This window comes from Cannabis sativa, chromosome 6 (genome assembly GCF_029168945.1).
Source record: "Cannabis sativa cultivar Pink pepper isolate KNU-18-1 chromosome 6, ASM2916894v1, whole genome shotgun sequence".
Taxonomy (NCBI): Eukaryota; Viridiplantae; Streptophyta; class Magnoliopsida; order Rosales; family Cannabaceae; genus Cannabis; species Cannabis sativa.
Window position 1 is genome coordinate 71,366,312 of NC_083606.1, and position 144,179 is coordinate 71,510,490.

Consider the following 144,179-nt stretch of genomic DNA (forward strand, 5'->3'; position numbering starts at 1 on the left):
TTTTCTAGTATAACTCTATTTAGTTATAACCTCCTAATTAGAATATAATTTACTTAGTCCCAAGTGTATTCTTGGATAGAGGTTCTACAGTATATCTATTCTATATAAAGTGTGTCTATATAACCGAATTCTTAGTTTATGAGAAATTCGTGGGTGACTTTTATTTATATTAAAAATAAAATAATTTATTATTAAAAATAAAATGGTTTATGAGAAATTCATGGATCACTTCTTATTTATATATAATAAAATAAATCCCATTAAATCCAAAAAAAAAAAAAACATCATTAAATAAAAACAAAAAAATGACTCAACATCAAATCTTCAATTACACAGCATGTAAATTACTCAACATCAAATCTTCAACTACACAATACATGTAATTACTCAAACATCACATCTTTCAATTATAAAAAAAAAAAATGACTTTTTAAGAGGGAAAATATGGTTGTCTAATAGAGCTAAAACAATATGTTTCCAGTGTGAAATGACTCAGCATCAAATCTTCAATTACACATTTAAGAGGGAAAATATGGTTGTCTAATAGAGCTAAAACAATATGTTTCCAGTGTGAAATGACTCAACATCAAATCTTCAATTACACAGCATGTAAATTACTCAACATCAAATCTTCAACTACACAATACATGTAATTACTCAAACATCACATCTTTCAATTATAAAAAAAAAATGACTTTTTAGGAGGGAAAATATGGTTGTCTAATAGAGCTAAAACAATATGTTTCCAATGTGATGAAAAATTAAAGCAACAATTTTGTTAATATCAAAGAGTTTGTAAAATCCGAAACAGTTTGGGCACAAAGAAATGATGTTTCTTTTTCTTACTCTTTTTAGAATCAATATATGAATAATAATTTGAATTAATCTTATAATCTTAACTTTTTAATTCAATCAATAATTATTTGTCACGTAATTATTAAGTCTTTTCCCTTTAATTTTCCTTTTGTTGATGATGCTAATTTATTCATATTTTGATTTCTACAATTTTTGTGTTCAGACTATTAAGGTAGTGTTCTCCTAGGGGATCTAACGAGTTTCGCCCCTTCGCTAATGGCCTCTAAAAGTTCAAATTCCAATATTGTATAAATCTTCAATTTGTTCTATTTCTTATATTAACTGAAATTTTGCTACTTTTTTTTTTTTAATTTACAACTTGATTGTTTATATCTTATTAGGGACATTCATGGAAATTAGGGTTTCTTTGAAATATACAATTAATGAGCATTACTTTTTTATCATAGTGTGTTTTTCATGGCTGAAAACCTCAATAATCTCTATCATTTGATATCAAATAAAATAAAATTATCATGAAATATACATTATGGTTATTTAATGAGTAATTAGTGTGTTGAAATTGGCAAGCTGATATTTAGAATTGTTTATAATTGAATCGCTACTTTGTCAAAATTAATATTAAGTATATTTATATGTTTATAGGTTTATCTATTTTCTCTTAGATCAATCATGCTCATATAGCAAAAAAATCATACTCATATAGACATGTTATTTTCATTTTGTAATTTAGATCTTCTTAGTCATTATTTAGTTCACTTAAACCTTTTCCGATTATGATAACTGAAATTTTGTTTCTTTTAGGTACTCCATTACAAAGATCTGTATTACATGTATTATTTATTTTTGACTATGAGGAGGTGGATTTCTTTATTGGGAAACATATAGCGTGACAAATTATTGTTCATATATTGAATAATTATTTTTGATTAATGGGATTCATATATATAACTTTGTACATTGAATTCTTTATTCAAATAATTATTTTTGATTTTTACGTGATTATTTATTGTTCATATATCTAGAATCCTATTTGATTAAAGTTAAAATTATAAAATTAATTAATTTGTGATTTTTTCCTATACACATAATAATAATAATCTCACCGAATAACTAATAACATTTTTTCTTTAATTTTTAATTGTATAACTTTCAAATAACATAGAAAAAATTAGCATAAAATTTAGTATACGTGCCTCGCACGTACCTTTTTGCTAGTATATATATATATATATTCAGTTTTTCTAGTTGTTAATGAAATTTTAATAATAAAAATAATAAAAAAAAAATCAAAAACCAAAAACCAAAAACCAAAGATCATATGAGTCACTTTGAATAAATTATTAATTTTAAAGTATATATAAATAAGGCTAGCTCTCACGGCTTAGCTCAGTATAAAGTAATAAATAATTTTATTTGTAATGCATAATTATTTGTTAAGATTTTGCTAATGCATTTTCTTTACTATATATACATTTATATTTTATATATATCATCGTTTTGTTTTTCAAAAGATCCAAAGAGATAAATATGAACAGAAAAAAACGTAAAAGCTATAATTTATTAAAATTTAATTAAACGTAACATTTTCTTAATTTTTTTATTGGACAAAACTTTAGGTGAAAATTAAGGGCTGCGTTCTTATTGTTATTCATTTATATTCTTTCAAATAGCCATCTAGATATGTCATGTATTCCAAAAAAATTATTTGATTTTTGTAATTATTAACATAATTTTGGTTTTATATATAATGTGATGTGATAGCAATTTGAATAATTGTGTTTCGCCCAATAATTTTCATGAAATGCTGTTTAATTTTATTGTTGACACAAAAATGTTGTTTAATTTTATTGTGATACTTTTGTTTTTGAAAACCAAATATCAATTTCATTAAAATAGTTTAGTATTCTGAGTACAAAATGTTCTCGAGTTCAGCTGAAATAGGAAAATTTAAAATGCTACAACTAGCATGAAATCGAGAGTGCCTAGTAACATAGTGTGCTACTCGATTTGCTGACCGTTTAATAAAATATAAAAATGAACATTGAGCAAAGAAGATAAAAGTACTTGACAATCATGAATAATCAAAGCAAATGTAGAGCCCATTGAGTGAGTGCTTCAGATTGCTTGCATCGGACCAAACTATCTGTTTCGATCTCAACATGATCCCAATGTTTAGTTTTGATCCAGTTAAGGGCCTCCTTTATACCCAAGGCTTTAATAACTGCACCATAGTAAGTACCACCGAAATAGCCTGCCCGTGCTGCTATAAGATTGCCAGAATTATCTTGTGCAAAATGCCAAAATCATATTTTTCCTCCCTTTCGAAAAACGCAACATCCACATTTAACTTGATTATATTTGTGTCAACAAAATATTAAGCAAAAGTCTTTTCATATTAGGTTTTGGCCTTTAACATCGAGTTATATTAGCGCCGCTTCTCTCTCTCTCTCTCTCTCTCTCTCTCTCTCTCTCTCTCTCTCTCTCTCTCTCTCTCTCTCTCTCTCTCTCGTGGAAACCTAGCATCGCACGGGATCTCTTCTTTGATCTCTCAATCCAGTCAGGCCCGTCGGCCCCTCTTGGGCTTAAGTGTGGTTTTGGTTGGGATTTTTATTGGTACTTTGGCGTGGGCTTCACGGATCGATTCTCCTCTCATTGTCTTTCCTTCTCTCCTAGTTTTCCTTTAGTTTGTCAGTGGTTGGGTTTAAGTCATTCATCAATAGGTGTCTTCACTCCAATTTAGTGTTATGGAGGTGGTGCAATGGCTGTGGGTTGGACTGGTTATGGATTTCGATAGGGGGTTTGGTTGGTATTAGGTCTTGGGTTGTTAGGGTCTAAGGATGTGTCGGGTAATGTGGTGTTGGGCTTTGGGCACAAATCTGTGACAAAAGTTTATCATCATCTTCTCGGTTTAGGAGTTTGGTGGAGAATGGTTATTGTTTTGGGTCTGATTCGTTCTTAGTTTGTCCTTTATTGTGCCTATAGTTTTAATTGTTTTAATTTTAATGCTATTTTATGTTAATTTTATTTCTATATTATATGGTAATTTGTCACCGATCTACTTTATTATTAGAGTTTTTTATTGTTCTGACGATTGGAGCGGGTCTTGTTCTCAATTGGTGTTTCAATATTTCATTGTATGGATCAATTTTCTTTGGCGGGGGTGATATTTGTCTCTTTCTCGGCCAGTTCTGTCTATTGGCCTTGTGTTTAGTGGTATCCAATTCTCTTATTTTTGGGTGTCTCGTCATAGTTGGTTGTTTGATTATTTCCCTTATTTTTTGTGTGAAAATGGGGTTGTGTTCTAATTTTTATTAGAAGATCATAGATTGATAGCCATCGATAGGGTTGACTCTGTCAGATGTTCATTAACCTAATTTGCTTAATACTTTTTTGATGCTTGATCACTGGTGGCTCACTATAAAAATTCTTACTTTTAGTCACAATAAAACTTGTGACTAAAAGTAAAAAGTTGTGACTAATTATAAATTATCATTTTTATATTGTGACTAAAAAGTCCGTGGTTAAAGATATTAGTCACAAAAATTACAATTTGTTGTGACTAAACTAAATGTGTTTTTAGTCACAATACTTGTTGTGACTAAAAGTAAATTAGTGACAACTTGTATCTAAAAACTATATTTTAGTCACAAGTACGTAACTTTTTGTTGTGACTAAAAGTCACACTAGTCACAAAAAAATTATGTTGTTATTAAAAGTTTGTCACTAAAAGTAGCTATTTTTTGTAGTGGCTTATTGAATCTTTCGTTGAGGTTATTGTTAGGGTTTTGTTTATTTTTATTGTAAATGTCTTGGTATTATTATTGTTGATTTTACTTTATGACCTATATATTCATGTAATAAATTTTGTCTGATTTACCTATGGGAGGAATGTTAAAAAAAGCCTTGTTTATTTGATCAAACACCTTTCATGTGAGCTTAATTGTAAAGGTACTATTAGGCTAAGCTCTTGTTTCGGATTGTAAAACAGATTAGTGATTAATAAAGAAGTCGGGAAGACTTAATTTAATTGTGATAATTTTTCATTCAAAATATAATTTTTGTGTGATTAAATAATATTTAGATACAATAAATAATAATTTTTGTGACTAATATATATTTAGTCATGATCTTTTTAATCACAATATACAATGATAATTTATAATTAGTCATAAATTTTATTGCGATTAAAAATAAAAAGTTTTATAGTACTCTCTTTCTGGTCTAGGTTCATTGTTTTGTTTGATTCTCATTCTCTCTTAGGTGCTTAAATTGAATTATGTGCTTGTATTGGTGTAGTTGTCTACACCTAAAATATAAAATAATATATAAAGAATGTAAATGCAATTTGGCTTGAATATTAAATTAATTAAATAAACAAAACTTTAGTATATAATAATAATAATAATATAAGAGTTGATGATAAGCGTCGTACGTTGTCCAATTTCTTGGAGATCAAGAATGATTAGAATGATTATTTCAATAATAGCTCCTTAATGTTAGCAATTGACAACCTCATATATTGTAAAATTCAATTAAATTATAATAATTTTTTTTTTTCAATTTTTGAATTTAAAAGTATATTTCAAAATATTTTTCTTAGTTTTATTATCGATTAAGTTGGTGTTAATTATAGTTATAACTTGTGAATTTTTAATTTTTTTCCGAATAATTTATTGTATTGATAATATATAATTTCTAATAATTTTAGTAATTTATCATGAATAAAACTTTAAACTTGTAAATTATAAGATGATGATTGTGATATAAATAAATCGAATAAACAATTATTTAATTAATTATAATATAAATTTTCTACTTATGTACTCAAAAGATACATGAAAATTAATCTATTGTTTATCCATTTAAGGATAAGTATAGTACACATGATATATAATTCAAAGGAAAATTGTCTTTCGCCATCTCCTGCATATGCACGAAAATAATAATGAAAATTCTAATTGACTTTCAAAATAAATAAATAAATAAATTCTTGGTTTTGAATTCTTATTATTGTCAACTTAATTGTGCAAACTTAATAGTTATTCCACCTAATTAGTCTTTAGATTAATTTAAGTTCTCAATTTATTTTATTAGATTTTTAATCTTTATTAACGGTTTTTAGTAGTAGTTATTTTGACAACCCTGTTAATAAATTAAGAAATTGTGTTTGAACAAATACTTATCCTCAATTTTTAAATTTTTATATAACAACGCATTTTTTTTAATGAATTCTAATTTTTTTAGAAAAAAAAAATTAATTGCGCAAACCATCAATACTCTAATGATATAAATATATATAAAAAAAACTTATAATCTTCTTAGTCTAGAAATAAGAAATAGTTGTACCAAAATATATATATATATTTTTTTTTTTGAAAGAAAAGAGATAATTTCATTAAAAGGTACAAAATTTAAAAAGATTCAAGATAAAAAAAAATTACAAAATTAAATAACTAAATTTATAAGTAGACCCAACCACTCAATATGTGATTCATCTTAGGGGTGTTCACAAAGTATCCGATCCAATCCAATTCGCACGATCCAATCCAATCCAATCCGCAAAATGCGGATTGGATTGGATTGAAAAATCTAAAATCCGCACTTGTGCGGATTGGATGTTGTTTGACCTCAAAAAATAACCGATCTAATCCAATCCGCACTTAATTATATATATATTTTAAAAATTATAATATGTAATATATATTAATTAAAAAAAGACACAAACTTCTAATTTCTTAATCTTTTTTAGTAATATATTGAGTTGGCACATTTTATTTATTTTGTAATAAAAAAACACAAGAAAAATAATTCTTATTAACATAGATACATACACATAAAGTTTAAATATATATATACTAGCTTATTTATTTTAGTAATTAGATACATATATATTTTAGTGTAAATCTAAAGATAAGTATATATATATTGATATATATATATATATATATGTATATTGGTTTAATTTGTATATAAATAGAGATGGAATTAGATTATTATTGGAGATTAAGAAACAATAGTCTTTTTTTAATTTTTTTTCTATGAAATATTAAATAATTTATTATTAAAAAAATAACCGATCCAAAATAACCGATCCAATCCGCACTATTGCGGATTGGATTGAATTGGATTTAAACTCTTATGCGGATCGGATTGGATCCAAAATATGAAATCTGCACTTAGTGCGGATTGGATGTTGTTTGACCAAAAAAGTGCGGATTGGATCAGATGAACACCCCTAATTCATCTAATAAATCAAGTGCACGTTTTGGTTTATGTAAATTTACTAAAAGAAAAACCTTACGGCACAACCTATATATCTAACAATTTGTTTTTTTTATATCAAATAACAAATAAATATTTATATGTACAAACTTAAAATTAAAGTGTTAATATTCATATCGCAATTCAATAATACGATCTATTAATTATTTGAAATAAAATATGAATTATTTGAACAATGATTTTATAGTTTATAACACATCAAATCAACTATCATTATTATTATTACTATTATTATTATTTATCAAATCTGCAATTATTTTGAAAAATAAAGACTGGGAATTACGTAATTTTCACAAAGTACAACAAATGCAATTAATGTTAATCAAGGGTAATTTTGTAATTTTCTTGGATTGTATTAAAAGTGGTACAACAAAACGTTGTGCTTGACATTCTAGAAAGAAATTAAACTTGGGTTTGCTTTTGGCTTCCATTTTTCATTAATGCAAAGGGACATTTTGGTCAACTCCTTTAATTGTTAGTCTTAAACATCAAGCCACCTAAAAAAATACACCAAAGAAAACTCAATTCCTTATCATTTTTTCTTTCTTGTGCTTCTTAATTAGAAGAACACTCTAGACATTTGACCCTTTTAAAAATTCAACCTAAGCCCTCATATATATTAAAATCCCCTCAACACCATCCTTATAGTACTTATTATTATATATAGCTTTCTTCATTTTATCACAATCTTCACTACTTAACTCTCTCTCTCTCTCTTTCAAAAAATATTATTAGATAGGACATATATGGGAACTCTTGTAGGACACGTGGCACCAGGGTTGGGATTCCTCCTCATTGGATTATGGCACCTTTTCAACCATATCAAACTTCATGTACTTCATCCAAATTCTTACATAGCTCAACCTTGGTTCCCAACCTTAAAACCTACCAAGTACAACGAGCTAATCCTCATCATGATTGGCTCGATGGCCTCGGTTGCCATGGAGCTCTTCATAGGCCCCGAGCGACACCAACCACTCGACCATGATGGCACCATCCCTACAAACCATCTCCACAATTTCGAGCACTCTTTTATTTCTCTCACCTTTTTTGCATACTCTCTTATTTCCATTCTTCTCGATCGTGCTGAAATACCTAATAAGACAGTGACACAACATGGCATGACACAATTAATGGGAGCGGTTGCCTTTGCACAACAACTCCTCCTCTTCCACCTCCACTCTGCTGATCATATGGGACCAGAGGGACAATATCACTTGCTACTCCAGCTCGTGATTCTTGTCTCTCTGGTCACATCTCTAATGGGAATAGGGCTACCGAAGAGTTTCTTAGTGAGTTTTGTTAGGTCTCTTAGCATTTTGTTTCAAGGGGTTTGGCTTATGGTGATGGGGTTTATGTTATGGACACCATCCTTGATTTCCAAAGGGTGTTTCATGCACTATGAGGAAGGTCATCATGTGGTGAGATGCTCAGGAGAAGAGTCTCTTCATAGAGCAAAGTCTTTGGTCAACCTTCAATTTAGTTGGTTCTTCATTGCAATAGCAATTTTTGGGGTGTCACTCTACTTGGTTTTGGCAAAGGTTTATGGCCAAAAAGTTGAGTATTTTTCATTGGGATTCAATGAAGAGGATAAAGATGAGGATCTTGAATCTCAAAAGAAAAATCAGCTTGAAATTAGAAAATCCAAAAGTTTTGTTGAAATGGGAAAAGTTGATCTTGGGCCTATTGACATAGAAAGATAGAAATTGAAAAGTATTTTTTTAAAATAATAAAAAAAATACTATTGTTGTTCCTTGAAGGATTAGACATATGGTTAGGTATGTATGTGTAAATAAATAAATTAATTAGCTAGGTTGGTGGGTTCCATCCTAGGGGAAAAAATTAATTAAGCCAGTAATTATAAATTAATTAATAATTATTAAGGCTTGATCTAATTTTAATCATTGGAGAGAAAATTGGTTTCGTGTTGTCATTATTAAATTGTTATGAATTGATTTGGTTTTAATTATATAGTTAATAGGGTATAGTTTATTATTTTGCTTGTGCACATGTACATGTAAAGAAGAGATGAGAGAGTGAGTTTTGAATATATTCGAAAACCACCAACTTGTAAATTATGTAAAGAAACTTCTTGTAATGACTATAATCATTATATAATTCACTTATTATTATTTATATATATTATGTTCTTAATCTTTTCATAATGATTTTTGGCACACCATAAAACAATGGACATTGTCTACTTATCAGCATATTAAATTTCATCTCAAATATTAATTATATGTACATTGCCAAAAAGTCCTCACATGGGGTTTTACTTTTTACTTATGACAATATTTATATGGAAAATTATTATTAAACACTAGTGGTATTTAATACTTTTAAACATGTCATATTGTGATTAACTAATGATATTCTCTAAAAGTTATATTATATTAAACTATATGAGATCTGATACTTAATTAAACCAATAACAATATTAACATATATGATGATACTGATTACGACTGCTTCTTTTAGTATTTTTTATTTAAGCTAATTAGCAATTTTTCCCCCTGAACTTTGACATATACCAAATCATGCCCCCTGAACTTTTTTAGCCGTTAAAAACTCCCCCTGAACTATTGAAATTGTTAAATTTAAGGAGTTTTGTCTAAAAAATAAAATTGTTTAAAATTATGCTCATGATCCTATTTTTACTATTTTAGAAAATATAGGATCTATTTTGTCATTTAACAAAATAAATAGTCAAATTAGTAACTTTTGTAAAATACAGGGTCCAAAATGGTATTTACCCTTTTAAATACATGTGGTATTTTTAAAAACTGAAAAATATATATTTTTAAAGGAAATACCAAGTATCATTGATATACCTAATAACAATACTCATATATCATACCCGTATTTTTTATATATATTTAATTATATATGGGTAGGCCTTAGGAAATAAAAATTATTGGACCTTTTATTTAAAATATATATATGTGGTATTTTGAAAAATTACTGAAAAATATATTTTTAAAGAAAAAATATTTTTTTGGTCCTGATCTGGGTAGGTGTTTAAAGGCACGAACCTAGTTAGCTTTAGCTAAGGCTCTGTTAATATTGTTTCTTATTTCAATTAATTTAAATATAACGTGCAAAGTAACCCTTGGTAACTTGGGCAATAGTGTTTGGAAAATATTGGCAATCTTACATTTAACTCTAAGAACTATATTTATGTTTAGAACTTATGATAAATATTGTAAGCAATGTACTAATGATCACTTTTTATTTAGTCTTTGATAGTGACCACTTGGTGTATTTTATGGTTTAATTTTTTGGAAGTAATATTTTTCATAGATATTAGTTGTAACAATATTAATATTTGTCGCTCATACATTGATTAAGTATGTCCTATTTAGAATAGATATTGATCATATTCTTTTTTATGGAAAAACCCTATTTAGGGAGTGTTTTACTTTGTTTGGTATAATTAAATTATGTTTAATTATGTCGTAAAAGTTAATACTGATTGTTTTTTATTTTGTTAAATGATAAAATAGATTCCGTATTTTTAAAAATAATAATAATAAGACTTTGAGCTTAATTTTTGACAATTTTTTTCTTAATATCATGAAGACAATTTTTAGCACGAACAGATGCAGAAAAATATAATCAGTTTTGTCATAACACCTCTAGATTGGATTGTTATTAAGTTTTATTTTGACAAAAAATCAGTACATGATTTTATGTATACTATTTTAGAAAATACATGATCTTTTTTATTATTTAACAAAATAAAAGGTCTTATCGATAAATTTTGCAAAACATAAGATCTAAAACTATTATTATTATTATTATTATTATTATTATTATTATTATTATTATTATTATTATTATTCAGTTTTTAATTTTGAATATTATTAGAGTAATGAGATTCTTTTTACCACTAATTCTTTAAAGAATAAATAAATATTAATTTGATATTAGTGATTGGTTACTAGCACATTACTGAAAACCAAAAACCAATTCTATAGTGGTAACCGGTTTCTAAAGCATTACAATAACCCATCTCTGAAACTCGTAACTGGTTACTAGTATCAAAATGTTAGTATTCCTTTTTTTACAAGTTTATTTGTAAGGTGGTGACATGTTTCTACTCATCAATAAGTATGGTAATTGGTTATCGAGTTTCTTATTATATATATATATATATATATATATTTATATTAATGGCCACTTATTAGTACTAGTCTATCAAAATATTATTACTCTTTTATTCACAAGTGTTGTTTTGAAGGGTGGTACCATGTTATATAATTATTAATAACTAGGTTACTTACTGGTTACAACTCCATATTAAATCTGATAATATAGCACCTCATATAGAATAATAGTGGTGGGTGATACAATCGAATGAGTTTTGAATTTTTTATTAATATGGTGGATACAATATGTGGAGAAGAGCCCAGATATAAAAATTAATACAAATAAAAAAGCAAACATTAAATCAGTCTATTATATCTATCAAAATATATATATAAAGGAGATGAATTATGAGGCTGTGTCATATTATTCTAAAATCTCTCTAAAGTTATTTTTTTAAAATCAGTCTCCTCTTTAACAAGATTTTGTTTGTGTAGCTAGTGATTTGGCCTCATATAATTTTGTGAGAGTATCCCATATCTCTTTTACTGTCCTTTTCTTGGGAAATTATGGTACTTGAGCACCCAATTACAACTGAGGCAAAATAATAATACTTAGTTTCAATTACATACTTACTTTCCATTTCCAAACACCAGAAAACCTATTAATTAGCTTCAATGAAATATAATTTCATATCACACGGTGAATTTCCAAACACAACCTTTTATATGATAACATACATCAATAATATGATGCTTATTTCATCACATCACACCCAAAACATACAACTTAACGATACTACAAGAAAGAAATGGAAAATAGTAAATACCATTAAAACTATTTCAATAATTTAATGCCATATATAGTTTAATTTTAAATATAATTAATTTTAATTAAGATTTTATAAGAAAATAAAGTATCATGTTACTATTAGGTTACAAGTTATCAATTTATTTATTTATTTTAATTTTTAAATTAATTACAACCATTCAATAGAAATTCAATGACTAAAAATAAATGTAACCATAATGGTTACATATATGTAACCATTGAAACCTACTCCAAAAGACTATATATATAGGAATATGATTTTGTCCCGTGATGTACTTTTACGGAATGTATTCCGTGGTACATTAGATGGGTCTCAAGGTACATTAAATGAGTGTCAGGGTACGTTTCTACTTTTTAACCCTAATTACTCCTAGATCAATCTCTGCCGTCAGATCAAATAATTCCCTCATCTGACGGCTGCCGTACATCACGGATTACAATCAGTGAAAGTATAATAACGGGACAAAATCATATCCTTATATATATAATACCATATGATACATTATTATTATTATTATTATTATTATTATTATATATGTATATTATCAAGAATCAACAAATCTATATATTTACATGTGGTGTGTTAAGGGTGTTGATGTGATCTGTCACCGAACTTGACTCTATCATCTTCTTTAAGAAGATTTTGTTGCATGTGTAGTGATTTGGCCTCGTACAATTTTGTGAGAGTATCCCATGCATATCTCTTGTACTGTCCTTTTCTCTACCACTGTTACTGTTAGGGATATTATGGTACTTGACCACCCAATTACAACTCATGAAGTCGAGATATGAAAATCATGAGAACCTCAAATAAAACTGAGGCAAAAATAATTATACCTATTAGTTTCAATTATGTACTTACTTACTTTCCAAACACCAGAAAACCTATTAATTACCTTCAATTAAAATAACTTCATATCACACCGTGAATTTCCAAACACAATCTTTTATATGATAACATACATCAATAATATGATGCTTATTTCATCACATCACAACTTAACGATACTACAAGAAAGAAATTGCAAATAGTAAATGCCATTAATATTATTTCAGTAATTTAATGCCATATATAGCTAGACTGAAATAGAGGATGGAATCCATACAAAATTAGTTTGATCAGGGAAGAAATGACAAACAGGACCCATCCCTGGCCCGAACCCTAGCGCCTTAAAAGAAATATGTTCGGGTTCCCACTCAGAGGTATCCAAGTGACAAACGACGATGGTTTCGACTATGTCTCCCCTTTCACCACGCAACGACATCTTAAAGAGCCTCCTATCACCAACCATGCTATGACATCCGTAAACAGCATAAGGAAATTCCATAAGATGGCATGCCACCATCTTAGGAATAGGGATCTCCCTGAGATCATCCAAAACCGTGTAGTTTTGGAATATGGCGGTATTCGAGTCATTGTAAAAGGTTGTTGTGAGAAAAGTGAACCCGTGCCCAAATCCATCCAATCCAAAGATGCCACGTACGAAATCAAGCATAGAGTCAAAAGAAGTAACACACTTCCTAATCTCTCCTTTGATGGGATTAAAATCATCACACATTTGGAGAGTGGATTCCATGGATTTGGCTTGTGGTGAGCCTTGAGGGACTGAGAATAGCCTAAGAAGGTTTGGAAGTTGTTTTAAGGAGAAAGGAACCGAATTTGGAGCTCCTAATAATTGTTGCTCATGTTGAAAAGGAGGAGATTTATGAGGTTTTTTCATCTTTGGAAAATATATAGGTTTTGTGAACCCCTTTTTTATGTCATTCAGGTTGATAAAAAGTGACTGTGCTTGTGTAGTTGAACGGTCAAGATCATGATCATCATGAGAGCCATGATGATGATGATGATGATGAGGATCTTGATGATTCTCACTAGGAAGACTTATAATATTGTCATTGCTTTTCACATCATTATTCCTTGTCTCTTGATCACATTCACTACTCCAAAAAAAGTACTACAAAAATAATCAAACAAAAACATTAATTATATTTAAGAAATTTCTAATATTAGATTTCATCATGTTATAGGAATTAATACAAGGTTCAATTAAGGATGAATATAAATCAGATGATTATTAATTAGAATTAGTTAAGAATAAATTACCAGGAGGACAAGAAGGAGACACCAAAAATTCAATCTCATATCTTTTTAAGTATATATATCTTATATCACTTCTTCTTCTCTTCAGATCATTCACCATATAATTATTATATAGGAAGAAGAAAAATACAACGGACGTGAGCGTCGTAAATTCATAAAAAATATATGTAATATTATACTAACTAGTTGTTCTATTTCTTTTCACTTAATATTTATTTTTAAATATAATTATTTTATTATATATAGTGACAATTATTGAGAGAACTATGTTAGAGATCAATAATATATATAATATTTGATCACTTTATACATGCATATTCATATTTTATATATTTATATGTATGTGTATATAAAATGCGGAATAAACAAATATATATACTATATAACTTAAGGATCGAAATACTTCAAGCCATTGATTCTTGAGCTTCAAACCCACATAAGCTTTGATCTGCAAAAGAAACTGGTTGATGTGGGTGATCGGGCTTCCTCGCTCTCTCAACTCTCTTTAGATAGAATTTTACTGTTATGAACAGAATAAGTGAGGAGCTTGGGGACCGAGACCCTATATTTATAGGTGAGATAATCCATCAGTATCTGTGCCACATTAATTGTCAGAATATTTTGACAATTAATTTAGGAAATCAAATCAGGTAATGTATATAGAAATCTGACCATATATATAATATTACATAATTGATTTTGTCCAGATTCAATGAATATAAAATATTCATTTATCAAAAAAATTATTTATTTATTTATTTTCTTAAATAGAAATTTATTTCAAAAATAAAAATATATTTCATTAAATAAAATATCCTTATATAAATTACCAGGAGGACAAGAAAGAGACACCAAAAATTCAATCCCATATCCTTTTAAGTATATATATCTTATATCACTTCTTCTTCTCTTCAGATCATTCACCATATAATTATTATATAGGAAGAAGAAAGATATGGTTTGACATTAATATCATGGTTGTCATTTATTTATTTATTTATTTTATGTTATTGGGAATGATATCCATTAATAATAATAAGAGGTAAATTAACTAAAAGGTTAATTATATTAGTGTAATTCTATTTAGTTATAACATCTCAATTAGAATATATAATTTATTTTGTCCCAAATGTATTCTTAAATAAAAATATCTACTATCTATATATATAATTATACGAGCTAGTTGTTCTATTTCTTTTCACTTAATATTTATTTTTAAATATAATTATTTTATTATATATAGTGACAATTATTGAGAGAACTATGTTGGAGATCAATAATATATATAATAATTGATCACATTATACATGCATATTCATATTTTATATATTTATATGTATGTTTATATAAAATGCGGAATAAACAAATATATATACTATATAACTTAAGGATCGAAATACCTCCAACCATTGATTCTTGAGCTTCAAACCCACATAAGCTTTGATCTGCAAAGGAAACTGGTTGATGTGGGTAATCGGGCTTCCTCGCTCTCTTAACTCTCTTTAGATGGAATTTTGCTATTATGAACAGAATGAGTGAGGAGCTTGGGGACCGAGACCCTATATTTATAGGCGAGATACTCCATTAGTATCTGTGCCACATTAATTGTCAGAATATTTTGACAATTAATTTAGGAAATTAAATCAGGTAATGAATATAGAAATCTGACCATATATAAAATATTACATAATTGATTTTGTCCAGATTCAATGAATATAAAATATTCATTTATTAAAAAATCATTTATTTATTTATTTTCTTAAATAGAAATTTATTTCAAAAATAAAAATATATTTCCTTAAATAAAATATTCTTATATAAATTACCAGGAGGACAAGAAGGAGACACCAAAAATTCAATCCCATATCTTTTTAAGTATATATATATATATATATTTATATATATCTATATATATCTTATATCACTTTTTTTTTCTCTTCAGATCATTCACCATATAATTATTATATAGGAAGAAGAAAGATATGGTTGATATTAATATCATGGTTGCCATTTATTTATTTATTTATTTTATGTTATTGGAAATGATATCCATTAATAATAATAAGAGGTAAATTAACTAAAAGGTTAATTATACTAGTGTAATTCTATTTAGTTATAATATCTTAGAATATATAATTTATTTTGTCCCAAAGGTATTCTTAAATAAAAATTTCTACTATCTATATATATAATTATACAACCTAGTTGTTCTATTTCTTCTCACTTAATATTTATTTTTAAATATAATTATTTTATTATATATAGTGACAATTATTGAGAGAACTATATTAGAGATCAATAATATATATAATAATTGATCACATTATACATGCATATTCATATTTTATATATTTATATGTATGTGTATATAAAATGCGGAATAAACAAATATATACAATATATAACTTAAGGATCGAAATACATCCAACCATTGATTCTTGAGCTTCGAATCCACATAAGCTTTGATCTGGAAAGGAAACTGGTTGATATGGGTAATCGAGCTTCCTCGCTCTCTCAACTCTCTTTAGATGGAATTTTGCTGTTATGAACAGAATGAGTGAGGAGCTTGGGGACCGAGACCCTATATTTATAGGTGAGATACTCCATCAGTATTTGTGCCACATTAATTGTCAGAATATTTTGACAATTAATTTAGGAAATCAAATCAGGTAATGAATATAGAAATCTGACCATATATAGAATAATACATAATTGATTTTGTCCAGATTCAATCAATATAAAATATTCATTTATCAAAAAATTATTTATTTATTTATTTCGAAATTTATTTCTTTAAATAGAAATATATTTCCTTAAATAAAATATTCTTATATTCTCCCACTTGGTCAGCATTTAGACTAAAACATTCAAACCCCAACGTTCCTCATCTTATAATAAACATACTAATCATAGCGACATGTCCTCATTATGAGTCGAGTATTATCTTCTATGTATTACAATACATTTACTATATAATAATGTACTTTATGTGGCAATGTACTTAAGCGAATAAACCCTAACCCTTATGTTTATTCAGGTCCTCTTATGATAATTTTCTCAAACAAAATTAAAGTGCACATAAATATGAGAAAATATCGAAATTATAGTTTCATTGAATAATTTTTGGTTGTACAAATAAAAAACTGCATATAGGTTAACTGAATCCCATATTTACTTTATTATCCTTGAATTTGTGTTGCGGCATGCCTTTAGTCAAGGATATTTGCGATCACTCAATTCAGTTTGCGTGGTTAACGACCACTTATCACGTCTTTTTATGGCTAAAGACTTAATGTCGATATGCTAGCTTCGACCAGTACTCTTATAGTTATTAGCCATAAATATTGTAGCTGAATTTATCGCAAAATTTTCTTAATGGCCTAATGAAACTGTAATTCCGAACTCTAGGCCTACTATGAAACTCTATAATACATCATACTAGATGTATCCTCAAAACAATAAATGAATCTGACTTCTATAGTGGAAATAACAATCAAGATTCTCTACAATATAACTTACTGGTAATCTTAAGGACATAATAAAATATTAACTTACGTGAATCAATACAACCAGTAAAGTACGATAGAATCTAATTGGTTAACTATATTTCCAGATGGTCAATTCATCTTCAAAATATGTATGAATATAACTTTTAGTATCTTAAAGACACCTCATCACTTTGTATGAAAAATAAAGTGGTCTTAACTTTAGTTATTCTGATATTACTTAACGATTCTGAAACAAAATGTAATGCAAAGGCTTATTCAGACTCTTAGGCATCATTAGGCTTCTAAAATAGAAGCAAATGAATGTTCTTAATTTATTCTCATTCCAAATCATTTTTCAGATGTTGGTTTGAGTTGAATTTATCACACTTAAAGATAAAAGTTATATCAAATGAATAATACATAATTTTATTTAATGAGAGATGCTGTGGCTACTCTCTAATTAATTAAAATTATACATGTTATTTATATTCATTATCTCCAAATAATAATTTGAGATATGAATTATTTCACCTCATATAGAAAAATTTTATCATCATTTACAAGTAATATATTGTCTATGTATAAAACAAATATTAATTACTCCCACTAACCTTCTGGTATATAACTATTTCCATAATTCTCTTTTCAAATCTAAAGGAAAAGATGATATAATACCAATTTGTGAGATGTTTGTTTTAATATATAGGTAGACACTTTAAGCTTGCATATGTTCACCACTATTAGAGGAAAATCTTTATGGAAGTCTGTATACCTTCTCCTCTAGTTCACTGTTTGGAATTGATTAATGAATTGAAACGAGCAACAAATGCCAAGGTCTATAATAGAATCATTTATAAAAACAAGTGAGAATGTAAATCTCCTTTGTTATTGATTCTTATTTCAAAATGAACTTCTTAGCAATGAATATTCTTTTATATCTTTATGTTTCTCAATGTTGCCTAATGAATATTATTGGTTAAAAAACCTATGCTTAATTAATGTTCTCCACCCCATTAGGCAACTTTACTAAAGATAAACTTTATTGCTCTTTAAGATATTCATTTCTTCATTCATGGCATATTGTACTACAACTTCAATTCTTTATCATTCTATAATTTAATTTGTGTCTCAAATTAATATTGTAGTTGAACTCTTATTGTATAAAATGTAATCACTAGAAAACATTGATCTTATTGTTCTAATAAGTCATCTTAAGGATGGACCAACAAACTCTTAAAAGAGCAAATGGTTCAATATGCATGCTATTTTAGAAATTATAAGCAATTACTAAATAACATAGCTTATTAGAATTTTATCAAAGACTTGTAGATTATTAATGATTAGTTATGAATTCTCAATAACCATTAACCTTAAAGGTTGTTGTGAATCATAATTAATCTAACACTTGAGGTGGAAGTTTAACAAAATATGAATGGTCTTTCTCAGAAACTAGGTTCCTAGATTGATCACTCCCACTGATCAAGTCAATTCTTAATTCCACAGTTCTAGTGTTGTGAGATGGATAATAAAATATGTAACCCTTAAACCTTATAGCTTTTCAAATGAAATATGCTCATTTATGGTTTTGGGCCCAGATCTTTTCTTTGACAACTGTACTCTAACTATATATGGGTATTTATAAAATGTGTACATGTCATTAAGTCGGTTTTCAATCTTATCACAACTCAAAATATGTTTGAGAAATAACTTTGGTTAGGACACGATTCGATATGTACACCCCATTGAAGAGTATCAATAGAAAAAGATTTAGGAAGGTTTGGAGTTTGCTATGTAGGCTCCACCCCATGTCCAAAAAATAATCAAACAATTCATTGAACATATTATTGAGGTTCATATTATTATTGAACATATTATTTTTTTTTTAGGAAAAGACAATTCATTAAACAATCAAACGATTACATCAAACAATCAAATAATTCATTGAACATATTATTGAGGTTCATATTATTATTGAACATATTATTGAGGTTCATATTATTATTGAACATATTACTTCATGTACTGACTTTCCTATAAATAGTGTTAGAAGTTTCATAACCTTTCGTCACCACAAAAATAACAAACACAAATAATTAGTAAGATTTTTCTGAAACCATCTTTGGCCAATATTTGAAGATATGAAGTCTGCAATCATCTTTGCCCTTTTCGGAGTCATTTCGGTAATTAACCTACATCACATATTTATATATCCTCTCTATTAATTTTTAGAAAATATTTGTACATTTAAAAATATTACGTTCATCTATTTTTTTTTTGTTACACACGCTTTGCAACAACATAAACTGTATTTAGCGTTAGTTATGAATCGAAGCTAAAATCTTTGGTTACGAAATTAGGGTTATTAGATAAATTTTCCATTTGCGACAATTTCCTACTGCCACCAATGCGAGAAAAATCAATGCTCAAAGTTATCATGGTTTTAGTGATCATTATAAACCATTGTGTAAAAAAAAAAAAGAATAATGGAGTTAAATATTATCTATATATATCTATTTATATATTTATATATAATTTTGAAATAATAAAAGAAGTGATGAGGTAGTGGTCTCTATGAGCTTCTTTAACTATTAAATTTTTTCTTAATTTTTATATATATATTTTTTAACTCATTTTAAATAAATATTGAATGATATGACTACTTAGTCACTTTTTATAAAAAAATTTACATAGTTTAAAAATTATTATTATATTATATATAGTGTAGGATATAAATAATGATTTTTTTACTAATTGTATTTCTATATAACAAGTTAGTATTTTATATTTTACATGGGTATTTTATAATTAATTATTACCTATTGTCCGAATATTCACTTTTTTTTTTAAAAAAAAACAAAATTTATGAAAATATATTATATAAAAAAAACAAATAAGTTTTTTCTATTTCAATATCATTTTGATAATCTATATCTATATATTTATATAATTCTGAAACATAGAGAGATGATATGGAGATTCTCTATGAGCTTCTTTCACTATTATTTTTTGAGAAAATTACATTATATACTCACTTTATTTTATTTATTTTAATTATTACCTTTATTTTTATATTCTTTAAGATATGCTCACTTTTATAAATGATGTCTCTATTCTACCCGTTAGGTTAATGTAAATCATGTGCTATACTTAAGTGGAGGGCGGGGATATATTAGGCAGCCCACTCACAAAAGTGGATAGATTTTAATGAAATCTAATATGAGATTATTTTTAATTAATGGATACAAAAAAAGATATTCCTCAACTTATTCCTTATCTTTTTTCTTAATTTTTGTATTTTTTTTTGGGAGGGGAGACGGGAGGGTTTACATAAATACTTAACTAAATGCTACTTATATTTTCTATTATTATATTTTTACAAAATTAAATTTTTAAAGTTACTATATTAAAGTCTCAAAATAACAAAATTATTATATTTCAGTAAAAGAAAAAAAAATTAAAAACAACTAGCTACACAACAACTCAATCAAAACATCTAAGAAACATGAAAATGAATTCTATAAAATAACAAAATAATAATAATAATAATAATAATAATAAGCTTGTTTTTGTATTACAAAAACAAAATTATTATATTTCAGTAAAAGAAAAAAAAAATTAAAAACAACTAGCTACACAACAACTCGATCAAAACATCTAAGAAACATGAAAATGAATTCTATAAAATAACAAAATAATAATAATAATAATAATAAGCTTGTTTTTGTATTACAAAGTTTATTTCTTACAAAATTTGATAACTTGATTATGTTTTTGTACTATTACAGCTTCATAAATCTCTAGAATAAAATGAATGATTAAATTTATAATGAAATAATAAAAAAATTCCAAAAAAAATTATATGAAAAAAAGGAAAAGCATAAAAAATTATTTATTTGTTAATTATGGTGTAAGATATAAATAAATAATTTTCTACAATTTGCCTTCTTTTTCATATAATTTTAATTAAATATATTTAAAATTATTTTTTACATAAAAATAATTAAAAAATTTATAATTTATTAATATATTATTTTTTATTATAAAAATATGAATCCTCAAAGATATTTGTTCCTTTTTATACTTTTGGTGATATATGAGCATTAATTCCTTAAAAATATGTCATATAGTTTAGAAATTATTGTGAAGGTTAAATTTATAGATTATATATCTTTTATTATTCTTTGTCTTAAATTAATATCATTTATTTTTGGGAATTACCTTATATACTATTTTTTAAATTTTTTTTTTCAAATTTACGGTTTGGGTTTCTAAAGTGGTTGCAGCGCTAGTTGCAATAAGGGTTTCTGTACGATTTTTTGTTGCAATTTAGGTTGCAACGCTAGTTGCAATAGGGGTTTCTATATAAAATTCCGTAAAAAAAAAAAAAAAATTGCTTTAAAGTGTAAAAATAAAAAAGCAGGTATGTTTGTGATTGATATCATTTATTTATTTATTTTTATAATGAGGATATTATTTATTTAATCTTGCCCAATTGATGGGAAGATAATCTATAATACTATAATGTCATTATGCCGGTTGTAGAAAGAAGGAAAAAAAATCAAGTTGTTGATGATACAGGTTAATAGTAATTAATTAGGATGTCTTTAGTAATTTTGATTTGGAATTACAAGTAATAATTTGTTCGGAAGTATATTAGTAAATAAGTGTTGAAAATAAATATATATATATATGGGAGAAATTTCAATGTTACATTAAATATGTAACCATGATGGTTACATTTATTTTTAACCATCGTTGTTGAATGATTGTGATTAATTTAGAAATTAAAAAATAAATAAACAATAAATAACTTATAACTTGATACTTTATTTCTATATAAAAACTTAATTAAAATTAATTATATTTAAAATTAAATTACAAATAATTATTAATTAATTTTATGCAATTTGTTAATAAGTAAAGATCTTTTAGCAATTATTTTTTTTAACTTAAATAATTGAAATAATTACAACAAAACTTCTTATAATTTAAAGTTATTATATACATAACCTTAACTAATAAAAAAATAGTATGAATGATCTCTAACTAAAGGTAATTTTATGCTCAATCTTATTTTTTAACACTTTAAGTGCCAATTTAGTATGTCAGTTCAAGATTGGTTCAAGTTATTTTTTTTTTAAAAAAAATGAAAAATTAAATAAAAAAAATGAAATAACAACTATAAAATTAATGATTGTTAACTATTTTCGCTTCTCGTTGAAATCATCTTCATCAATCTAAAGATTGTAAAAAAAATTTATCAAAGTAGATTACCAATTAATTGAAATTATTGTTTCTTTTTCACAAATAAGCATAATAGTAGAAAAGTAACAAGAAAATTATTAAAAATCAATGAGAAATTTAACTGTAGATGGTTGAATAGAGAAATATGTTTGTGTCATAGATGTAGGAGATTGTATCGAAGTGGAAAATTCACATGATGTTAGGTTAGGACAAACTGAAATTCTAATTTTTAAATTTTTTTTATAAAGAAGGAAGATGGGTCAAGTGATTGTTGCAAAATAGTAATTAGATGTAATTTTTAAAAATTGATTAAGTATTCAAAAAATTATTTTAGAAGAGGTGGAAGTCTAAATTTTGTAAAAAAAAAAAAAAATAGAATTTTATTGTAAATATTATAGTTAAATAGTTTAAATGTTAAAAATATTAAAATATGGACTTAAATATAAAAATAAAATTATTTATAAATACTAATTGCTAAAAGGGTTTTATGTAATATTTAAATTAAAATTAATTATTTTAGAAAAATTATTAATTATGATCAATTAATTAATTCTAAAAAAAAATTTTACTTATTAGTAACCTGCTATTACATATCAAAGAAAAAATATAACCATCATGGTTACAATAAATATGTAACCATTGAGTAGTATATATATATATATATATATATATTTATATAAATAAGGCCTAGACACATTTCAATTAATATTACAATTCATTATTAAAATTATGTCTTCATGACTTATTCAATAAATATGACATTTGTTACTGCAAAATTTCTTTTAAAAAGTACTAACCTAATACCAACTTTTTGAAAGAGAGTATCACGAGACTCGGACTTTACCAATGTATCATATACCCCAATTAACTAAATTGTGAATGTTTGTTATTTACTGTACATACTCAAAGAAATAAAAATTATTTTGGGTCCCAAAAAGTGTGGCTCATAAACACGCGCAAACTTAGTCCGTCTATAACTAAGACCGGCCCTATATATAAATATATCAATTATCCGAGTCGTTGAAATTGAACGATGGATACATGTCATGATAGTCTCTCTATATAGAAATATGTGTTATTACTTACAAATTTACTTATTTTCTACTTTTTTTTTTGTTTTGTCCCATTTCATCAAGTGCTTTGTAAGTACAATAGATTCAAGAACACATCCTACAAGAAACTTTGTCGAAATAGGTGAAGAAACAGAGAAATTTCCAGAAGAACCAAAACCAAGTGATAACCTTCTTTATTTCTACAATTACAAGAAGCAAAGTGATCAGATAAACGACGAACCAAAACTAAGTGAAAACTTTTTGAATGGTTACAAGAAACAGACTGATCAGAAACAAGAAGAACCAAAACCAAGTGATAACCTTCTTTATTTCTACAGTTACAAGAAGCAGAGTGATCAGATAAACGACGAACCAAAACTAAGTGAAAACTTTTTGAATGGTTACAAGAAACAGAATGATCAGAAACAAGAAGAACCAAAACCAAGTGATAACCGTCTTTATTTCTACGTTTACAAGAAGCAGAGTGATCAGATAAACGACGAACCAAAACTAAGTGAAAACTTTTTGAATAGTTACAAGAAACAGACTGATCAGAAACAAGAAGAACCAAAACCAAGTGATAACCGTCTTTATTTCTACGTTTACAAGAAGCAGAGTGATCAGATAAACGACGAACCAAAACTAAGTGAAAACTTTTTGAATAGTTACAAGAAACAGACTGATCAGAAACAAGAAGAACCAAAACCAAGTGGACACATTCTTTTCTACGATTACAAGAAGCAGAATGATGAGATAAAGGATGAATCAAAATTAAAGGACGAAAAAACTGATTCATCCACTATTAAGGACTCAGGCTATGCCGAGGCCTAGTTTGTAAAATTGTATGTGGGTAGAGCTCTAGCTAGTGCTGCAATCATCAAAGTTTATTAGTCATGTTAAATTAATGTTTTATTTCCAATCCAATAAGGCAGTATCTAAGGCAGTATCTATCTATGTGTTGAGCTCAAATAATAAAAATATATATCATATATGTTTTCTTTAATGGTTGATTATATAATAGAATTATTTTTAAGAAAATATTTTGTGGTAATTAATGACTATGAAAATCAAATATAATAATCTAAAGTGTGTGTTTTTTCAGGGCATTTAACTAATTCGCACAACAGTTTTTAGGAAATCTGGAAATAACTATTTTAGAGCCATCATTAGGGCTTGGAGTAACATCAGTCAATTTTAACTAGGGATGTAAATGGGGCGGGGCAGGTGCGGGGATATTGTTCTCCCATTCCCATACCCATTTCTTAAATTCACCCTATACCCGCTCCAATACCCGTTTAAATTAAAGCCGGGGTGGAGCGGGGATTACCCGATGGGGGAAGGATTCCCATCAGGTACTCATTACATATATATTTTTGAAAAAAAAAAATGTCTCAAAGAGAATTAAAAAAAATAATCATGAAAACTTAGTAAAACAATAAACTTAAGTGGAATAGTGTGTATAGTACTAAAAAAAAAGAGTATAATAAATAAAAAGCCTAAAGCATAAAGTTATTTTAATTGTAGTAGTTATGATTTTAAAACTTAAATATATACATATATCATATCGGGGCGGGTTCGGGGCGGGAATCTATTCCCCCGCTCCCGCCCTGATTCTGACTCGGGTATGAATCTTTAAACCCATACTCGCCTTCGCCCCCGAAAGTCAACCCTTGTACTCGTAGGGGCGGGTACCTGCTGTTAGAGATTTTATAACAATGGAAGATAAATCAAGATATGTACAACTCAATTATAAAAATAATACAAGGATAATAAAAGAGATTGATTAAATATATGTTATAATACACATATATATACACTATATATATATCACATATATATATATATAAAAAGTAGAAGAAGAAGATTACAACACATGTAATATAATATATATATATATATATAACAAGAGAATAATATATATATAAACACTCACACACAACCTTGAGTGTAGATTAGTGGGGATCACCACGACTTGAACAAGGTATTACACCTTTGTCCAAAAGCTTATTTCCCCCTATCTCTAAGCACTAAGGGAACTCTCTAGGAAATAGCTTTGGGAATTATCAAGCCTTAGGGTTTTCTAGCAATGTGCTTTCTTGATAGAAAACTTCTTCTCCAAAATGAGCACCTTAGACCTCTTTATATAGTGTTTAGGATATCATCACCATTTGAAATTCAAACTCATAACCCCATAGATGTTATGGACTCAAATGTAACTTCTACACACACCATAACTCCTATAGCATTAAGAATTTCAAATTAAGATGTGTAACATCTTTTTACACTCTTAATGTTGGTGATGATGGTAGAGGTTACTCATAGTAACAAGTAACTCCCAAATGTTACAAAAAGATGACAACTAATATACATTGTCATATGTTACATATTATTAGTTTATTACACATATTTAGTCTATATATTATATTATTATAAATAATATAGCACCTGCGGGTATAATTGTCATTCCTTATTTTAAAAGAAACTAGTGAGGAAGCACGTGAGTGACTCTTAAAATTATTTAAGTATAATTATTTTAAGAAATAATTAGTATTTTATCTCTCGAACTTACAACACTATAAAATTATATCATTTAAACTGTACACTATGTTAAAAAAATTTAGTAAACTCTTCTGTTTAGAGAGACATAAAATTTTTGTTAGCTATCATTCTTTTTTAGTATCTAAAATTTGATGTGGCATTGTTAATTAATATTTTTTTTTCTCCCAAACATTAAAGCATGTCTCCTCTTAAAAAAGAAATTAAAAATTAAATAATTTTTCATATTTTTTATTTAAAAAGAAAAAAAAACTCTTACCTAAAGTGTATTTTTGATCAATAAATATATTATTGTTGATTTAGATGAGAAACTTGCATTTTTATTTTTTATACTTAAGTGAAGAAATTCGGTAAGTAATATATAAATATGAAAACGTTTAAATCTAATTGTTGAAGTAAATATAAAATTTTAGGAAAAAAATTAAATATACTTAGAAATGTTTTTGGATTTTTAATACTACTAATAAAAAATAATAATTAATACAAAATTAATTTTAAAAAAAATTATAAAAATGGGCATAAGTAAGCAGATTGTTTGAACCTTGTTTCCGGCATGTTAAATTATTCTAATTTATTAAAAATTTGTAAAATATTTTTAGAAAAACTAAAATTTACATTGTCATATAAAAAAATTAAAATTAAAACTATCTGGATATCGAAAATACGAAATGAGTGTTTGGTACACTTAATTTTAGAGAGTGGAACATAGAATTTTCTTAAATTAATTATATTGTTGTTTTTTTATTATTTTTTATTATTTATAGTTGTATGTTTATTTATTTTTTTTAATAAGTTTATTTTGTGGCTTTAATTATAAATTTAATAGAATGAGAATATAATGTTAAATTTTTTCATTTAAGTAATAATTATTTTTCAATTAGTAGTATTATTATAGTAGAAAAGTAATCTTGTTAAAAAATAAATAAACATGTTTTATATTTTTTTTATAAATAGATTACTTAGAAAAAAAAATCTTAAATATATAATATATATGATGAGAGAGAAATACTTTAACTCCCTCAAAATTGTGAGGGACTTTTTTGTAAATTAATTGTTAGAGGACTAAAATTTTTGAGACTTTTATTATAGTTATATATATATAATAAAATTAATATTTATAATTAAATTTATTTAGTACCCATCAATCGGTAATACATTCTATATATATATATATGTGAAAAATGCTAAAGATATCAGTGGTGTCTGCTAGCACCCTCCTATTCTACTAACGAAACTTTAAATCTGACAGCACCAATTATTATAGGTCTGCTACTTTTACAATTGCTCAAATTATACTAAATCCAATTTTGCCACTTTCTTTGGTACAATATTTTTATTTTTTAATTCTACTCTTTACATCATATTTGATTATTTTTACAATTACATCAATTAATAAATTTTCATATTCCAAAGAACTTAATTCTTACACCACCATATGTAATATATTGTTGCCACAAGTGTTGCTGAGAAAACTTGGCGCCTAAACCTATTGGTTTTAGCTTTAGAAAGCCATTGCAATATTGTTTAATTCCATTCAACACCTCAATTGGACATATATTGTATTTAAACAATCTTGACTTGAATCTCAACCTATCTAATGCCACAAGCCATAAGATAAAATGATGCTTTGGTATAGACAATCTATTCCACACTTTTTCTTCCAGTTGGAAATTCAGGACAAAGGATAGCATATCATTTTTTGATGTACATGTAATTGCAACATTGGGGAAAACATTCAGATCCAATATCAACTGTCCTTTTCTCTACCACTGTTACGGATATCATATAATATGATGCTTATTTCATCACATCACACCCAAAGCATACAAGAAAGAAATTGCAAATAGTAAATGCCATTAATACTATTTCAGTAATTTAATGCCATATATAGCTAGACTGAAATAGAGGATGGAATCCATACAAAATTAGTTTGATCAGGGAAGAAATGACAAACAGGACCCATCCCTGGCCCGAACCCTAGCGCCTTAAAAGAAATATGTTCGGGTTCCCACTCAGAGGTATCCAAGTGACAAACGACGATGGTTTCAACTATGTCTCCCCTTTCACCACGCAACGACATCTTAAAGAGCCTCCTATCACCAACCATGCTATGACATCCGTAAACAGCATAAGGGAATTCCATAAGATGGCATGCCACCATCTTCGGAATAGGGATCTCCCTGAGATCATCCAAAACCGTGTAGTTTTGGAATATGGCGGTATTGGAGTCATTGTAAAAGGTTGTTGTGAGAAAAGTGAACCCGTGGCCGAATCCATCCAATCCAAAGATGCCACGTACGAAATCAAGCATAGAGTCAAAAGAAGTAACACACTTCCTAATCTCTCCTTTGATGGGATTAAAATCATCACACATTTGGAGAGTGGATTCCATGGATTTGGCTTGTGGTGAGCCTTGAGGGACTGAGAATAGCCTAAGAAGGTTTGGAAGTTGTTTTAAGGAGAAAGGAACCGAATTTGGAGCTCCTAATAATTGTTGCTCATGTTGAAAAGGAGGAGATTTATGAGGTTTTTTATTCTTTGGAAAATATATAGGTTTTGTGAAGCCCACTTTTATGTCATTCAAGTTGATAAAAAGTGACTGTGCTTGTATAGTTGAACGGTCAAGATCATGGCCATGATTGTGAATTTGTGATGATGATGAACTATGATGATGATCATGTTGATGATGATATTGGTGATCATCTTCATTCTCACTAAGAAGACTTATAATATTGTAATTGCTCTTCACATGATTATTATTGTTCCTTATTGTCTCTTGACATTCACTACTCCAAGAAAAGTACTGCAAAAATATTAATTAAACAAAAACATTAATTATATATTAGATTAAGAACTTTCTAATATTAGATTTCATCATGTTAAAGGAAGTAATACAAGGATGAATTAATTAATATATGATATTCATCAGTTGATTAATTAAAATTAGTTAAGAATAATAATTACCAGGAGGACAAGAAGGAGACACCAAAAACTCAATCCCATAGTATAAATATCTTTTATCACTTCTTCTTCTGCTCTTTAGATCATTCAACATATATAAAATTATTATATAGGAAGAAGAAAGATATGGTTGACATTAATATGGAATGGCATGGTATGATGTCACAACCCACATTTATTTATTTTTTATTTCTACTTAATTTGTGTTATTGAAATGAGATCCGTCAGTTTTGTCCATCTCTTTTTTTAAATAAAAATATGATATATATTAAAATTAATTTTATAACACTCACAATAAGCGAGGTATATATTAAAATTAACATATTTTGGTATATATATATTTTTGAACACGAAAATTGACTAAAAAATTGTAATAGGAAGTTGACACACGACTCTTAATTTTTATATTCATAGGTATGTTTATATCTTTTATTCTGATGTGTATATATGTTTGTTTTGAAATAGGAAGATGAGAAAAAGAGTGATTCTGGATGTGTTTACTTTGGAATTAGATACGCACTGAACTGATGAAGCATCATTACTAAAAAAAAGTTACTTTTAGTGATAATTTTTTAGTTATAACATAATTTTTTGTGATTAAATGTGATTTTTAGTCATAACAAAAAGTTACTTGTGACTAAAATATAGTATTTAGATACAAGTTGTTACTAATTTAGTTTTAGTCACAACAAGTATTGTGACTAAGAACACATTTTTTTTTTAACAAATTTAATTCATTAAATAGTAATATCCGCTAACACAATACACTGAAGAGCATGTGGAACATTGCTCTCAGTAAAAAGACGATCAGACCAAAAAGCACTGCGAGCAACACAATGTGCGGCTTTGTTAGCAGATCATTTAACATGACAAATAGAAACATTATGTAAAGAAGAAAGAATCATCAATTGACACTCCTGAACAAACAAACTAAAAACTGATGGAAGAGCAACCGAGCTATTAAGAGCTTGAACAACAGCAATACAATCTATCTCAACTAGCACATTGGACAAATTCTTCGACTTCAACCAACTAAGGGCCTCCTTGACGCTCAATACTTCAGCCACAGCCGGCTGACAAGCCCCAGAATGCAAAGAGGCACTAGCTTCGATTAACTTCCCATGACAATCCCTAATGACCATGCCCGTACCATATTGAGTTGTTGCCTCAAAAATCGCCCCATTTGTGTTTATCTTCAACTTCCCAACAGGCGGCTTTTCCCAACAAACACTGCTACCAACAACAGTAGCATCAAACAACAGCAGTTCAAACCTGTTCTCTTGAGCCAACATCCAACTAGAATGACACGACCTTGCCACTTGAACCACATCCGCAGCCTGAGAAGGGCGACCCTGCCAAAGAAGCTCATTTCGAGCTTTCCAAATACCCCATGCTACCATCAAGAGCTCATTCACCAAAGCCACTCTACCCCCTGACAGAAATGCCTTAAACCAATCGGCGAAGGTAGATTCTGTAGAAAACTGTAACCCCACACCCGACCTATGCCAACAGATTGAGCAAAATGGCAGCCAACCAAAACATGAAAAATGGTTTCTTCATCGGAATTACAAAACAAACAACGTGGATCAACAGGAACATGCTTTGTACGCAATTGGGTACGGGTTGGGAGTCGTAGCTTTCCAAGCAAAGTGAAGAATCTTGGGGGCGACTTTAACTTTCCAGAGAACCTTCCACAAGTCAGACTCCAACTGAATACCCCAATCACCTTTCAATTCTTGAAGATAACGGTAGGAGCTCTTAACCGAGTAAAACCCATTCGACTCTTTACCCCAAAACCAAGAATCAACATTAACATTATCACTTAGAGGAAGCTGCATTATCAACTCGATATCTAGAAATGACACAAGGGTTCACATCAGAAACCAGCCAAGGGACATTAAGCACAGGGGTAGACACACCAGACCTGATTCTCCTTCTAGCACCATCATGAACCAGTCGTTGTGATTCAAACACACTTTGCCAAATAAAACTTGGATTCAGACCTATCTTAGCCGTAAGAAAATTACCATTTGGAAAGTAGCGGGCCTTGTAAATACGTCCCACAAGGGAATCTTCATACAGAAGTAGACGCCATCCCTGCTTTCCTAACAAGGAAAGATTGTAATCCCGTAAATTACGAAAGCCAATCCCACCTGAATTCTTGCTTCTACAAAGTCGTCGCCAACTAAACCAACTGACACCTTTTGTTCTATTATTAGAGGACCCCCACCAATACTTTGACATTAAGCTCTCAAGGTGTGAAACAGTCTTAACCGGAAGAAAGAACACAGACATCGCATAGGTTGGCAACGCTTGAGCCACCGTTTTGAGCAAAATCTCACGACCAGCCTTTGATAAAACACATTTAGTCACAACAAATTGTAATTTTTGTGACTAATACTTTTAATCACGAACCTTTTAGTCACAACATAAGAATGCTGATTTATAATTAGTCACAACTTTTACTTTTAATAAATCACAAATTTTATTGTGATTAAAAGTAGGATTTTTTGTAGTGTTATGTAATATAATAATGTATTTTAGTACATAAAAAGGATAAATCATTTATGATTTGTTTCGTAAAAGTTATTGACTCATTCTTTTATTTTGTTAATTAATGATAATTCGAGTACTTTGTATATATGTTGCAAATGGAATATAAAGCATGATCTAATTGGTATCTTTATTATTATTTTTTTATATACGATGATAGTTATTGTAGTCATTACAGATTTTTTATAATTTTTTTTTTTAAAAAAAAATGATATGCTTACGAAGAAAATAATAAACATATATTATTGCTCCTTATATTTATACATAAAAAATAATTTGTATACTATATTTAGAAGAAGAGTGTTAATATTACAACCTCTTAGTTAATTATCGTATTTGAAAATACATATCAGAATATTTTTTAAAAATTTATTTTTATAACCGTATTCATTATAATTACAATATCATCTTTGTAGATTTTAAAATTGTTAATAGTTTATATTACTAAAAATAAGGTTGATATTTTTTTAACACACATAGTAAACTACACTACTATATATAATATTAGGCTTTAGATTTGTGGTTGTTTCTGTTAATATCATAAAATTATTTGGTCAAGATCTATTTTGTTTTTGTTAATATCATTTCAGGGTATTATTTTTAGATTTATTCTCTTCGCCAAATATGACTCTCTCTCTCTCTAACCATTCTCGGCCATTTGACTAAAACAAAAAATAAAAATATAAAAAAATACCTATAATTTCGATTATTAGCAAATAAGTGAAGCTATAAGGGTTTTTTTGCCTTCAGTTTATGTCAAACCCTTTCGATTCGCCTCGAATAACTTCGGTTGCGAGTTTTTATCAAAACCAAAGCTAAATGTTCAAATAAAACCGAAAGTAAAAGGTTTTTTTTCGTAGTAGTGTTACAATATTAAGAATTCTATCATCGATACGGTAAGTTATTTAGAATTTTTAAAAATTTGAATGGGCCTTATTTTAACAAATATCTCCATAAGACGAATAAAATATTTAGATATGTATTTCGAATCGGCACTAAATAATTTAAATATGAAATTAATAGTAATAACACTCCTTGAAAAAAAAAAGATAATAATTAATTAGATTTTTTGCTATCTAGAATAATTAATGTTATCCAGAAGAAGATAACACTGACAATATAATAAAAAGAGGAAGTGAATGTTAGGGTTTATAAAACACTTAGGGCCCGTTTGGTACGCAGGATTGGATTGGATTAGACAGATTAATTTGTGCAATCCAGTGTTTGGGCATGTTAGAAGTCTGGATAACTAATCCAGTTAACCTCATTTGTCTGGGATTATTTATCCCATCTAGCAGGGTGGGATAAATAATCCCATGCAGGTGAGATTTTTTTTTTATCGTTTTTTAAATTTAAATTTTATTAATATATTTTAAATTTAATAAGAATTTAAAGGCAATAATTATCGCACATTTATTTATACATTTTTTTTATCAAAAACTTATTCATTAAAATTAGTAAAAATGTATAATTTTGAATTATTATACATAAGTTTTTAAAATTTAGAATATTATTAATTAAATAATAGTTACTTAAATTGATTCTAAGAAAAAAAATATGACAATAAAATTATATATTATTTTTAAATTACTAAAAAATTTATATAAATATTTTAAAAAAATTAATATTTATATTAAATTAGTGATTAAATTAGTGTTTAAGATAAACAATTAAATATTATTCAAGTATTTTTATTTTACTATTTTAATTATTTATTAAATAAAAAATATGACAAAATATTTTATTATATATTTATGATATATTCTTAATTATATATGATATATTATTTTTTTTTACTACGAATTATTTATTTATATTTATTTATTATTATATATTTTAATTTTAATTTATTATTATATATTTTTATTTAATTTAAGTTTTTTTTTAAAGGAAATAAATAAAATAGTCCAGTCCATTCTTAAACCAAACACAGGATTATTTTCAGTATAATCCAATCTTGTCCAGTCCAGTCCAATCTTTTTCAGTCCAATCCAGTCCAATCCTGCGTACCAAACGGGCCCTTATAAAGAAATATATAAATCACAGATCTAAACATATTCGTAAAGTGCTTTAATATAGAAAACCCTAAATCATATAAATCTATAAAGCCTTTGCTAAATTAAAGAAGAAGATGATGATAAAAGATCAGCGGAAGCACTAACCTGAAGCCATTGTTGGAGATTGCAGAGAAGGTTTTGATCTTCCAAGAATACACTATTTTCTAAAGTATTTTCTCTGATGGGGAATGAGAGAATACAGAAACCCCTAGTGTTTCTTGGGGATCATTACCTATTTATAGAGTCATCTTAGAATAACTCTTGGGTATTTATAATTTGGCCCCTCAACAAATTATAAATTAGCTTATGGTACCTACACATTAATTCCATGACACTTTAATACCCTTTTGATACCCATAAGATAATTGGTCACTTAATTTTGTATCACACTTTATAATAGCATATACATTATACATATGTGCCCACTTAGGATTTTTAATCTAACAGTGAAGTCTAAAAAATAAAGAGAAATGCTAAAGAGTACTAGTGGTGTTTAGCATCTTTCTATGTGTTAATATCACTATTGGTCCAATTAAGTATCGGGTCCCATATAATTTAATATAATAGCTAGTCAATCACAACGTGACATGTCGAGAAGGTGCTAGACACCAGTAATGTCTAATAACAATGCTCAAAAATAAATGTACTCTATCCTAATATAATAAATACATTCTCGTTATGTGCGCTCATGTATAAGTTATGTATGGTATTGAGAAACGATAATGATATTATCATGTTGGAACCATGCCTGTATTAAATTACATATTTAAATGTATCATGTTGGAAAATTTATTATTACACCTTCATAATATGAAGATATTTTGGAAGATTTGATATTATCAAAAAAAAAAAAAACTAGTGTAGTTTTTTTTCATAACCGTATACATTGTGTTCATTTACGATCACTTGTAAAAATTTTCAAAAGATCAAAATAGTTTATAGTCTATTTTGAATTTCTATTTGGTATAAGTTATTGGAATATTCAAAACATAAAATAAATATGAAGCATAACAATTGACAATAAGTTTTATCAAAGATTTTATGAAATCTATTTTCACGTCTCCTGGATATTGATCATGATATGAGAGGTCATGAAAGGTATTTTTGTAACCAGCTTTGATGGTCATGAAAATAAAGTAAATGCGCATATTCCTGGACTTGAAAGATAATCTCACATTGGGAATCTCTTTCACGTCCAACTCATTCATGTTCCAACATTGCTGGTTGTGGCTTGTGTGCCACGTTTAACATTGTTATAGACGTCATTGGCCTCAAATAAAACAAACAAAACATAGTTGAGCCCATCGTCTTCTTCCCTCCTCTATTCCACAATTTTGAACTAGAGGTACGCTAACACAGGGTTTGGGTGCAGAGGTTTGATTTTAGCTCCAAAAAGGTAAGTTATCACGAAATTTGAAATTTTGTTTTTATAATTACCAAATTAATTATTCAAATTAAATAATTAATTAATATACTGTTACCGAGATGTTAAAACAGACACAAAAACTATTTGAACAGAACAGAGATAAGTTTAAACAGATAATTAACAGAAAGTAAAAACAAACATAAAGTAAAGAACACACGAAATTATACGTGGTATCATCAATTTTTTAGATTGCTACTAGTCTACGGACTATGCCCAGAGAATAAAATTTATTAGAAGAATCTCAAAATGATTACAATACTAAATTGACTTATGCAAATAAAGACTCCCTGTTTGATTTTTCGCACTGTTGTAATCTATACTCCTAATCAAATTTCTGAAGTGTCGAGATCTTGAACTCCCTTCAAATTGTAGCACTTGCACTCTTTCTCCCAAAGAGTGTCTCACTTGCATACGTCAAGCTCTGTAAAAAAATTTATCAACTAGACTAGTTCCTTAGCTGCCTCAGCGACAGCTATGTACTCATCCTCCATGGTGGAATCACAGATTGCAAACTGCTTAATATATGCTTCTCCAAATCACTGCTCTACCCCTAGCTAAGATCCCAGATGTAGGCTTTCTGCCATTGACACAAGCATGAAAATCTGAGTCTGTGTAGCCTAAAGGGTCTTAAGCACCACCATGATAGACTAGCATATAGTTCTTAGTCCTTTTCAAATACTTTAGTATATGCTTTACTACTGTCCAATGTTCCTTTCCAAGATTAGTCTGATACATGCTGACTATTCCCACTGCATAGAAATTATTTGGTCTAGTGCACAACATAGCATACATTAGAATTCTAACTGTTGAAGCATAGTGGATTCTTATCATTTCTTCTATCTCATCTGGAGTAGTGGGACACTACTCCTTAGATAGTCGTACTCCATGCGTAAAAGGCCAACGAGCCCCTTTGGAGTTAGTCATTGAGAAGCACTCTAGCACCTTATCGATATAAGCTGCTTGTGAGAGAGTAAGTGTTTTTTTTCTTCCGGTTTCTAATTATAATTTTGATTCTAAGAACACAGCTAGCTTCACCCAAGTCATTCATTTCTAATTGAGTGCATAGTCATCCCTTCACATCTGACAACTTCTTGACATAGTTTCCAATGATCAAGATGCCATCCACATAAACGGCTAGGAATACTACCACTTGATTATCCTTGAGTTGGTACATACGAGGTTTATCTTCGTTTTGTTTAAAGCCATAGGTTTTGATGATCTCATCAAATCTTCTATTATAGGACTGAGAAACCTACTCAAGTTCATAAATGAACTTATTAAGCTTGTAGTCTTTCTTCTTGTCCTGGATTAACTCGATCTAAGAAGTATACATGGTATGCCGATGGTAATAATTAGGGGTGCACAAAATATAGGCCAAACCATTCAACCCAGCCAACTCAACCCATTTTTTGTAGTAAATGGTTATGTTAAGAGTAGGCCATGGCTCATTAGGCTGAAAAGTGATAAGACATATAATTATGGGTTTGGCACACTCTAACTCTATATAACCCAACCCATCCCATTTCTTAAGAGTCATTCTAAATTTTAGCAAACTTTCATATGTACATAAAATATAATTTACATTCGCAAAATATAGACAATAAATATTTTATGTTTTTTTTTATAAATATATTATATTATTATAATAATTTTAGAAAGTGAATTAACCAAAACACAATACTAACACGTAGTCCATAGTTACCCTACTACTTCTATCAACAAATCTGTTAATTCCATTTTTGGCATATTTAATTGACAAAAATATTTTATTATTCATTGTATATTTTCGGCTGGTATACATTAATATGGTTTCCTATTTGGTGTATTCAAACTTGAAAGGAAAGTTGTCTAGCTTTCCTATTTTTGGAAAAAAAGGTAAAAATGGTAAGTTTGGTTACCCATTTCGTTTTTTATCTAACCAGCTGTTATTCTGATCTTGTGTTGAGTTTCCCATTTTCTAAGATCAGTGTTTCAAGAGAAAACCGAGCTAAACTTTCCTTTTCTATAAAAGGAAAGTTGTAGTTATCGTCCACGATTCTCGTATGTATTGCGAAACTAAATTTCGGATCGATTGAAGAATTATTTGGTGGAAGTTTCTATGGGTCGAGGTCTGTTCGTACCGAATGTAAGCTGTCTATGAGATGTATATTCATTATAAATACATCTCATAGCTGCTAGGTTTTGCATCTCTTTCATACACTTAGAATTGCTTTCATATCTTAAGGAAAGAGTGTCTTTGTTTAGTACCTCTCTTGGTACTTCTCTTGTATCTTTGAATTTCATTCATATCTTTAAAAGAGAGTTCTTTGATTTGTAGAGAAGAGAGTTGTTCTACTCTTACTCTGTTTATTTGTTGTTTGTATTGTCTTGAGTCCGTATTCAAGTCTACAACGAAGAAGAACATCAAGCACCTTCTGAGAAGGGTATTTACAAGCTTTCTGGGAGATTGCTTTTAAGTCTCAGATCGGAGGATACAAGCACACAACCTTTCGTGAGATGGTTGTATAAAGCTTTCGGAGATAGCCTTTAAGCCTTGAATCGTGAGGATTCAAGCACTCTTCAAGGTGATCGAAGGGAGTTCGAGCACTTGGAGTTTTATCAAGATTCTAAGCAAGAGGTGGAATACATCAAGCTTGCGCATACAATAAGAGGGAGTCTATTTATGCATAAGTCAATTACTTTGTATTTTTGATACCGATCTAATGAATCTTATCTCTCGGGCGTGGCCCCGTGGACTAGTAACAATCGAAAGGATTGTTGAAACCACGTACAAAAATCTTGTGTTTTTACTTTTATGCACTCGTTTGTTTTTCTCCGGGTTTCTCGAAGTTACAGTTGCATTCGTAACTACGTAAAACTCGTTTTCGCACTCGCTTTATTATTCCGCATTTAATTAATCATTTAATTAAATAATCAAACCGGGAATATTAAAATACTTCAATTTCAATTGGTATCGTAGCAAGTCACTAAATTCTTAGTGAGATCTCGAGGTTATTCCGTTTAACTTGTTTTCAGTGTGAGATGTCTTTGTTTGCGTAAGGAAGTTCCATCTCTAGACCTCCTCTATTGAATGAGTCGAATTATCCTTATCGGGAAGGTCAGATGAGAGCTTTCATCAAATCGCAAGATGAGAAAGCATGGAGAGCTATTCTTACAAAAGTTGGTCTCAACCTACCGAAAATGATGAAAAAGGTAATACTCGTGTAAAATCGAACTCGGGCTGACCACTCAAGATGAAAAACCTGTTCCGGTTATAATAATAAGGCTTTACATGCTATTTTTAATGGTGTTGGTGAATGTTTTATTAAATTAATCTCATCTTGTGAATCCGCAAAAGAAGCATGGAAATCCTTCAAATTCAATTTGAAGGTACCGCTCAAGATGTAAAGAGATCACGATTTACCATGCTTCAAACTAGATTTGATGAATTGAGAATGTCAGATACGAAAACTTTAAATGATTTCTATGAAAGATTATCTGATATTTCTAATGAGTTTTTTGCCTTGGGAGAAAAACTCGATGAATCCGTCTTGGTTCGAAAAATTGTTCGAGTTCTTCCCGAAAGGTTTGATACAAAATTGCTTCGTAATGGACGAGGCAAAAGATTTTGGCAAAATGAAGGTTGAGGAACTCATGGGATCTTTAAGAATCCCTTTGAGTTGAATCAACAAATCAAGAAAAAGAGTAAGCAAAATCTCTCGAATGAGAAAAGCAAAGGTATTGCCTTTAATGCTTCGAAAATATTGTTTCGATGATGAAAATAATGATGAAATGGTTCTATTGGCAAAAAATTTTCAAAAATTCATGAAACGGTGGAAATAAAAAGTTCTTTTCAAAGAACCCAAAAGGTAACATTTCAACATTCCCTCTAAACCTTTTCCATCTAACAATAAAAAGGGTATTAAATGCAAGTAGAATGTGAAGGTTTTGGTCACACTCAATCCGAATGTGCTAATACCTTAAAGAAAAATAAAAAGGGATTGAATGTTACTCGAGTGATGATTCGAGAGTAGTGAGGATGAAAAAGAAAAGTTGTCCTAACAAGTGTTTTGTCAAGAAATTTGCAGGAAAAAGGAAAAAGCATTTGCTTGAACAATATCCCGATCAATGACAACAAGGAAGAATCCGTATCCGAATCGATGAGTCGAAATTGATGAGGATTCCATGATTGAATCCTACAAGATAATGTTTGGTAAGTTGGTTGGAAACTAGTGCCGAAAATCGCCTCCCCGGTTAAAGATAATAAAATTTTGTGTAACAACATTAATGAGTTGGAAGATAAACTCAAATGTTGTGAATCTGAATTGTCTTTATAAGAATCAAAAATTATTTCTTTAACCAAGGAAATTGATAACATTAAAAAGAATGTTAAAATGTTAAATCTGTGTTCCACCATCTTTGAAAAATTCAAAAATCGCCAAACCAATCATGCCGGGTCAATGGGTTATGTTCCTAATCAACCCGTGTCTAATACCACTAATAGTTTTGTTTCGGAAGAACTGCTTCTTACCTCGCAGTTTCGTCTCGACAAGAAAGCACTCGTTGCTACAGAAAAGAAGCAAGACGTAAGTTTGACAATTTCAAAGGGAAAGGAAGACGTTTCATTCCTATTTGCCATTTTTGTGGAGTAAAAGGTCACATTCGACCTAAATGCATAACCATGCATAACATGTTTAAATCTAATTACATTGGAAATAAACATGTTTTACAAAACAAAAAATGGGTTGTCAAAAACAAATGCTTGGTAGGTTCTACTGTTTTAAAATCACGTTGCTTCTAACATGTGGTATTTCGATAAAGTGGTTGTTCCAAACACATGATTGTGTGAAAAAGAATTTCTTGTGAACATAAGACCAATGCACCGTGGAGAAGTTACATTTGGTAACTACCTTACCGGTAAAGTCATAGGAATGGGAACTCTCAAGTTCAAGGGCTTCCTAAACTAAAGAATGTCATGTTGGTTAAAGGACTAAAAGCTAATCTACTTAGCATTAGTCGATTTGTGATCGTGGTTATATCAGAGCTTTGATAGCAATCATTGCTATGTATATAATATTCTTGATGAAATTGTGTTACAAGTGGCCGCGATCTAGTGATAATTGTTATACTCTCACTACGCATGCCACTTGTCATTCTCCGTCATTGAAAATGTTACCGACCTATGGCATGAAAAACTTGGGCACATTCACTTTAAAAATCCGAAAAAATTATCTCGTTTCGTGGATTGTTCGAGGATTACCTAAATTAGGTAAAAGAGTCATCGGGAAAATGTGGTCCATGCCGCTTAGGTAAGCAAATCGAAAATTTCTCACAAGAGTGTCCTGTATGTGAATACTTCTAGAGTTCTCGAACTCTTGCACATGGACTTAATGGGTCCAATCCAAAGTAGAAAGCTTAAATGGTAAAAGGTATATTTTTGTTTGTGTTGATGATTTTTCTCGATTCTCATGGGTGGATTTTTTCGAGAGAAAAATCCTCGATACTTTTGAAGCTTTCCAATCTCTCGTGTTTGAAATTACGAGTTGAAAAAGATTGTAACATTGGCAAAATTGTTAGGATTAGGAGTGATCATGGTAAGGAATTTGAAAATACCGTATATGATGAATTTTGTAAAGCTAACGTATTTCTCATGAATTTTCTCGCTCCTAAAACTCCTCCACAAAATGGAGTGGTTGAAAGAAAGAATCGTACTCTACCGTAAATGGCTAGAGTAATGTTGAATAGCAAGAAGCTCACAAAGCGCCTTTGGGCCGAAGCCATTAACACTCGCTCGCTATACCATCAACAGAGTATTCTTGCGTCCAGTACTCACAAAACACCATATGAAATCTAGAAAGGTAAGAAACCAAATGTAAGTCACTTTCATGTGTTCTGGATGTAAGTTGTTATATTTTACGAGATCGTGATTACATTGGTAAATTTGATTCTAAAAGTGATGAAGGTGTTTTCAGATATTCCACAAATAGTAGGCATATCGTGTGTATAACATGAGAACCCAAACTATTATGGAATCGCTAATGTTGTTGTTGATGATCTAAAAGATTTTTCCGAGTTTTCCAACGAAGAACAGATTGAAGATTTGCTTGAAAAGCCCGCTCGCTCGAGGAAAAGGAACCCCGACGAAGCTTCTCGCTCGTCGAGGTTACCGTGCAGAATCCGTTGCGTAAAATCCAACAACAAAAGAATCTGAGTATCCTTTAAATTCAATCACTGATCCAATACAGAGGGAACCATCCTCCATGGTTAAAAAGAATCATCCTTCGCATCTCATCCTTGGAAACTTGACGAGAGCATGGTTACAAGAAGGAAATATGCCAATATAATTCAATTTTTATGTTTTATTTCTTCTTTAGAACCTAAATCTCGTAAAAGAAGCTTTAATGGATGAAGATTGGTTTTTTAGCTATGCAGGATGAGCTTCATCAGCCTTGTTCGAAACAAAGTCCTGGAAAATGATTCCAAGACCACCGTTTCGTGAACATCATTGGAACCAAGTGGATCTTCAAAAATAAGAGTGATGAGTTTGGCACTATCATTCGAAACAAGGCAAGGTTGGTTGCCCAAGGATACACTCAAGTCGAGGGTGTTGACTTTGATGAAACATTTGCTCCAAAAGAGCTAGACCGGAATCGATCAAAGTGTTACTTCTTTCCATAGCTTGCATTCTTGGTATTAAATTGTATCAAATGGATGTCAACCGCTTTTTTGAAAGGGTCGTTAAAAGAAGAAGTGTATGTGGAACAACCTAAAGGGTTTGAGGATCCACATTTTCCTGATCATGTTTATAAGTTAGACAAAGCATTGTATGGTCTAAAACAAGCACCACGTGCTTCGTGTATGAGCGTCTAACTGAATTCTTGCTTTCTCATGATTACAAGAGAGGAAATGTTGATAAAACACTTTTCATCAAAAACATTAATTTCGATGTGATTGTTGCTCAAATATATGTTGATGATATTGTGTTTGGCTCTACCTCTAACTCGAAGTGTGTTTTTGTTTCCTCAGATGCAAAAGGAGTTCGAAATGAGTATGGTAGGTGAACTCACTTATTTTTCTGCCTTCAAGTGAAGCAACTGCATGAGGGAACTTTTGTCACTCAAAGCAAGTATGCAAAGAATTTGGTGAAAAAGTTTGGCCTTGAGAAAGCCAAACATACCAACACTCCCATGAGCACAACTTTGAAATTAAGCAAAGATGAACAAGGAGTAAAGGTAGATCAAACTTTGTATCGAAGTATGATAGGAAGTTTGCTTTATCTTACCGCTAGTCGTCCCGACATTTGCTATGTTGTTGGTGTTTGTGCACGTTATCAAAGCTAATCCCATGGAATCCCATCTTTCTCGCTCGTGAAAAGAATCATTCGCTATGTAAATAGCACTATTGATTTTGGGATTTGGTTTTCAAAAGACACTAATTCTAACCTTGTTTGCTTTAGTGATGCCGATCGTTGTGTAATGCCGATGATAGAAAAAGTACTAGTGGTGGATGTTTCTATCTTGGAAACAATTTGGTTTCATGGCATAGCAAGAAGCAAAACTCAATCTCTCTCCGTCCACAAGCAGGCCGAGTACATTGCCGCGGTAGTTGTTGTACCCAATTGTTATGGATGAAACAAATGATGGCAAACATTATGGGTTTGATTTGAAAACTTTAACCATCTTTTGTGATAACACTAGTGCTATAAACATTTCTAAGAATCCTGTTCAACACTCTCGCACTAAGCACATAGACATTCGTCATCACTTTATTAGAGAGCTTGTGGAAAATAAAATTCTTGTCTTAGAATATGTTGAAACTAGCAAACAAATTGCGTATATTTTTACTAAAGCTCTCGACTCGGCCCGATTTATTTCTCTAAGGAAATCCTTAGGGGTTTGTACTGCTTAATGCTTTTATTTTTCCATAATCCTTGATATTTCGAGTTGTCTTAGAGTTCATAATGTCTCGTCTTTGTCCTAAGAAAATTTCAACCTTATAAGAATTTCAGTCATTATTTTATTGCTAATGTTGGAATATTATGATGTCATACAAAGTTTGTCGTGAAAATTGTCCACTCCTCACAGGAATATTCAGGTTCATCAAACAGTGTTATGTAAGCTACCATTTTCGAATGTTGTTGTTCAAAAACTGTGTGTTCAAGCTCCATTGGATGAATAGAGCTACCTATCTCAATGTGTGAAAGCCATCTCTGAGTAAGTTGGAACTATGTAATTGGGAGTTATGTAGAAGATACGCTACCATTGAAAAGGGCTACCATTGAGGTAGTGTGACAAACTTCCTATGGGTACAATTTATCGTAAAAAGTCTTTTTGACAAATCGGGCAATGTTCCCTCGCTTACACTTTCACACACTAATGCTTCGATACAACTTGTGGTAAAATTTGTTTATTCTCGAAAATGGTGTTATAAAGCTATTACATACTGTTTGATGTGCTTTAATATTCTTGGTGATGGAGTCAATTTTTCCTGTGAACCGGTCTGACCTCATTCTATTACTTCATTAGTTTGATAAAATAATTTCTGATTATTCTTATGAGTTTGATTTTTTCATTAGGGACAAAGACAAATGGACATTGTGAATTCTAGTTGCAAAAATATCAAGGTTACTTTATTTTTTTCTGTCTTTTAATCAAAAAATAAAAATAAAAAAAAATAAAAAAAATGTTCGTGATCGAGTTGTCAAGTGAGCTTTGTTAAAAATTTTGTTATTTTTTTTTGTTATGTTTCATTATGTTCTTAGACACAATTTTTGCTCTTAAGTGGTGATTAGTGCTTCTGTGTCTTGGTGTGTTCTCTTGTTCCTTATTTGCAATTTTTCTTTGGGGGGCATTTTTTGAAAAAATAAAAGAAAAAGGGGGGCATATTTTTTTTTCGAATTCATTTTCGAATCCTTGTAAATATTTTTCCTTTTATTTTTTTTCATTTCTTGGAAACATGTTTTAATTTAGAATGTTTCCTTTATTTGTGGAGATTTGGTCTTTTTGGTGTTTATAGGAAATTTGTACTTAAATAATTAATTTTATTGTTGGTTTCCTTTTTGGTGGCTTTTTCGGATTTGGTGGGGTTTTTATTTCTTGGATTTTGTGGAAATATATGGTTTCCTTTTTTCATTTAAGGAAACATTGACCACATTTGAAAAACCTTTCTTTGGTTTTTTTTTTTTTTTTCTTTCCACACGTGGGTCAAAGGTAAGGAAGTTACCTTCCTTTTCAGTTTTTTTTTTGGGCATTTAAAATTGAAAGTTATATATTCTCAACTTCCCATAATCCCACGATCACCACTCTCTCTTCTCTTTTTATTTTTTCTCTCAAAGGTCTAACATTGTTCAAAGTGTAAGAGGGTTTGTGTTCTAGGGTTTCAAAGAAAAATGGCCAAAACTAAGAATGCCCAACCATCCAAGTTAAGCCCACTCGTGGATCCGCGTCCGTTTCACCGGCTTCTCGCGCCGCGCGCCGCCTCGCTTCCAAAGAATCGAGCTTCTGGTTCGTCTTCTGCTCCGACGAAGTCTGCCAAGAAATCAAAGACCCAAGCTCGAAAATCAGTGGCAAAATTCTCATCTCCTCTTGTTGGTGCCTCTCCTATTGCTTCTCCAACACCTGGGTTGGGTGATCATGATGAATCCCATTCATCCGATCACACATTGTCGAAGTCCTCTTCTTCGAATGGTGCTCCTAATGTCGACCAAGCTTTGGTGACTTTGCTCACGGTGAGTTCTCGAACAAGGTCCAAGGTTTCCACTCCTTCAAAGCCTGAAGTGGTTAAACCTAAAATTGCATTCAAAGGGAAAAAGGTGGTTTCTTCATCTTCAAAGGCCAAAAATCTCAAGGAGAATCCCCTTCTGCCTCTTCCTGAGCTAACCGAACCGAAGAAAGTGAGGAGGATCATGATTCGCAGGGCTTGTCCGATTCAAGTGAAGAATTTGTGCCCAAAGATCTTCCCCGTTGTTGATGATTCCGGATCCGAGAGTGAAGAACCGTAACCGAGCTCCGTCACTAAAGAATCGTCTCCGTTCCCGCCGTTCCAAAGAAGGACAAAGGAAAAAGGCCCATTGTCTCTAATCCCGTTCTTCCACGTAAAGAAAGAGGCCCTCTGGTATTTCTCTTGATAACTTCAAGCCTCACTCTCATTATTTTTGTTATAATGATCATGCTAGAGATATGAAATTCTATGAGAATAGGAATTTTACTGTGGAGAAAAATTTTAATGTTATTGCTCATAAGCTTTTTGGAGTGTATAACATGTTGAAAGAAAGACAATGGGTAGATACCTTGATCGGTTTTGATGGGTATGTGGATAGAATTGTGAAGGAATTTTATGCTAACATCACTGATGAGTTTCTCGATGAGGACTCTTTCATGTTTGGCAAAGTTTTTGTCAGAGGACACTGGTATTCCTTTACTGTGAAGGATGTTGCTGAGGCTCTCAATTTGCCTATGGGAATTGAGCCAACTGATGTGGAGTTTGATCGTCAAAAGGTGTCTTCCTATCTCTCCGGTGATAATGAAATTGAACTCTCCGACACCATGCATATGTCTCAACTCACCTATCAACATGCTGCTCTCATGAGGTTTGCCCTATCCAATTGGTTTCCTTGCTCCAATCCGGTAAATGTTTCAAATGAACTTGCCTTCTTTTTGTATAAAGTTTCAATTGGTGCTAAAATTGATTTGGCTGACATGATTTGGGAGCAAATTGTCTCTCTTCGAAAGGGTAAGAAACCTAGGCTCAATCTCATTTTTCCTCACTTAATCTATAAAATTTTATCTGATCAAGAGGAATTGATTCTTGAGAATGAATCAATTGAGATGCCTGTTGTTGGAACCACTTTCAAAATTCCTGAGAAGCCTCCTCAAGGAAAAGCCGGCTCAAAGAAAGGCTCTGGTCCGGCTTCCCCGGTCTTACAACCGATCCCCCGTCGCTCGGATCTCGCTTCCACTTCGCTCCTACGTAAATGGCAGAATTTAACTTGCGTTTGGGAAGAATGGAGACCACAGCCTTGCTTCTTAGGAAGATGGACAGCATCATGAAATACTTCCGACCCAATGATGATGAATAAGTGGTTCAATCTTTTATCTTTTGCTTTTTATTAATGTTTATTTGAATTTATGACTTTGTTCATGTTTGTTTTTGTTATCTTTGGCTCCTTGATAGACAAAAAGGGGGAGTAGTTTTATTTTTTGGATTCATTGGACTCCTTGTTACAACTCTGGACCCTTGGTTTTAGGGGGAGTTGCTTGTTTGTGGTTTAACACTTTTCCGTTTAAAAAGTTGTTTGTGGTTTAACACTTTTCCATTTAAAAAGTTGTGTTCTTCGGTTTGCAAGCTTTTTCGTCCAAAAAAAAGTTCTATGTTTTATGTGTTAGAGAGCTTTCATGCAGGGGGAGTATTTTCTATACTCTTGTATCTTTAAAAAGCTATTTGCTTTGGTTTCTAACACTTGATGCAGGTTTTCTCATAATAAAATGTTTTGTCAATCAAAGTGCCAAAGGGGGAGATTGTTAATTCCATTTTTGACATATTTAATTGACAAAAATATTTTATTATTCATTGTATATTTTCGGCTGGTATACATTAATATGGTTTCCTATTTGGTGTATTCAAACTTGAAAGGAAAGTTGTCTAGCTTTCCTATTTTTGGAAAAAAAGGTAAAAATGGTAAGTTTGGTTACCCATTTCGTTTTTTATCTAACCAGCTGTTATTCTGATCTTGTGTTGAGTTTCCCATTTTCTAAGATCAGGTTTCTTGAAGAGAAAACCGGAGCTAAACTTTCCTTTTCTATAAAAGGAAAGTTGTAGTTACTGTCCCACGATTCTGTATGTACAGAAACGGAAATTCCCGGATCGATTGAAGAATTATTTTAGGAAGTTTCTAAGGTTGAGGTCTTGTTCAGACCGAATGTAAGCTGTCTATGAGATGTATATTCATTATAAATACATCTCATAGCTGCTAGGTTTTGCATCTCTTTCATACACTTAGAATTGCTTTCATATCTTAAGGAAAGAGTGTCTTTGTTTAGTACCTCTCTTGGTACTTCTCTTGTATCTTTGAATTTCATTCATATCTTTAGAAAAGAGAGTCTTTGATTTGTAGAGAAGAGTTGTTCTACTCTTACTCTGTTTATTTGTTGTTTGTATTGTCTTGAGTCTGTATTCAAGTCTACAACGAAGAAGAACATCAGTGCACCTTCGGGAGAAGGGTATGCTTTACAAGCTGAGATTGCTTTTGAAGTCTTGCACGGAGGATACAAGCACACAACCTTCAGGAGATGGTTGCATAGGATTTTGGGAGATAGTCTTTAAGCCTTGAATCTAGGAGGATTCAAGCACTCTTCAAGGTGATCGAAGTGGAGTTCGAGCACTTGGAGTTTTATCAAGATTCTAAGCAAGAGTGGAATACATCAAGCTTGCGTATATGTTCAAGAGGGAGTCTATTTATGCATAAGTCAATTACTTTGTATTTTTGATACCGATCTAATGAATCTTATCTCTGGGCGTGGCCCCGTGGACTAGTAACAATCTGAAAGGATTGTTGAAACCACGTACAAAAATCTTGTGTGTTTTTACTTTTATGCACTGTTTGTTTTTCTGGGTTTCTCTGAAGTTACAGAGTTGCATTCTGTAACTACAAAATCGTTTTCGCATTTCAGTTTTATTATTCCGCATTTAATTAATCATTTAATTAAATAATCAAACTGGGAATATTAAAATACGGAATTTCAAAATCTAACATAAGAATCAATCACTATTATTAACTTTGCTATCCACAAAATAATTTTGTAAATAAGCCGTTGTATTGCTCAATCAATCTTTACAATCTGTACAAAGTTTGCCAAAGTACCCAACTATTATCTATTCCCACACAAATTTCTCAACCAATCTATATCTCCTTTCCCAATTCCACTATACTCAAAAGTTTGCCATTGTATTGTTCACATTTTTTGATATTTCAAAGGTAGCGGTTTAGTGGTCCTTTTGTTGGAGATGTTGTTAGGGTTTCTTTCCTTATTATTGTAAACGGTTTGGTTGGCCTACTATTGTGGAATTTGCTCGTTGAGTGATATCATCATGTAATGGACATTGTTCGATTTACCTATTAATGAATATTTCCGTTTTTCCTTTAAAAAAAAATATTAAGTATTGATACTTAATTTATTTGGATAATGTTTTAGATATAGTAATGGAGATGGGTTGGAACTTGGGTTATGGAGACCCTACAATAATGGAATTAAATTGGATAATGTTTTAGATATAGTAATGGAGATGGGTTGGAACTTGGGTTATGGAGAGAGACTACAATAATGGAAGTTGGTAAGTAGGTCTTTATATATTATTGCTATTAATTCAGCAATTAATATATGATCCATATTTATAAAATAAAATGATATAAAAAGCAAATATTTATATAGGCACACGTTCCAAGATTAATAACCTAATGCAATATTTTTGCATATATTACTTCATGCACTTCCTTTCCTATAAATAGTGTTAGAGGTTTCATAACCTTTCATCACCACAAAAATAACAAACACAAATAATTAATAAGATTTTTGTGAAACCATCTTTGGCCAATTCAAGATATGAAGTCTGCAATCATCTTTGCCCTTTTGGGAGTCCTTTGGGTAATTAAGCTATATCACATATTTATCTCTATATATAATGCTCAATATGATCAACTTTCAATAATGCTTTTATTTTATAATTTTTTTATTATAAATAATTAATTGCTAATAGACTAAGAGTGACAGTAAAATATATAATACTATAATTGGGCCAAATTCAACTAATTGAACAAAGAGATAAGTTGAAAAATACCTCTTTTATTAATCAATTAATTAAATTTAGGAAAATTTACAAAAATACTGGAATTTGGGTTAACTTTTACAAAAATACTGTCACACGGAAATCTTTTCAAAAATACTGTATTTTAATAAAACACCAGTAAAACACAAAGTAGGACAACTCAAAACAACAGTAGAACACTAGTAAAATACCAGTGAAAACTTAACACAGTATATTGCAGTATGAAACTTATAAAAAATACAGTAAAGAAGTAAAAAATACGGCCTGGCAGTATTTTTGTAAAAAAATAGCAAAGTTAGTATACTATGTAAATTGAAATATACCTTTTTATATGTATTGTACCCAAAATACCCTGACATAAGAGAGTCACATACAGAGTATCTTGAAGTAACTGGGGTAAAATTAGTACAAATATTTAAAAAAAAGAGGTAAAAATAATAGACCTTTAAAAAAAAAAAATGAAAGAGGACAATATAAAAATGGTATAGAGTCTAATTTAAATTCATTAAAAAAAATAATAATTAAATTACATTAGTAATTATGTAAAAGTGTCCTAGTAATTTCTTTTTTCAATAATAGTTTTTTTTTTTTTTGTGGTAAATAATTTTTTTTCAGTAATAGTTATTAAGAAGTTTCTTTTATTATTATTGGTTAAAGTTTATACCTTTGGCTGTACATTTATTTTGTACTAATGTTTCTAGTTAAATATATCAGTGACAATAGCAGTCCCTTTATTCTATTACAAAATATTGGTAGTAACTTTTAGGCATTCCACAAGGGAAATTTGATTTTTTATACTTACATATACCTAATATTTTATTTTTAAACTAATACATATCACCATTGAAAATATATGACCACTTTATCTAAAACTCAAAAATACCCCTCTCAAATTTTCCATACTTTTTTTTTAGTGTAAAAGCATAAAAAAATAAAAAAAAATTGGTAGTCTGATAGGGTCTGATGGTGATCCGATGGTTACTTGATGCTACTTTTGTATGTATAAAAACATAAAAAAAAATTGGTAGCAGATCTAGTCCGATGAGTGTGATGCTAAAACATATATGTTTTGAGAACTTCAGCAACAATATGTAGTACTTCTTAATTTTATCTGGTATTATTGAAAATAATTTGTTCTACAGTTACAAATATATGATACACACGTGTTGATTAACTAGTATATATATGTCTATATATATATATATATAAGAGTTGATTATACGTGTATATATATATGATTAAATGTAATTTTGTATTTTTATTAAATATTTAAAGTAGTTTATAAAGATATTTATTTATATGATTTTTAATTGATATAAAGTAAAAGAATTCATTTACATAAATTTTAATTTAATAATAAGTGCTAGACTAATAAAAATTTACCACCTTCTAGTTTTCATTAATAATTTTATACTATTTCTTATTTAATAAATATAAATTTTGTAATTTATTTAAAAAAATCAACTAATTAAAAAGTATATTAAAAAAAACTAATTAAAAAGTATACTTTAAACATAATTTTAATCATATCAAATCTAATATATTCATATTAATATAAATTAAATCATACGATAGATTGAATATAATGTTGATACAAATCAAATAAATAAAAATTATTTATTAAAGGATAGATCTTCAAACTTATGCATTTATGAATAAAAAATAAATAAGAGACAATAGTTTATTATAATAAAAATATTTTATTAGTCATATAAGGTATAAAAAGTAAATAATATTTAAATTCAATTGAAAGAGTTGAATGAAAATTAACTAAAAATAGAGTTGCATTTGATATATTTATAGTTTGAGTTAAAAAAAAATAAACTAAATAAATATTTATCCATATTTCAAAAATATGACATTGATTAATTTTTTTTTTCTTGTTGCACACGCTTTCCATTTTACTACAAATAAACAATGTTAAATTTGTGTTAAGTTCTTTGGAACAACATTATTCAATATTATACAACAAAAAAGAATATTTAGCATAAGTTATGAACCGAAGCTAATTAATATCCAGGGCCGGCCATTTAGCTGTGCAACAAGTGCTAAAGCACAGGACCCACAAATTAAAAAGGCCCATTATGACCTCTTAGAATTTTTTTTTTTTATGAATAATTACATAAGATACCATTTTTTGTAAAATATTTACATTTTTACGTTTAAAGAATGTTTTTTTACATTTTTACGGTTTTCTAAAAAATAACACGAAAAACAACATAAAATCAACAAGAAAACAACATAAAAGTAACATCAAAATAACAACAAAAAAACAACAAAAAATAACATACATATAACAAAAAATTAACAACAAATGAACAAAATTTCAACATAAAAAGACCATATTTTATGTAAATAAAATAAAAAAAAATCGTAAAAATGTTTAAAATTCCGTGAAACCGTATTTTTGTTGTTTTTGTGCATTTGTGAAATTAACCCTTTTTTTTTTAACCCAATCTTCCACTAATGTGTTATGCCAAATAAAAAAAAAAATTCCTTAATTCCTATTAATTTTTTTTTTTCATAATATTTGATATTAGTTTGAAGTTTTATTAGAAATAACAACAATTTTAATAAAATTGTTAATTTTTTTGGTGCTTAATTATGTAAAATATATTTTCATAATATGATGATATTCATAAATTATAATTTTTTTTTATTAGAGGCTTACTTTTTAAAATTAGAACAGGGCCTCCAAAATATTTAAGACGGCCCTATTAATATCGTTAGCATCAATCTAATAATCAATGTCATTGGTATTTTTGAGCCGACACTCACAACAAAAATATTAAAAATACATTTATAACAATCAATACCAACAATTTTCCATATTTATAGTCATGGAAGCATGTATATGTTTTGCTTAATTATGTGTATTTATTAATGAATGAATCATTGTTGATCACATATGTATATAAATAGACTAGCTAATTATATATATCGGCCATCACAATAATTATCATCCAAATTAATCTTCCATATATGAAAGATAACATGATTCAAATCATCCTTGTCATCATATATACAAGATAACATGTTCCTGAAATTGGAAACAAAAACAATAGCCTCTCTCTTTATAAAAATACATATAGTACTTATAACTTATAAATTTACTTATTTCCTTCTTTTTATTTTCCCTTTGGTATCAAGTGCTTTGCAAGTACAATAGATTCTACAAGAAACTATGTGAATCTTGAAGAAACGGAGAAATTTCTAGAAGAACCAAAACCAAGTGGAAACTTATTTTTTTATCGATACAACAAGCAGACTGATCAGAAACAAGAAGAACCAAAACCAAGTAGAAACTTATTTTTTTATCAATACAACAAGCAGACTGATCAAAAACAAGAAGAACCAAAACCAAGTGAAAACTTTTTGAATGGTTACAAGAAACAGAATGATCAGATAAATGAAGAATCAAAACCAAGTGGAAACATTCTTTTCTACACTTACAAGAAGCAGAGTGATCAGATAAACGACAAACCAAAACCAAGTGAAAACTTTTTGAATGGTCACAAGGAACAGACTGATCAGATAAATGAAGAATCAAAACCAAGTGGAAACATTCTTTTCTACACTTACAAGAAGCAGAGTGATCAGATAAACGACGAACCAAAACCAAGTGAAAACTTTTTGAATGGTCACAAGGAACAGACTGATCAGATAAATGAAGAATCAAAACCAAGTGGAAACATTCTTTTCTACACTTACAAGAAGCAGAGTGATCAGATAAACGACGAACCAAAACCAAGTGAAAACTTTTTGAATGGTCACAAGGAACAGACTGATCAAATAAATGAAGAATCAAAACCAAGTGGAAACATTCTTTTCTACACTTACAAGAAGCAGAGTGATCAGATAAACGACGAACCAAAACCAAGTGAAAACTTTTGAATGGTCACAAGGAACAGATCGATCGATAAATGAAGAATCAAAACCAAGTGGAAACATTCTTTTCTACACTTACAAGAAGCGAGTGATCAGATAAACGACGAACCAAAACCAAGTGAAAACTTTTTGAATGGTCACAAGGAACAGACTGATCAGATAAATGAAGAATCAAAACCAAGTGGAAACATTCTTTTCTACACTTACAAGAAGCAGAGTGATCAGATAAACGACGAACCAAAACCAAGTGAAAACTTTTTGAATGGTCACAAGGAACAGACTGATCAGATAAATGAAGAATCAAAACCAAGTGGAAACTTTCTTTTCTACAGTTACAAGAAGCAAAATGATGAGATAAAGGATGTATCAAAATTGAAGGACGAAAAAGCTGATTCTAGAGTTTCCTCTTTTGGAGTGGTTAAAACATCCACTATTAAGGACTCAGGCCATGCCGAGGCCTAGCTAGTGCTGCAATCATGAAAGCTTATTAGTCATGTTAAATTAATGTTTTATTTCCAATCCAATAAGGCAGTATATCTATGTATGTCTTACTGCTGAGCTGAAATAATAAAAATATATATCATATATGTTTTCTTTAATTATACTACCATTATTTCCATCATTTTTAAGAAAATATTTTGTGGTAATTAATGACTGAAAATCAATTAATAATCTAAAGCGTGTGTTTTTTCACGGCATTTAACTAATTCCCACAACAGTTTTTAGGAAATCTAGAAATAACTATTTTAGAGCAATCATTAGGGCTTGGAGTAACATCAGTCAATTTTAAAAGAAATATATGAGAAATGCTAAAGGGCACATGGTGCCTAGCACTCTCCTATGTGTCAGTATCGTTATTAGTCCAACTAAGTAACGGATTCCATATAGTTTAATATAATAACTTTTAGGGAGGTGGTGGAGGTGTGGGTTCGGTTGGCTCTCCGTCGGCGTCTCGGTCGGAGGTGGCGTTCGCCGTTCAGTTCGTGCGATGGTTGGTTTTGGGTGGAAGGCAGGTGGATCGGCAGTGTGTTTTGGTGGGTTTGATTTGAGAGAGAAAGGAGGATGAGAGAGAAATGGTTGAGAATAATGAGGGGGTATTTTGGGGTTTAGGTAAAAGTAGTCCTATTTTTTCAAGAGTTATAAGTATTAGTTTAGATAATTAATTTGGGTATAAAAATGCATAGAAATTCAAATTTACCATTTAATATCAGGTCCTACTTATAGGGTGACACTTCATAGTAATGCTCTTTTTTTTAGGCTAATTAAGTTTTTCATCCCTCGAACTTTAATATATACCAAATCATGCCCCTGAATTTTTAAGACCGTTAAAAATCTCCCATAAATTATTGAAATTTTTGAATTTAAAGATTTTTGTCTAATTTTAATAAGAAAAGTCTAACTTGGATGAAAGTTCAGGGGGCATATGATTCGGTACATGTCAAAATTCGAGGCACGTGATTTAGTAGATATTAAAGTTTGTGGAGTATTATTTAATTAGTGTATGGACAATCACATACTTAGTAAAATTGAATGAAATTGGATAAAAGTCCTTAAATCCGACAATCTCAATAGTTCAAGAAAAATTTAGAAGACATGATTTAGTACATGTTAAAGTTCAGAGAACAAAAATTAAAATTAGCATTTTTTAATGGTAGTAAGTTATAAAAATATTTAAAAAGAACTTATGTAATTTATGTAAAATATTAACATTTAAAATATTTATACCAAAACATCTTATCTCATCATATGAATATGTTAATATATTACTATTAAATAAATAGTATATCACAAAATAAATCCACCATGTTTACTCATGGATGGCTTGAATCTCTTACCACTTGTTTTTCTTCTCGTGATCTTGATTGATGCTCTCCCCCATGGATAATTTCTTTTGATTGTATGACCTCAATGGCAAGTCTTTTAGAAAGAAGAATATGCCATCGAAATGACTTTTAGATTGTTAGAAAAGTTCTCATTACAAGCGAGAATATGAGGATTACAATCAAAATAGTCAAAATAAAAATAGAAGTATTTCATCAAGATTACAAGAAAGCTAGAGAAGAAGAAGAAGAAGAATAACACACACAAAGCTTGACCTAAGGACCTTTGTCCTAAAAGTCATTTCCTCCCTCATATGGACACTTAGGGAAACTCTAGAAATGCTCTTAAAGATTTATCAAGCCTCATATGCTCAGCCTAGTGTCTAAGGATGAGCATTGTCCTTACAAGGTTCTAACCACAACAAATGGTTTCAACTGCTTCTCTGACAAGTGAACAATATGGCCTCTATTTATAGAGTTTTTCACTCTCATATGAACATGAATGACCACCATAAAGCCCTTGGATGTTACAATTATAAATTGGGCATTTATAGTATTAAATGAGTGATTTTGAGGAGTTTTGGAATGTTAGAAAGACTCACAAACGTTCAAAAACGTGTGAAAGTATATGCTGAAAAAAAAAACAGTAACTAGTTACTAGTTACTATTTTTTCAGCTTTGGCCCATTCTTCTCCAAAGTGTTCCAAATCATTCCCACTTGATTTTGAACCATTTATACACCTTATAAATGAATAAATCAAGTCTCCAACAATAATATTTTAAATAGCTATCATTCATTCACATTCATAAACAATTAGTAACATCTTTTACTAATTTAAGAGTGAAAAAGAAATGAGAGTTACATATTCAAGTGATTATAAATATAAAGGATTTGCAACTCCTATTTTGAGATCATTCTACACACATTTTGTAATTCCATAATGTATATTATAATTTGACAAAATTAATACTTTGTCACACTTAATTATTTATAACTTAATTATTTAATCTAAATATTATATTATATAAAATAATATAACAACAACTCCATTAAATCTGATATAATATAACACCTCATAGAATAATAGTGATGAGTGATCATCACGTAAAATCGAATGAGTTTTGAATTTTTTTATTAATATGGTGGAAACAATATGTGGAGAAGAGGGCCTCAGATATAAAAAATTAGGGATATTGGCGGCTAAACCACTTAAATTTTACGGTTTGTAACAGTTAACTACAAAAACTGAAATTTTGGTAGCATAACTACCTAAACTCTGGTTCTATTTTGCTCTGCATACCTCCGTCCAAAAATCACAATTAAGTGACATGGTGGACTGTCCACGTGTACACACTTGTACACGTGGCAAATTTTTAGTGGTCAACGTAATTTTAATTTTAGGCTTAACTAAAAATAATTTAAAAATTAAAAAAAAAAATAATTTATAAAAAATTAAAAAAAAAATCTTTTTTTTTTCTTTTTCTTTTTCTTTCTTTTTCTCTTTCTCTTTCTTCTCGACAGAACCCCCCTCCCCTAACCCTTCTTCTTCTTCTTCTTCTTCTTCTGCCATTCTTCTTGTTCTTCCTCTCGACAGGTCCCTAGCCCTCAAAACCCATATCACTATATCATATCAGAAGAACACATCAGAGCCAAAAACACACGCGAAATGCATCATCAACAACACAACAATGGTTTACTTAGCTACCATTCTTGCAATGAAATCTTCGTATCAGATCTTCCCATCGGAACCGACCTCAACCTCCCGGATCAATTCATCGAATTAGGCTGGCTCAAGCTTCTCGCCAATGCTGGTTACGATGTGCTGGAGCTCAATGACGGAGACGTAGCCGGTGCACTCCTTATCGAGGACCTTGAAAGCATCGCGGAGCTGGCAATCGAAGGGTTCGGGCTTCATGTGCTTAGCCATGAGGTCCAAGAATCGAGGGAAATCGAAGGGCGCACTGAGCTTTTCCTCGACGATAATGGATTTCAGCTGGGCTTGGGTCGGGTTTCCTCCCAGAGACCGCATCAGAATTCCTAGCTCCGACGGTGCAATCCGACCATCGCCATCGATGTCGAATTGGGTGAAAGCCTCCCTCATTGAAGATACTTGGTTGTCGCTCAGATCCTTTCCCATGGCTACCGGATTAACGGAGTGAGTGGGTCTGGTTCCTTTGTCGCTCTAGAAAAAGAAATCTCTCAGTTTAGGGGGGGTGTTCTGTTGAGAAGAATAAGAAGAAGAAGAAGAAGGGTTAGGGGAGGGGAGTTCTGTCGAGAAGAAAGAGAAAGAGAAAGAAAATGAGAAAAAAAATAAAGAAAAAAACAAGAAAAAAGAAAAAAAAAAGGAAAAAAAAAGTAAAAAAAATATTTAATTTTTTTTTTTCTGATTTTTATTTTTTTTTAAATATTTATAATTATTTTTTAAAATTAAAATTATGTGGACCACTAAAAATTTACCACGTGTACAAGTGTGTATACATGGACACTCCACTGTGGTACTTAACTGTGATTTTTAGACGGAGGTGTGCAGTGCAAAATGGAACCCGGGTTTAGGTAGTTATTCTATTTAGAGCTAAATTAGCACCAGATTATAAGAATTATTTTATTATTTTCTTTCACACCATTATTATTAGGTTTAATTAGATTATAAAACCTAAATCTCTCACATTCTTGTTACGTAATATGCAGAGAGCCTCTAACCCTAAGAAAATAAAAACTCAATCTCAATCTCTTTCTTTTAGCTTGAACAAAATTCTTAGAGAAGACACTCATAAAATCCTAATCCTACCACCTATTCATCTCGCTATCTATCAAGAATTTATTATTTTCCTTCTTGTTTCGTTCTTTTCGCCAAACAACACTCATGATTTTCAACATAAGATTGAGATCATTCTCACCATTCTAATTATTTGAGATTTCAAGATCTAGGACTGATTAAGAAGAGTCATCAAGAGGTAAGAGAGTTCTTCCACTTATTGTTTGTCAATTTTTAGGTTAAACTATGAAATCTCGTTTTTATTTTTTTGAAAGTTATTGTCTTAGTAAAATAGTCGTATCTCTCTCAATACTCATCTGATTTCAGCGATCTTGGTACCGTTGCAAAAATAATTCGATGATCTAAAATTTTTATGAAGAATCAATTCACCAATTCGATATTATTCTGTGTAAAAAATTATCATCTTTATGCTGCTATTGTAATTCGTTATTCTTCATGTTTCTAGAAAAAGTACTTTCACTTAAAATATAATAACTCTCTCAATTATCATCCATTTTTGATGATCTATATATGGTTTCAAAGCTTATTTGGTTTTCCATAAATTTCACTTAGGAACGTTTTGTTAATTCGGAGTCATACTATATCAAAAAGTTAGTTTCCTTCTGTATCATGTGATTCGTTTCTTGAATATTGTGCTTTAAAAACTGTTTTGGTAAAATTGCAATATCTCTCTCAATATAATTCCAATTTCAAAGATTTTGGTGTCATTGGAAAGAGAATTAAAGTTCCTAAAACTTTCATGAAGATATTATCATCTTGTTCTGTACTTTTCAATGTCAAAAGTTTGTATTTTCACTGAGCCATGTAATTCATTACTCCATATTCTTTCTCAGAAATAGTTTCAGTAAAACTATGATAACTCCCTCATTTTAAGTCCATTTTTAGTGATTTTTATATCATTGGAAAGATAATTTAATTGCTTATATTTTTTATGAAGACAACGTTTACCTAATTAGTGTAGTTGTTGGTCAAAAATAGTAAGTTTTCTCTTATACTATAAGAGTACAAATTTTGATATTCGGGCCATGACTCATGTTTTATTATAGGTAGCAGTGACGAGATAACAAGTCTTAAGCAGTGGGACTTGAGGTAAGGAAATTATATAGTTTTGTATGTGTTTATCTGTATAAATTTGAATTCTTTGTGTATTAGAATATGATTTATAAAATATGTATATGGTACTGAGAATATGTGGTATGGACACGATATGAGTTTGTAAATTGATAAATAGATTATGGTTGTTATGACTTGTATATGTTGTATGTTGTATGTTGTGTGTTGTATAATAACGTCTCAAGTAAAGTGAGGGACTATGGTGGGGTATGATACAGGGTAAGGCCGTTCAATGTAGAGATACCCTACCCTGCATTTTACTGAGTCGTGTATGAGATTGTTATTGTGAGGTATGATACAGTGATATTACTGTTGAATATAGAGATACCCTATCCTATAACAGTGGTAGGGCTGCATAAGCCCAGGTTATTATATGGTAGGGCTGCATAGGCCCAGGATATTGTAGGGCCAGGTTAGGCCCGGGTTATGTAAGTAATGGCTACGATATACCATTGTTATGGTAATGACATTATTATTTTATAGTATTGATATGATGATGTTATGAGTATAATATTAGAGTTATAATCTCTGTTTATGTGTATAGTGTGAACAATTAGTATGGACCTATATAATAAAAGTTTTCATGTGTACAGTTATTTGGCTATAGTTATAAAATAAGGTGTATGATATTGCTAAAACTTAATAAATACATTAATGATATGTGTGATATTATATGGTATTGTATGATAAGCATTTTCTTACTGGGCTTTTAGCTCACCCCCTTACTTTCCTCCTACAGGCAATAGACAGGGAACATTAAATGTAAGTTTGATGAGCTAGGTCAGTTCTGGTATGTATACTGCGAGGGGCTATGGACGAGCAAACGGTCTAGAACGCCGGTGGAGCCTTGGTTTTATTTTATTTTTATAGTAAAGTAATCTGAGCTCAGTGGGATGTTACAATTTATTTTTTTAAAAAAATGCACTTAACTACTTATTTTGTTTTTATTATGAATGATCATTCACTTTTTTTTGCATATTTATTGTAAAACTCACTGTGTATTTCCAAACAGCTTTGAATCTTTTTAATTAATGCATCAAAATTAGTATTTTGTAAAATAAGGCAAAATATTGGAGTGTTATAAATACCAATTGTACATTAGCTCCCTTATATAAAATAGAGAAATTTATTAAAAATTAGGAAGGGTCACAATCGATGGATATATATCATTTCCAATAACATAAAATAAATTAATAAATAATGACCATTGTGACAGATATTATAATAATGTCAACCTATATCTTTCTTCTTCCTATATAATAATTATATGGTGAATGATTGAAGAGCAGAAGAAGAAGTGATAAAAGATATATACTTAAAAAGATATGGGATTGAATTTTTGGTGTCTCCTTCTTGTCCTCCTGGTAATTTATTCTTAACTAATTCTAATTAATCATATGATTTATATTCATCCTTGAACCTTGTATTAATTCCTATAACATGATGAAAACTAATATTAGAAATTTCTTAAATATAATTAATGTTTTTGTTTGATTATTTTTGTAGTACTTTTTTTGGAGTAGTGAATGTGATCAAGAGACAAGGAATAATGATGTGAAAAGCAATGACAATATTATAAGTCTTCCTAGTGAGAATCATCAAGATCCTCATCATCATCATCATCATCATGGCTCTCATGATGATCATGATCTTGACCGTTCAACTATACAAGCACAGTCACTTTTTATCAACCTGAATGACATAAAAAAGGGGTTCACAAAACCTATATATTTTCCAAAGCTGAAAAAACCTCATAAATCTCCTCCTTTTCAACATGAGCAACAATTATTAGGAGCTCCAAATTCGGTTCCTTTCTCCTTAAAACAACTTCCAAACCTTCTTAGGCTATTCTCAGTCCCTCAAGGCTCACCACAAGCCAAATCCATGGAATCCACTCTCCAAATGTGTGATGATTTTAATCCCATCAAAGGAGAGATTAGGAAGTGTGTTACTTCTTTTGACTCTATGCTTGATTTTGTACGTGGCATCTTTGGATTGGATGGATTCGGCCACGGGTTTACTTTTCTCACAACAACCTTTTACAATGACTCCAATACCGCCATATTCCAAAACTACACGGTTTTGGATGATCTCAGGGAGATCCCTATTCCTAAGATGGTGGCATGCCATCTTATGGAATTTCCTTATGCTGTTTACGGATGTCATAGCATGGTTGGTGATAGGAGGCTGTTTAAGATGTCGTTGCGTGGTGAAGGGGAGACATAGTCGAGACCATCGTCGTTTGTCACTTGGATACCTCTGAGTGGGAACCCGAACATATTTCTTTTAAGGCGCTAGGGTTCGGGCCAGGGATGGGTCCTGTTTGTCATTTCTTCCCTGATCAAACTAATTTTGTATGGATTCCATCCTCTATTTCAGTCTAGCTATATATGGCATTAAATTACTGAAATAGTATTAATGGCATTTACTATTTGCAATTTCTTTCTTATAGTATCGTTAAGTTGTGATGTGATGAAATAAGCATCATATTATTGATGTATGTTATCATATAAAAGATTGTGTTTGGAAATTCACGGTGTGATATGAAGTTATATTTAATTGAAGGTAATTAATAGGTTTTCTGGTGTTTGGAAAGTAAGTAAGTACATAATTGAAACTAATAGGTATAATTATTTTTGCCTCAGTTTTATTATTTGAGGTTCTCATGATTTTCATATCTCGACTTCATGAGTTGTAATTGGGTGGTCAAGTACCATAATATCCCTAACAGTAACAGTGGTAGAGAAAAGGACAGTACAAGAGATATGCATGGGATACTCTCACAAAATTGTACGAGGCCAAATCACTACACATGCAACAAAATCTTCTTAAAGAAGATGATAGAGTCAAGTTCGGTGACAGATCACATCAACACCCTTAACACACCACATGTAAATATATAGATTTGTTGATGATTGATACTATAAATATATAATAATAATAATAATGTATCATATGGTATTATATATATAGGGATATGATTTTGTCCCGTTATTATACTTTCACTGATTGTAATCCGTGATTGCCAAATCAGTACTGCCGAATTTATGGAGTTATTTGATCTGACGGCAGAGATTGATCTAGGGGTAATTAGGGTTAAAAAGTAGAAACGTACCCTGACACTCATTTAATGTACCCTGAGATCCATCTAATGTACCACGGAATACATTCCGTAAAAGTACATCACGGGACAAAATTATATTTCTATATATATAGTCTTTTGGAGGAGGTTTCAATGGTTACATATATGTAACCATTATGGTTACATTTATTTTTAGTCATTGAATTTCTATTGAATGGTTGTGATTAATTTAAAAATTAAAATAAATAAATAAATTGATAACTTGTAACCTAATAGTAACATAATACTTTATTTTCTTATAAAATTTTAATTAAAATTAATTATATTTAAAATTAAATTACTAATAATTATTAATTAATTTTTTGTAATTTGTTACTAAATAAGTATCTTTTAGAAATTAATTTTTTTACACTTAAATTATTGAAATATTTGTAATAAAACTTCTTATTATTTAAAATTATCACACCCATAACCTTAATTAATAAAAAATAGTGAGAAGGTTTTTTATTACTTATCAATAATGATGGGAAGTTGGTTCTCTCACCGTCATTGAAGGTACAGAGAGCACGAAAAAAAAAATACGAAGTTACATACGTAGAAGCCAAAAAAACGATCATGGGCGTGAATTAAATTATGGTCAACTTATCCTCTGTTTTGATCATAATCGTCTCTTTTCAAAGAAGTTAGGGTTTGTTTTCTTTCTTTTACGACCACATTCAAATTTTTCTCATTCCCAACATCTTCTTTAAGTGAGGGGTTCAAGAGCAGCTTGTCCGAGTGGTTCGGTTCGGCTCAACGACATCCTCAATTTCAGATTTTTGTTTTCATTTATTAATTTTTAATTATTAGTTTAATTCCAATTAATATTTTACGGGGTTAGAATTATAATAAGGAGTTCATTCCTTAATTAATTTTAATCCTGTGATCGTGTTTATGTGTTGAAACTAATTTAGTTTTTCCATTAATCTTATCTTTTGACATGGTTTTCTAGTTTTTTCTGGTTCGAGTCTTGTTTTTTGGTTTGGTTGTGTAGCTCAGAATCATCATAGTGCTATAGTAGAAGCATTCAAAAAGGGAAAGATTGGATGTGTTCAACTCGAAATTGTTGAGAAAATAGGCATTAAAGAAGCATTGAGTTGGATTGCAACTCATTCGTGGGATAGAGTCATGTTGGAAACAGATAGCTTGGTGTGTGTCCAAGCGATTCAGAGCGGTATTTTATGCCTTCACAATTTGTGTTTTGTAAAACAATCTGCAAATAAGTTGGCTCATTGCTTGGCAAGAGACTCTTGTTTCTCTACAGGTCGTGTGCTTCAGTTGGAGGACTGTTCTTCTGAATTGCGTTCTATTGTTTTGAACGAATTTATTAATTAATAGATCTTATGATTTTTATTCAAAAATAAATAAATAGTAAGAATGACCTCTAATAAAATGTAATTCTTTATCAATACTTTAAGTGCCAAATAAGTCTATCAATCCATGATTGATTCAAGTGATTTAGTTTTTTTTTTTCAAAAAAAAAATCTAATAACATTTATAAAATTAAAGATAATCTTTTTTGTCGCACTCGACACATCTGTAATTTATTCCACTCTCTATTTTCTCAGAGAGACGAAGTCGCTATTCTTCCTTCTTTGCAGTTATAAATATATTGTATATGTATCAATTGGTCGGAGTAGAATCATAAAAAAAAATTGCAAAAGTTTGCAAATTATTGATCATTATTGGTTATTGATCTTGAATATTTATTTTTAAAAGGTTTGAAAGTTACTAATTGTTATTGGTTGTTGATCTTGAATACGTGTTATTAAAAAAGTTTGAAAATTAATAATTGTTATTGGTTATTGATCTTGAATATGTATTATTGAAAATATGTCAGTTATTAATTTTTATTAGTTATGAATCTTGAACATGTGTGTTCTTGATAAACTTAACTATCGAAGTTATTGATTATGGTTAATAATTGATTTTGGTTATGTATTGTCAACAAAGTTAGTACATCATTACTAGTTATTGATCTCGAATATTTGTTACTCATAAAATATACATATATGAAGTTGTTGGTTATTTCCAAGTTGTCTCTAAAACATATAACTTGAAAATATCCAGATGAAATGGGGGTTTAGATATAATGTATAAACTATGAATTCTCATATTCTATTATATCGCTCTATTCTTAGACTTAGTGATTAATTATTCAAAAATATATTTTAGAAGGGGTAGGAGTTTAATTTTTATAAAATAATAGAGTTTTATTGTAAATATTATAATTAAATGGCTTAACCGTTAAAAAATTATAATAGAAACTTAAATATAAAAATAAATTATTAATATTAATTACTAAAAAGGGTCTTATTAAATATTTAAATCAAAAATTAAGGTGGCGTTTGGTAACACTTTTTTAATCAATTTTCTATTTTTAAAATTGAAAAAGTGAAAATATTTTTCAAAAACATGTTTTTGTGAGATATTTTTATTTTTTTTCCCATCTTTTTCCTCTGATATTTTTTAAATCTTATTTTATTTTAAATCTGCAAAAAATTAAAAATAACAACCGTAAAAATGCTTCAAATACGATGAAAACACAATTAAAAATATATTAAACTTAATCTTATCATCATGTTATGGAATTTCCTTGTGCTATTTACGGATGTCATATAGCATGGTTGGTGATAGGAGGCTGTTTAAGACGTCGTGCGTGGTGAAAGGGGAGACATAGTCGAGACCATCGTCATGTGTCACTTAGATACCTCTGAGTGGGAACCCGAACATATTTCTTTGAAGGCACTAGGGTTCGGGCCAGGGATGGGTCCTGTTTGTCATTTCTTCCCTGATCAAACTAATTTTGTATGGATTCCATCCTCTATTTCAGTCTAGCTATATATGGCATTAAATTACTGAAATAATATTAATGGCATTTACTATTTGCAATTTCTTTCTTGTAGTATCGTTAAGTTGTGATGTGATGAAATAAGCATCATATTATTGATGTATGTTATCATATAAAAGATTGTGTTTGGAAATTCACGGTGTGATATGAAGTTATATTTAATTGAAGGTAATTAATAGGTTTTCTGGTGTTTGGAAAGTAAGTAAGTACATAATTGAAACTAATAGGTATAATTATTTTTGCCTCAGTTTTATTATTTGAGGTTCTCATGATTTTCATATCTCGACTTCATGAGTTGTAATTGGGTGGTCAAGTACCATAATATCCCTAACAGTAACAGTGGTAGAGAAAAGGACAGTACAAGAGATATGCATGGGATACTCTCACAAAATTGTACGAGGCCAAATCACTACACATGCAACAAAATCTTCTTAAAGAAGATGATAGAGTCAAGTTCGGTGACAGATCACATCAACACCCTTAACACACCTCATATAAATATATAGATTTGTTGATGATTGATAATATAAATATATAATAATAATAATAATGTATCATATGGTATTATATATATAGTCTTCTAGAGGAGGTTTCAAGTTATATATATTAAAATTCCGTATTTTAATATTCTCAGTTTGATTAGTTAATTAAATGATTAATTAAATGCGGAATAATAAAACTGGTACTGAAAACAGTTTTCTGTAGTTACAGAATGCAACTCTGTAACTCCAGAGAAACCCAGAAAAACAAACAGTGCATAAAAGTAAAAACACACAAGATTTTTGTACGTGGTTTCAACAATCCTTTCAGATTGTTACTAGTCCACGGGGCCACGCCCAGAGATAAGATTCATTAGATCGGTATCAAAAATACAAAGTAATTGACTTATGCATAAATAGACTCCCTCTTATTGTATGCCGCAAGCTTGATGTATTCCACCTACTAACCGAATCTTGATAAAACTCCAAGAGCTCGAACTCCCTTCGATCACCTTGAAGAGTGCTTGAATCCTCCCGATTCAAGGCTTAAAGGCTATCTCCCGAAAGCCTATACAACCATCTCCCGAAGGTTGTGTGCTTGTATCATCCCGATGCAAGACTTCAAAAGCAATCTCCCGAAAGCTTGTAAATACCCTTCTCCCGAAGGTGCACTGATGTTCTTCTTCGTTGTAGACTTGAATACAGACTCAAGACAATACAAACAACAAATAAACAGAGTAAGAGTAGAACAACTCTTCTCTACAAAACAAAGACACTCTTTTCTTATGATATGAAAGGGAATAAAAGAGTTAACATAACAAAGACACTATTTCCTTAAGATATGAATATAATTCTAAGTGTCTGAAAGAGATACAAAACCTAGCAGCTATAGGATGTATTTATAATGAATATACATCTCATAGACAGCTTACATTCGGTCTGAACAAGACCTCAACCCACTAGAAACTTCCCTAAAATAATTCTTCAATCAGTCCAGGAATTTCCGTTTCTGTACCTACAGAATCGTGGACAGTAACTACAACTTTCCTTTTATAGAAAAGGAAAGTTTAGCTCCGGTTTTCTCTTCAAGAAACCTAATCTTAGAAAATGGAAAACTCAACACAAGATCAGAATAACAGCTGGTTAGCAAAGAATCAATGTGTAATCAAAACTTACCATTTTTACCTCAATTTCCATAAATAGGAAAGCTAGTCAACTTTCCTTCCAAGTTTAGATATACACAAATAGGGAAACCATATCAATATATGCCAGCCGAAATATACAAAGAATAATAAAATATTTTTGTCAATTAAATATGCCAAAAATGGAATTAACATATATATATAATAACCATTATGATTACATTTATTTTTAGTCATTGAATTTCTATTGAATAGTTGTGATTAATTTAGAAATTAAAATAAATAAATAAATTGATAACTTGTAACCTAATAGTAACATAATACTTTATTTTCTTATAAAATTTTAATTAAAATTAATTATATTTAAAATTAAATTACTAATAATTATTAATTAATTTTTTGTAATTTGTTACTAAATAAGTATCTTTTAGAAATTAATTTTTTTACACTTAAATTATTGAAATATTTGTAATAAAACTTCTTATTATTTAAAATTATCACACCCATAACCTTAATTGATAGAAAATAGTGAGAAGGTTTTTTATTACTTATCAATAATGATGGGAAGTTGGTTCTCTCACCGTCATTGAAGGTACAAAGAGCACGAAAAAAAAAACACGAAGTTACATACGTAGAAGCCAAAAAAATGATCATGGGCGTGAATTAAATTATGGTCAACTTATCCTCTGTTTTGATCATAATCGTCTCTTTTCAAAGAAGTTAGGGTTTGTTTTCTTTGCTGTTACAGTCCACATTCAAATTTTTCTCATTCCCAACATCTTCTTTAGTGAGGGGTTCAAGAGCAGTTGTCTGAGAGTGGTTCAGTTCGGCTCAACGACATCCTCAATTTCAGATTTTTGTTTTCATTTATTAATTTTTAATTATTAGTTTAATTCCAATTAATATTTTACGGGGTTAGAATTATAATAAGGAGTTCATTCCTTAATTAATTTTAATCCTGTGATCGTGTTTATGTGTTGAAACTAATTTAGTTTTTCCATTAGTCTTATCTTTTGACATGGTTTTCTAGTTTTTTCTGGTTCGAGTCTTGTTTTTTGGTTTGGTTGTGTAGCTCAGAATCATCATAGTGCTATAGTAGAAGCATTCAAAAAGGGAAAGATTGGATGTGTTCAACTCGAAATTGTTGAGAAAATAGGCATTAAAGAAGCATTGAGTTGGATTGCAACTCATTCGTGGGATAGAGTCATGTTGGAAACAGATAGCTTGGTGTGTGTCCAAGCGATTCAGAGCGGTATTTTATGCCTTCACAATTTGTGTTTTGTAAAACAATCTGCAAATAAGTTGGCTCATTGCTTGGCAAGAGACTCTTGTTTCTCTACAGGTCGTGTGCTTCAGTTGGAGGACTGTTCTTCTGAATTGCGTTCTATTGTTTTGAACGAATTTATTAATTAATAGATCTTATGATTTTTATTCAAAAATAAATAAATAGTAAGAATGACCTCTAATAAAATGTAATTCTTTATCAATACTTTAAGTGCCAAATAAGTCTATCAATCCATGATTGATTCAAGTGATTTAGTTTTTTTTTTTCAAAAAAAAAATCTAATAACATTTATAAAATTAAAGATAATCTTTTTTGTCGCACTCGACACATCTGTAATTTATTCCACTCTCTATTTTCTCAGAGAGACGAAGTCGCTATTCTTCCTTCTTTGCAGTTATAAATATATTGTATATGTATCAATTGGTCGGAGTAGAATCATAAAAAAAAATTGCAAAAGTTTGCAAATTATTGATCATTATTGGTTATTGATCTTGAATATTTATTATTAAAAGGTTTGAAAGTTACTAATTGTTATTGGTTGTTGATCTTGAATACGTGTTATTAAAAAAGTTTGAAAGTTAATAATTGTTATTGGTTATTGATCTTGAATATGTATTATTGAAAATATGTCAGTTATTAATTTTTATTAGTTATGAATCTTGAACATGTGTGTTCTTGATAAACTTAACTATCGAAGTTATTGATTATGGTTAATAATTGATTTTGATTATGTATTGTCAACAAAGTTAGTACATCATTACTAGTTATTGATCTCGAATATTTGTTACTGATAAAATATACATATATGAAGTTGTTGGTTATTTTCAAGTTGTCTCTAAAACATGTAACTTGAAAATATGCAGATGAAATGGGTGTTTAGATATGATGTATAAACCATGAATTCTCATATCTTATTATGTCGCTCTATTCTTAGACTTAGTAATTAATTATTCAAAAAATATTTTAGAAGGGGTAGAAGTTTATTTTTTATAAAATAATAGAGTTTTATTGTAAATATTATAATTAAATGGCTTAACCTTTAAAAAATTATAATAGAGACTTAAATATAAAAATAAAATTATTAATATTAATTACTAAAAAGGATCTTATTAAATATTTAAATTAAAAATTAAGGTGGCGTTTGGTAACACTTTTTTAATCAGTTTTCTATTTTTAAAATTGAAAAAGTGAAAAAAAAATTCAAAAACATGTTCTATAAAATTGTTTTTACTTTTCAATTTTTTAATTGAGAATTAAAATTTTAAAAACAAAAAAAGAATAATACTTTCAATATTTTTTTAAACAGTTTTTTGTTTTTCTTAATCAATATTTTGGACTTCGATCAGACCCGGATCTAAATCACCCCACGACACTAGCACTGAACCCGGCCTCTGACTTGAACCCGAATTCGATCTCAGACCTAGACCCGACGTAAATAAAATCAAAAAATATAACTAAAAATGAAATTTACAGAACACACTTTTGTTTTCTGTTTTTAAAATTAAAAAACAAAAGTGGTTACAGAATGCATTTTTATTTTTCAAAAATAAAATTTTTAAAAACAAAAATTTTACTTTCATTTTGTGATTGAAAAATTAGAAAATAAAAGTGTTACGAAACGGCAGTTAATTGTTTTAAGAAAATAATTAATTATAGTTAATTTGATTCTAAAAAATAAATTTTTATATGTTGGTAAACTGTTATTACAAGTCAACAAAAATGTAATCATCATGGTTACAATAAAATGCAGGACCGGCCCTGAGTTGAAATTAGCCATAGGCAAAAAACAAATTTGGCGTTTACTATAAAGATAAATGGTATTTTTAAAAATTATTAAAAAAAATATGTATATTTTTTAAAATTTATTTTTTTTATTTGGGCTCCTAAAATGAGTAGATACTAGGTGTGGAGCCTATCCCGTCTAAATTTAGAGCCGACCCTTTAAAAATATAACTATTAAATAGTCACATATATGGAGTAATAAATTTTTGTAAATAAAAAGATAAATTATTTAGGATGCATTAACATTTTACAAAAGTTATATATCGATTTGTTTTATGTCTTTACTATTTTTTTTTTGTCATATATATTTCTTTTGAAGATATTTAATATTTATTGTAGTAATTATACATAGTTCCAAGTGATCTTCCTACTTTCTTATATCAAAAGGATAAAAGACTTTAGCTTTCTTCAATAATAATGTAAAGACCGCATATGATTAATATCTTGAATTATTAAATAATTAGGGTTTATGTTTAAGATTAAATTAATAATTATGAAATGCATATTTTAGAAATATATTTAATATATCATATATGTTATTATGCTATTTTATGTAAATTACTTAATTTCTGTGATTGTGTTCGGAAGCTGTGGACAGCGACGTTGGGCCTTTAGAGAGTCGTGTTTATATGTTTAGAATATTATCGGGGAATCATAATTAGAGGTTAGAGGTGTTAGAATTTTCGGGGATTAGTAAGTGACTAAATTACCCTTGGGAGTTTTTATTTATTTTAACTTGGTCAAAGGTTAAATAGGTCTTTTCCTTAATTGTTGTTTGTCTTGTAGTGGATTTGGGGGCTGGTTGTATTTTTATTTGGTTAAATATAATTAAAGGTAAAGTTAAAGGAAAATAAAAGAAAAACCTAGAAAAAAAATTGATCAACTTTCTTCTCTCTCTCTTTCGAACCTCACTCTTTCTCAGCCAAGGTTTTGATTTTTCATAGTTGAATTCAGAGGTAATCAAGGGTGTTGGAGCTTGTGTTCAAGGTATTGTGCTGTAGCTTGCTCTCTTTGTTGTTCTTTGCTTTTTAGTACAAGTTTTGATGAGTGGTTTTGAATTTTAAGGAGCTGTGAGTTTATTGTTGGTTTGATTCTCTTTTCTGGAGTTAGGTGTTGATGGTTTTGAGTGATTAGGGCTGAATTAGTTGGTTATTGTTAGGTTGTGATAGAATTAGAGTTTAAGAGCTCAAGTTGGAGCTCTAATGGTGGATTGAGATTTTCTGTGAATTGTTGTATTCTGTTGCTTGGTTTTGGATTATTACAGTGCATATAGGTATTCTGGAAGTTATTGCAAAGTTTGGGCTTGATTTGAAGTAAGGGGATTGAATTTTTTGTTCCCAGCTTAGAACCGGTCGACCAGTTCTGAGAAGCCTCTAGAAACCGGTCAACCGGTTGGTACCCAGGAACTGGGATTCCGATTGGGAACCGGTCTGACGGTTGGGGCTTTTTCCCGAGCCCTAGTTTTTCCCACTTTTACGTAATTTAGGATATTGGCATCCTATTTATCGATAGGGTTAATCTTAGTTTCAATTTTAAATTCCCGGTAAGTGTTTTAGCGTGTCTCTCATCAAATTCTGAACATTATGGTTTAGGGCCTTGTAAAGCGTCGAGCTGCGTTTCTACTCAGGCTGACCGGCACACTTGAGCACGGAACGAGGTAAGATAGCATAAGAATATATATATATATATGAATATATGCTTGTTTTAGATATTTACACTACTAGCACTAATATGAATACGATTATTAGGGTGTTAGTATAGTGTTATGTATTAGTAGGGTTACGGTGTTACCAACACGAGTACCAGGGGTACAGCGTGCATGTGGTACAACACTTAGTAATTCTCAGGAGTACAGTTATGGCTCTACCAACACGAGTACAGGGTTGGTACTTTAGTGCATTTGGTACAGTGATCGTACTTCCCTTAAGAACGTTCTTATCCATTTGGTGAGCTTAATTATTGAGCTCAGGGCAGCGTAATCATAAAGTCGGCATCACATTATTTTTATATATATATTTTGCATATCTTACTGAGTCTGTTGACTCATCAGTTTGCTACCTTGTGTAGGTAAAGGAAAAGCAAAGCTGGAGGAACAGTGAGATAGAGCTCGACAGTGATTGTACATATCGCGGCAGTGCAACCTGGAGGGTTTCGGTCTTTTACTATTTTGGAGTCTGTATTTTGATGTTGCATGCTAGCGAGTTTTAAAAGAAAATATTATATGTACATATTAGTAAAATGCTTTTAAATTGTATTTTGATACTCGGGATCCCGATCCATATAGTTATAAAGATATAATATATTAAAGTTATCTTCTGAGTCTAGTAAATTTAAAATGCGGGCGTTACAGTTTGGTATCAGAGCCACCAGGTTGTCCGCTGAAGACCGTGAAGATATGTACAATCAAGGCCAGTGTCGAGCTCAACTCACGGCTCCGTAAGCTTTATTTCTTTTTGCAAACTGTTCTAAGATATGTTGTATATATGATTAAATAGATGTTATAAACCCTAATTGCGGTCTTGAAAATACTTTGACCACTGTCTGACCTACGTGCCTTGTGGGTTCGCAGCCTAAGTCCTAATTAATGGACGACCAACGAAACGTAGAAGGAAGGGTGAATTGGTTGAGACCGGAGGTGGCCGGGGTGGTAGAAATCCCCAAAACCCCCGTGGACGTGGTAGAGGCCGCGGTCGTGTCCCGAGAGGCGGACAGGAGAATCCACCTCAGGCCCTGGTTGATTGGGAACAAAGGTTTGCTGAAATGCAAGCTAGAATTGAACAGCAAGAAGAGGAGATACGGCGACTTAGGCAACGGGATGCTCCTGTTGAGTTTCCCTCGCAACCGCCTGCTGCGGTTCCTGCAGCCCTTGCGGTGCCAGCTGAGCAACATGTTGCTGGTAACCGTATGGAGCAATTATATGAGAGATTTAGAAAGCAAGCACCTCCAGTATTCCTGGGAGGTCCTGATGTTCTTAAAGCTGAACAGTGGTTGACTGTTATTGAAAGAATACTGAACTTCATGGGAGTGGTCGGAAATGACAGAGTGGCATGTGCCACATTTCAATTTCAGGAAGATGCATTGATTTGGTGGGAAATGATATCCCTTACAAAGGATGTTGCCAGAATGACCTGGGAGGAATTCCGGGAATTGTTCAATGCTAAATACTATAATGAGGCAGTCCACAGTGCAAAGCGGAAAGAATTTGTTGAGCTGGTACAAGGAGAGGGAATGTCTGTGACTGAATACACAACCAAGTTTGATCGCTTGGCTAAGTTAGCCTCTGGAATTGTACCAACGGATTTTAGTAAGAAGGAGAAGTACTTGGCTGGATTGAACGCCAAGATTAAACATGACCTGGTTATTACAACGAATGATACCATAACTTACGCGGAAATGGTTGATAAGGCTCTTCGAGCCGAAGGAGCAGTAAAATTTTTGCATGAAACCCGAGAGCCTCCTATTGCTGGTGGGGTTATTACTACCCCTAGTTCTGGTCCTGGAAAAGAAAGTGGAGATTCCACTTTTGAACAAAAGAAAAGAACTTTTCCATCTTCGGGAAGTTCAGGACAAAGTAAAAGGTTTCGAGGAAACCAGAACAAAGGAGGACGTCAGACTTACTCCTATCCTGAGTGCCCGCGTTGCAAGAAGCATCACCCCGGGACCTGTAACTGGAGAGCCTACTTTCAGTGTGGTTCGGTGGGACATCTTAAGAAAGACTGTCCTCAGTTGAAGAAAGAGGAACCAAAGCCTGAGGTCAAACCTGCGCCTGCACCTGCTCGTGTATTTGCTATAACTCAGGCTGATGCTGCTGCCAGCCCTTCAGTAGTTACAGGTCAGCTTCTAATCAACGGTTTTGTTTATACTGTTTTATTTGATTCGGGTGCTACTCGATCCTATGTGTCATCAAGACTTCTTGATCAGTTTGATAGACCTAGTGATATTCTTGAGACGGGGTTTGGAACCCTGTTGCCTAATGGAGAATTAATTATTTCAAGAAAGTGGGTTAGATTAGTGTTAATTAGAATTGAAAATAGAGAATTGAGCGCTGATCTTGTGGAGTTACCATTGGCCGAGTTCGACATTATACTTGGCATGAACTTTTTGTCTAAATACTCTGCTAGTATCGATTGTAAACAGAAAATGGTAACTTTTGAACCGGAGAATGAGGAACCATTTGTCTTTGTTGGTTCGATACAAGGTTCTCGTGTTCCAAGAATCTCAGCATTGAAAGCTAGGGATTTACTACGCAGTGGATGTGTTGGATTCCTGGCAGTTGTAGTGGATTCCAGTAAACCTGTGTTACTCGGACCTGAAGAGGTTAAAGTGGTTAAGGAATTCCTGGATGTATTTCCTGAGGAATTACCTGGGTTACCACCTCAGCGAGAGATAGATTTTGTCATCGATTTAATTCCTGGAGCAGAACCTGTGTCAAAGGCACCCTATCGAATGGCACCTGCTGAATTAAAAGAACTGAAGATACAACTCCAAGGGATGTTGGATCTAGGGTTCACTCGGCCTAGTGTGTCACCTTGGGGAGCCCCAGTTCTATTTGTGAAGAAGAAAGATGGAACTCTTCGAATGTGTATCGATTATCGGGAGCTGAATAAGTTAACCATTAAGAATAAATATCCCCTGCCTAGAATTGACGATTTGTTTGATCAACTTCAGGGCAAAACGGTATTCTCTAAGATTGACTTGAGGTCTGGATATCATCAATTGAGAATTCGAGAAGAGGATATTCCGAAGACAGCTTTCCGAACCAGGTATGGTCATTACGAGTTCCTGGTTATGTCTTTTGGGTTAACAAATGCACCGGCAGCCTTTATGGATCTCATGAATAGGGTATTCAAAGATTTCCTCGATAATTTTGTAATTGTATTATTCGACGATATTCTTGTGTACTCTCGGTCAAAAGCAGAACATGAGCAACATCTTCGAATGGTTCTGCAGCGACTTAGAGATCATAAACTCTATGCAAAGTTCAAAAAGTGTGAGTCTTGGCTGTCACAAGTGTCCTTTTTGGGACATATTGTTGGGAAAGACGGGATTATGGTAGATCCGGGAAAGATTGAGGCGGTGAAAAATTGGCCTAGACCTAAAACAATCACTGAAATTCGAAGTTTTCTCGGTTTAGCGGGTTATTATCGACGTTTTGTGGAAGGTTTTTCCAAGATTGCAATGCCGTTATCCGAGTTAACTAGGAAGAACTAGCGATTTATATGGTCAGATAAGTGTGAAAAGAGTTTTCAAGAGCTGAAGCAACAGTTGATTACAGCTCCTGTTCTTGCCCTGCCATCTGATCTAGAGAAATTTGTGGTGTATTGTGATGCATCAAGGTAGGGTTTGGGCTATGTGTTAATGCAGGCAGACAAAGTCATAGCCTATGCTTCCCGACAAATGAAAGATTACGAGCAGCGTTACCCAACTCACGACCTGGAACTTGCAGCAGTGGTGTTCACCTTGAAAATTTGGCGACATTACTTATATGGTGAAAGGTGTTAGATCTATACTGACCATAAGAGTCTCAAGTACTTTTTTCAATCAGAAATATTTGAACATGAGACAAAGAAGGTGGTTGGAGCTGGTGAAAGACTATGACTGTGAAATCCTGTATCATCCTGGAAAGGCAAATGTGGTGGCAGATGCCTTAAGCAGAAAGGGACCTGATCAGATATCCAACATGGTCATTATTTCTCCTCAGTTAGCGTCGGAGATGACTAGAGCAAACATTGAGTTGGTGACTGAGAAATTATTTAATCTGACACTTCAGTCAGATTTGTTGGAAAGAATCAGAGTGGCCCAATTAGAAGATCCTGAATTGGTTAAGATTCGAGAAGATGTCTTAGCAGGCAAAGCTAAGGACTTTTCAGTTTCTGACAGTGGAATGTTGTTGTTTAAAGCACGAGTGTGTGTCCCTGATATTAATGAGCTTAAGAAAGAAATTCTGGAAGAAGCTCATACTACCCCTTACTCATTACATCCAGGAACCACCAAAATGTATCAAGATTTGAAGCCATATTTTTGGTGGTATGGGATGAAGAGGGATGTAGTGGACTACGTCACTAAGTGCTTAACTTGTCAGCAAATTAAAGCCGAGCATCAACGACCGGCAGGGTTACTTCAGTCATTAACACTTCCAGAATGGAAGTAGAAAGACATTGCGATGGACTTTGTGGTTGGCTTGCCTAGGACCACAGGAATGTACGACTCAGTTTGGGTCGTGGTAGATCGCTTTACAAAGTTAGCGCATTTCTTACCTGTTAAGGTAACCTATACAGTGGATCAGTATGCCGATTTTTATGTGAAAGAAACTGTTCGTCTTCATGGGGTGCCAAAGTCTATCGTTTCAGATAGAGACCCTAAATTTACATCGAAGTTTTGGGTGAGTTTGCAGAAGGCTATGGGAACTAATCTGAAATTCAGCACAGCCTTTCATCCTCAAATAGATGGGCAATCTGAGCGAGCTATTCAGATACTTGAAGACCTGTTGCGAGCTTGTGTCATGGATTTTGGAGGGTCATGGAGTAAGTATTTGCCTCTGATTGAATTCTCCTATAATAACAGCTATCAAAGTACCATAGGAATGGCTCCTTACGAGCTGCTCTATGGTAGAAAATGTCGTTCCCCAATTCATTGGGACAAAACAGGAGAACGGAAATACTTAGGCCCTGAATTGGTCCAGAAAACAAATGAGGAAATAGACAAGATTAAAGCTCGAATGCTTGCTTCTCAAAGCAGGCAGAAAAGTTATGCAGATCCCAAGCGACGGGATGTTACATTCCAACCTGGTGATCATGTCTTTCTACGTGTATCCCCGATGAAAGGAATCAGACGCTTTGGAAAGAAAGGCAAGTTGAGCCCTAGGTTTATTGGACCTTTTGAAATTCTGGAGAAAGTTGGACAAGTTGCTTACCGGTTAGCCTTACCTCCTTCATTGTCTGCAGTGCATAATGTATTTCATGTTTCTATGCTGAGAAAGTACGTGTCTGACCCAATGCACGTTTTGAGTTATGAGACATTGGAATTGCAACCTGACCTATCATATGATGAACAACCAGTGCAGATTCTAGATCGGAAGGAAAAGGTCCTTCGAACTAAAACCATATCATTGGTTAAAGTACACTGGAGGAATAGTAAAGTGGAAGAAGCCACTTAGGAATTGGAGGCTGATATGAAAACTCAGCATCCAGAGTTGTTCAGGTAGATTTCGGGGGCGAAATCCTTTTAACGGGGGGATAATTGTAAAGACTGCATATGATTAATACCTTGAATTATTAAATAATTAGGGTTTATGTTTGAGATTAAATTAATAATTATGAAATGCATATTTTGGAAATATATTTAATATATCATATATGTTATTATGCTATTTTATGTAAATTACTTAATTTCTGTGATTGTGTTCGGAAGCTGTGGACAGCGACGTTGGGCCTTTAGAGAGTCGCGTTTATATGTTTAGAATATTATCGGGGAATCATAGTTAGAGGTTAGAGGTGTTAGAATTTTCGGAGATTAGTAAGTGACTAAATTACCCCTGGGAGTTTTTATTTATTTTAACTTGGTCAAAGGTTAAATAGGTCTTTTCCTTAATTGTTGTTTGTCTTGTAGTGGATTTGGGGGCTGGTTGTATTTTTATTTGGTTAAATATAATTAAGGGTAAAGTTAAAGGAAAATAAAAGAAAAACCTAGAAAAAAAATTGATACACTTTCTTCTCTCTCTCTTTCGAACCTCACTCTTTCTCAGCCAAGGTTTTGATTTTTCATAGTTGAATTCAGAGGTAATCAAGGGTGTTGGAGCTTGTGTTCAAGGTATTGTGCTCTAGCTTGCTCTCTTTGTTGTTCTTTGCTTTTTAGTACAAGTTTTGATGAGTGGTTTTGAATTTTAAGGGGCTGTGAGTTTATTGTTGGTTTGATTCTCTTTTCTGGAGTTAGGTGTTGATGGTTTTGAGTGATTAGGGCCGAATTAGTTGGTTATTGTGAGGTTGTGATAGAATTAGAGTTTAAGAGCTCAAGTTGGAGCTCTAATGGTGGATTGAGATTTTGTGTGAATTGTTGTATTCTGTTGCTTGGTTTTGGATTATTACAGTGCACATAGGTATTCTGGAAGTTATTGCAAAGTTTGGGCTTGATTTGAAGTAAGGGGATTGAATTTTTTTGTTCCCAGCTCAGAACCGGTCAACCGGTTCTGAGAAGCCTCTAGCAACCGGTCGACCGGTTGGTACCCAGGAACTAGGGTTCCGGTTGGGGCTTTTTCTTGAGCCCTAGTTTTTCCCGTTTTTACGTAATTTAGGATATTGGTATCCTATTTATCGATAGGGTTAATCTTAGTTTCAATTTTAAATCCCCAATAAGTGTTTTAGCGTGTCTCTCATCAAATTCTGAACATTATGGTTTAGGGTCCTGTAAAGCGTCGAGCTGCGTTTCCACTCAGGCTGACCGGCACACTTGAGCACAAAACAAGGTAAGATAGCATAAGAATATATATATATATGAATATATGCTTGTTTTAGATATTTGCACTACTAGCACTAATATGAATACGATTATTAGGGTGTTAGTATAGTGTTATGTATTAGTAGGGTTAAGGTGTTACCAACACGAGTACCAGGGGTACAACGTGCATGTGGTACAACACTTAGTAATTCCCGGGAGTACAGTTATGGCTCTACCAACACGAGTACAGGGTTGGTACTTTAGTGCATTTGGTACAGTGGTCGTACTTCCCTTAAGAACGTTCTTATCCATTTGGTGAGCTTAATTATTGAGCTCAGGGCGGCGTAATCATAAAGCCGGCATCGCATTATTTTTATATATATATCTTGCATATCTTACTGAGTCTGTTGAATCATCAGTTTGCTACCTTGTGTAGGTAAAGGAAAAGCAAAGCTGGAGGAACAGTGAGATAGAGCTCGACAGTGATTGTACATATCGCGGCAGTGCAACCTGGAGGGTTTCGGTCTTTTACTATTTTGGAGTCTGTATTTTGATGTTGCATGCTAGCGAGATTTAAAAGAAAATATTATATGTACATATTAGTAAAATGCTTTTAAATTGTATTTTGATACTCGAGATCCCGATCCATATAGTTATAAAGATATAATATATTAAAGTTATCTTCTGAGTCTAGTAAATTTAAAATGCGGGCGTTACAAATAATGTCATATAATTTATATTCAAATCATATCATTTATAGTGCTAATACAACTGGGGATCCCAGGCAACAAACACAATCAAAACTCTTATCAAGATCAGCCAACTAATATCCCACTTAATTATAATACTAGGGGGCGTTTGGTACGAGGTGTTCAAAATAATTTGATTATAGAGAATATTATGAAGGAGAATATGATTATAGGAAAATGTGTAAACTGTGTTTGGTTGTGTAGGGTAATATGTAATCATATTCCTGTTAATTTAATTAAACTGTTTGGTTGAGTACATGAATCTTATATATTATTTTAAAAAATTAAAATAAAAATATTTTTTATATATTTATTTAATGTTAATTATATATAAAAATAAAATAATTATTTATTAAAGAAATTTATTTATTAATTAGTAAATATTAAATTGGGTTTTATACGATTTTTTGTTACAATTTAAGTTGCAGCGTTAGTTGCAATAGAGATTTCTATGTAGAATTTCGTAAAAATGCAAAAAATGCAAAAAAAAAACTATTTTGAATTGTAAGAATAAAAAAGCCCCTATTAAATTTTATTGTATTTTTTATTAATTAAAATGAATATTTCTATATATTTTATCACTATATTATTTATTTTTGTTTGCTATGTCATTTATGTGTACACCATCTGCATAAAATTTATGTATAATGAATATACATATATTATTGCTAATAATATAAAAATAACTCAGTTAAAAAAAAAAAACCGATTTCACAAACTAAATATATACCGTAATATTTTATTTATAATAACTGATAACATTATTGGTATTTAAATTTATTTATTAAGTCAAAAATTCTATTCAAATTAATATAATAGAAGGTAATGATTCAATCTTACCCTTTTTTAAAGTATCAACATTACCCTCCTCAAGGGTAGTTATAATACTAAGGGAATAACATTCCAAGGCTAAAGACTCAAAATAAACAAGGTAATATTTCTCATTACCATTTTCTTGTTAGCATTAACCCATTCCAAACACTTCCTAATACTAATATTTAGAATTTGAAATCAACCTTCCACGTGCTCTAAATCATTTTTTCAAAAACTACTCTAATATAATCTCTCGGATAAGATGTGCCAACAAACTAGATAATGCTTAAAGTCTTTTGTTGGTTCCAAACTTTGAGATAAGATTGTCTTGAGAGTAAACATTTTCTTTTTTGAAAAGAGTAGGCTCCAAACACGATTAAAATTCAATTAAAAATATACTAAATTTAATCTAATTAATACTTGACAGCTCGTTGAGTGATATCATGGACATTGTTTGATTTACCTATTAATAAATATTTTAGTTTTTTCTTTTTAAAAAAATAATAATTATTGATACTTTATTTAGATAATGTTTTAGATATAGTAATGGAGATGGGTTGGACTTGGGTTATGGAGAGACTACAATAATGGAAGTTGGTAAGTAGGTCTTTATATATTATTGCTATTAATTGAGCAATTAACATATGATCCATATTTATAAGATAAAATAGGAAAATGCTTAGGTGGAGTTATAAAAACGTCTCTATATACATACATTTTTTTTATTATTATATGTTACTCTCAAATTTAATATTAATATTTAATTAATTCCCCTTATATTATTTTTTTTAATAATTTCTTGATATCAATATAAGGAAAGTTACTTGTTCTCAAAAAAAAAAAAAATTACTAATTAAATATATGATACACTCCTAATAACTCTAAACATGATTTTTAAAAAAAAAAACAAAATAATAATAGTCCATTGTAATTTATCCTCTCTAAAAAAAATAAAGAAAAACTTTAAATAAATTTTTAATAATAAATAAAAAAATAATAAAGATAAATTACAATACACAATTACATTAATAGCTATATCTTACAGCTTGCACCTATAGCTTATCTTCTCGCTAAAATTAGTGTCTAACAAGAAGAGTTTATTGTAAAATTGTGTTCCTTCTAAACTCCAATCGTTAATTATCTAATAAAATAGAAAACCTTTTAACTTCATCAATGGAAGTCACCGAACAACAAAGTCTATCACCAAGTCTTTTTATTTTTTATTTTTTGATAAAAATTCTAACACCAAAATTTCCTACAAAAGATATCTATAATACTTCTCCTTATTAGGGTAATTTTATCTTTTGGCAGTTATTATTATTTTATTTTTTTTAAATCCCTTTTAAAGTTAATAGGGGTGTATCATATATTTAATTAATAAATTTTCTTATTTATTTATTTTTTTAGAACAAGTAACTTTTCTTATATTGATATCACAAAGTTATTAAAAAAAATTAAATTTAAAAGGAATTAATGAAATATTGGTATTAAATATAAGAGTGACACATAATAAAAAAAAAATGTCTGTATATAAAGACGTCGTTTCTCATGACTCCACCTAAGCATTTTCCAATAAAATAATATAAAATACAAATATTTATATAGGCACACTCCAAGAACATAGCTTCGTAATTAATAACATAATGCAATATTTTTGCATATCTTACTTCATTATTTCCTATAAATAGTGTTGGGGCTCGTTTGGTATGCAGGACTGGATTGGATTAGACAGGCTAATTTGTGCAATCTAGTGTTTGGGCATGACAGAAGTCTGGATAACTAATCCAGTTAATCTCATCTGTCTGGGATTATTTATCGCATCCAGCAGGGTGGGATAAATAATCCCATACAGGTGAGTTTTTTTTTTATCATTTTTTTTTTAATTTTGATTTTATTAATATATTTTAAATTTAATAAAAATTTAAATGAAAGAATTATCACACATTTATTTATAAATTTTTTTTATCAAAAACTTATTCATTCAAATTAGTGAAAATGTATAATTTTAAATTATTATACATAAGTTTTCAAAATTTAAAATATTGTAAATTAAACAATATTAGTTACTTAAATTGATTCTAAGAGAAACTGTATGACAATACAATTATATATTATTTTTAAATGACTAGAAAATTTAGATAAATATTTTTAAAAAAATTAATATTTATATTAAATTAGTAATTAAATTAGTGTTTAACGTAAATAATTTTATATTATTCAATATTTCACTATTTTAATCATTTATTAAATAAAAAAATATGCTAAAATATGTTATTATATATTTATGATATATACTTGATTATATATGACATATTATTTTATCTAATTTATAATTTATAATTTAATTATTTTTTATTTTTTTGTCACGAATCATTTATTTTTTTTGTTTATTATTATATATTCTAATTTTAATTTAATATTATACATTTTTATTTTAATTTAAGTTTTTTTTTTTCTAAAAGGAAATAAATAAAATAGTCCAGTCTATTTTTAAACCAAACACAGGATTACTTTCAGCGTAATCTAATATTGTCCAGTCTAATCCAATTCTTTTTAGTCCAATCTAATCCTGCGTACCAAACGAGCCCTAAAGGTTTCATAACCTTTCATCACCACAAAAATAACAAACACAAATAATTAATAAGATTTTTGTGAAACCATCTTTGGCCAATTCAAGATATGAAGTCTGCAATCATCTTTGTCCTTTTGGGAGTCCTTTGGGTATACAGATTTAATCAACTTTCAATAATGCTTTTATCTTATAATTTTTTTTAATATAAATAATTAACTACTAATAGACTAAAAGTCATGACAATAAAATATATAATACTATAATTGGGCCAAATTCAACTAATTGTACTAAATTCATATTAAAATATATAATACTTCATGCACTTCCTTTCCTATAAATATTGTTAAGAGGTTTCATAACCTTTCATCACCACAAAAATAACAAACACAAATAATTAATAAGATTTTTTGAAACCATCTTTGGCCAATGAAGTCTGCAATCATCTTTGCCCTTTTGGGAGTCCTTTGGGTAATTAAGCTATATCACATATTTATCTCTATATATAATGCTCTCCCATACACTGATTTAATATATATGAACAACTTTCAATAATGCTTTTATTTTATAATTTTTTTTTCAATAATAGTTTTTTTTTTTTTTGGTAAATAATTTATTTTGTACTAATGTTTCTAGTTAAATATATCAGTGACAATAGCAGTCCCTTTATTCTATTACAAAATATTATTAGTAACTTGTGTGAAATCATTATTTTTAAGACTTTCTATGTAAATTTGATGAATTATAACATACTAAAACATGATTAACAAAAAATATTTTTTATAATTAAACAAGATTAAACCATTTTAACATAATTAGAAAATGATTGAGTATAAACATTTCTATAAATAAAAAAGTATAAAATCATTCCTTATACCAAAATAAATATGCACTAGGTATTAATTATGCTAAAACATATATATGTTTTGAGAACTTCAGCAATAATATGTAGTACTACTTCTTAATTTTATTGAAAATAATTTGTTCTACAGTTACAAATATGATACACACACGTGTTTGATGAACTAATATATATATATATAATAGTTGATTATACGTGTATATATATAATTAGGGTGACTATTCAATAGTTACATTTTTATTGTAAGGTTACATTTTTTTTAACATGTAATAACAGGTTACTAATAGGTAGACTTTCCTTTTTTAGATTTAATTAATTATAATTAACTATTTTCTAAAATTAATTAAATAGTAGACATTCCTTTTTTAGGATTATTTAATTATAATTAACTATTTTCTTAAAATAATTAATTAAATATTTAACAAGACCTCTTTTAGCAATTAATATTTATATTTAAATCCTTACTTGAATTATTTTAATAATTAAGCCATTTAATTATAATATTTACAATAAAATTTATTTTTTTACAAAGATTAAACTAAATTCTCTTCTTATAATAAATTTTCAAATGATTAATTATTTTTAAATGATATTTAATTATTTTGTAACAATTATATGAACTAAGTATGAGGCCTCAAGCTAATCAATCGATAACAAGCGCAGCCATTTTTTTTCTAAACAATCCTTCAACTTATTTTATTTTTTACTTTTTAAATATTTAAATAAAAAAATTAAATAATTAAGTGTAATAATTTAAAATTAAGATTACAAATATAATAAAATTTAAATTATAAAATTATATGTATATAATTTTAAATTATAAAAATTTTTATTATAAAATTTTAAATAATTTAAGTATAAAAAAATAAATTGCTAAAAGATCCTTATATAGTAATAAATTGCAAAAAATTAATTAATAATTATAATTAATTTAATTTTAAAATATAATTAATCTTAATTAAAGTTTTATAAGGAAATAAATGATTAGGTCACTTTCAGGTTACAAGTTATTTATTATTTATTTTTATTTAATTTCCAAATTAATCACAACCATTTAATAGTAATCTAATGGCTTAAAAAAATGTAACGATGATGGTTACAATAAAAATGTAACCATTGAAACCTCTTCCATATAATTAAATGTAATTTTGTATTTTTATTAAATATTTAAAGTAGTTTATAAAGATATTTATTTATGATTTTTAATTGATATAAAGTAAAAGAATTCATTTATACATAAATTCTAATTTAAGAATAAGTGCTAGACTAATAAAAATTTACCACCTTCTTGTTTTCATTAATAATTGTATGCTATTTATTATTTAATAAATATAAATTTTGTAATTTATTTAAAAAATCAACTAATTAAAAAGTATTTTCTAAAGAAAAAAACTAATTAAAAAGTATACTTTAAACATAATTTTAATCATATCAAATCTAATATATATATATATATAATATAATAGATCATATAATAGATTGAATATAATGTTGATACAAATCAAATAAATAAAAATTATTTATTTATTTTAATAAAAGTAATTTATTAAAGGATAGATCTTCAAACTTATGCATTTATGAATAAAAAATAAATAAGAGACAATATTTTATTATAATAAAAATATTTTATTAGTCATATTAGGTAAAAGTAAATAATATTTAAATTCAATTTAAAGAGTTGAATGAAAATTAACTAAAAATAGAGTTGCATTTGATATATTTAGTTTGAGTTAAAAAAAAAAAAAAACAACTAAATAAATATTTATCCATATTTCAAAAATATGACATTGATTAATTTTTTTTTCTTGTTTCACACGCTTTGCGTTTTAGTACAAATAAACAATGTTAAATTTTTGTTAGGTTCTTTCGAACGACATTATTCAATATTATACAACAAAAAAGAATATTTAGCATAAGTTATGAACCGAAACTAATTAATATCGCTAGCATCAATCTGATAATCAATGTCATTGGTCATATATTATTATAGTGTTGGTATTTTTGTGCTAACACTCACAACAAAAATATTAAAAATACATTTATGACAATCAATACCCAACAATTTTTCATATTCATAGTCATGGAAGCATATATATATATATGTTGCTTAATTATGTGTATTTATTAATGAATGAATGAATCATTGTTGATCACATATGTATATAAATAGACTAGCTAATTATATATATCGGCCATCTCAATAATTATCATCCAAATTAATCTACCATATATGAAAGATAACATGATTCAAATGATCATCCTTGTCATCATATATACAAGATAACATGTTCCTGAAATTGGGAACATTTAACCTCTCTCTTTATAAAAATACATATAGTAATTATTACTTACAAATTTACTTATTACCTTCTTTTTATTTCCCTTTCGTATCAAGTGCTTCGCAAATACAATAGATTCTACAAGAAACTATGTGAATCTTGAAGAAACGGAGAAATTTCTAGAAGAACCAAAACCAAGTGGAAACTTATTATTTTATCTATACAACAAGCAGACTGATCAGAAACAAGAAGAACCAAAACCAAGTGGAAACATATTATTTTATCGATACAACAAGCAGACTAATCAAAAACAAGAAGAACCAAAACCAAGTGAAAACTTTTTGAATAGTCACAAGGAACAGACTCATCAGATAAATGAAGAATCAAAACCAAGTGGAAACATTCTTTTCTACACTTACAAGAAGCAGAGTGATCAGATAAACGACGAACCAAAACCAAGTGAAAACTTTTTGAATGGTCACAAGGAACAGACTGATCAGATAAATGAAGAATCAAAACCAAGTGGAAACATTCTTTTCTACACTTACAAGAAGCAGAGTGATCAGGTAAACAACGAACCAAAACCAAGTGAAAGCTTTTTCAATGGTTACAAGAAACAGACTGGTCAGATAAATGAAGAATCAAAACCAAGTGGAAACATTCTTTTCTACACTTACAAGAAGCAGAGTGATCAAATAAACGACGAACCAAAACCAAGTGAAAAGTTTTTGAATGGTCACAAGGAACAGACTGATCAGATAAATGAAGAATCAAAACCAAGTGGAAACATTCTTTTCTACACTTACAAGAAGCAGAGTGATCAGGTAAACGACGAACCAAAACCAAGTGAAAGCTTTTTCAATGGTTACAAGAAACAGACTGGTCAGATAAATGAAGAATCAAAACCAAGTGGAAACATTCTTTTCTACACTTACAAGAAGCAGAGTGATCAAATAAACGACGAACCAAAACCAAGTGAAAACGTTTTGAATGGTCACAAGGAACAGACTCATCAGATAAATGAAGAATCAAAACCAAGTGGAAACATTCTTTTCTACACTTACAAGAAGCAGAGTGATCAAATAAACGACGAACCAAAACCAAGTGAAAACTTTTTGAATGGTCACAAGGAACAGACTGATCAGATAAATGAAGAATCAAAACCAAGTGGAAACATTCTTTTCTACACTTACAAGAAGCAGAGTGATGAGATAAAGGATGTATCAAAATTGAAGGACGAAAAAGTTGATTCTAGAGTTTCCTCTTTTGGAGTGGTTAAAACATCCACTATTAAGGACTCAGGCCATGCCGAGGCCTAGCTAGTGCTGCAATCATGAAAGCTTATTAGTCATGTTAAATTAATGTTTTATTTCCAATCCAATAAGGCAGTATATCTATGTATGTCTTACTGCTGAGCTGAAATAATAAAAATATATATCATATATGTTTTCTTTAATTATACTACCATTATTTCCATCATTTTTAAGAAAATATTTTGTGGTAATTAATGACTGAAAATCAATTAATAATCTAAAGCGTGTGTTTTTTCACGGCATTTAACTAATTCCCACAACAGTTTTTAGGAAATCTGGAAATAACTATTTTAGAGCCATCATTAGGGCTTGGAGTAACATCAGTCAATTTTAAAAGAAATATATGAGAAATGCTAGAGGGCACATGGTGCCTATTACCCTCCTATGTGTCAGTATCGCTATTGGTCCAACTAAGTAACGGATTCCATATAGTTTAATATAATAACTTTTAGGGAGTATCGCTACGCGACATGCCGAGAAGATGCTAGGCACCACTAGTGCCTAATAAGAATGCTCATATATATATATATATATATATATATATATAACGAAACTTTACATCTCACAGCACCAATTATTATAGGTCTGCTACTTTTACAATTGCTCAAACTATACTAAATCCTATTTTGCCACTTTCTTTGGCACAATATTTTTAATTCTACTCTTTACATCATATTTGATTATTTTTACAATTACATCAATTATATAAATTTTCATATTCCAAAGAGCTTTAGAAAGCCATTGCAATATACTAGGGGCGGTGACCATGGCAGTGGTCCAATGCAGCCATTGTTTAATTCCATTCAACACTTCATTTGGACATATATTGTATTTAAACAATCTTGACTTGAATCTCAACCTATCTAATGCCACAAGCCACAAGATAAATTGATGCTTTGGTATAGACAACCTATTCCACACTTTTTCTTCCAGTTGGAAATTCAGGACAAATGATAGCATATCATTTTTTGATCAAGTATGTACATGTTGCAACATTGGGGAAACATTCAATCCATCAATTCGTTCTTTACTCATACGATCTGCTTTTAATACCAGTTGTTGGTGGGAGGCGCCTCATAGGCCCTCCAATCCTCTTTTCTATTATATACATTACATTCACTCATTTCACCCATAGTGTGTCCTGTTTAGACGCAATTGACCAAACATATTTGCCTATCGCCGCGTCATTCCATTCTTTGGTTTTCTAAATCTCAATCCACGTTCTTTTTTAATCTTACACAATCCTCCCATGCCACCAAACCCAAACCACTTCTACAAATGGCATTAACATTTTGTAGAACATTCAAAGGGAGAATCATTAGTTGCGACCAATAAAAATGAATAGCAATAAGAATAGAATTTACTAATGTTGCCCAACTCGCATAAGACAAGTTCTTAAAACTCCACACTTTGATTCTTTGTACCATCTTCTCAATCAAGATGTCACATTCAACAATATATAGGTAATTTCTTGGCACAAATCGGTATGCCCAAATAATGAAACGACAATTGGCTTCTTTGGAAGCCTAAGGCATCCACCACTCTTTGAACTTCACTTTCAGTCATGTTGCAACAATAAAGTTTAGATTTGGATTCATTTTGTTGTAGGCCCAAATTTGAGAAAATAGCTTGAGACCTTGAAGTATTCGGTAAATAGATTTAAAGTCTCCACACTACTACAAAACAGGACATTCCCGCCAGTCCTCAAAATGCTTTTTTTCGAGGACCGTCGCTAATAAAATTAAATGATTGTTTTAAACCATCAGGAAAAAATTAGATATTCTCGATAGTTTAGAACACTCATGAGGGCAATCTGCAATGATTTTAAGTAGGGGTGGGCAACATCTAATACAATTTAATTGAACCAAACCGATCTAATCCAATTCAATTACAAAAAATAAGAAATCTGATTACAATTGGATTGGATTGGATGATAAAAGTTGGATTCTAATTGGATTGGATCAGTTATTGGATGTCAATCTAAAAGTTAGAGGAAAAATCCTTAACAACAAGATGAATTGTTGAAGTTGTTAAAGATTGTATTTCCAAAAAGGAAAATAAAATTCAATCAACGTACTATGAGGTGAAGAAGAAGTTAAAGAAATTAGGGTTGGGTACTTACGAGTCTATCTATGTCTGTCGATACAATTATTACTTATTTTACAATGAGAGTGCATCAAGGAGGCTTGTCCAGTTTGCGGAAGTAGTCGCTGGGTTACTTCTGAGAACAGTTGAGGGAAAAAAGTTCCTTGCAAAGTGATGCGCTACTTTTCATGGACACCTAGACTCAAAAGATTACATAGTTCGAGAATTACAACGGAGAGCATGATATGGCATCATACTGGTAAAACAAAAGATGATGGGGTGACGCGATACTCAGTTGATGGTCTTGCTTGGAGCGAGTTCGATGCAAAGAATCATGAGTTTGCAAGCGATCCAAGAAATATTTGATTGGGGTTAGCTGCTGATGGATTTAATCCATTTGGCAACATGACTCTTGCATACAATATGTGGGCGGTGGTGTTGGCTAATTATAACCTACGACCTTGATTATGTATGAAAGGAAATTATTTTATGCTAACCGTCCTTACTCCTGGTGCAAAATCTCCAGGTAAGACATGAATATATATTTAAGATCGTTGGTGGACGTGCTAAAGGAGTTGTGGATTAATAATGGACTACCCACCAGAGATAGTTCGACCAATACGATGTTTACAATGCGTGCATCGCTTTTTTAGACAGTGAATGATTTTCCTGCTCATAGTAGCTTGTTTGGATGGAGTGGTCAAGGTTATAAAGATTGTCCTACTTGTAATGCATATAAAACTTCCATTCGAGTAATCGAGATTGCAAACTGCTTAATGCTTCTCCAAATCACTACTACTCCACTCCTAAAATCCCAGATGTAGACTTTCTGTCATCGACACAAGCCTAGAAATCTGAGTCGGTGTAGCCTAAAGGGTCTAAAACACCACCGTTATAGACTAGCATATAGTTCTTAGTCCTTTTCAAATATTCCAGTATATGCTTGACTACTGTCCATTGTTCCTTTCAAAGATTAGACTGATACATGCTGACTATTTCCACTGCATAGAAAATATCTAGTCTAGTGCACAACATAGCATACATTAGACTTCTAACTGTTGAAGCATAGGGGATTCTTATCATTTCTTCTATCTCATCTGGAGTAGTGGGACACTTGTAATGACCGCTCTATTAATTTGGATTAGTAAAGGCAATTAGCACTAATTTTTAATATTTTATTATTATTTGTGAATTTATTTAATTGTGGACCCCAATATTTAGAAATAAATATTAGAGTTATAATTTCTCAATTCCGGAGATTTTATTAAACTCTAGGGGTATTATTTAGTTTATATGTGGAATATAATATTTTTGTAATTTTTGTTCGGCGACAACGGAAAATGCGATGGATGGCTAGATTGATCACATGGGTAAGTTTAGAACCTTATTTCTTAGTGGGGAATATTTTAGAGAAAATTAATTATCGGGTTTGAGCGGGGTTATGGGATTTGACCATTTTACCCCTAGTTTGGTGAAGCACCTAAGTTTTAAGTTGGGGGGCATTTTAGTCATTTCCTTTATTGAAGGATAGGTGGCTGCCCTAAGAAGGTGACACCTAGCAATTTATTTCAGCAAGAGTTAAGCTTAGCCAACTCATTTATCTCATTTGAAGAAAAATAAGGAAATTAGACATTTCATGAACTCTCTCTTTCTCTCTTTCTTTCGGCTGGAGCAATCAAGGGGCAAGAACCAATTTTCTTTGCCATTTTTCTGAGTTTTCAGCAAGGATTCAAGGGGGGAAATCAATCTAAGGTAAGCCCTAATGGTCTCTTCTCTAAATTTCAAGTTTTGAATTAGTTGAAGTAGTGAAATTGTAAATCATGGGCTGTTAGGGTTAGAGTTGTTTGAATTTCGGATTCTAGGGTTAGTTTGAGTTAATTTAAGTTCCTAGTAGCTGGTGTAGTGATTGATTGTAAGTTTTATGCAACTTTGAGCTTTGAGTTCAAAGCTTTGGGCTTTAATGGCAACTTGGGTTTTGATGGCTTGTTCTGTGAATTACTGGCTGGAAATTATTGTTTATGCCCTAAATAGGAGCTCTGGAAGGTTTCATGGCAATTGGTGAAGAATTGAGCAACAAATGAAGAGTTTGGGGAATACTGGTGCAAACCGGCTAGCCGGTTTGCAGTGCCACAAAAACCGGCTAGCCGGTTTTGGCAGGGTTCCCCGGGCCTTTCATTTTCTCAATTTTTGCCATTTCGGTGCCTCGGTTGGATGTTTCCCCATTTCCAGAGTTAGAATAACCCATTAAGAGCATAGCAGAACCTAGGGTTTTGGTTTTGGATTTCCCGGGATTAGGGTTTTGAATCATGTAACTTACCCGGTTTCAAAATGTGATTAGGGCATCCATCTAGCACGAGATTTCCGTTCAGGTCGGCCAGCACGTTTGAATTCGGAAAACAGGTAAGAACTGAATATAACGTGTGATATAAATATCTGGGTGTATGTATATGTATGATATATATATGCATGCTATGTGTATCCTTGTATGTGTTTGGGTGATATCATAGCGACACAACCATTGTGTCGGTTCAGCAGTACAGGCATCGTACTGGTTAAGAGTGTTATTCACCCTGGAAAGTATGTTTTGGTACTATCATAGCGACACAACCATTGTGTCGGTTCAGCAGTACAGGCATCGTACTGGTTAAGAGTGATATCATGGCCAATCATACTTTTGGATGTTATTGATGCTATCATAGCGGCACGAACATAGTGCCGGTCCTACAGCACGATTATAGTGTTAGTAGGAGTGATATCATGATCAGTAGCACAAGCAGTTAGAACGTTCTTGCTCATCTGTTAAGCCCTGTAGATAGGTGTATGGGCGCCTATTTACAGGTCAGAATTTATGTGATATGTTATATGCATTTCTTACTGAGTCTGTCGACTCACAGTTTCTACTTTCATGTGTAGGTAAAGGAAAGGCAAAGGCTGAACAGGAGTGAACCTGAGCTCGGTGAGATTGTACATGTCAAAGCAGCGCGACCTGGAGTGTTCGGTCTCGGGACATCTGGGGATTTTTATTTTGGTAGTCGCTGTGCGACCTGTAATAAATGTATATTTTGAAAAGTTAATTTTACAAAGTTTAAAATCGGGATCCCGGCACTTGTAAATATTTTATTATATTACAAAGTTTAATATTTAATGCAAAAGTTTTAATTTGACACGTTTTTCGAGAAACTTCTTTGATTAGCAAAGATTGCACAATAATTGAAAAAGCACTGTAGCGTGCCTTAGCATTAGGGCGTTACAATTTTGGTATCAGAGCCGCCAGGTTTGTCTACCGAAGCTTGCTAAGATATGTACAATCTTCATCAGAGAAAGCTCGGTTCACGGTTCAGTAAGCCCGTACTTGTTTAGTATTTTCTTTTTAAAAGTTACGAATGTGAAAGCATGTTAGGAAGCATATTAGATTATAATTATTTATGTTAAGTGCATTGCCTTAAAATCCGTAAGTGCGGTAGTAAGTATGTAAATAGGTCGTTGCCTGACCAGACTGACTTACTAACTGACAGGTTAGTCTTATAAAATGGACACCTGGTGCTATATGGAGAGTCAGAGTAAAGTGGCCAGGGCTAGTAACGGTTGGAGAGAATGGAGTCCAAATTGTCCCCGTAACCAAGGTGAAATCCCTTGGAGGGCTTCCGACGGGAGTGATGGTTATCCGTCACAGGCTCCGTTGGATTTGGAGCAAAGGTTTGCGAAAATGGAAGCTGTGATTCAACGACATGAAGAAGAGATTTAGAGGTTGAAACAGCAGAGGTCTCCTGTAGTATCTTTACCACATATGCCAATCATTCTTGATTCGGTACTACCAGCGAAGCATGGAATGGCTGGTAATCAAGTGGAACCATTACATGGAAAGATTTGGATCCAAGAACCTTCAGACTTTCAGGGAGGTTCAAATATGAAGAATGCTTCTTGGGTTGGAAGCCCTGAGAAAATTATTATGAGACCTCAGGAGATTATGGTAGAGGGTCAGAATATTACTTGCCTGAATTCAAATTATGGTGAAAGTGACAGGAGCTCCATGATTGAGCAAAAGAGGAAACCTACGTCATCAGTGGTGGGTTTGAGACAGAACAAGCGGTTCCGAAGGTTTCAAGGCAAGGGAGGACGCCAGGGTTATTCTTACCCTGAATGCCCACGTTGCATGAAACACCATCCCGGAGAATGCAACCGAAAGGTATGTTTTCAATGTGGCAAGGTTGGGCATTTTAAGAAAGATTGCCCACAGGTGGAGAAAGAAGAACAAGAGCAGAAAGCAGTATTTGTTCCTACCACGGTGAATGCTAATGCTCAAGCTGATGATGCAGCAAGCCCTTCTGTAGTGGCAGGTTAGCTCCCTGTAAACGACTTCTTTATATCGTGTTGTTTGATTCGGGAGCTGCACGTTCATATGTAGCTATGAGAATAATTCATTTTTTTTGGTAGGCCTTGAGATATTTTAGAAAGAGGGTTTGGAACCCTAGTGCCTAGTGGGGAGTTGGTGGTCTCTAATAGGCGTATTAGGTCTATGCCAATTAGGATCGAAGATAGGGAATTGGGCATTGATCGTATAGAACTGGAATTAACTGAGTTTGACATTATACTGGGAATGGATTTCTTATCCAAGTATTCGGCCAGTATAGATTGTAGGCGTAAAATGGTGATTTTTCAGCCAATAGGTGAAGATCCATTTGTTTATGTTGGGTCAGTTCAGGGGTCTCGGATCCCGGTTATTTCTGTATTAAGGGCTAGGAATTTACTATGCAATGGCTATGTAGGATTTCTAGCGGTAGTTTTTGACTCCAGTAGACCTGAAACATTTGGGCCTGGGGAAGTTAGAGTGGTAAAAGATTTTCTCGGTGACCCGAGGAGTTACCGGGATTGCCGCCACAGCGAGAGATTGATTTTGTAATTGATCTGGCGTCTGGAGTCGAACTTGTTTCTAAAGTTTCCATATAGGATGGCTCCAGCGAAACTCAAGGAGTTTAAGTTACAACTTCAGGGCATGCTTTGACATTGGGTTTATCTAACCCAATGCATCGCCCTGGGGAGCTCCGGTTCTGTTTATGAAGAAGAAAGATGGTTCCCTCAGAATATGTATTAATTATCAGGAACTAAACAAATTAATGTATAAGAACAAGTACCCGTTGCCCTGAATCGGCGATCTGTTTGATCAGCTTCAGGGAAAGACAGAGTTTTCAAGGACTGGTTTACGATCTGGTTATCAACAAATTAGAATTCGAGAGAAGGACATATCGAAGACTGCTTTTAGAACCAGATATGGGCACTATGAGTTTCTGGTAATGTCATTCCGATTGACTAATGCTCCTGCGGCTTTTATGGATCTCTCGAATAGGGTATTCAAGGATTTCCTCGATAACTGCGTTATAGTGTTTGTCGATGACATCCTTGTATACTCTCGATCAGAAGAGGAGCACGAGCATCATCTCCGAATGGTATTGCAGCGACTTAAAAATTACAAGCTGTATGCAAAGTTTAAAAAGTGCAAATTCTGATTGTCTGAGGTGTCCTTTCTGGGTCATATTGTTGGGAAGAATGGATTATGGTTAATCCAAACAAGGTGGAGTCCGTGAAGAATTGGCCGAGGCCCAAGTTTGTCACGGAAGTTCAAAGTTTTCTCGGTCTAGCAGGGTATTATCGGCGTTTCGTCGAAGGATTTTCTAAAATTTCTACGCCCCTAATCGAATTGACCAAGAAAAATCAGAAATTTGTGTGGTCAGATAAGTGTGAGACAAGCTTTTAGGAGTTGAAGCAACGTTTGATAACAGCTCCGGTGTTAGCTTTGCCATCAGATCAAGAGAAATTCGTGGTTATTGTGATGCGTCCAGACAGGGTCTGGGATGTGTTCTGATGCAAGCTGACAGAGTTATAACCTATGCCTCTCGTCAACTGAAGGATTATGAGCAGCGCTATCCAACTCTTGATTTAGAGCTCGCTGCTGTGGTTTTTGCTTCGAAGATATGGCGACATTATCTTTACGGTGAAAAGTGTGAGATTTATACTGATCATAAAAGTCTCAAATACCTTTTCACTCAGAAAGATTTGAATATGAGGCAGAGAAGGTGGTTGGAACTGGTTAAGGACTACGATTGTGAAATTTTGTGTCACCCCGGGAAAGCCAATGTTGTAGCCGATGCTCTAAGCAGAAAAGGTCCCGGCGAATTTGTACCACAGTTATGATAGCCCCCTTAACTAGCCTCTGAAATAGATAATGCAGGAATTGAGTTCGTGATCAGGAAATTACATAATGTAACACTCCAATCTGATCTGTTGGAGAGAATCAGAAAGGCACAACTGGAAGATCCCGAGCTAGTTAAAGTTCGAGACGAAGTATTGGCTGGTCGGCCTAGAGGCTTTTCAGTCTCGAGCGGTGGAATGTTGTTATATAAAAGCTCGAGTTTATGTTCCTAGTGTTGATGAGCTTAAGAAAGAGATACTTGATGAAGCTCACACCTCACCTTATTCATTGCATTCGGAAACCACCAAAATGTATCAGGATTTGAAACCCTACCTTTGGTGGTATGGAATGAAAAGAGATGTGATGGACTACGTGTCCAAGTGTTTAACCTGCCAGCAGATTAAAGCTGAACATCAGAGGCCGGCAAGGTTACTGCAACCTTTAGCCCTTCCTGAATGGAAGTGGGAGGACATTGCAATGAATTTTGTAACTGGTTTACCTAGAACTACGGGGATGTATGATTCAGTATGGGTCATCGTGGACAGATTCACAAAGTCAGCTCACTGTCTACCAGTGAAAGTTACATATTCAGTGGACCTGTACACTGATTGTATGTGAAGGAGATAGTTTGTCTCCATGGAGCCCCTAAATCTATTGTGTCAGATAGGGATCCAAAGTTTACATCGAAGTTTTGGGTGAGTCTTCCGAAGGCTATGGGTACCAAGTTAAGATTCAGTACAACCTATCACCCTCAGACTGATGGTCAATCAGAAAGAACTATTCAAATTTTGGAAGACTTACTACGAGCCTGTGTTATGAACTTTGAGGGTTTTTAGAGTAAGTACTTGCCTTTAATTGAATTCTCCCACAACAATAGCCACCAGAGTACAATAGGGATGGCTCCCTATGAGATGTTATATGGTAGAAAATGTCGTTCTCCTATTCATTGGGACGAGACAGGAGAAAGGAAGTACTTGGGTCCAGAGTTAGTGCAGAGGACCAATGAAGCTATTGATAAGATCAAGGCTCGGATGCTTGCTGCTCAAAGCAGGCAGAAAAGTTATGCTGATCTGAAGCACAGAGATGTTACATTTCAGGCAGGGGAACATGTTTTCCTGCGGATTTCACCAATGAAGGGTATTAGGCGCTTCGGGAAGAAGGGTAAGTTAAACCCTAGGTTCATTGGGCCATTTCAGATACTCGAGGTCAGGCAGGTAGCATATCGGCTAGCAGCGTTATTGGCTGTTCATGACGTATTTCACATATCTATGTTGAGGAAATACGTATCAGACCCGACTCATGTCTTGAGTTATGAAGCCCTTGAACTGTAACCAGATTTATTCCATGAGGAACAACCTGTACAGATTTTGGATAAAAAGGAAAAAGTTCTTCGAAACAAGACTATTGAACTGGTTAAGGTGCTCTGGAGGAACAGTAAGGTGGAAGAAGCCACCTGGGAATTGGAGTCGGATATGAGGACTCAATATCCAGAGCTATTCAGATTAGATTTCGAGGGCGAAATCCTATTAACGGGGGGATAATTGTAATGACCGCTCTATTAATTTGGATTAGTAAAGGCAATTAGCACTAATTTTTATTATTTTATTATTATTTGTGAATTTATTTAATTGTGGACCCCAATATTTAGAAATAAATATTAGAGTTATAATTTCTCAATTCCGGAGATTTTATTAAACTCTAGGGGTATTATTTAGTTTATATGTGGAATATAATATTTTTGTAATTTTTGTTCGGCGACAACGGAAAATGCGATGGATGGCTAGATTGATCACATGGGTAAGTTTAGAACCTTATTTCTTAGTGGGGAATATTTTAGAGAAAATTAATTATCGGGTTTGAGCGGGGTTATGGGATTTGACCATTTTACCCCTAGTTTGGTGAAGCACCTAAGTTTTAAGTTGGAGGGCATTTTAGTCATTTCCTTTATTGAAGGATAGGTGGCTGCCCTAAGAAGGTGACACCTAGCAATTTATTTCAGCAAGAGTTAAGCTTAGCCAACTCATTTATCTCATTTGAAGAAAAATAAGGAAATTAGACATTTCATGAACTCTCTCTTTCTCTCTTTCTTTCGGCTGGAGCAATCAAGGGGCAAGAACCAATTTTCTTTGCCATTTTTCTGAGTTTTCAGCAAGGATTCAAGGGGGGAAATCAATCTAAGGTAAGCCCTAATGGTCTCTTCTCTAAATTTCAAGTTTTGAATTAGTTGAAGTAGTGAAATTGTAAATCATGGGCTGTTAGGGTTAGAGTTGTTTGAATTTCGGATTCTAGGGTTAGTTTGAGTTAATTTAAGTTCCTAGTAGCTGGTGTAGTGATTGATTGTAAGTTTTATGCAACTTTGAGCTTTGAGTTCAAAGCTTTGGGCTTTAATGGCAACTTGGGTTTTGATGGCTTGTTCTGTGAATTACTGGCTGGAAATTATTGTTTATGCCCTAAATAGGAGCTCTGGAAGGTTTCATGGCAATTGGTGAAGAATTGAGCAACAAATGAAGAGTTTGGGGAATACTGGTGCAAACCGGCTAGCCGGTTTGCAGTGCCACAAAAACCGGCTAGCCGGTTTTGGCAGGGTTCCCCGGGCCTTTCATTTTCTCAATTTTTGCCATTTCGGTGCCTCGGTTGGATGTTTCCCCATTTCCAGAGTTAGAATAACCCATTAAGAGCATAGCAGAACCTAGGGTTTTGGTTTTGGATTTCCCGGGATTAGGGTTTTGAATCATGTAACTTACCCAGTTTCAAAATGTGATTAGGGCATCCATCTAGCACGAGATTTCCGTTCAGGTCGGCCAGCACGTTTGAATTCGAAAAACAGGTAAGAACTGAATATAACGTGTGACATAAATATCTGGGTGTATGTATATGTATGATATATATATGTGCATGCTATGTGTATCCTTGTATGTGTTTGGGTGATATCATAGCGACACAACCATTGTGTCGGTTCAGCAGTACAGGCATCGTACTGGTTAAGAGTGTTATTCACCCTGGAAAGTATGTTTTGGTACTATCATAGCGACACAACCATTGTGTCGGTTCAGCAGTACAGGCATCGTACTGGTTAAGAGTGATATCAAGGCCAATCATACTTTCGGATGTTATTGATGCTATCATAGCGGCACGAACATAGTGCCGGTCCTACAGCACGATTATAGTGTTAGTAGGAGTGATATCATGATCAGTAGCACAAGCAGTTAGAACGTTCTTGCTCATCTGTTAAGCCCTGTAGATAGGTGTATGGGCGCCTATTTACAGGTCAGAATTTATGTGATATGTTATATGCATTTCTTACTGAGTCTGTCGACTCACAGTTTCTACTTTCATGTGTAGGTAAAGGAAAGGCGAAGGCTGAACAGGAGTGAACCTGAGCTCGGTGAGATTGTACATGTCAAAGCAGCGCGACCTGGAGTGTTCGGTCTCGGGACATCTGGGGATTTTTATTTTGGTAGTCGCTGTGCGACCTGTAATAAATGTATATTTTGAAAAGTTAATTTTACAAAGTTTAAAATCGGGATCCCGACACTTGTAAATATTTTATTATATTACAAAGTTTAATATTTAATGCAAAAGTTTTAATTTGACACGTTTTTCGAGAAACTTCTTTGATTAGCAAAGATTGCACAATAATTGAAAAAGCACTGTAGCGTGCCTTAGCATTAGGGCGTTACAACACTGCTCCTTAGATAGTCATACTCCATGTGTAGAGGCCAACGAGCCCCTTTAGAGTTAGTCATTGAGAAGCACTCTAAAACCTTATCAATGTAAGCTACTTGTGAGAGAGTAAGTGTTTAGTTATTCTGGTCTCTAATAATTTTGATTCTGAGAACACAGCTAGCTTCACCGAAGTCATTCATTTCTAATTGAGTGCATACTCATCCCTTCACATCTAAAAACTTCTTGACATTGTTTCCAATGATTAAGATGCCATCCACATAAAGGATTGAAAATACTACCACTTGATTATCCTTGAGTTGGTACACACAAGGTTCATCTTCATTTTGTTTAAAGCCATAGGTTTTAATGATCTCATCAAATATTCAATTCCAGTACCGTGAAGTCTACTTAAGTCCATAAATGAACCTATTAAGCTTGCAGACCTTTTCTTCTTGTCCTTGCCTATGCACTGTTAAGTACTTTGAAAGGACAGAAGACAAAACCAGAAACTTATGAAGAAGTTATAAAGTGCAAGGATGTTAAGAAATGGGATAATGCAATGGATGAAGAGACAAGACTCTTTGAGGAAGAAGAAGACTTGGGTTTGAGTTCCAAAACCCAAGAGAAAGAGTGTTGTGAAATATATGTGGCCCCTTAGACAGAAAGAAAGATGCCCTAAGACAGAGAAGGAGAAAAAGGATATGAATCAAATCTTCAACTCTAATAGGGTTGGTTCAATGATGTATCTTATGATGAGTATCATACCAGATACAACATATACTATAGTTGTTGTTAGCAAGTATATGGTAATGACTGGGAAGATACATTGGTTGACTATAAAATGGATTTTGAGGTACTTAAAGAGGACAACAGGTATTAAACTTGTATTTAGAAAGTCACAAAACCAAACTTTGGTGGAAGGGTTTTGTAATTCGGTCTATGCAAGGGAGAGAGACAAGGTGACACAAGGAGATGTCATAGACATGAGGAACAAGGTGATAACCCAAACAAAACTTGCTAGGAATAAACAAATGGAGCTGACCCTAGTGGTCATTCAAGCCCTCAGAGTATCATCAACTATTATTGGGTACATAAGGGATCTAGGTGGAATTTGTTAAAATAGTTTCCTTATATACCCTAAGCTTCAGAATACTATTCATTGGGTTCCAAAACTACAACTTTTACCCATTACTTACAATAGAAACACAAGATCAAGATCAAGACTAAAGAAAAAATAGTTACAGCAAAATACAGTTACAACATAAATCACTAGGGCTCTGCCCTAGATCAGAAGTCACAGAACCTAGTCTATAAAAAGGATATTTTTTCCTTTCATTTCAGAATATAAAGAGCCATTTTGAGAGAGTGCTTCAGTTGAGAGAGTTCCTCCTAGAGAGCTTTGCATAGCTCATTTGTGTGTTCATGTGAAAAAAAAAACAAAAAGAGAGATCTATTAGTTTCAAAGAGAGAAAATAAGAAGAGAAAAGAAAATTTTTGGGAAACCCTAAAATCTTTGACTTGTGTTGACTCTTTGGTTTCTTGGGCTTTTTATATTGGGCCTGAAACTAATATAGCAAAAATTGAGTGAGTTATATAATTAGCATCTTTTAATTATGGATGCATAATAGAAAGATAAAATTAGGAAAATACCATTTTTGTAATTTTTGAATTAATTTGTCTTTGAAGTGTGTTGGGACAAAAGCTGCAGATTTTGGTAAAATTCTAACAATAAGTATCAAAATTTTGAGTTTGTAACTTACATACACCTAATTATTTTCTTTAGTACATATAAAGTACCCAATATCAGTAAAAAAAATGCTAATTTTAAAATCCAATATAAGAACTAAATTTCTATAAATGTAAAAGTTCATATAAACTTTTAATGTAATGTTGTACGTACGTTTGGATGAAAAAAAAATACAAATTATTCTTTATAATTTATTCAGCTAGCATATAAATTTTATTAATTCCTTTCATTGGGTTGATGATATTAATGGCTTTATTAACATTATAGGATGCATTGAATTTGTGTTTAATTTCTTTGCATTTATGTTTAGTCCACTTCTTTTTTTCTTCCCATTAGTGTGGAATAGTACAAGCTCACTCACTTTTGGATCATCAATCTATGGTGAAAAATAACTTGCCTGTCAATTTGAAATTCCCAATCAATAATACCAACGTACGCCACTAGGAAACAAAATAAAAAAAATTAATAAATATATAATATATTACAAGTACTGTTATTGGGTACCAGTAATGCCTAAAACATTTTAGATGTATCACTTAATAATTAGTTAGCGATACTCTTTAAAAATTATAATATTAAGTTATATGAGACTCGATACTTAATTGCATCAATAGTAATATTGACACATAGGATGATGCTAGGCACCACTAATACCTTTTAACATTTCTCATATATAATTTAAGCAATGATATATAATTTTTTTTTAGAGAAATGCTAAAGGGCATCATGGTGTTATTGGTGCAATTTAATATCATGTCCCACTTATAGGGTGACACTTTATCGTGGTGCTACGCACCATGAGTGCCTTATAAATGCTTTTTTTTTTCAGATTAATTAAGATTTTTGCTTCTCGAATTTTGATATATACAAAATCATGCCCCTGAACTTTTAAGACCATTAAAAATCTCTTTTGAATTATTAAAATTGTTGGATTTAATGACTTTTATCTAATTTTAATATAAGGAAAGTCTAACATGGATGAAAGTTCAGGGGGCATGATTCAAGTACATGTCAAAATTCGAGGCACATGATTTAGTAGATATCACTACTACAATTTAGACCTTTAGTGACATTATTTAGTGACACGCAGAAAAGTGTGGGTCACTAAAGATTTAGAAATAATTTTTAGTGACATGCACAATTAGACTCTAAATGTTTGGTATTAGTATCATACAATGTGTGTCACTAAAAATATAAAGTGTCACTAAAGGGTAATTCCATAATTTATATAATTTTTTTTTTAAAAAAAAATTGTTGACCTATAGTGACACGCTAGTTGCGACTGGGTAAATGTATCCCAACATGTCTGGCGCATCACTAAAAGTTATTTTTAAAATTATTTTTTAAAAAATAATTACTACTTGGAAAATGTTCCCAAACTTAATTAATAATAAATAATAATAAATGGCCTTTTTTAAAACAAAAAAAAAGACAGCATGCCTCTCTAATTTCACGCCTAAATGAACAAAAATCTTGTTTCAAAAAAAAAAAATCCTAATTTTTTAACAGAACTCTCTCTCTCATTGATAAAGTAAAATATAAAGTCTTTTTTATTGAGAATGTAAAGACACCAAACCCTAGCAGCAATTAGAAAACCCAAACTCTCTCTCTCATTCCGTTTCTTCCTACGGCTGTAGATTCACACACACCAAAAAAAGCTTTCGATGAGATCGACGTTCCCGGCCTCCCACTGCGTGTGACGTTCCCGGCCTCCCACCGCGTGCGACGTTCCCGGCCTCCCACTGCCTGCGACGTTCCCGGCCTCCCACCGCCTGCGCACGATGATGACGAATGAAGTTCTCCCTTCGACTCCCACTGCTCCACCGCCCCAAACGCCCATGGTCTCCACCCTTCGGTTCCCTTGTCTCCCCGATGTCGTTAGCCACGAACCCCTCGCCGGAGAGAAGAACCTCACTCTATTTATTTTTCTCAAAGAAACCCTTTTCTTTTCTTCTTGCTTCACTATCCTATGGAACAATTTATCTATTTTTTCAGATTGAAGATGATTGTGGCTGTTAGAGTTGGCGATTGGGGTTGTTTGGAGTGGTGGGCGATTGAAGATTCTACAACTTTTGGGTTTTGATAATTTTTCTGATTTTTTGTTATTCTTTTCTTCGTAGGTTTTTTTGGGTTTGTAGTCTTCTATGTATTTTTTTTTTATCTTTTTCATTATCATTATTAGTTTTTTTTTCTCATAGAAAAAATTTGTATATTGTAAATAAATATTATTATTTTAGTTTAATTTTGTAAACAGATTGTATTAATTATTGTGTATTGTATTTGTTAATAATCTGTGTATTTATATTGCTCAAATGAATTTGTGTATTATCATAATTTATATTTATTAAAATTAATATTTATATTCATTTAAATTATATAAATGGAATATTTAAAAAAATTAATATTAGGAAAATAATTTATTTTAAAAATAAAAATAGATATAGTGACACTTTGGGAGAGTGGCTATTATTTTTAGAGTCTCACAACTTGAGACTCTAAAAGTCTATAGTGACGTGCAATGAGAATCTCTATAAAGTTTTAGTGACACATGCTGATGTGTCACTAAATAATACCTTTCCAGTCACCCACATCAGTGACACGCAGTGAAGTGTCACTAAAACTCTATAGAGTCACTCAAGATGAGTCACTGAAACTGATTTTTGTAGTAGTGTATTAAAGTTTGTGGAGTATTATATGGACAATCACATAATTAATAAAATTGAATGAAATCGGACAAATGTCCTTAAATCCGACAATCTTAATAGTTTTAAGAAAAAATTTTAGCGCTTAGAAAAATTTAGTACATAATTTTGTAAACGTTAAAGTTCAGAGAATAAAAATTATAATTAGCTTTTTTTAATGGTAGTAAGTTATAAAAATATTTAAAAAGAAATTATATAATTTATGATGTGAAAATTAAGATTATAATTGGTGGCTCCATAAAAACAAATCATAATTAAAATATCAAATAAAAATTACAAACATACACACACTAATTCACACATGAAAATATTAATGGAGCCACATTGCAATTAAGGACACAATAACTTCACTAATTAATTAAGGCAATAATAACACAAACATGCATAATTAAAACTTACAACAATTAACCAATCATCATAAATACACTTCTTGAGAACAAGAATATATACTTATAGAGTAATTGGCTAAACATTATTTATTTATACATATAATATTGGATTAACTAATTAATTAGTTTGGATAGGCTTCAATGACAGATTGCAAAGCAGGGATTTTGGTGATTTTGTAACGAGGAAAACCAGATTGGTCCAACAGAGATTTCCACTCTTTCTCAGTTCTTTCTTTTCCACCAGTGTTATGAGCAAGCATAAGAACATCAAAGACAACACCAGTGTCATCAAACACTCCTTCCCCATCAGCCTCAACAACTATGTCAACTATTATCACTTTCCCACCTTTTTCTGGGATTGCTTTTCTGCAATTCTTCAATAGCTTCACACATAGTTCATCTCCCCAGTCATGCAATACCCACTGCACATAATAATGACAAGAAGATATTTTTAATAGTTTTTGTGAAAATAGAATAAGAAAGTGATGAAATTTGTTCATAATTATTGTGGGGTTATTTTTGTTTCTATGTACCTTATTTTTTATTCTAACTAAAATGCAAAATATATTTTAAAATTAAATAAATAGTAATTTGCGGCATAAATACTTAAATTTAACTTCTGATTGTAAATAAATATCTAAGTTTAATTTTTGACGGCAATAGTACCTAAATTATATTTCTGGAACTCTGTAAGTACTTGATTGTTAAATATGTAAATTTTTACGTGGAAATTCCTAATTGGTGCAAGTCATTAATTTTTATATACTATAAAAAAAAATTAAATTAAATATACTAATAAGAAAATAACACGTGAATATATAATGACTTGATATTTAATGACCAGGTACTTATAGAGTTCCAAAAATATAACTTAGTTATTATTATCGACAAAAATTAAATTTAAATATTTATTTACAATTGAAAGTTAAATTTAAATATGTATACCGCAAATTACTCTTAAATAAATGAAAACAAAAATGGCATAAACTCTATTTACTACCTAAGTAGTACTAAGTACGATTAAATTATATATATAGATAAAAATGTTTTCATAAATATCAAAAAATAACAAAATTTATAAATATAGGGATTTATAGTTTTCTAACATTTGTAAGAATTTTGATTTTTTATTTTTTTTATAAAAGTACAAACGGCTATTTTTTAATGTTGTTTTTACGTTGCTGCTATATAAAATTAAGCAAAGTGAAAATAATATGACTTTCTGAAATACAAAAATACAAGAAAAAAATTGTGTTCATAGGTATAGTCCAATGATTTTACACTTCTTCTCGCAAAGAAGAGGTCCTAAATTTGAATATCTCACTCCCAAAATAAAAATAAAAAATACATATTGTAAAAAATTATGACAAAATTAAACGTCAATCATTATGTATAAAAAATATATGTGATTTGAGTTGTGTAGTATATCATTATTACTCAAAAACTATATAGTAATATATAAAAGAAGAGGTTTGAAAACTTTTTTACTTTTTATTTTAACCACTGATCCACAGAAAGACAGTTATTAGTTACTAACTTTTATTTAATTACCAATTAGGTATGAATATGATAGTATAAGATAGTAAGAAGAGGTATGAGGTTACCTTGGTGACAACAGCATCAGCAGAAGGAACCTCTTGAAACATGTCACCCCCAACATGAGTGACACCAGGATAAGCTGGAGCAGTAGAAATCACATGAGATCTATCAAAATTAATCCCTTTAATATGAGGATATGATTTCACTATTTCTGAAATAAATCTCCCAGTCCCACCACCAACATCAACCACAGATCCAACCCCATTGAAAAGATCATCACCACAATGACTCAATAATGTTCTTATCGTAATTCGTGCCGTGCACGCCATCGCGTTGTTAAGCAATTTATTGTAAAGAGGATTCTTCGCAGCGAAATCAAACATGTACCCGTGTTCTTTCTCGAACGGAGCGAGTCCACCTTCTCTGATGAACTCGCTCAGTTTGTGCCACGGGTCCACGTGCCACGGGTGGTTCTCCATGATTAACATGGGAGCCAGTGTCATGATCGAGGCATCTGAGTCAGATGTTGGAGCTGGCTCGTGGAGGAGCCAGCTCGACAGTTTTGTGGGCCCATAAAGGGTTTCACCTGACACTTTGTCTTCTTCGGAAGTAAAAATTTTGCGACGCACGAGGAGACGCAGGACTCTGAAGAGGTGCGACGCTTGTGGGGACGGGGCGTTAGGGATTGCGGCAGCGATTTCCGAGAGTGTCATTGGGCCATCTGCAGAGTGGAGGATGTCGGGGAGTCTGAGCTCCACGGCGCATTTTAGCGCCATGGAGTCTCCGAAGTTGAGCATGTATTTCCAGATCTCTGCTTGATCTTGGAAGCTCGCTTCGTTGTCTATTGCTAGTATTGCTCCTTTCACTGCAGAAGCCATTGTTTTTTCTTTCCTCTCTCTCTAGCAAGCACTCTTTGTTTGTTTCTCTCTATATAACATATAAGGTGGAGTGGTTGTTATAGTTTTTGTGAACAATTGCATGCATGTATTTATAGATCAACATCTCAACCGAATAAACTACTTTTTTGCCATGGAAGGAAGAAAAGACAGTTATTTGGCACCTGTGTCTAACACTTTATGAGTGTTAGGCACACGTACTCACAACAATTTCTCTACTCTATTCTTTAAATTACATTATTAAAATTTTACTTCATTTATTTTATCTTAAATTTGTATATAACCTCATATATCAATTTCTTTATTTTATTGGTACATTAAAATACATAAAGTAAATAGCAGCATAAGTACTTAAGGTTTTAAGTTTTTAAGTGGTATAAACCTAATATTTATTTTTAGTAATATAAGTACCTAAAATTTATAAAACAGTAATTTTCCTTCAGTTTCGTGAGTGTTGAATCTGTTTTGAATTTATTAAAAAAATATGTAATACTATATTTTTATGTCTAGGCCCCAATAATCTAAGATCTGAGTTTTATATAGAGGAAATTACACTATATACCCTTTTTATATTGTCCTCTTTTATTTTTACCTTCTTTTTTAAAATCTATCATTTTTACCTCTGTTTTTAAACATTGTATCAATTTTGCCCCTGTCACTTCAAGATACTCCCCATGTGATTCTCTTATGTAAGGGTATTTTGAGTACAATACATATAAAAAGAGGTATGTTTCAAATAAATATAAAATTATAGGTAAATTTGATTAATTGATGAATAAAAGAGGCATTTTTCAACTTACCCCTTTTATATATGTCATGTTTAAGACAATAACAAAGTCTGACGAAATTAGAAAAAAATTACAATTTTACAAATATTGAATATTTATACCACTAAAAATAATAAATATTAAGTTTATATCACCTACTAATTAAAAGTTAAAATTTATATGCCACTATTTACGGAAATACATATTTTCATTTTAAATGTTATGATATTATTATATACACACATACATAGATATAAAATAAACAAAAATTTAATAAAATATTTAAAGTAATGAATAGTATTTTTTTTTTCACATATAACAAAAGATACTATTTATTGCTTTAGAAGAAGAAAAAAAAGCACAACTTAAAATGTGTAATTATTAGTATAATTAAATATTAAATTATACACAATTTAATTTAATAATTATTATAAAATATCAATAACTAACTATTTACTAAATATTACTTATACCTAATATAAATTACTAATACTTAATAACAATACTAAAAAAAAAAATACATATAAATACATTGATTGATGTATGACATATTTAATCATTCTCTTTTCTCAATTAGCTTTCTTGTATGTCAAAAAACTATTATTATTTTTCTCAAAAAAGAACCTTTTTTTTGTCGTTGTCATTATTGTATTATATTCTTATTTTATTTTTTCAGACAATTTTTGTGGTAGCTGTTTTATTTATTTACTTTTTTCATTCATTGATTTATTTCTCACTGTCCATGTTTAGCTGACAAAAGAAAAAATTGTATGAATCAGATAAAAATTTCTACCAAGAAAAGGCAAAGAAAAAGAACGTAGAGAGAAAACAAACTAACAACCTGCAATAAATAAATATTCTTTTAAAATAAATAAATAAATAAACAAATAAAATTATACTATATTATATTATCATAAACCTACTTTTTCGTTTTTTATCATCCAAAAATATATTATTTTTTTTTATTTAATTTAGTCAACGTGTACAGTGATTAAGAAAAAGTTTTTCATCAATTCTATAGAAAATTTCTTAAATACTTGGCTTAATTAAAAAAAAAAAAAAAAAACGCATTGAAAAATAAGACTAGTAATATATGTGCACTAAACTGTTATGTTCTCAACCAATCAAATTCTTAAAATGAGAAATCTAAAAGTACTTACAATATAGTTTCTCTAAAATATAGAAATTTTAAAAAATTTAAAGAATTGTACTAAAAACAGGCTATAGCGGATGCTTTTTACTCTATCTTCATTTTAATTATTTTTTTTAAAAAAAAATGTTCTATTTATGTACTATATATATTTATATAATATTATTCATTGCTCTAAACATATTTTAATTATTTTAAATTTTAACAATAATTTTTGTATAGAAATATGTGTATGTATTAATATAATATATTTGATATGAATGAAATATAATAATTTTTTAAAAAAATAGAGTTTTAGTGAAATATTTTAAAGAAATTAATGTATAGTGCAATGTAAAAATGTATTGTAAAATAGAGAAAATAGAGTTTTAATGATATATTTTAAATGATAGAGTAGATAAACTAATAGGAGTACTCTAATTAGAGATAGCAAAATATGTCAATGAAAGCGGCCACTCGAACATGATAATTTTTGTAGGTCAAGGATAAAAATGTTAGGTGTAGATCGAAAGTAGGCTCTTATGTAAAATTATTAACAATAAAGAGTTTGTTATAGTTAGTCTTAGCTTCTCTTAGTTATACAGATATATTGTATCAGTATTTAGTATAAATACTCCATAACTACTCTTTTTTCAACTAATGAAATCATTCTGATTCATTCTTCTTTTTCTGTTTGCTCTATGAGCTAATATGGTATCAGAGCTCTAGGTTTCCTTCCTAGCTCGTTTTTTTTTTTCGTTTCCTCTCCTTTCTTCTTTGATTTTGTTGCAGAATGGTGTAGACTCATTCTAGTGGTGCTCAAGAAACAAATTCCTCTGTTAATGTCGACTGTGTTGCGAGTCTCGTGGCTAAGATTATATCATAACACTATTATTTTACCAAATATGTAGTACTATTTCACAAATAATGGTGTGATAATAATAATAAATGTCTTTATAATATTAAAAAAATTAATAAAAATCAATTAAATTGTTTTGATATATGATTATTATTAGTTCATAAATTTTAAATAACGCATGCAAAAACAAAATTTGTACAAAGTTTATTTAGAATAAATTTAATATACTAAAATAATTATTTATCAATAAATCATGCAATTTTATTAGAATAAAATTCAATATACTAAAAAGTTGGTATATTTTTTTTTGACGCGGTGATCAAAATCACACATGATTAACAAAGCAGCAATCTACAATCGGCGGCAGCATCTCCTCAAAGTTCGTATATTTTATTTATATATATTTTTAACAAAGTTATGTAATTTTATTAATAGTAATTAGCTAATTAAATAGTAATCTACAATATCTAATTGGGACACCTACCCCGTTGAAAATATGATCAAAATTAGAATTAGAAATACGAGTCAAATAACTAGTCACCTAATTTCTAAATCGTTTTTTAAAAAATTAAAATAAAATCAGATGAAAAATATTACAATATATCACAATAAACTTAAGAACGCTTATATTTAATTTCATCTTATCTCTCAAAAGTCACAACAGTAGAAATTGTTGCACCAGATTCATTCACCTTATTGCAGCAGATTCACTCACCTTGTAATTTATTTTTATATATTTTTTTTTATTTATGTATATTTAAAAAAAATTCTTATACAAGCAAAAAAAAAAATTATTTAAATATTAATTTTGAAAACTTATAATAAATCTCAAAAGTTTGCTAAATATCCCTTGTAATATTATATATCTATATATATATAATTATTATACTATCCACTTTCTATTATTTAAATGAAACTTATGTTATAATTTCTAGTGATTTATTTCAATGAGTTAAAAAAAACTTATTATATTGTTTTTTTTCAAGTTTTTTTAGAAAATATTATTTATATATCCTATAAAATTATAAACACATGTCAATATTATAAAAACCAAATTAATTCAAAAATTAAAAAAAAAAATTGATTAAATTTTTCATTTTCATATTATTTTATGTTAGTATAAATAATTATTTTATTTTATTTTTAATTATACTTATTTGAGAAGGGTTAATTACAACCGTCTATTACAACTTCTTAATCAACTTCCAAGTCCGAAATCACATGTCGAAATATTTTTTTAATTTTTTTTTCATAGCGGATATTCGTTATAGTTATAGTATCATGCCTGTAAATTTTTAAAAAATTCCGAATAATTTACAGTACTGAAAACAGAGTTTCTGATATTTCAATTTACTACGCGTGTTCAAAAAACTTCAAACGTATTTTCAGTATTATAAACTATTCGAAATTTTTCAAAAATTTATAGAGATGATCATGTTGTAAGTATAACGAACACCGCCGTCAAAAAATTTTAAAAAAAATTATTTTAACATATATTTTCAGACGTGGAGATTAACTAAGAGATCGTAACAAGAAATTAACGATAGAACTCCTCTTCAAAATTTTTTGTTCTTATTTCTTTAGAACAATTATGAAAGAAGAGAAGCATATGGAGTGGACCTCCCTTTCACTCAAAAATGTTAAATTCAAGTATATGAATTATTGTTGAGAGAGAGAGGAGAGAGAGAGAGAGGCATAATTGAAAATATATGGGGCTCGTGATTCGTGAAAGGGTGATATGAATCCTCTGTCGCTATCTAAATATGTACAACCACTAATATTAGGCCACGTTTCAGTTGTCCTCATCGTAAACAATTACTCACCCATAATTTTTGGTCTGAAAATCCTCAGTCCATGAATGTCGACGTTCTTGTCTCATACACTCAAACCTCGACACGTACTAATATCACGTGTTCATTATTCACCAAACACTATTTTTTTTTTTTTTTTAAGAATTTAGCGATATAAAATATATTAAACTCGATATTAAAATATATCAAAAATATATGCTACGTACTCTTATGATACTTGACAACATTTAGTATTTTTCTATTTTCTTTTCAAGGAAAAAGGTTTAGAAAGATTCTACCATGCATGCATCCCTTAAAATTAAAATAATATTTTAGATATAGAATTGTGTATGTTGTAGTTATTGATAATATTTTGTAAAATTTTAAGAAATTTAAAATAATTTAATATACCAAAAATAAAATTTAAGGAGTTATTTTGTATGTGTGACTTATAAAGTTAAATATTACTGTTTATATTGTAAATTATTCTGGTTTTCTAAAAATGTTATAAAATACCTTAAATTTGGACTAAAAATTAGGAAAAAGAATTAAATATCGGTACACCTCTCTCTTTTGAAGAGTATATTATTGAAGTACCCAAAATTTTATATCATCACGATAATCAATTATTTAACAATACTATTACTTTTCTTTTTCAAAACATCAATCATTTTCTTTTCTTTTTTATAGTTTATTAAAAATTTCATTTGGAGTAAAACTTCTCAATCAAGAGTTTAGCAAACAATAACAAATAAATATGGAGTGATTAGATATGCAACTCTAAAAATGAGAATATTCATACAATTACTTTGTATTTTCGAATTTTGGACAGTTAAAATTCTAATGATATTTTAATATTAAAATTATACATTTAGGGCTCGTTTGGAACGCCGTATTAGATCGTATTGTATTGTATTGTATTATATTAAATTGTATATTATGCAATATTTTTATGTAAAACTATATGTGGTATTAACTTTTATGGATACCTAAATATATAATATTTTAGTATAAATTAAAATTTAACATAGTATTATATAAAAATATGATATATAATCCAATTCAATATAATACAATACAATACGACTTAATACGACGTTCCAAACGAGTCCTTAAATTATTCTACAATTCATTTTTTCGTAAAAAAAAATAATTTATAGTATAAAATACGCATATGTACACTAAATTTTTTAAATTTTATTTTGATATTAATATTGGAATTTTGAAAAAAAATTGTAGAATATAAGAATACTCTAACAAATATATACGATATAGACTGTGTTATATAAATAATTTATAATTATTTTCAAAATTAAAAAATACATTAACAATTATTTTTAAGAACTGTATAATGTAATTTCTCAAATATAAACTGTACTTTTTTTAATAATAAAAGAAAGAAGGACAACAATAATGTGTATGTATGAGCTGAATTATTTTTTCTAATATTTTATGTCCTTATTTTTTGACCTCATAATTTTAAGATAGATGATGTTTTTTTTCTCTACAAACCACGTGTCCAATAATGTCGTACCGAAGCTGGCCCCTTTCCTATCAATTTCCAACTATAATAATAATAATAATAATAATAATAATAATTCTAATAAAAATTAATAATAATAATAATTACTTTATATATTATTTTTAAATTTACAGTTTGATAGTTTTTATATAATAGGCTATACGAATTTTAATTGAAATTTAAATGTTATTTTAGTTACTATAGGAATTCTGTATAAAATTCCGTAATAACGAAACAAGTATAAAAATAAAAAAATCTTAATTTATAGAAAATACAACTTTAACATATTCAGTTACCTTTTTTGTAAACTAATAAACACACATTAAACCAAAGTGCGCAACTTGTAAAATAAGGCATGTAGCCATGTACATTAATTTTGGCAAAAAAAATTTAACTAATTAAATATATGAAATTTTATTGAAAATAAAAAAAAAAATTATTATTTTATTAGAAATAAAAATTGTAAAATTTTTGGGAACATAAATAAATATATGAGAATAAGAATAAAAATAAAAGAAATATATTTTATAGGAATAAATATAAAAATATGTGAAAATAAAAATAAAAATTATTAAATTTATAAGGACGAAAATAAAAAAAATTATAATAACAAAAATGAACATTTTATTTTGTGGGGAAAAATATATAAAACAAAATTATACCAAAAATAATTTATTAAAAGTTGAATTGGGTGATGTGCCCTAATATAACTCCTAATATAGGTGATAATATTGATAAGTTGATATTTATAATTGAAGGTGTTGATATGTTATGACAATTAAATAAGTTGTTAGCTGTTTTTAGTAGTGAAACCATTCTTTGAGTTTATCTCTTTCTCTGTTCTTACTCTCTCTTAGTTTGAAGTTGTTATTATTGGGATTTATCTTTGTTTGAGACTCGTAACTAAATAATTGTTATATGCTTAGAGATTAAATCTAGGGATTTCATAATAGTTTTTAGGGGAAATATATATGTTTTTAATTACCTATTCCTCATTTTGATTTACCATTAGCATTATTGGATTATAGACTAGTATTTGTCCATATTTTCTTACCCCACTTTAATATCCGTACTACTAATATATTAATAAATTTGTTTGTTTATAAAAGATTTTAACAATAGATTATTATCATGTTTGTTTTTTGTGAGATGGAAATGGAATGAGAAATATAGGTTCCTAAAATCAAGAAACCAAGAAAAATGATAAAAGAGTTATGGTTGGATCAGTATATTGGTTCAATGGGCCTGAGAATAGGGCCCAATAGGAGTCCTCTAAATTTTTTGAATTTTTACACTTTTTACTTTTTTACTATGAGGTAGGATTTTTTAAAAAATAAGTTTTTTTTTTTTTTTGCAAAAGTACTATATACTGTGTTAAGTTTTCACTGTTCTTCCATGATTATTTTTTAGTTGTTCAACTGTTGTTTTAATTGTTCTGTTTTATTGTTTTATGTAGGGGTGTACGTTGGTCGGTTTAGTCGGGTTATAGCATATTTTTATCAACCCAATATAAATATCGGGTTGCAAATATTTAATCGTAACCCGCCCAATCAAAAATTAGAGAAAGTTCAACCCGCCCAATAATTTCGTCGGTTTGGTCGGGTTAACCCGTCGAAACCGTTCTTCACTTTTTTTTTATAATTATTATTGTTAGTTTCTACTATTCAAAATTTTTTTAAAAAATAAAATATATTATTTATATTTTAAGTTAAAAAATACTATAGTTTAAATTAATTTTAAGAACCTTAATATAAGATAAATATAATTGAGTAAACATAATATAATTGAATAAAATAATTAAAAAAAAGTAATAAAATATGGTAGAGATTTTAAACTTTAACTTCAATATCCAAACACAATAAAAATTATTAACTATAAAGTCTAAGTTTTAAGTTAAACACTAAAATGTCTAAACTTTAAATACAAAATAGTTTAACTAACAAATGTAATTTATGTGATATAACATATACACTTCTATAAAAATATATAAATCGGTTTAATTCGGTTTATTCGGGTTAATTGGGCGGCTTAGAATAATTTGTAAACCACCCAATATATTCATTGGGCGGTTTGGATTTTCATTGTATTATCTCGGGTTGTATTTTTTGTCGGTTTATTCGGTTTGGTTTGGGCGGTTTATTCGGGTTGGGCGGTTTATAAATTTTGTTGAACACCCCTAGTTTTATGGTTGTTTAATAAAAATACAGTATTTTTGTAAAAAATTTCGTATGACAATAAAATTATAAACTTTTAGCCAAAATCTAATATTTTTATAAAACCTTGTCAAACAAAGAAAAATGATAAAGCGTTACGGTTGGATCAATAGATTGGTCCTATGGGCCTGAGAATAGGGCCCAATAGAAGTCCAACTCTTTTTACCTTATTTTCTATAAATACATTTTTTTTTTGGATAATTACACAACATATTAAAATCTTTAACCTTTTTACTTTTATATTGTGGGGCTCAAAAATACTGTATTCTTTTTAAAAAATATTGTGTAAGTTTCATACTGTGTACTGTGTTAAGTTTTCACTGTTGTTTTACGGTTGTTTTTTAGTTGATCTACAATTGTTTATAATTGTTATTTTACGGTTGTTTTACTTTTAAGTTGTTTTATAAAAAAAAAAAAATAGTATTTTTATAAAAAATTCTGTGTGGCAGTAAAATTATAAATTTTGATCCAAAATCTAATATTTTTGTAATTTTTTTTTTTTTGGAAATAAAATCAGGACTTTTAAGAGGAAAAGAAAAAACAGAGTACTTGGTCAGAAGACTTTTATGATGAGTGTGTTGGGTTTCGTTTTGTAGACTGTAACTTACCATTTTGATCATTCAATTTATTTCTTTTTTGACATCTAATCTGCACTAAGTGCGGATTTTATATTTTAGATCCAATCTGATCCGCAGAACAGTTAAATCTAATCTAATCCGCAATAGTGCGGATTGGATCGGTTATTTTTTTTAATGATAAATTATTTAATGTTTCATAGAAAAAAATTAGAAAAAAAAAACTATTATTTCTTAATCTCCAATAATAATCTATTCCTATCTCCATTTATATCTAAATCAAACCAATATGCATATATGTTAATATATATATGTACTCATCTTTAGATTTACACTAAAAATATGTATGTATTCATTACTAAAATAAATAAGTTATACACTTCAAAAAATTTTACTTTTAGTCACAACAAAACTTGTGACTAAAAGTGAAAAAATTATGATTAATTATAAATCATGATCCTTATATTGTGACTAAAAGGTCCGTGGATAAAAGTATTAGTCACAAAAATTACAATTTGCTGTGAGTAAATGTATTTTTAGTCACAATACTTGTTGTGACTAAAACTAAATTAGTGACAACTTGTAACTAGATACTATGTTTTAGTCACAAGTAACATTTTGTTGTGACTAAAGTCACATTTAGTCACAAAAAAATTATGTTGTGACTAAAATATTATCACTAAAAGTACCTATTTTTGTAGTGTTAGTATATATATTTAAATTATGTGTATGTGTTCACATAAGAATAATTTTTTTAATATTTTTTATTATAAAATAAATAAAATACACCAACTCAATATATTTCTAAAAAAATTAAGAAATTAGAAGTTTGTGTCTTTTTTTTAACAGTACTAAAAAATTAATGTATTTTATATATATGATAATTTTTTATAAATATATATAATTAAGTTCAGATGGGATTGGATCGGTTACTTTTTGAGGTCAAACAACATTCAATCCGCACAAGTGCGGATTTTAGATTTTTCAATATCCAATTCGCGCAAGTGCGAATATTCGCATTTTGCGGATTTGATTGGATTGAATACTTAGTGAACACCCTTATATAAAATCTCTAATCTCTTCTTTTGTATTTTTGGTTTTTAGTTTTTAAATCAATTTCATTTTTTGGATTTGTTTTTAATAACTTCTCAAAATCCAAATGCTATGTAAATTTCTGTTTCGGATTTTTTGTCTTTTGTTCTATTATTTCTTTTGTTTTCAATTCTTAGGATTAAATTATTTTTAGTTTCTTTTACATAAAGAAGAAAGCTATGATTGGGCACATTGACATGACTTTGTTCTTATTTGGAATTCAGTTCACTCGAATACTAGCTGAATTGTCAAGCAATGACTCCAACTAATGTTTTTTTAGAAAAGAATGTACAAAAATTTAAGAGCAACTTGCGGCGAAATTCTCTTATGTTTTAATTTTTATACATTTAATTCTCTTATTTTTTTATTATTTTTTTTTTGTGGTAAAACCTTCTTATGTTTATTTTTCTTTGTAAATTTGATACGTCAGTTAAATATATTACCGTTAAATATTAACTGAATAACCATATATACACCTGTATATATGTAATAGTAAAACCTCAAAGTCGATACAGTAATAATTCATTTAGTATTTAACGGTAATATCTAATTAAAAATTTAAATTTAAAATACAGTTAACATATTGTTAAAAAAAATTAAATTTCAATTAAATTAAATAAACCATGTGTATAATTAGTTGCAATAGAATTAGAATAAGGATTAAAATAAATATCTAAAAAGATTAAATGTAATATGAATAGAATTAGGATTATCTATACATATAAATAGATTATGATACATGACCAAAATACAATTGAGTTGTAGTGTACGTACATCTATATATATATAGCTTAATTAATTGGAGTACGTAAGTAAATAATACAATGGATGATGAAATTGACATTTGTGATACATTAGCTACTTTTTTGGAGATAAAAAAACAACAACATGAACAACAACAACAACAACAGCAACAACAGCAGCAGCAACAACAACAACAACAACACGAACATGAACAACGTGAACCACAACAACAACAACAACAGCAACAACAACAACACGAACATGAACAAATGGATGATGAAATTGACATTTGGGATTCATTAGCTACTTTTTTGGAGATAAAAAAACGACAACATGAACAACGACAACAACAACAGCAACAGCAACAACAACAACAGCAGCAACAACAACAACAACACGAACATGAACAACGTGAACCACAACAACACCAACAACAACAACAGCAACAGCAGCAGCAACAACAACAACAACACGAACATGAACAAATGGATGATGAAATTGACATTTGGGATTCATTAGCTACTTTTGTGGAGATAAAAAAACAACAACATGAACAACAACAACAACAACAACATGAACAACAACAACAACAACATGAACATGAACAACAACAACAACACGACCATAATCATGATCATCATTTAGTGATGATCAATGAAGATCATGAAGCTGAAGCTGATCCGATAATGGTAAAAAAATTTGAGGGATTGAAGATGATTGCGGAGCAATTCATTAAATGGTGATCTTCGATTTTTTCACATCAACTTTTACCCTTTTTAAGAATCTCAAAACCGAAGACGCTCCAAAAGAGAGAGAATTCTGATATGCATTATTTGGATTTATGTTTTTTCGCTTAGTTTTGAACATTAATTAACTTAGCTTTTCTAAGGTGATGAAGTATTAAAATCACTTTGAATCTTCTGTAGTTGAACCCATTATTATTTTCGGTTTAATTAGTTTATTCTAGTTTAATGCTAATAATATATGAGGAAATTTTAATCATCATTTAAATTAAATCTTCGTTTTTTGTTTTGTAAAATGTGTTCACCTTTTTATTGTAGATTAGTAAAGGTAACGGAGAAGGACTACTCTTCGTATCTGTGTTGATATTTATCTAAACTAAAAAATTCAAACAAATAAAAAAGTTTCTTTTTTAATTTTGAACAACACATTATTAAAAAGTTTTCTTTTTTTTTTTTTAATTTTTATAAAATTTTTAATTTATTAATTTAATTTTAATAAAAAAATTAATAAATAAAAAAATACCATATATATATTATATTGATATTTTGGACTCATGGGTCGGGTTGAACCTTACCCTCAAAGTATAAAAGCAATAAGGCCTTTATATCTTAAATTTGCTAATATACTTAAATCTAGAATTTTTTTTTATGGTTTTCTTTCTTTACATTTTTACTGTTTTTATTTTTTTTTTTTTACAAATTTTTTATCTATTTTATTTTCTATTAAAAAAACATTATTTGCACGTTATTTTTCTATAGCAGCAATGTAAAAATAACGTTAAATTAAAAACAAAAAAAAATATAATACTTGTATTTTCATAAAAATGTAATTTTTTTGTCATCTTTTAATATTTATAAAATAACTCGTTATATTTAAAATGACTATTTTTAAATATAAGTCAGGACTACCCATATGAGCGGCTATTAATTAAAATTTCATATTTATAATTGGCATAAACTAAACATTTTTTTTTTATGGCAAAAGTATCTAAACTTATTAATAGTGTAATTCCATTAGTTTCAGCATCTCCAATAGAATTCTTTATTTTTTTTTAGCTAAAAAATTAAAATAGAGTCATTTTTATTGTTGTTGCTTCAATAATGTTCCATACTTTATTTAGTATTTCATTATTTTAAAAATATTTTATAATTTAAATTTGTCAAATATAAATTAATTTTATAAAATAAAAAAAAATTATAGTTTTTTTATTAAAGTACTATTAAAAAAAATTAGCAAAAAAATAGAGAGGTAAAGAGCTTTTTTTTTTTTCAAATATCAGGATACTGAGGCAGATGACATGTGTCACTTTCATTAATACTTTTAAAATAAAAAAATTGATTAAAAATAGTTTTTAAATAGTATAAAATGAAAAGAAATAAGTATATAAAAAAAAAATATTCCTTCTCTCTTCCTCTCTCTTGTGAGTGATACATTTCTATGCCCCTTCTACTTCTTCTTCTTCTTCTTCAAAAATCAAATTTTTAACCAAATAGAAATTATAACTAAACATCACATATTTATACCCATATTAAAACCTAAAACCAAGTTGATTATGACCATATCAACATATTTCAACTCTTCAAACCAACAAAACCAGCAAAAGGAGAATTAAAATCTAGGGAGCCTTGATTGGGTCACCGGCATGAAAAATAGATCATCGGAGTAGGGGGAGAGAGGTATCGAGAGATTGGGAGAAAGAATTTTTTTTTTTAATATTTTTTTGATAAATTTTTTGGTTTAAAATTAATTTAAAAAAAATTATATGAGTTTGACTAGTAAAAAAAGGATACATGTTACTTGACTTAGCATACTAACAAATCTAATAGTAAGAAACTAATAGAATTACACTTTTAATAAGTTTGAGTATTTGTATTGCTATTTAATAAAATAAAATAAATTATAAAGTTAATCAATCACGTAAAATTTTTATTGGTATATATATGATAAAATAGATAAAAAATAATTTATTTGGTATTTTCAAAATTAGTTGTATATATGATAAACCTTGTGATGCTAAACCTTGGCTTATTGTTGGTGACTTTAATGCCATTTTTCACCATGATGAAAGAACTGGCAGCAAAGCTGTTAGTACTAATGAGTTAATTGATTCAACAGCTTGGCTTGCTCAGACTAAGGTAGATGCGGTTAAGTATTTAGGTTCGATATATAGCTGGACAAATAAGTAGGATGGGAATAAGATAGAGTCTACTCAAAGATTGTTCTTGCCTTTTCAAATGAATATTGGATTAATAAGCTCCCTAACTCTGTGGCTGTTTTTTAATGGGATACCTCATCAGATCACTGCTACTGTTTAATTAAAACTCAGGATCAGGGTACTATGGGAACTAATAAACCTTTCAGGATGTTGCTTTGGCTAGTTGGAACAAACCTATGGCTAGTTTGGCTAGTTGGAACAAAGGTATCATTAAGCTAAAGGTGATTATCAGCTTGCTTTAACTAATACAGATGATTTAGCTTATAGAAGATGGAGAAAATAGCTGCAGCAAAGTTCCAAACTCATGCAGCCATGTATCAGAGTTTTTTAATCCAGAGAAGCAAAGTCACTTGGCTTTCAAAAGGAGATGACAACAATGCCTACTTTCATGCGTTTATTAATAAAAGGAGGCATGAGAACAGAATTGTTTCTTTTCAAAATGAACAAGGAGAAACTGTAGATGACTACAATAAGGTGGTTCAACACTTTGTCTCTCATTTTAAAAGTTATATGGGCAGTTGCAGTTCAGCTTCTCAACAGATTGATGCTAGAAATATGGAGATAGGTCCCTGTCTTAGCATTGACTTACAGCTGAACTTAATTAAAAAGTTTAAGAAAGAAGATGTCAAGAAAGCTTTGTTTAGCATAGCCAGTACAAAAAGCCCTAGGTAAGATGGCTTTAATTCTGAGTTTTACAAAGTCATGTGGAAGGAGATTGGAGATGAGAACACTGAGGCTATCCTAGCGTTCTTTGATACTGGAATTTTGCCTGAGGAGTTCAATGAAGCTGTTATAGCCCTTGTTCCAAAAGTTGAGACGCCTCACAAAGTTGTGGATTACAAACCAATTACTTGTTGTAATACTTTGTGTAAATGCATCTATAAAATGATCTGTAACCGATTGTCTGAAGTTTTCCCTTTGTTGGTGAGACAAAATCAAGGAACCTTTGTTAAAGGGAGGACTCTTGCTCACAACATTCTTATTTTTCAGGATTTGATCAAGAGCTAAAATAGGAAGAATGCTTCTCCGAGATGTGCTCTAAAGGTTGATTTGAGTAAAGGTTATGACACAGTAGATTGGAGATTCTTGGGGGAGTTATTAAGATGCTACAGGTTCCCAACCAAATTCATTCATTAGATTATGGTGTGTATGCGGGATACTTCATATGTTCTTATGATGAATGGTCGATTGTAAAAAGGTTTCAAGAGAGCTAAGGGGCTTAAGCAAGGAGACCGCAATTGTTTTTCTTGGTCATGGAGTACTTAACTCGCATGCTAGAATATGGTGCTAATCATAAGGAGTTTAGATTTTATCCTCAATGTAAGAATCTCAAGATCATTAACCTTTGTTTTGCAGATGATCTCATTATTTTTTGCAAAGCTAATAGAGGTTCGATGGCTTGTGTTAAGAAGATTTTTGAGGAGTTCTGTAATAGCATGGCGCTGAAAGCTAATTTGAATAAGTCTCAGGTTTTCTTTGGGGGAATATCAAGGGAAGACAAGACTGCTTTACTTCAAATTTTATAATTTGAGGAAGGGGAATTTCCTCTTAATTACCTTGGAATTCCTATGAGACCTACCAAATGGAAAGTGGAGGACTGTGGTAATTCTCAAGAAGATTAACATTCAACTGCTTATTTGGGCAAGTAGACATCTCTCTTATGCATGGAGATGTCAACTTATTAACTCTGTGCTTTTAGGGCTCAGAAATTATTGGATGAATATTTTCTTGCTTCCTCAAAGTACAGTTAAAGAGATTGATAAACTTTGCATGTAGTTTTTATGGGGTAACAATGGTACAAGAAGTAATTTCCATCTTACTTCTGGGGCAACTATTTGTTTACCGAAAGCTCAAGGGCGCTTAGGTTTTGGTGAAGGCTCCAAGTGGAACAAGGCAATGATTGCTAAGTATATATGGGCTATTAATCATCAACCTGAATCTTTATGGGTTAGATGGATTAACCATGTGTACTTAAAAGGACATAGGTTTTGGCAGTATCAACTAAAGGGTGACACAAGTTGGTATTGGAAAAAAATGTGCAATTCGAACCTTATTCTCCCAGCAGGAAGTGGAGGAAGCTAGCCGCAAAGGCAAGCTCAGCATTAGCTTGCTGTACAAGAGTCTTTGTGGCAGTGAAAAATTCAAGTTTCAAAGGTTTGTTTGGAATAGAATTGCTGTGTCAAAACACTGTTTTATTTTGCTGGCTGGTTATGAATGATAGGCTGCTCACTTGGGATTATCTTCAGCAGTTTTACAGCTCGAGTCTGATCTATTGTGTGTGTAGTCTAATGAGAACCTGGCTCACTAATTTTTTTTACCTACAATTGTATTGTATTAATAGGTGGATAGGCTATAAATGGCCTGTGTTGATAGAGGAGTGGAGTGCTTGGACTGAAGAGCTAGCTGAACAAGAATGTCAAAAACATGATTGTTGTACCAATTTTTTCAACAACAATCTATTTATATTTGGCATAATAGAAATACTTGTGTGTTTAATAAATTTACTTATAGTGTGGAAAAAATTGTAGTTATGATTAGAAGGGATACAAAGTATATAGACTTAACAATTTTTATTTTAAGAATTTGAAAGTAGAGGAAAGGAATTTGTTGACGAAGATTGGCTTATTGTAGCTTTCTTTTTGTAGCTAGTTGTTAAGGCTTTGTTTGGTTGTAATTTGCTTGTTGATTAATAAAGATTATTCTATTTTGATAAAAAAAAGATTGCAACACTCGACAAATTTGTTTCGAAATCAATAGACAAATGCATTCCGCTCTTTAATACTCTTTGATAAAACAACAAATTTGATGATCATATAATTTGTAGTCACAACAATCAATTAATTAATTTCCCATTATTAAATCACAAACATACACACATGAAAAATAAAGAAGCTAAGCCACCACACACTGCAATATTAAGACAACAATACAAACCATATGCATATAATTAAAACTTACAACAACAATTAACTAAACATCATAAATACATTATTCTTGAGAATATGATTAATAATCAAGAATATATTATATTAGATTAATTAATTAATTAATTTGGATAGGCTTCAATGACAGATTGCAAAGCAGGGATTTTGGTGATTTTGTAACGAGGGAAACCAGATTGGTCCAACAGAGATTTCCATTCTTTCTCAGTTCTTTCTTTTCCACCAGTGTTATGAGCAAGCATAAGAACATCAAAGACAACACCAGTGTCATCAAACACTCCTTTCCCATCAGCCTCAACAACTATGTCAACTATTATCACTTTCCCACCTTTTTCTGGGATTGCTTTTCTGCAATTCTTCAATAGCTTCACACATAGTTCATCTCCCCAATCATGCAATACCCACTGCACAAATTATAATATGTAATAATTAAATATACAACTATTGTGTATAAAAGTATGTATGATTTAAGTGTGTGTCAATCATTACTCCTAAAATTATATACTGCCTACCATAAATATTTGGAGTTTCACAAAAATACTTTAAGTAAAAGTTTATAATTTTACGGCTAATTAGCAATTTTTTCTCCTGAAATTTGACATATACTAAATTATGCCCTCTGAAATTTTTTTGCCGTTAAAAATTTCCCCTGAACTATTGAGATTGTTAAATTTAAGGAATTTTGTCTAATTTCATTCAATTTTACTGTTTCAGTAATTGTTTATGTACACTAAAACATGCTCCCTAGACTTTGATATCTACTAAATTATTCTCCTTAAACTTTGATATGTAATAAATCATGCTCCTTGAACTTTCATCCATGTTAGAATTTTTTTACTAAAATTAGATAAAAGTCCTTAAATCTAACAATCTTAATAGTTCAGGAGGAATTTTTAACAGCCAAAAAAGTTTAGGGGGCATGATTTAGTACATGTCAAAGTTCGGGGGAAAAATTACTAATTAGCCTAATTTTACTGTCACACAAATTTTTTTACAAAAATACTGTCTTTTTATAAAACAATCGTAAAACAACGAAACTGAACAATTAAAACAACATTGGAATAACTAAAAAACAACTGTGAAATAACGGTAAAAATTAATTAAAAATTAATAAAATTTTTAATTATTAATATCATTTTTTAAAATAAATATATCATTGAATATTATTATAATATGTATAAAGTTTTAATTGTATACAAAGAGTCTTATAGTATGAGTATATATCGTACATCATAATAACCACAAGATATTAATTGTAAAAAAATTTCTTATCGGTAAGAAACTTTTATTAGGCCCTACTATAATTTTACCATATATATTACTACAATAAGGAGACTATAGTAATAAGCAATTGTTTTACTCACTTCAAATTTTTTTTTTTATAATTGTTAGTAACAGTATATAATTTTACTTTTTTAAGACTAATAAAGATAGCTTTTAGCCATGAGTTTTTAACATATTATCAAGTGATACCTTTTAGGTGCAAAAAAATTAATTTTGTTTATTTATCATTATTTTATTGCTATATTTTTTAAAATATATATTTTTTCACCTTCTACAAATTTTTCGTAAAAATAAATAATAATAATAATAATAATAACATAACTAAATTTTAAAATAACACTAAAAAACAAAATTGACCCATGTAGTCTGTGACACAAATAAAAAAAACAGTTAATGGTTACTATCATTATTTTTTTCATGTACGAAAGTATACTTTTTCAAAAAAAAAATTATACTTTTCAAAAAAAGAAAAAATGAAAGAAAATATAATATGATCATTTATTGGCTTGGTGACAAGACAACACAGCATAGTTAGTTTTTTCACTTTTTATTTAATACTACAGATCATTTACACACACAGAAAATAGCTACTAATATTTCCCCAAAAAAAAAATTAACAAATAATTTTTTTCACTTTTAGTGACTTAATTTTTTTATTTTTTATTTTTTAAAATATAGAGGTGATATGTATAATGTATGATAGTATAAGATAGTAAAAAGAGGGAGAAATACGACTCTTTTATGTGTTAATATTGTTATTAGTTTAATTAAGTATCGGGTCTCATATAATTTAATGTAATAACTTTTAAAGAATATCACTAATTAATCGCAAGACGACACGTTTAGAAAATACTTGAGAGTACTTAATAGCTGCTCAAAACGAGGTATGAGGTTACCTTGGCCACAACAGCATCAGCAGAAGGAACTTGTTGAAACATGTCACCCCCAACATGAGTGACACCAGGATAAGCTGGAGCAGTGGAAATCACATGAGGCCTATCAAAATTAATCCCTTTAATATGAGGATATGATTTCACTATTTCTGAAATAAATCTCCCAGTCCCACCACCAACATCAACCACAGATCCAATCCCATTGAAAAGATCATCACCACAATGACTCAATAATGTCCTTATTGTAATTCGCGCCGTGCACGCCATCGCGTTGTTAAGCAATTTATTGTACAGAGGATTTTTCGCAGCGAAATCAAACTGCAGGCACCCGAGTTCTTTCTCTAACGGAGCGAGTCCACCTTCTCTGATGAACTCGCTCAGTTTGTGCCACGGGTTTGCGTGCCACGGGTGGTTTTCACTAATTAACATGGGAGCCAGTGTCATGATTGAGGCATCTGAGTCAGATGTTGGAGCTGGCTCGTGGAGGAGCCAGCTCGAGAGCTTTGTGGGCCCGTAAAGGGTTTCACCTGACACTTTGTCTTCTTGGGAAGTGAAAATTTTGCGACGCACGAGGAGACGCAGGACTCTGAAGAGGTGTGACGCTTGTGGGGACGGCGCGTCAGGGATTGCGGCAGCGATTTCTGAGAGTGTCATTGGGCCGTCTGCAGAGTGGAGAATGTCGGGGAGTCTGAGCTCCACGGCGCATTTTAGCGCCATGGAGTCTCCGAAGTTGAGCATGTATTTCCAGATCTCTGCTTGATCTTGGAAACTTGCTTCGTTGTCTATTGCTAGTATTGCTCCTTTCACTGCAGCAGCCATTGTTTTTTCTTTCCCCTCTCTCTCTAGGAATAAGCACTCTTTGTTTTTTCTCTATTTGTTATGGTTTGCATGCATGTATTTATAGATCTCGTTAGTGTGTTCCTTTAATTTTTTTTAATAATATATACACATCTCAACTGAATAAACTACCTTTCGCTATGGAAGAAAGAAAAATTACATAATTCTTTGGTGAGTAATGTTATTGGGTACCAGTAGTGTTTAGCATTTTTTAAACGTATCACATTGCGATTAATTAGCAATACTTTCTAAAAATTACTACATTAAATCTATAGAACCCGATACATAATTAAACTAATAGCGATATTAACACGTAAAAAAGTACTAAACACCACCAGTACTTTTTAGCATTTCTTTTATTTGGCACTTGTGTCGACACTCTACACACGCTAGTATATTCTTCAAACTATATCATTAAAATCTTACTTTATTTTTTTTTTGTTTTAAATTTTTATATTATCTTATATATCTATTTCTTTATTTTCTCTACTTATTCAAATATACTTTTATTATTTTGAATGTTATAATATTAATTTAATAAAATAAATTTAGAGTATTAAATAATATTTTCTTTTACACGTGAAGAGAAATACTATTCATTGCTTAAAAAAAAAAAAAGAAAAATAACACTAATAATACTTAATTAATATTACCTAAAATATCATATAGTTATTATTATCATTAAGTATCAACCATACACAATCTAATAATAACTGTTATATAAAATATCAATCAATAACTATTTACTAAATATTGCCAATGCTCTAAAAAAATTAGAAAATATATTGATGTATGCCATATTTTAATCATTCTCTTTTGTCTATTAGTTTTCTTGTATGTGAAAATAGTATATAAATTAATGATAGTGGAATGTTATCCATATTAACTACTTAAAATATAGTTGTGTTTTTAGATATTAACTACTTTACTAATTAACTTCTAAAGATCAGAACATTTAAGTTGAGTTTTGGGTGGACTAACTTGACTAAGAAAAGTTCTATTTGTGGAATAATTAATATGGCTACTTAACCATGCAATTAGAGTTATATGAGCATATTTTATATTTATAAATAGGATTGTGTTAATAAATAATTGATTTCAATCATTTTAGTAATAATAATAAATTAAAATATTTTTTAAAATTGTATATAAATAATTGATTTCAATCATTTTTAAATTCCTTACAAAAAAAATCATTTTTAAATTAATACCAAATAATTATTATCTAGTCCAATTCTAAAATACAATTCAATCTAATTACGCCAGTCTATTACACCAAACACAGTGTGGTACTAATCACAATTCAATCTAATTAATTCAATACATTAATCTAATTTCGTCCAATCCTAAAATAATAATCAGTCCAGTCTTACATACCAAACGAGCCATAAGAGAACTATAATTTAGTTTCATTAAAAAAAATTTACCATGGACTCTTTAAAAGAGTACACCGATGTACCCCTATCTATTTTGGCATTTGGAACAAAAATTAGTTTAATTTTTTTTTATAGTAGTGTACATTATATTTATTTAAGATTTCATGTAAAATTTTGATAAATTTGAAAAAATTAACACATAAAAAAATAAGATTCAAAGAGTTTGTTGCAGGCGTGATTCTTTTATTTAATACGTATGTGAAAACACTACTTTTATATTGTAAAATATTTTAAATTTCTCAAAAATTTATAGCATATCTTAAATAACATACACGGCTATAAAAAAAATTGGACTATTTTTTCTCTAGATATCTAAAAAACAATCCAAAAAACTCCTGCTCATTTAAATTCAAAATTTATTAGCAGGGGTCCCCTTTGCCACTAATACCCTTATATATTGTAGTGATTAGGGGTAGCAAAACATATCAATGAAACTACTCGAACACGATAATGTAAGTTAAGGACAAAACAGGTTAGGTGCAGATCGAAAGTAAGTTCTTATGCAAAATAAAAAACAGATTAATTGCGATACAAGATGCTTATTAATAGGATGATACTAATTTACCAAGTGACAACAAATGAAAGAGCTACATAATATTTTGAAAAGAGCATTGTTATTGGACATTAATTGCACTTCATGATTGGTTAATAATGATATTCCCTAAAAATTATATTTTAAGTTATATAGAATTTGATATTTAATTACACCAATAGCGATATAATACCAAAAATAGTATTAGACATGTTATATTATTTTATAATATAATAATAAAGTAGATTAAAATGTGATAAATATATGTGAATAATATATATTAAGTGTATGGTAAATAAATGTGTAACCTATGATTTTATAACCTACACTTTTGTAACCTACATGTTGTAACTTGGAGAGGAGTTACAATTTGTTGTCACTTGTAACTCATGTGTTGATCACACATTATTAGTGTAATAAAATGGTTGTTACATAATTTGATGATAGGATTCAAATGGTATGAAATATAGTTGTTACAAACTATATTAATACTCATTTATATGAGAGAAATGAGTGTTGTGTATTTTGAATTCTAAGTGATCACCTATACATTATAAAAGGAGGTCTTTGGTGCTCATTTGTAAGATGATGAAGTTTTCTATCAAGAAAACACTTTGCTAGAAAACCCTAAGGCTTGATAATTCCCAAAGCTATTTCCTAGAGAGTTCCCTTAGTGCTTAGAGATAGGGGAAAATAAGCTTTTGGACAAAGGTGTAATACCTTGTTCAAGTCATGGTGATCCCTACTATTCTACACTCAAGGTTGTGAGTGAGTATATACATATATTTATATATATATTATTCTCTTGCTATATATATTATATTACATGTGTTCTTATCTTCTTCTACATTTCTTATATATAATATATAGTGTATATATATATTGAATATTATGTTGTTGTAACATTTATTTAATCTCTTTGTTGGTCCTTGTATTGTATTACAATAGAGTTGTAATATCTTGATTTTCTTCCATTGTAATAATATCTCTAACAATCAAAAGCTTATCCCTTTTCAATGGAAGAGGTGATAAATCAAGTGTGAGAACACAAGGATAAGAGATTATATGTGAAAACCATTCATGGGTGAGCATGGTGGTGTATATTATGTGATTTACTATATTTTTTATATGATAGTAATATATATGATATATATATGAGTTATATATATGTGATCATGTGTTTATATCATATTATATATATGATATTTGAAATTTATATCATGTTATTGTATGTATATATGTGAGATATATAATATATAACATGTATATATATGAGTAATATATATTATATATATGTAGAGCATGAGATATAATATATATTAGTGAGATTAAATATGTAGAAATAATTATTTTTATATATTTATATGAGACATGCATACATAATATATGTTATATATGTTATATATGTGTATATAATATATATCATGTATATTAATGTGTATATATATGTTATATATGTGTGAGGTATGTAACATATATAGTTGTGTAATTAATGTATATATTATGTGTATATGATATATATGTATATTATAATATATATGTTATATATATATATGAGATATGTAACATATATATTGTGAATTTAATATTGATCTCATGTGTATGTTACATATAAAATGTTGATTAGTAACATACATATTATATTAATATATGAGTTACATAGCATGATAATAATATTGATAATAATAAAATAGTGTTTATTATTATTGTGAGAATTATAATCATCTATTTTGTGAATAAAGAATATTTTAAATTCTTTTCAATTTGGTAGTGAACATCTCACTTTATGAGATAATAAAATATGGCTTTTGAGAAGTTACATCTTTTATTGGGTTATAAGAGATAATCATCTCATATTTGAGATAAGAGAAAGTGGACTATGAGAGTTACACTTTTATTGGACTTGCATTGTCATAAGCAAGAACAAATGGATTAAAAGTGAATCCAAACTTGTGAAATGAGCCATAAATTGGAAGAGCAATTTTGGACTCAAAAGTAAATGAATCAATGTGGATTCAAAAAATAGTGAAGCAATTTGGAATCTTAAATAATCAAAGTTGTGAACAAAATTGATGAGAATTTTGTTAACTTTGGTATAATTTTGGGCTAATCTCAATGAGGAGATAGCTTTAAAATTATGGTAAAAATAATCACATTATTTTATGAGTAGTAATGTGAGTTTGACATTTTAGATTTATTGAGAAAATTAAAAATGTCAAATGATATTTTTTAAGGTGACCTTAAAAAGTCATTTCAAGAGGAAATACACAAAAGTGATATTTTATATACACTATGCTAGAAATGTGGGGGTGAGCCACAATGTGTTGAGACATTGTTGATTAACTTATTTTATATACACTATGCTAGAAATGTGGGGGTGAGCCACAATGTGCATAAGTGAAAATATTGACATATTTGGTGTCAAATTTTTGGTAAAAATAATTTCAAGAAGGAAATTAAATTTAAGAAAAATTATAGAGACAAAGTGGTCTTCTATTTTTTAAAATCAAGATATTATCTTGATAGTGAAATGTGAAAGTGTGAGGGTGATACTCCAATATGAAAAGTTTAAGACATGTTTGGTGTCTTAAAATAAAGTATAATTTAGACATGTTTGGTGTCTAAATTAGTGTTTAATTTTGATATGCATGGTATCAAAATTATTGAGAATTTGAGTTGTGTGAAAATTAATCTTTTATGATTAAATTTTCAAAGCTTAAGTACTTAAGGAGAAAAGTGGTCACAAAGTGAACACTATATTTTTGGCATACATGCATGATTCACATGGAATCAATAGTGAGAGGTTATAACAAATCGCTTAATCTCCGTACAAGATTAAAGCATGAATTTTCGAGGGATGGGACCTAAACTCCCTTAGCGTTTTGCTCATTGATGGTAACCTATCTTAACACTAGTAAAAATCTAGTCTTAAGTTCAATAGGTAATAACAAGTCAATAGAGTGAATGTGGTACTCAATTGTCCCATCTATGGATGAGTACATGTTGTGAAAATTGAGGGCTAAAACCAAAAGGTTTTTTAATGGAGCTTAAGCTTAAGAAAACTCACTTAAGCTTAAGAAGTGTCTAAAGAGTGGTGAGACACTAAAACTCTACCTATATGGACTAGAGGTGGTGCCGCCTCTTATGAGAATTGGGAGTTATTCTCTAGAGAGTCCATGAATTGGAATTTTGCACATGGCCATTAACGGTGCAAGAGCGAGACATGCGGTCTCAAGTGAGCATTAGCGAGGGTGTGTGTGTTATCACCGGTTTGTATTAAAGGGATAGTGGTTCAATGCTACGGCAACCAAAATTTCATCAAACTTTGTGGTAACTACACTAAGGTAAAATTCAAGTCGAAAGACATTTTACCTAATACACCTAAGCAAGACTTCTTTAAAAGTGTATATTTATTCAATCAAAGTGGGGGAATGTTATATTTTGATATAATATTTTGATTGATTAAATAAATGTTACAAGTGTGTTACAAGTGTGTCACACATTTTAATCTAGTGGGGGATTGTTATATTATTTTATAATATAATAATAAAGTAGATTAAAATGTGATAAATATATGTGAATAATATATATTAAGTGTATGGTAAATAAATGTGTAACCTATGATTTTATAACCTACACTTTTGTAACCTACATGTTGTAACTTGGAGAGGAGTTACAATTTATTGTCACTTGTAACTCATGTGTTGATCACACATTATTAGTGTAATAAAATGGTTGTTACATAATTTGATGATAGGATTCAAATGGTATGAAATATAGTTGTTACAAACTATATTAATACTCATTTATATGAGAGAAATGAGTGTTGTGTATTTTGAATTCTAAGTGATCACCTATACATTATAAAATGAGGTCTTTGGTGCTCATTTGTAAGATGATGAAGTTTTCTATCAAGAAAGCACTTTGCTAGAAAACCCTAAGGCTTGATAATTCCCAAAGCTATTTCCTAGAGAGTTCCCTTAGTGCTTAGAGATAGGGGGAAATAAGCTTTTGGACAAAGGTGTAATACCTTGTTCAAGTCATGGTGATCCCTACTATTCTACACTCAAGGTTGTGAGTGAGTATATACATATATTTATATATATATTATTCTCTTGCTATATATATTATATTACATGTGTTCTTATTTTCTTCTACATTTCTTATATATAATATATAGTGTATATATATATTGAATATTATGTTGTTGTAACATTTATTTAATCTCTTTGTTGGTCCTTGTATTGTATTACAATAGAGTTGTAATATCTTGATTTTCTTCAATTTTCTTTAGAAAACGACATTACATACTCTAGAATCTTCCTCAATTTGATTAGTTTCTATAAAAATGAGATGGAAAAAGTTTTGGTTATGTGATCTTTACCTTTTATAAATAAGTAAGAAAATTAGCTCTATAAAATCAATCCAATATCTTATTCTATTTTTAGAAATTGTTGATAAGATTTATAAAATCCAGAACAAGCTACGGTCTAATATCTTATTCGATTTTTAGAAATTGTTGATGAAAATCTTATCTCACTATTATTATACCAAATATGTAGTACTAGCTCCCAAATAATGGTGAGAAAATAATGATTAATGTCTTTATAATATTAAAAAAATTAATAAAAATCTATTATTTTAAAAATAAAATCATAAATTATTTTGATGTATGATTATTTTTTATTAAAAAAAATAATCTTTATTAGACAGAAACATCTGCTAAAATAATAGACTGAAGAGTAAGGGAAACATCACTTTCAGTAAAACGACGACCTAATCAATAACAAACACCACGTGTCATACAGTGCACGACTTTGTTAGCAGACCGTTTAACATGACTAATAGAAACATTACTTAAAGAAGATAAAATAAATTGACAATCTTGAACAAATAAACTAAAAATAGAAGGCATAGATAACGAACTAAGAATAGCTTGAACAACTAAGATGCAATCCGTCTCTAAAATGACATTTGACTTGTTATTCTTCTTTATCCAACTAAGTGCCTCTTTGACACTTAGAACCTCTACAATTTCGGGTCGGCAACTGACAGAAGAAATAGTTGAAAACACCTCAATTAATCGGCCATCACAACCACGTGCGACAAAACCAGTCCCGACCTCATTTTGATGTATGATTATTAGTTCATCTATTTTAGAATAATGCATACTAAAACAAAATTTGTACAAAGTTTATTTAGAATAAAATTTAATATACTATTAATAATTATTTATCAATAAATCATACAATTTTATTAAAATAAAATTTAATATACTAAAAAGTTCATATATTTTATTTATCTTTTTTAATATATTATGAAATTTTATTAATAGCAGTCAGCTAAAATAATAGCCAGAAATCTAATCGGACGTCTCTTTTATTGGAGACATGACTAGGATTAGTAAAAAAAAACAAGTCGAAAAAAAAAAAAAATTGCAACATTACAATTTTTCTTAAGCACACTTATATTCATTTTCATCTACTTCTCAAAAGACACAACAATAAAAATTGTTACAGCAGGTTTATTTAATCTCATAACTTAGACACTCAACTATTATACAAGGTATGTAACTGCATTACTAACAATTCCTTCACTCAACTATTTTATTATTACTAACAATTCCTTCACTCAACTATTTTATTATAATATATTTTTTATATTTATGTTTATTTAAAAAAAAAAAATCTTATACATGCAACAAAAATATTTAAAAATTAATTTTGACAACTTATTATAATATCTCAAAAGTTGGCAAAATATCCCTAATTAATATTATATATCTATATATACATATTATACTATCTACTTTGTATTATTTAAATGAAGCTAATGTTATAATTTCTAGTGATTTATTTCAATGAGTTTTTTTTAAAAAAAACTTATTCTTTAATTTGTTTTCTAAGTTTCTTAAGAAAGTTCTATTTATATATCCCATAAAATTATAAACACATGTCAATATTAAAACAACCAAATTAATTAAAAAAAAATTATTAAATTTTTGTTTTCATATTATTTTATGTTCGTATAAATAATTATTTAATTTTTTTAGGATTTATTTTATTTTTATATTTTAAAACATTTTTTTTATATTTTTACAAAAATTTATATAGTAACTATTGAAGTAACTTAAATTACAACTAAAATTTACATAACAATTCACATCAAAACTATCAGAGTAATTACCGAAGCAACGCAAACTGTAAATTAAAAAAAAATGATATATAAAATAATTTCCATATATTTAAAAAGTTTTTTGTTTTTATTTCTTTAGAACAATTATGAAAGAAAAGAAGCATTTGGAGTGGACATCACTCAAAAATGTTCAATTCAAGTATGTGAATTATTGTAGAGAGAGAGAGAGAGGGGCATAATTGAAAGTATGGGGCTCGTGATTCGTGAAAGGGTGATACGAATCCCCTGTCGCTATCTAAATATGTCCAACCACTAATATCACACCAAAAATTATGGGTGAATGTACACACGTGTTAATTATTGACCAATATATTATTTTTTTAGCATTGTTATTTATTAAGGTCTTATAATTAATTAGCGGTTTCTATCTAATTTATAAAATTAAAAGTGTTAAATTCTATATTAAAATATACCAATAATGATATATAACGTGCAGGCAAGAAAAAAGATTATATATTTTTTTTTCTAAGGCTCAAAAAAATTTTTATCTTATGACCAACTATATATTTCAATATCCTATGACCCACTATAGTGATTATTGGCATGTTAAGATACCCCTTAGTATTTATCTATTTTTTTTCCATGTTTTTTTAGGAAAAAGTTCTAAACAAATTGAGGGTCAAAATTTTGAACATTGACCTTAATTATAAATTTTGAGAATTTTTCCAGTGTACTAATGGTTTTTTACATTAAAAATAAGTTATATAATAGATTTTAAATTTTGGGTAAGTGGATCTGTAGTAAACCTTGTTAAATGGAGGTTTTTACAGGCCTATATCTATTTCGACATTCAAGAGAATTTTTTTACAGGCCTGTAAAAATAAAATACTTATCTATTTTTAGCATAAGAAAAACAGTCGCGCATAAGTAGTTTACAATGCTAAAAATAAAATATAAGTATTTTGTTGTATGCGCGACTGTTTTTCTTATGCGCGTAGTAAACAACTATTTGAAGCTTATTATTTGCTACAGAAAACTATTTAGAATTTTTTTTAAAACTTATAGGTGATCTTAAATAGTTGTAATGTACACGATCATGAAAAAATATTAGAATGAAAAGCTCTCTTAGATGCTGAAATAAATAGCAAGTCTACATAAACACCATTTTAAAGGAATGTACTATTTATTTTTCCTAAATCTTTTGCCCCGCTAACAAATTTTTTGGAACTGTCACTAGTTTGAATAATGCTTTCTATTTTATAAATTATTTTAAATTTCTAAATTTTTTACAGAATATCTTAAATTAAAATAAAAATTAAAATATCTCTAAATATCAGTAAAAATTAAAGGATTTTTTTTTTTCATTTTTACACTTCAAAACAGTTTACAGAAACTCTTATTGCAACTAGCGCTGCAACTTAAATTGTAACAAAAAATTATATAGAAACTCCTATTGCAACTAGCGTTGCAACCACTTTAGAAACACAAACCGTAAATTTGAAAAAAAAAATTAAAAAAAAATATGTACGGCAATTTCCCAAAATTAAAATTAAATTTTGGGACCTTTCTAAAAATATATATAAAAAAAATATATTAAAAAAAAAGTATCTTTGGACTCAAATCCCCACTATTATTATATAATGTGTCATATACCCCAACTAATTAAGTTATAAATATTTGTTATTTAAAATATACTTAATTTTACTTAAATAAATAAACTTTTCATTCTTTATTTTGTACTTCCAAAAAATGTGAGTGCTAATTATAAACTTAACCCACCTATATTTAGGGACCCTTGAGTACACCATTTTAAAGAGTTGATTTTATGTAGAAGCTCCCAAAGTTTTACATCATGATAATCAATTATTGAGCAATACTATTACTTTCTCCTTTTCAAAACATCTATCCTTTTCATTTTCTTTTTCTTTTTCTATTTTTAATAAGAAAGAAAGGTTTCTTATTATTATTTCATTTGGAGTAAAACTTCTCAATCTAGAGTTTAGCAAGCAACAACAAAAAGATATGGAGTATCTATCCAATGCAACTCTGAATTTGAGAATATTCATACACTTACTTTGTATTTTTGAAATTTGAACAGTTAAGGGACTGTTTGACTTCATAACTTAAAAATTGTTTTCAGTTTTTAAGAACATAAAATAGTTTTTAAAAACTAATAGGAATTGTTTGGTAAAATTTTTTAAAAACTGAGTTTTAAAAAACATCAAAATGTTGTTTTCAATTTTCAAAAACTATTTTTTTGTCTCATATTATAGTTTATATTTTTGCTCACATACTCGGATCCTAGACCCGGACCCGAATGGGTTCATAGTATGGTATGGTGTTGAAATATTAATTTTTTTTAATAAGAAAAAAATTAAAAATAGTTTTAAAATATATGTGCCAAACACCATTAAATTTTTAAAATAACAAAAAATTATTTTTTATTCTCACTTTTAAAAACACAATTTTAAAAACTGAAAATTAAAAACACAACCAAACAAACTCTAAATTCTAATTCTTTTTTAATATTATAGTGTAAATTTATATATTTAAATTATTCTACCTTTGGTTTTATTTTTTATTTTTTTTTAAAAAAAAATAAATTAGTTTACAGTAAAAAGAAATAGTTTTCAAATAATTTGTTTCACGTGAGTATAGAATAAAAAAACATACTTACAATAAATTTTTTGAATCTTATTTTGGTATTCTAAATTATTTGAATTTTTTAAAAATTTATAAAATATTCTATTAAATATATGTGATATATATACACTGTTATATAAATAATTTATAATTATTTCTAATTTTTTTTTAAAAAAAAACCATTGATACACTTATTTTTAAGAATTATATAATATAATTTCTCTAATATATATATACTTTTTTTAATATCAAAAAGAGGACAATAATGTGTCTTTCCAAATCCAACACTATCACTTGAATTATTATTTTTTTCTAATATTTTATGTCCTTATTTTTTGACCTCATAATTTTGAGATAGATGACGTTTTTTTCACTACAAATCACTTGTCCAATAATATCCTAACGAAGCTGATTTCTTTTTTGTTTGTTTTTGAGGACATAAAATTATGAGGTCAAAAAATAAGGACAAAACTGAAAAAGTCTCCATTAATTTTGATAAGTGATGATGACAATATTGATATTGATGATGTCTATGTCTCCCATTCAATTGCATGGGACAACTTAATTTATAGAAAATATTACTTTAACAAATTCAGTTACCTTTTTTCTAAACTAAAGGCACATTTAATAAGCAAAGTGTACTCCAACAATTGTGAAAGCCATATACATAAATTTTGGCAAAAAAAAATGAGCTAATTAAATATTTAACAATAATCTCACTTCGCTTATCGTATAGTTATATGTATGGTTTTAACTATTTATATGCACTCATAAATTTACGATTCTTAGATTAAATATCTATGAATTTAAAACTATGCCTACATAAGGACAAAAATAAAATGTTTACCATAAATCAGTGACGGACTCAAGATTTTTACTTTGTGAAGGCTTATTTATCATAAAAAAATATTTATAACTACATTATATCACTCTTACTAAATTTATCTAATTTTGTGGGGGCTTTTCTACTATTTTGGCCTATAATTATTAAATTAAAAAATTTACATTTAATTTTTTAAAAGACAATATTTTTATTCGTGAGGGCTTAATGGCTGAATAAATCTGTTCAAAAAGTTCAAGGTTGCAAGCGTTTCTTCCAAAAAATCCCACTCTAAAGTATCATAAGCCTTCCTTAGATCAAGTTTGATCATACAATTTGGTCTTGTATTCTTCCTCCCGTATTGCTTCACCAAGTCTTGGCAAACCATGATGTTATAGGCTATATATCTACCTTGAATGAAACCACTTTTGTTCTGTGCTATCAGTTCAGGTAGTACTTATCTCAGTCTAGTACTTAGCATCTTAGTTGCCACTTTTTAAATAACATTGCAACATGCTACTGGCCTGAAGTCATTCACCGATTCGCGGCATTTCACTTTTGGAACAATAGTAAGAGTTGTGGAGTTTAACTCTTTGAGTAATTTCCCAGTATGTAGAAAAGGGAGAACTGCTTCACATATGTCTTCCTTAACCATATCCCAATTATCCTAAAAGAAAAAGCTACTAAATCCATCTGGCCCTAGAGCCTTGCATCTCGGAATTTTTTTTGAAGGGCTAATTATTAATAATTGTATACATATTTAATAAACATAGAAAGTAGATATAATTTTTTCTCTATATATGGCTTCGTCAGTAATGGTGTCGACGATGTATAATGTAGCAAGGTAGTAGAAACATAATAACATGTTTTGAAGTTGTTATTTACTCTATCTCACAACTGTATTTTAAACTATAAAAAAATTAACTTTATATGGAAAAATAAAATAAATCTGTCAAAATTGTCTAAAATTATTTCTAGTTTAATTTTATTTTGTTTGGTCAGTAAAATAGCAAATGATACGTATATATATTATCATTAATAATAAATAATATATGCATACTGGTCTAGCGAATATGGCCGCTCCATTTATTTATTATGTTATTGTAAATGACCAACCAATTTAATTTATAATAATAAGTATTTATTCTAAAAAAAATGTAAGTTCTGAAACAGTTGTTTGGAAATTTTATCTTTTTTTTTTTTGTTTTGCAAAATTTAAAGAAAATATTGTATAATACAAGAAAGTATTGTAAAATTTTATCGTAATTTTCAATTGACTGAGTGGTTGAAATGGTAAAATATTTATATTTCACACTCTGTTTGCATACAAGTGGATTATCCAATTTTTGACTAATAATTTCTCTGTAATTTTTTAGAGGAATAAACAATGTTCTTGAAAATTAATTTTTAATATTATTTTTATACTTATTAATATTATTTTTTGGAATATAAAAATATTAAGAAAGCCATCCATATTTTTATTGGGATTTTCTCTGTTTTTTGACTTCATTATGATACATAATAATGAATAAGATTTTCATATAGAACCGAAATTCATGAAGCCAAAACCAGGAACATAGTAATCATCAATTAGAGCAAGTTTTTGAAATAAAAGATGTGAAAATTGAACAAGCTTCTTCTTGTTGATATCATTAAGAACAACACTATTGGGATGAAGCATTTGGTTATTGTCCATATCAAATCTGGTGCTAATAGTGGTCTAAAAATCCTCTGAGTGACTACTTGGTTTTCTTGATGTGATAATCTTTTTGGTTTCAGTTTCAAATACATAAGATGGTTCTTTTTGATTAATAAAACTAATGAAGGTATCTTATCTATAAACAAGACAATGATCAATGAAACCAAATCAACAACAAACACTGTAATGTAATGCAGCAAATATAAAACCAGTAACAAGATCTTAAAACAAGCATTAAGAACACACAAATTTAACAAGGTTCGAACAAGGTAATATCCACCGGCCAGAAAACAGCCACAACAATGGCTTTAGAGAATCTTTATTAGCTGATATTTAATGAGAGATTACAACAGTTCCAATTACACAATCTTGAGAAGCTTTGCTTCTGCAATTGAACTCACACCATTACATAACACTCAAGGGCAACTCATCTCTCTCTCTAAACAGCTCATAATTCTCTCTTTCTCACAATCTGTTTTCCCTCGAAAAATTAACCCACAAACTTTAATCTAGTTGAGCCTTAAATATCAATGCTGATTGAATCATAATTACAAGTATTCTATATTTAACATGCATGGGGTGGTTTACAACAACTTAATATTGACATGGATACTTTTGGTCATTCTCATGTCCACAAATTTGTGTTGCTATTGCATATTAATATAGTAAATAAGTAGGCTAGGTAGGCGTACATCTTTGACATTACACATCAAAATCAGGTCTTGAAATCATTACTTCAACACAAGAAGTAGAAGCAGAAGGAAGGGGAGCGAAATGAGACGGAAGAGATCATGAAGAAAACCTTTGTGTGAACCATTTTCATTCTTTAAAATTACACAAGATAAAAAGACAGCCTCTAACCAAATAAGAGTTGGAGGATATAATCTTTTTAGATTTAATTTCTCACCTTGAATTAGCTTTGAAGCTTAAAGAGTTGATCAAAGGAAAGATGATGATGATGATGAAAATAGTCAAACTATTGCCAATACTAATGAATGGTTGAATGGAGAAAGAAGATAATGATAGTCAAAATTAACCACAAGCAAACTATCAATTAAATTTTCCTTCCTGAAATAACAACAAACTTCAAATTTGCATAAGATATAAAGAACAATTGAAAAAGTATATTGCAATGATTTTGAACATTGAGACATTAATGCAGAGAAATTTTCAACTTGGATCTATGGTTAAAGATAGTAATCATAAGCCATCCAACTTGTTATACAGTCTAAATTTGTGTATGCAAGACAAAACACTAACATTATCCACTAAAGACAATAAACCAAAAACAAAAATACTATGCAAAAGCCAATAGAATAGTGGTATAAAAAATGCAAACAAAAACACTAACATTATCCACTAAGACAATACACCAAACACCTGGTGGTCGATCTATAATAGCAAACAAACCAACATACTAGGATCATTAATATATTGATCTTGTAAAATCTAAATTAAATGACTGTATAATACTTTAAACTCGATCAAGTCCATAATAAACACATTCACAATAAATTACAATGTCACATTCATAATATGGGTAATCAAAATATTGATATTTTAATTCATCTGCAATGTATAAATCTATTTTTTATAATTCAATTTTAAAAATTGTTTGCTATAACAATTAGGGAAATAATAAAAACAAAAAAAGAGATTGAAATTCATTAAAGCTTTATATTAATTGTTTGATTCGTGTCAAGGAAGACTTACCTGATTGAGCTAAACAAACTCAACTTGTTCTTCTTGTTCTGTAGTAGATTTCTCAATGGTGATTTAGGATTGCAACGTGGGTTTCTATATAAATGTAATTAAAGGATTTGGGTTGCAATTTTGTGATTTGGGTTATGATTTGGGATTTTGAAGAACAAAATTATAGTGCTGGGATGATTGACGAAGAGAACAGCCATTACAGTAAGAAGACGGAAGACTAAGATGAACAGAGTGAAGTTTGGTGAGAAAATGGAGTGTGATTCAATAAAAATAAATTCAAAAAATTAATTTTAAAGTAAAAATAAAAAAGACAAACTATAAAAATGAAAACCAAAAATAAAAACCGTAAAAGTAGAAAAAAACTTTTAAAAGGTAAATTCTCTAAAAAAATATGAATTTCAAATTTAGTATTTTATCCAATCGTGTATAATTAACGTAATTATAATAAGAATAGAATTAGGATTAAATAATATCTTAGTATTGTAATATGTATAGAATTAGGATTTGTGTACGTATATAAATAGATGAGACCAAAACATACTTTTGAAAGTAAGTTGAGTTGAGTTGTATTACCTACAATATTAATTTACAATTAATATTAAATCATACTCAAAACTAAACCTACTCACAATGGATGATATTGTCACAACGGAAATCTTTTTTGATGGAAATTTTGATGATGGTTCTACTAATTGGATACCCAATCACATCTTTACTCACCCAAATTTCAGTTGGAAGGATGTTGATTTGGGTGACCTAGATGAATTCCAATTCCTGGAAAATCAACAACAACAAGATCATTCCGATGACGCTAATGAAATAATTATTCAAGATGATGGCATAGGCTTAGATGATATCCACTAAGGAATTCTTCGAACCTAATCAAGAAGTTGAACATGATCACGAGACAAAGAAGAATAGTAGTTCTTCGAGTGATCTTCAAACAAGCATCACAAAAGAATTATTAGAAATCAAATCGTCTCCTACCGAAAATGAACAACAACAAGATCAATCCAATGAAGTTAGTCAGATAATTATTCAAGATGATGGCATAGGCCTCGATGATCTCCCAGAGGAATTCTTCAAACCTAATCAAGAAGTTGAACACCTTTCATGAGACAAAGACAAATAGTAGTTCTTTGGTGATCTTCAAAGAAGCATTATAAAAGAATTATTAGAAATCATATCGTCTCCTATTGAAAATAAACAACAACAAGATCAATCTAATGAACCTGATAAAATAATTATTCAAGATGATGGCATAGGCCTCGATGATCTCCCTGAGGAATTCTTCAAACCTAATCGAAGTTAAACCTAATCATGAGATAAAGGCGAGTAGTAGTTCTTGGAGTGATACCTCGACTACTAGCACCAACTACCAAGGTTTCTACACATCTCATCTAGTGCCTGAAATGAACAAGCCTTATTATTTGAACATGAGTAGTGAGAGTGGTAATTGGGACCAAAGTAATGATTACAACCAACAACCCTACCAATTTTGTTATACACCTCAATTAGTACCTAAACTTACTTATCCTACTGATTATTATTTGGATTATAGTAGTGAGAGTGGTTGGGACCAAAGTAACAACAAGCAAGATGCACAAATGGTAACGACAACACATACATTTCCTATTCTCACTCACACTCCTGCGCCGGCTATAGAATATCAACAACAAGAAACTCTTTCAACTCGCAAACGAAAATCAACCTCTTCAAACCATGGTCGTTGGACTGTAAAAGAACACATGTAAGTAGTTATACACCTAAAATACTATATTATTGTTATTTACTTCTCAAACATGTATTATCAAAAACTAATAATGCTTAGTGTTTTATATTTGTAGGATTTTTTTACAAGGGATGAGTAAGTTTGGTTCTGGTAATTGGACAGAAATATCTACTTTACTTGGTGGTACAAGAACTCCAGTCCAAGTGGCTAGCCATGCTCAAAAATATTTTAATAAAATGGAGAAAGAAAAACAAATTGCAGAGACAACCTCTGAGAATAAAAAGAAGAAATTAAATAAGAGTATAAATGATATAAGATTAAGAGAAGATGGAACATTTTGTTCTCCAAACTCATTTCAAAACTGATTGTTTGATGAGGTACTGGCTCTAACCTAAATTATCCAAATATTTTTTTTAGTCACATGTTACCTAAATTTGATGAGGTGTCTATAAAACTAATTTTTTTTTTAAAAAAAATAATTTTATTATTTTTCTTTTTCTTTTTTTTTTCTTTGAGGAGTAGGGAGTCTCATTGCAAGGTTCTTTGGGTTGATGTTGGCCAAAAACAGACGATCTGAATGAAGCTTCAAAGACCGCGCGCGTGGAAGAGAACTAGATGGAGAGAGAGTGGGGGAGAAAGAGAAACATAGTTTTCTTTTAAATTTCTTAGTATTTTTTTTGTTGTTGAAATTTTAGTGTATAAATCTATTATGTATTATTTATAGTATAAACGTGATATTTTTTTGTGAATATTTCAGATTTGGGTTTGTTGTTTATTTTGTTTTGATTTTTGTTCAAGTTTTTTTAGGTGTAATTTGGATGTGAAAAATCTATTGTGGTGGTGATGGTGGGTAGTGAGGGTTGGTGGTGGGGAATGAAGAATCATAAAATTTGGAAAAAAAAAAGATAAGAAGAAGAACAACAATAAAGTGTAATAAAAGAAAAAAAAAATTATTTATATTTTTCAATTTATGAGTATTGTTTTGCTTGCTTGAGTCTCCAGTTTTATGGGCTGGTTAGATTAGTATCTTTTATACAATAAAATTGTCTGCATCTTATAAGTCACTAAAAAAAGATGCGAAAGAGTTAAAATGAGCAAAGTTTCCTATACAAGTTGTGTTGGGAGTCTCATATACTACTCCATGGTGTGTTCTAGACCTAACTTAGTGTTAGGAATAAGGAAAAACAGTTAGACAGTTAGACAGTTAACATTGTTACACAGTCTGTTATTTTGTTGTAATTCTTTTAACTGTTTTCTGGTTTGTACCCTTTATCTTTCTCTGATGAATTGTCTGTAACAAATGATATATATATTCAAGTGTTCAAGGCTTTCAACAGTCAGTTGAGCCATCATTCATTTCATCATCTCTTTCTCTCCTCTCCTCTGTTCTTTCTTTTTCTTATCTTTGCTTGAGTTCTTTGAACTCTTTCTTGGTATCAGAGCTTTAATGGAGTCCACAGGAAATTTCACACCCACGGGAAATGTCACTGGTGCACAAGTCAATCTTGAAGCTCAAAATGAAGATAACACGGACTCCGCCCATTCCTCCGGTTCAAGCTCAACTCCCAGTCCCAGAACCAGTTCAAATTGGCTTGCCTAACAACAACCTTTTACCTCTGAACCTTCGATTGGATCGATCAAACTACTCCTTCTGGCGATCCTTGGTTCTTGCAGCAGTTCGTGCGTATAATCTTGATGGTTACATTCTTGGCATCTTTCCGATTCCAGCTCAATTTCTTGCAGGTAACGTTCTCAATCCACCCTATCAAAATTGGATTAGTTTTGATCAATTCATAATGCATTGGCTAATGAATTCAATTTCTGAACCAATGCTTGGTTATGTTATCAATTGTCGAACCTCGTCGGAGATCTGGAATGTGTTTGCTCAACTCTTTGCCACGAGATCCAGAGCAAGGCTCCTTCAAATCCGTGGCTTATTGCAATCAACAAAGAAAGGATCCATGAGTATTGATGATTACTTCTTAAAAATGAAGCAATTGGCTGATTCGCTTCTTCTTAGCGGATCAACCGATCTCACGATGATGACTTGGCCCTATACATTCTTGGCGGTCTTAGACCGGAATATGAAGCCTGTGGTAGTAAATTTAACATCGAAGAAC

The 144,179-nt window shown here is 30.0% G+C and overlaps 11 protein-coding genes, 1 long non-coding RNA gene and 1 pseudogene across 26 annotated transcripts; 7 read left to right on the forward strand and 6 right to left on the reverse strand.

Annotated features, from left to right (window-relative positions):
- The first annotated feature begins 7,609 nt into the window (after positions 1 to 7,609).
- LOC115695880 (uncharacterized) lies at positions 7,610 to 9,238 on the forward strand. The gene has a single exon (XM_030622974.2). The coding sequence runs from the start codon at positions 7,845 to 7,847 to the stop codon at positions 8,799 to 8,801; it is 957 nt and encodes a 318-aa protein (XP_030478834.2). The 5' UTR covers positions 7,610 to 7,844; the 3' UTR covers positions 8,802 to 9,238.
- A 2,544-nt stretch (positions 9,239 to 11,782) lies between these two features.
- LOC115695882 (BURP domain-containing protein BNM2A) lies at positions 11,783 to 16,104 on the reverse strand. 11 transcript variants are annotated; one of them, XR_009688554.1, is made up of 3 exons: positions 15,946 to 16,012; positions 12,943 to 13,973; positions 11,783 to 11,848 (listed from the first exon to the last, which is right to left on the reverse strand). XR_009688554.1 is itself a non-coding variant. In XM_061117791.1 (2 exons), exons 1-2 carry the CDS (start codon positions 15,982 to 15,984, stop codon positions 13,095 to 13,097), a joined length of 918 nt encoding a protein of 305 aa, XP_060973774.1. In that variant the 5' UTR covers positions 15,985 to 16,104; the 3' UTR covers positions 12,944 to 13,094. The 11 variants fall into 11 exon arrangements, 1 of the variants encoding a protein (XP_060973774.1); XR_009688555.1 differs by having other exon boundaries at positions 11,783 to 11,859; XR_009688550.1 differs by lacking the exon at positions 15,946 to 16,012 and adding an exon at positions 14,123 to 14,654.
- Positions 16,105 to 19,625: 3,521 nt separating this feature from the next.
- Positions 19,626 to 24,906, forward strand: LOC115695905 (uncharacterized). The gene is made up of 2 exons (XM_030623004.2): positions 19,626 to 19,787; positions 23,988 to 24,906. Exons 1-2 carry the CDS (start codon positions 19,746 to 19,748, stop codon positions 24,732 to 24,734), a joined length of 789 nt encoding a protein of 262 aa, XP_030478864.2. The 5' UTR covers positions 19,626 to 19,745; the 3' UTR covers positions 24,735 to 24,906.
- Positions 24,907 to 28,300: 3,394 nt separating this feature from the next.
- On the reverse strand, positions 28,301 to 29,578 carry LOC115695883 (BURP domain-containing protein BNM2A). The gene is made up of 2 exons (XM_061117792.1): positions 29,424 to 29,578; positions 28,301 to 29,262 (listed from the first exon to the last, which is right to left on the reverse strand). Exons 1-2 carry the CDS (start codon positions 29,460 to 29,462, stop codon positions 28,351 to 28,353), a joined length of 951 nt encoding a protein of 316 aa, XP_060973775.1. The 5' UTR covers positions 29,463 to 29,578; the 3' UTR covers positions 28,301 to 28,350.
- A 19,347-nt stretch (positions 29,579 to 48,925) lies between these two features.
- LOC115695900 (uncharacterized) lies at positions 48,926 to 53,743 on the forward strand. 2 transcript variants are annotated; one of them, XM_061117794.1, is made up of 3 exons: positions 48,926 to 49,075; positions 52,407 to 52,466; positions 52,758 to 53,743. In XM_061117794.1, exons 1-3 carry the CDS (start codon positions 49,034 to 49,036, stop codon positions 53,148 to 53,150), a joined length of 495 nt encoding a protein of 164 aa, XP_060973777.1. In that variant the 5' UTR covers positions 48,926 to 49,033; the 3' UTR covers positions 53,151 to 53,743. The 2 variants fall into 2 exon arrangements, with proteins under 2 accessions (XP_060973777.1, XP_060973776.1); XM_061117793.1 differs by having other exon boundaries at positions 52,407 to 53,743.
- Positions 53,744 to 56,587: 2,844 nt separating this feature from the next.
- LOC133039007 (probable calcium-binding protein CML13) lies at positions 56,588 to 57,160 on the reverse strand (annotated as a pseudogene).
- A 2,803-nt stretch (positions 57,161 to 59,963) lies between these two features.
- LOC115702225 (BURP domain protein USPL1-like) lies at positions 59,964 to 61,384 on the forward strand. The gene is made up of 2 exons (XM_030629671.2): positions 59,964 to 60,218; positions 60,361 to 61,384. Exons 1-2 carry the CDS (start codon positions 60,180 to 60,182, stop codon positions 61,078 to 61,080), a joined length of 759 nt encoding a protein of 252 aa, XP_030485531.2. The 5' UTR covers positions 59,964 to 60,179; the 3' UTR covers positions 61,081 to 61,384.
- Positions 61,385 to 72,274: 10,890 nt separating this feature from the next.
- Positions 72,275 to 74,725, forward strand: LOC133039400 (uncharacterized). Its single transcript, XM_061118291.1, has 2 exons — positions 72,275 to 73,294; positions 73,652 to 74,725. The coding sequence occupies exons 1-2, from the start codon at positions 72,275 to 72,277 to the stop codon at positions 74,723 to 74,725; spliced, it is 2,094 nt and encodes a 697-aa protein (XP_060974274.1).
- A 7,360-nt stretch (positions 74,726 to 82,085) lies between these two features.
- Positions 82,086 to 86,675, forward strand: LOC115702226 (uncharacterized). Of its 4 annotated transcripts, none has more exons than XM_061117797.1 (3): positions 82,086 to 82,230; positions 85,336 to 85,395; positions 85,687 to 86,675. In XM_061117797.1, exons 1-3 carry the CDS (start codon positions 82,189 to 82,191, stop codon positions 86,536 to 86,538), a joined length of 954 nt encoding a protein of 317 aa, XP_060973780.1. In that variant the 5' UTR covers positions 82,086 to 82,188; the 3' UTR covers positions 86,539 to 86,675. The 4 variants fall into 4 exon arrangements, with proteins under 4 accessions (XP_060973780.1, XP_060973778.1, XP_060973781.1 ...); XM_061117798.1 differs by lacking the exon at positions 82,086 to 82,230 and adding an exon at positions 82,410 to 82,549; XM_061117795.1 differs by having other exon boundaries at positions 85,336 to 86,675.
- Positions 86,676 to 103,243: 16,568 nt separating this feature from the next.
- On the reverse strand, positions 103,244 to 106,069 carry LOC133039008 (xanthohumol 4-O-methyltransferase-like). The gene is made up of 2 exons (XM_061117799.1): positions 104,913 to 106,069; positions 103,244 to 103,730 (listed from the first exon to the last, which is right to left on the reverse strand). The coding sequence occupies exons 1-2, from the start codon at positions 105,723 to 105,725 to the stop codon at positions 103,431 to 103,433; spliced, it is 1,113 nt and encodes a 370-aa protein (XP_060973782.1). The 5' UTR covers positions 105,726 to 106,069; the 3' UTR covers positions 103,244 to 103,430.
- A 16,141-nt stretch (positions 106,070 to 122,210) lies between these two features.
- On the reverse strand, positions 122,211 to 125,469 carry LOC133039009 (xanthohumol 4-O-methyltransferase-like). The gene is made up of 2 exons (XM_061117800.1): positions 124,516 to 125,469; positions 122,211 to 122,739 (listed from the first exon to the last, which is right to left on the reverse strand). Exons 1-2 carry the CDS (start codon positions 125,329 to 125,331, stop codon positions 122,440 to 122,442), a joined length of 1,116 nt encoding a protein of 371 aa, XP_060973783.1. The 5' UTR covers positions 125,332 to 125,469; the 3' UTR covers positions 122,211 to 122,439.
- Positions 125,470 to 138,889: 13,420 nt separating this feature from the next.
- LOC115704853 (uncharacterized) lies at positions 138,890 to 140,956 on the reverse strand. Its single transcript, XR_009688514.1, has 2 exons — positions 140,328 to 140,956; positions 138,890 to 139,682 (listed from the first exon to the last, which is right to left on the reverse strand). It is a non-coding gene; the product is annotated as an uncharacterized LOC115704853 (long non-coding RNA).
- Positions 140,957 to 141,598: 642 nt separating this feature from the next.
- LOC133039401 (uncharacterized) lies at positions 141,599 to 142,424 on the forward strand. Its single transcript, XM_061118292.1, has 2 exons — positions 141,599 to 142,077; positions 142,175 to 142,424. The coding sequence occupies exons 1-2, from the start codon at positions 141,599 to 141,601 to the stop codon at positions 142,422 to 142,424; spliced, it is 729 nt and encodes a 242-aa protein (XP_060974275.1).
- The last annotated feature ends 1,755 nt before the right edge of the window (positions 142,425 to 144,179 follow it).

Coding starts and splice junctions, on each gene's coding strand:
- LOC115695882 (XM_061117791.1), bottom strand. CDS start 15,984: ATGGGATTGAATTTTTGGTGTCTCCTTCTTGTCCTCCTG. Junction 13,974..15,945: donor GTCTCCTTCTTGTCCTCCTG/GTAATTTATATA, acceptor TTATTTTTGTAG/TACTTTTTTTGGAGTAGTGA.
- LOC115702225 (XM_030629671.2), top strand. CDS start 60,180: ATGGGATTGAATTTTTGGTGTCTCCTTCTTGTCCTCCTG. Junction 60,219..60,360: donor GTCTCCTTCTTGTCCTCCTG/GTAATTTATTCT, acceptor TTATTTTTGTAG/TACTTTTTTTGGAGTAGTGA.
- LOC133039009 (XM_061117800.1), bottom strand. CDS start 125,331: ATGGCTGCTGCAGTGAAAGGAGCAATACTAGCAATAGACAACGAAGCA. Junction 122,740..124,515: donor CTGATGCTGTTGTGGCCAAG/GTAACCTCATAC, acceptor TAATTTGTGCAG/TGGGTATTGCATGATTGGGG.
- LOC115695905 (XM_030623004.2), top strand. CDS start 19,746: ATGAAGTCTGCAATCATCTTTGCCCTTTTCGGAGTCATTTCG. Junction 19,788..23,987: donor CCCTTTTCGGAGTCATTTCG/GTAATTAACCTA, acceptor CATTTCATCAAG/TGCTTTGTAAGTACAATAGA.
- LOC133039008 (XM_061117799.1), bottom strand. CDS start 105,725: ATGGCTTCTGCAGTGAAAGGAGCAATACTAGCAATAGACAACGAAGCG. Junction 103,731..104,912: donor CTGATGCTGTTGTCACCAAG/GTAACCTCATAC, acceptor TATTATGTGCAG/TGGGTATTGCATGACTGGGG.
- LOC115695883 (XM_061117792.1), bottom strand. CDS start 29,462: ATGGGATTGAGTTTTTGGTGTCTCCTTCTTGTCCTCCTG. Junction 29,263..29,423: donor GTCTCCTTCTTGTCCTCCTG/GTAATTATTATT, acceptor ATATTTTTGCAG/TACTTTTCTTGGAGTAGTGA.
- LOC133039400 (XM_061118291.1), top strand. CDS start 72,275: ATGCAAGCTAGAATTGAACAGCAAGAAGAGGAGATACGGCGACTTAGG. Junction 73,295..73,651: donor CTGCGCCTGCACCTGCTCGT/GTATTTGCTATA, acceptor GATTGTAAACAG/AAAATGGTAACTTTTGAACC.
- LOC115695900 (XM_061117793.1), top strand. CDS start 49,034: ATGAAGTCTGCAATCATCTTTGCCCTTTTGGGAGTCCTTTGG. Junction 49,076..52,406: donor CCCTTTTGGGAGTCCTTTGG/GTAATTAAGCTA, acceptor TTTGGTATCAAG/TGCTTTGCAAGTACAATAGA.
- LOC133039401 (XM_061118292.1), top strand. CDS start 141,599: ATGATCTCCCTGAGGAATTCTTCAAACCTAATCGAAGTTAAACCTAAT. Junction 142,078..142,174: donor TGGACTGTAAAAGAACACAT/GTAAGTAGTTAT, acceptor TTATATTTGTAG/GATTTTTTTACAAGGGATGA.
- LOC115695880 (XM_030622974.2), top strand. CDS start 7,845: ATGGGAACTCTTGTAGGACACGTGGCACCAGGGTTGGGATTCCTCCTC.
- LOC115702226 (XM_061117795.1), top strand. CDS start 82,189: ATGAAGTCTGCAATCATCTTTGTCCTTTTGGGAGTCCTTTGG. Junction 82,231..85,335: donor TCCTTTTGGGAGTCCTTTGG/GTATACAGATTT, acceptor TTTCGTATCAAG/TGCTTCGCAAATACAATAGA.